The 144,179-nt window shown below is 39.9% G+C and overlaps 2 protein-coding genes across 4 annotated transcripts; one reads left to right on the top strand and one right to left on the bottom strand.

Annotated features, from left to right (window-relative positions):
• Positions 1 to 40,703: 40,703 nt before the first annotated feature.
• Positions 40,704 to 91,190, bottom strand: LOC134353086 (ubiquitin carboxyl-terminal hydrolase 12). 3 transcript variants are annotated; one of them, XM_063060974.1, is made up of 10 exons: positions 91,034 to 91,190; positions 67,871 to 67,951; positions 66,539 to 66,752; positions 65,660 to 65,886; positions 63,920 to 63,996; positions 51,849 to 51,932; positions 50,926 to 51,123; positions 49,636 to 49,714; positions 49,338 to 49,435; positions 44,586 to 44,685 (listed from the first exon to the last, which is right to left on the bottom strand). In XM_063060974.1, exons 1-9 carry the CDS (start codon positions 91,079 to 91,081, stop codon positions 49,364 to 49,366), a joined length of 1,080 nt encoding a protein of 359 aa, XP_062917044.1. In that variant the 5' UTR covers positions 91,082 to 91,190; the 3' UTR covers positions 44,586 to 44,685; positions 49,338 to 49,363. The 3 variants fall into 3 exon arrangements, with proteins under 3 accessions (XP_062917042.1, XP_062917045.1, XP_062917044.1); XM_063060972.1 differs by lacking the exon at positions 49,338 to 49,435 and having other exon boundaries at positions 40,704 to 44,685; XM_063060975.1 differs by lacking the exon at positions 49,338 to 49,435 and having other exon boundaries at positions 40,704 to 44,685; positions 66,539 to 66,715; positions 91,034 to 91,048.
• Positions 91,191 to 98,677: 7,487 nt separating this feature from the next.
• rasl11a (RAS-like, family 11, member A) lies at positions 98,678 to 137,360 on the top strand. Its single transcript, XM_063060971.1, has 4 exons — positions 98,678 to 98,990; positions 104,261 to 104,317; positions 104,411 to 104,490; positions 131,207 to 137,360. Exons 1-4 carry the CDS (start codon positions 98,849 to 98,851, stop codon positions 131,672 to 131,674), a joined length of 747 nt encoding a protein of 248 aa, XP_062917041.1. The 5' UTR covers positions 98,678 to 98,848; the 3' UTR covers positions 131,675 to 137,360.
• The last annotated feature ends 6,819 nt before the right edge of the window (positions 137,361 to 144,179 follow it).

Here is a 144,179-nt window from a genome sequence, read left to right as displayed (position 1 = left end):
CCAGATGCTGCTCCATTGTTCCTTATCTCTCCTTCTCCTGAGGGCAGGTGGCAGACCAACTGCTGATGTCACTGATGCTAACCCAGGCCAGCAAACATCTTAATTTTATGTGTATTCTCGTAACACATGTCAAAACTGGAATGGGGTTAAGAATTAAAATGGTTCACCACCAGTGAATTCAACTTTTTGAAGATGGAACGGGGTGCTGAGATGATACCTACTTCTCCAGCCTTTTGCCATTTCCTATTATTACTTCCCAGCTTCTTATTTCATTCCACCCCACCCACCAGGCTTCACCTATCACCTTTCCCTTCCCATAGTCCTCCTTTCCTTCCTCCGACCTTTCTGTTTGGTTATCCTTCCTCTTTCTTTCCAGTGCTGATGATGGGTCTTGGCCTGAAACATCGACTGTTGATTCAGTTCCATAGGTATTGTCTGACTTGCTGAGTTCCTCCAGCTGTGTTGCTCTGAATTTCCAGCAACTGCAGAAGCTCTTGTGTTTATAACAAAGACCCTTGCTTTTCTGCCTGTCAGAAAAGCTGCTGAACTATTTGAGGGGGTTGAATTGTCCTGCTGCTGGGAGAGGAAATATCCAAAGGAATAACTGATGTTTAGACTCAGTGAGATCATAAACACAATGACTTGTTCTGTCAGCCCATACCACAGCACACTGGGTACTTCTGGCTCTCATCAGCTCTAAATCAACAACATTTATATTATACTTACAGGTGCAAAGTGTTCCATTGCACCTTTTTATTGGATATTTATTACAAAGGTACCATTACTCAAGACCCTTGATGTTCATGCTGTGCACCTTCTATTCTTTGGCAAAGTTTTATTTTGTGTTGAAAAGGGCAAGACAATAGAGTCTTTTAAGAGACTCTTAGATAGGTACATGGAGCTTGGAAAAATAGAGGGCTATGCGGTTGGGAAACCCTAGGTTACACGGTCGGCACAACATTGTGAGCCAAAGAGCCTGTGATGTACTGTAGATTTTCTATGTTTCTATGTTTCTAGGAGAGCACATTAGTGATTAGTGCGCCGCCTGTTACAGCCGTTCTGATCGGATTCTTAATTTTTTCTTCTTACTTTTTAACTTGCGTTATTTTTTGGTTTTTTTTCCCACGGTAACAGGTCGAAGCTGCACCCTCTCTAACACGCTGGTAGAGAGAGTCTATTTTGGTTTTTTAGCGCTGGAGGTAGCTACATCCCGACACGCGGGACAGAAGCATGGTCGCATTGTTCATTCCAGGGACCAGCTGCTTACGCTGATGCCGGCCGGTTTAGCGAGCAGAGCGGCAGACACCCCTGCTGAAATATGGAGGAAAACACACAGAGGATGCAGAGGGGGATCACAAAGTCAAGGAAAGAGGACCGGGTCGAAACAACGGAGACTTATGGAGAAGAGGAGTTCGGTGGGTAATAAAATGGACGAGTTCACGGCGCTAGCCAGGCGTCAGAGAACATTTCGGGAGTACAGTGTTATGTGTTTCACTGGAACGGGGCTGCATGAGGACGTACCCGATCAAAACTTCTCCATGGACTGCTTCCAGATCATTCCGGCTGACCGGAAGTACACTGAGAGCGGTAAGCATAAAGGAGTTGGGTGCTTACTGTTCTGGACAGATGGTGCAATCCGGGTCATATTACGATCGAGGAACGTGTTTGTAGACCGGATATTAAACTTTTTACTATTGGACTTCGGCCACATTCCACCGAGATTCAACATTGGGCGGCACGGGAGGTCGTTCCTGCCTGTGGCCATCGAACTTGCAGCACTTCCCGTGGAGGGTCAGACACCCTGAGCCAATAGACTAGTCCTGGACTTTTTTCTATCTAGCATAGTTTGCATTTTGTTGTTTGATTGCTTGTGGTTTTTGTATTGCTATATTTATGCTCTATTCCTGGTTGGTGCGGCTGTAACGAAACCCAATTTCCCTCGGGATCAATGAAGTATATCTGTCCATCTATCTATCTATCTACAACCCAGCATATTTGATAGGAACAGCACACAAAATGCTAGAGGAACTTAGCAGGTCAGGCAGTATCTATGGAGGGGAATAAACAGTTCTGGGTTGAAACCCTTCACCAAGACAGGAAAGGAAGGGGACTGGGTAGAATTCGGTAGGTGATATGTGAAGCCAGGTGTGGGGGAAAGTGGGTGGATGGGGGGAAATGAAGTGAGAAGCTGGGAGGAGATAGGTGGAAGAGATAAAGGGCTGAAGAAGTGGGAATCTGATAGAAGAGGACAGTGGACCATGGGAGAAAGAGGCACCAGGTGGAGGTTGTGGGCAGGTGAGGAAAAGAGAAGAGGAAAGAGGGAGCTAGAATGGGGAATGACAAGGGAGAAGGGAGCGGTGGGAGAAATTACCAGAAGTTAAAGAAATTAATGTTCATGCCTTCAGACAGGAAGCTACCCAGACAGAATGTGAGGTGTTGCCTCTTCAACCTGAAAGATACATCATCATGGCATTTGATAGGACTTCTCAAATTTTTAAGCCATTGTTTTGGCTCATTACTGTAAAGCTGATAACAAAAATATCTGTACGGTAATCATATTTTACTAATTATTCCTTCCCTGCCAAAAGGAATCAACCATTGCCACATCACAAGTAAAAGTTATATATCGATATGATTTGATTCTATGAGCCACTATGGCCATAAGAATCTTTGCCACAAGCCAAGATTGCGGACAGCTGAGGAGGTCAAGACAGTAGATATATTTAAAGTAGATGTTGATAGGTTCTCGATTTGTAAAGGCTTCAAAGTTTATGGGGAGAAAGGAGGGGAATGGGGTTGAGTGAGATAAAGAATCAGTCATGATCCAATAGCAGAGCATACTCGATGGGCCGAATGGCGTGGTTCTGCTCTGATGTTGTGTGTGTCTTATGGTTAGATGATCCTCACCAAGAATATTTTATATGTGATGGCTCTTCCTTGATGCAACTGGCTTCATGCTACTTTTCATTAGGAAGATTACTAATTTAGTGAATTGACTTGGTTAATGAACAGAATAGTATCAGGCAGCAATATTCCAAGAAATTAACCTATTAAAATTCTGCTGCTTGTTTTGTATTTGCCTTGGTGTTTATGTGACCTTTTGTGGCTTTTGAACAAAGGTTTGCAAAAAGACTATTTGTTCCTTGGGCAGAAGGCTTCTCTTTTTATCTAACCCCAGATGACAACTGTGCTCAAAACAATGACTTGATTCTAGTATTTTTTCATAACAGCCTAGGGCCACAACATTTGGTTGCCATGGTAACCTGGGTCATAAACCGTTGGCAGAACACTAAGAGCAGAGAAAATGTCATCAACTCATACTTCTCTTCAGGGTTTACCACAAGTCAAATGTTCTGCACTTGAAATTCACATGGGAATTCTCTAGTAACTATTCATCAAAACGGTAGACCAAAAAGACACAGCCAAAGTCTGCATAGCTAATGGAGCCATATTACATGGATAATGGGGCCAGTATATATTCAAATATTGTTCTCTTGCCGGATAATAAGATCATAAATGGATAGGTGCTTAGGTTACCTGCTTTATTATTGAATGGGCTCAACTAGATGCACTACTGAAACATGTTCACATCTTTATTCCCAATTACAGGCAGAAATGGTAAGTGGGAAAACAGTATCTCAAGGTTTCTGGTCATTTCTGAAACACACACATCTTTTGTGAAGGTAATGTTCCTTTCAGGGAGCAAATTCTGGCATTAAAGATAAATATGTATATTATGTCATAAGAAATTAATTTTTAAATTATATTTCACACTGTATAGTTTAGAACTGATCACATGGGTGATATTTAATTGTAACTATAATCTGTTTGAACTAACTTTTAATATAGCTAATTAAGCTAAAGACATGTGGCTGGAAACCAGGGTGCCCAGGAAAATCCACATAGATGCAGGGAGAGCAGGTAATCTTTACAACATCTGAGAGGTACAGAGAAATGGAATTAAAAAACTCTAGCTCAGTAAAATTATTATTTTTGTGCCAATTATTAAAGAAATTGTGGCAGATTTGATTGTGAAACTTTTACTCATTGTGAAATAGATTATCCCAAAATATTTCTCACAAAATTTGATGGCGCCTTACCTGCTGAGTGTAACACAAACAAGAGAAAATCTGCAGATGCTGGAAATCTAAGAAGCACACACAAAATCCTGGACGAACTCAACAGGTCAGACCGCATCTATGGGAAAAGAGTGAACAGTCAACATTTCAGACCGAGATGCTTCATCACTGGAAAAGAAGATGAGAAGTCAGATTAACTTCTTCCTCCTCTCTCTCTACCTTCTTACTCTGACTTCTTACTCCAAATCCTGATGACGGGTCTGGGAACAAAACGACTGTTTACTCTTTTTCCTAGATGCTGCTTGCCCTGCTGAGCTCCTCCAGCGTTTTGTGTGTGTTGCTGAATGTAACCCCATTCTTCTGCCTTCTCCCCAGATTAACACCAATTAAGGAATGAAGAATTTTATTGGAACTTTGTAAGTGGTAGGGTGTATTCTGGAGTTATGTGAATATAGCAGATATTAATTCAAGCAAATACCAGTCTTCAGTTTTTATTATAAATTGCAAGCAGTAAATTGAAGTTAAAAACTCAGGCTGGCCCACAGACTACTTGACTACATATGCATTAACTGTGCATATGCATTAATGTTAAGACCATGGATTTGTGTTAAATGCCTTGCATCAGCTGTGGGTTTAAGGAATTTTCACCATTTTAACATTGTGAACATTGTGTAAATTCAGCAAAGTTCACAATTAGTTTGTCTCAGAATACTAGTAACATAGAACCCCCAAGCTATCAAAATAAACTTAACAAGTTTAAACCACATTACAAAGAGTGAGTTGTTCCAGAAAAATACAAGGAACTCTAAATGATAATGACTCTTATTAAACAACTATTAACCAATTCAGGTGCTCTAAAAACTTTGGAGCCAATGCTTTCTGGCTCCCCACACAAGCCTGAAGAGCTCATTACAATCTTGTATCTCATTTATGACAAAGAAGAAGTCTGACAATCATCACATCAAAAATCAGTGAAGTTACATCAAAGAAGTAGAAATATCTAAAGTTTCTTTTGGTTTCTGGTCATTTCTGAATGCGCACACATCTTTTATGAAGGTAATGTTCTTTTCAGGGAGCAGGTTCTGGCATCAAGGATAAATACATTACGTCATAAGAGATTATTTTTGAAATTACATTCATTATAGTTAGGTATTGGTCACATTGGTTATATTTAATTGTAACTATAATCTGCTTGAACTAACTTTCAATGTAGCTAACTAACCTTAATGTCATTTGGCAGGGAACCTGGGCACCCAGGAAAATCCATAGTCACAGGGAGAACCCAAACTCTACATGTGTGGCACTTGACTTGCAGCTGCTGGGTCACTACATGCTGAACTGGAAAAGAAACTCTACCTCAGCACCTATAAAATTATTACTTTTGTGTCGATTATTAAAGAAATTGGGGCTGATTTGATTGTGAAACTTCCATTCATTTTGAACGAGATTATCGCAAAATATTTCTCTCAAAATCATTCAAAGCTTTTCAGGTTAAAGGGGTAATCAATGGGGGATACCTTCTGGGGGCCTATTTAAAACATGTTTTCTTTCTGCTTATTTGGGTGTATGGGGTGTCCAGGGAGGAGTAGCACCTCTGGTGAAATAGCTTGTTGTTTCCATTCCAGGGCAGATCACTCTCCTTTGGTCCCCTCCAAACACTCAGCTCTCACCCGTGGATCCAGGTTGCTGCTTGCCTGCGACAGCAGCCACAACCCGGAACACCGCTACGGGCAGGCTAAACCAGGTGAGGGTAGCCAGAGGCCTCATACCGTGGTGAGATAGGGACATGCCTGTCCTAGCATATGAAGTCAGTTTGGCGGACGGGTGGATGAAATCTACAGTGAGATCCAGTGGCGAGGAAGGCAGTACTGCAATGCCCCTTGAGAGCGAAGGACATGACAAGGCATAGAAAACACCATGGTCGCCCACTGCAATCAAAGAAGGTGCCAGTTTGTGATGCTTGTTTGTACCACTGGGATCTGGACTTCTGAAGTCGTGAGAGTGAAACTGCCTCAGTGCAACGTCTTTTCCACTTTAAAAATTCTCCTGCAGAGGTTTCCTGCCATCGTCGAACTCGATAGACAGCCACCATTTTCTGCCTATCAGCACCTTCTTTGCAATGCACATTTTGTTGACCAGAACTAGATGAAGTTTAAACAGACCTGAATATTAAACTTGTATATGAGCTTCACTGATTTAACCATTAGCAGGAGAAATCAAGGTCCATGCTCACAGCTAGATTTGAACAGGAGAGTGACATTTAAATTACAAGAAAACCAAGGGTATAGGGAGAGTTCCGGAAATTGATGTCGGGGCCAGGATTGTATTAGCCAGGGTCTTATTAAAAGGCTGAGCAGACTCAAGGGGCCAAATTGGCCTGCTGTTGCTCATGCTTCTTGTGTTATTAGCAGTTACCTTGGTCTGTCCTTAATGCTGCGGTTCAAATATTCCCTGTAGAGTAATTGTGCAGAACTGTGCAAGAGTCCAAGGCACATATATATAGCTAGGTGCCTAAGACTTTTGCACAGTACAGTATATTGGTTAAAACAGGAAGATGGTTGGGAAACAGGAATAAGAGTACTTAGCTTTGTATTGGCTTCGTAGTATTAAGGGCTATTTGGTCCCTAGAAAGACTTAATGTACCCTACTATACAAAAGGCTTATGCACCCTAGATGTATTTACAGTGCCTAAGACTTGTGCACAATACTTGTATCTCTTGTAGCTGCAACTGGTGCAACAGAGGTTGATTGTGAGTTAGCAAATTTAAATTTTAAGTTCCATATTAACTAACATAAGCAAAATTTAAAAATTCATAAGATGACTTAAGTAGATCACATTAAATATTGGAATAAGAAGCATACGTTTCTGATTTTTGAAAACTCAACAAATTTAAGGGATTAGATCTATAGAGAAGTTGGAGTCATATCATACTACTTTCAAGGAAACAAGAGTGCCATCTACTGGGCTCTATCTGCTATAGACTAACATAACAAATGAAAATTTTGTTATGTTAGTCTATAGCTTCTGAGTAATATTCACACAAGCACCACTCCAAAGACTGGTACTTCCTTGCTGGATTGGCTATAAGGAGTCTGCTTTGAAGAAGTGAATTAGTGTGTGGAGTAAAAGATTCCGCAGGCAGTAGATTGCCTGATAAAGAGGGATTGCAAGATAGAAAACAAGAGGCTACAAAAACATCGTGCTTAAGAATATAGTTTGCTATCTATCAGAATGAAAGTCCATTGAGCAGACTAACAGTTAACCTATATGCTGAGCCTGAAAGAATCCAGTAACAAGATCTGAGATCTTGTCTAGTCCTGTGACACTGTGGTACAGTTAGATCATAAGACCATAAGATATAGGAGCAGAATTAGGCCTTTGGCCCATCGAGTCTGCTCCACCATTTCATCATGGCTGATCCAATTTTTCTCTCAGCCCTAATCTCCTGACTCCCCCCGCCCCACCCATATCTCTTCCTGCCCTGACGAGTGAGGAGTGAACGAGTTCCACAGATTCACCACCCTCTGACTAAAGAGATTCCTCCTCATCTCTGCTCTAAAAGGATGCTCTATTCTGAAGATGTGTCCTCTGGTCTTAGACTCTCCCACCATAGGAAACATACTCTTCACTCTGTTGAGGCCTTTCAACATTTGATAGGTTTCAAAGAGGTCACCCCTCATTCTTCTGAATTCCAATGAATATAAGCCTAGGGCCATCAAACGCTCCTCATATGATAAGCCTTTCAACCCCAGAATCAGTTTCTTGAACCTCCTTTGATCCTTCTCCAATGTCAGCATACCCTTTCCTAGAAAAGGGACTCAACACTGCTCACAATACCCCAAGTGAGGCCTCGCCAGTACTCTATAAATTTCATATCCTAGTCCTCTCGAACTGAATGCTAACATCACACCTGTCTCCCTCACCACTGACTCAACCTACAAATGAACCTTTATGGAATCCTACAAAAGGTCCCTTCGTAACTCAGATTTTTGAATTTTCTCTCCACTTAGAAGGTAGCTGATACTTTTACCAGTATACATGACCATACACTTCATGACACTGTATTCCATCTGCCACTTCTTTGCCCATTTTCCTAATCTGTCTAAATCCTTCTGTAGTCTCTCTGCTTCCTCAAAACTACCTTCCCCTCCACCTATCTTCATATTGTCTGCAAACTTGGCAGCAAAGCCATCAATTCCGTCATCCCAGTCATTAACATATAATGCAAAAAGAAGCGGCCCCAAGATAAACCCCTGTGGAACACCACTGGCAGCCAACCAGAAAAACTCCCTTTTTTCCTATTCTTTGCCTCCTGCCATCAGCCAGTGCTTTATCCATGCTAGTATCTTTCCTGTAATACCACGGGCACTTAACTCATTAAGCAGCCTCATGTGCGGCACCTTGTCAGAGGCCTACTGAAAATCCAAGTTCACAACAACCACTAATTCTCCTCTGTCGATCCTGCTTGTTATTTTTCAAAGAATTCCAACAGATTTGTCAGGCAAGATTTTCCCTAAAGGAAGCCTTGCCTATTTTATCATGTGCCTCCAAATACCCGAAAACCACATCCTTAACATGTGGATTAGTAGGCTAATTGGACACCAATTGCCTCTTGTGCATAGAGGAATGGTAGAATCTCCACGTGGTGTGAATGTTAATATAGAGAGAAGAAAATAAAAATGGGGCTAGTATAGTTTTGAGCAACATAAGTGTGTGCTTCATGGTAGGTGTGAATTCAAAGGACTGTCAAAGGATTTTTATGTTATATGATCATGAAAGCATGTTAAAACCGTGCGGACAAATGTAGGATATTTGATATAGAGCCATACAGCACAGCAATAAACCCTTTGGTCCAACTGATCATTATCGACCAAGATGCCCATTTACTCTTTTCCATAGATGCTGCCTGGCTTGCTGAGCTCCTCCAGCATTTCGTGTGTAATGCAAAAGAAGCTTTTCACTGTAGCTTGATACATGTGACAATAATAAACCAATTCCAATTCCAAATACCAATACATGTCTCTAAGGTCACCTCTTAGTTTCCCACATGACAAGGGAAAATGTCCTAGCCTGTCCAGCCTATTCCCATAACTTAACCTTTGGCGTCCCTGCAACAATCTGATAAATCCTTTCTGCGCCACACATAAAAGTTGCCGGTGAACGCAGCAGGCCAGGCAGCATCTCTAGGAAGAGCACCTCTTCCTAGAGCTGCTGCCTGGCCTGCTGCGTTCACCAGCAACTTTTATGTGTGTTGCTTGAATTTCCAGCATCTGCAGAATTCCTGTTGAATCCTTTCTGCACTCCAGTTTAAAAACAAATATTATATAGCAACACACAAGATACTGGAGGAACTCTGCAGGCCAGGCAGCAGCTATGGAAAAGAGTAAACAGTTGACATTTCAGGCCGAAATCCTTCATCAGGACTCATATAATGACCAAACCTGATATGATCTGGAAATCTTGGTTGTGTTGTGCTGTATTAAATTTTGTAACAATATTAGCTGAAAGTCTGAACAATTTCACATGACACATTAGCTCTTCATGAATTTGCATCATGTAAGGTACCTGTACAAGTTAAAAACTATAGATTTGTTAAATGTTTATTAATAGTGGTTGTATTCTTGCACTGTAGGTCTGTCAAATGTATGCTAATAGCCTCTGGATCCTTCCTTGGCCTCTGGCACTAGTGGCATGAGAACAAAAGACGAATGAATTTGTCTGTCTCTGCATGCCTGTGGATTGAACCCCTATTTATTGAGGCACCTTGCATTCAGTTCTGGAGGCTTCACCTAGACCAAGAATCGCAATCAATAGATGCTTAGGACAGACCCAGGGTGATTTCACGAGTTAGAATTTGGAGTTCCACCAACAATGGCTACAATCAACTGGCAGTTGAGAATCATGAGCCCTGAAATCTTTGTGGAAATCTTTGTAACTTTGTAGTATTTTGTGTGATTTATTTGTGCTTTCTGTTTTATAATAATAAATTAGGCTTAAGTTACTTGGTTGCACTTGTACGCTTGTTGCCACATTTCCTGGACACTCAAATTGTTTTGGTCCTTTGGTTCTGATCAACCCAGACCATTACATTGGTAGAGACATAGTAATGGAGCTTCCATAATAATTCCAAGGGTAGAACGGTGATAATATATCACTGCTCTACCAACATTTTATGTGGTTCCGATTCAGGTTCATTAATGTGTACCTCAAAACATATAGAGAAATTCACCATTTGCGTTCACAACCGTCCCAACCTAAGAATATTCCAGCACCAACATAGCATGTCCACAATATTCAGCAGAATATCTTGGGATCTCAAAATCCATATTATAAAAAATGCAGGCCTTTATATTTTGGAAACTTACCGAGTTGCTCTGCTTGGAAATCATGATTCCAAGTTTTTGCATCTTCTCAGCTTTTCACTGGAAAAATATGGAGAGAAGATTAGGACCCCCAGAACATCAGTACATTCCTGCATGCAGAACTGGTGTAGAGGTACAGTCCTATGACATGGAAAAGATCCCAATTAACCTGTTTCCAAGTGCTTTTGTTGACTTAATACAGCAAGGTAGCTTTGACTTCCATGGACAATAATGAGCCAACACAGTCTTCAGTTAAGTTCACAGGTTCGGAACTGTCTGTTGTCATCCATGAGGACCAAGTTAATCTGTCCTTGAGTGATGGTCCACCCTATTCCATCTTCCAGGCTTCAGTGAACAAAAAGTCAAAACTGCAGATATTGTAAATCTGAAATAAATCGGCGAAGACTGAATCTTGATGAAAAGTCTCAACCAGAAACATCAACTGTTTATTCCCCTCCATAGATGCAGCCTGATGTAATGAGTTCCTCCAACAATTTATGTGTTGCTCAAGATTTCCAGCAACTGCCAAATCTCTTGTATTTACTCTCCTCGCATTCCCATGAATTCCCTTCAGATTCTACCACACAACTTAACACTTTTGGCAATTTACACTGGCCGGTCAACTAACCAATCTGCATGTATTTGGCATGTGGGGGAAACTGGGGCATCCAAGGAAAACACATGCATTCCCAGGGAAAGCATTTAAGCTTCAAGTGGACAACCTGAAGATCAGCTTGAATCGAGGGAACCATTCAACCAGTTGTGCCACTTTGTGCCAACCAAAGATACTCAAAGAAACTGTGGATTACTAATAGAGCCGTACCCTTAGAGTGGGATACCATTGTAATCTGAATTGACAGATACAACAATTAGATATGGAAATTACCCAATCAGTTTCAAATAACTCAATGAAGAATGCAAATTGGACTTGACTGGATGAGCATGAACTTCATCAGTAGAGTATGGGAAACATGCCCAAGTGTTTACACTTTGTGAACATTTGAAGAAAGGAATGGGTATTTTAATCCTTGGTTTCTCATTTACAGTTACACTTGACAGAATTAATTAACTAAAATGTGCAATAATGGTAAATCTGTGGCACACCAAGTGTAAACTCCATCTGTGTGGACACTAATAAATAGGGTAACTTTCTGAATACACACTCTGTGGCCATTCTTTTAGGTGCATCCTGTACCATAATTAAGTGTTCAATGAGTGTATGTTCATTGTCTTCTGCTGCTGTAACCCATCCTTTTCAAGGTTCGATGTGTTGTGCTAGAGATCTCTTCTGCACACTGCTGTTATAACGCGTGGCTATTTGAGTTATCATTGGCTTCCTATCAGCTTGAACCACTCTGGCTATTTGTCTCAGACACCTCTCATTAACGAGGCATTTTTGCCCACAGAATTGCTGCTCACTGGAAGTGCTTTTGTTTTTCAAACCATTCTCTGTAAACTCTAGAGGCTGCTGGGCGTGAAAATCCCAGGATATCCGCAGTTTCTGAGATACACAAACTATCCCATCTGGCATCATTCCACGGTCAAAGTCACTTAGATCATATTTCTTCCTCATTCTGAAGTCTGGTCTGAACAGCAACTGAACTTCTTGTCTGCGTGCTTTTTATGCGTTGAGTTGCTGCCACATGATTGACTGATTAGATATTTGCATTAATGAGCAAATGTACTGGTATATCTAATGAAGTAGCCACTGAATGTAGAACTGGTTGACCTAACTAATTGGTACACAAGCCTTATTTTCTGTTTGAGTGTACAGTGTGTTTGTTGTAAGAAAATTTAGTCCAGGAACTATGAGTAGTCCATGCATAGTTAGGGGTTGATTAAAGACAAACAAAATGCACTCTTCTAGGCTCCTGACACAGACTTTGGTTTGATTGTTCTTTTCAACAGAATAGTTCTTCATATAAGGAAAACCAAAACTCTTTTAGAGATTCAATGTTATCCTGGTCAAACTGTGAATTATTTGATTGCTAATTTAATAAGCAATTTATTTGTGAAGTGACCTTTGCAATTTCTAAAGCATAAAGGTATCCTTAATTGTTACACTAACATTTTCTTTAATGTAAGGTGCAGTACATTAGTGATGCCTCTGCATAAAAAATGTGGACAATGCAATTTCAATTTTGAACATATGGCAGTAATCTGTAGTTACACATTAATGTAGCATTTTACATATGGTTTCATCAGACTAAGTTTTGCTGATGACAATGTACTTGAAGTGTTTAAAAATATCTGAATGCTGACACACAGTAGAGCATAGCCATTGAAGAATTCCTTCGCTGAGAATCCAGAATCAGAATTTCAAAGGAGAGTTTAAAAATCTGGAGTAAAAATAGGAACTGCTGGGTCGACAATACAGAAAAAACAGATGAGATGTGGATGTTTTTGTTTCAGGATGGTGTTTATCTTAGAATTAAGAAAATATTTAGAAAAACTTGCTGCGTCCCATGACAACCAGAAGGTCACAAGCTCAAATGATTTAGGATTTATTCACTACACATCTTTGAGCTGGGCAGGCCAGCTAATATCCCTTGTCAGCAGTCCCATGTACTGGCTGGACTTATTTGCTATTGGATTCTGATGGTCTTTGCCAACTGGCAAAAACTGTAGTGCCACGGTGGCATAGCAGTTGGCACATTGCTATTACAACTCAGGACATTGGAGTTCAGAGTTCAGTTTTGGGCTCCACTGTAAGGAGTGTCTGTGCGTCTTCCCCATGGAGTGCTTGGGATTTCCCTGGTGCTCCAGTATCCTCCCATAGTCCAAAGACCTACCAGGTAGGCTAAGTGGTCATTGTTAATTGTGCTATGATGAGGTTAGGGTTAAATTGGGGTGTATGGGAGTTGTTGGGTCAAAGGGCTGAATCTTTAAATAAAAGACAAAATTTAAAAACTGCTTCAAAGTGGAGTGTTACCAAAAGCATGAAACCAGCCTTCAGATAGCCAGTCATTTGCTCTTTCCAATTTTCTTTGCCATTGGGCATTCTTGATTATATTCTTTGTTGCATAGATTGTGAGATATACTGTAGGTGCTTAAGAATGGTTAAACTATCAAGGAAGTTATTGTCTTGCCCCAGACTGCACATAATTTATAAAAATCTATTTTTTGACGTGTTGGCTGAGCACTGTATATTCCAACTTGATTGTTTTGGTTGTGCAGTGAGGTTTAAGTTGAACTGAACTACCCTGATGTGAACCAGGGTGGAAAGCCTGCCTAATCAATAACAGGGCTTGGGTCTCACTTAATGGACGTCTGCTGCAGATTTCCAGGCACCTGGCAAAGCAAGTTGGAATTTAGTGTCTCTGTGCCAACTGCAGGTCTTAATGAAATGGTTCAATAACTGGAAGGGCTGGCCCAGAAGAGAGAAAAATGCAGAATGTGGCAACTGTTTTTGTGTCTGGTATATTGGAGCTGGACATAATACTTCTGATACATTCATTTAAGTATGCTTTTTTGTAGGGCCTGCTTTATGTGTCATATGTGGACTTAAACATGCTGAGTATGGGATTATACTTTATACTTTATTGTCGCCAAACAATTGATACTAGAACGTACAATCGTCACAGCGATATTTGATTCTGCGCTTCCCGCATTAGGGTTCTTATGTATGTAGACAGAGGGTCTAATGAACGTGTGAAGAGGACTCTGGTCATATCCCTGAAGTCTTCTTTTCTGGACTTGGTAATTTTGCTGGTGAGGTGTTTATTTATTTATTTAGCGATACACCGCGGGGTAGGCCCACCTGGCTCTTTGAACCATGCCACCCCAGAAACTCCCGACAACCCCAATTAACCCTAACGTAATCACAGGACAATTAAAAATGACCAACTAACCTACCTGGTACATCTTTTGTCTGTAGTGAGAAACAGGAGGACCGGGAGAAAACCCACTCATTCCATGGGGAGGACGTGCAGAGACTCTTTACAGAATGGTGCCAAAATTGAACCCTGAACTCTGCAATGCCTAGAGCTGTAATATTATTGTGCTAACTAATGCGCTACCATGGCACCCGAATTCTGGCTGGTTTCTGGAATACATTGCTGACCCAAGTGCAAGTCATATGGGTTCTAGCACATGAAGAGCGTGCTGATGCCAGCATTACTAATCAGTGTAGCTGAGGGGAAGGCTTTTGGTGATCTCTGACAATAGAGTCTCCCATTGAATGACACAAATGACCTCACGAGGCAGCTTTTTTTCTCCTGTTCGGATGAAGGGTCTCAGCCCAAAATGATGACTGTACTGTTTCCCATAGATGCTGCCTGGCCTGCTGAGTTCCTTCAGCATTTTGTGTGTGTTGCTTTCAAGGCAGCTTTGCTGAAATGGACGACCTTAAAGCTGTACTTCAAGATGACAACAAAAGAGACTGCAGATACTGGAATCTGGAGCAACACAGAAAACGCTGCAGGAACTCAGAGGGTCAGGCAGCATTTACGAAGGGAAATGGATAGCCGTTATTTCAGGTCAAAAGTTTCTCTATCATTTTGTGTGCTGCTAAGGCTGTTCTTCAACCTAGTTTTCTTTAGAAAGCTTCAAAGACCTACTCAGAGGGAATAAAGTGTCCTGAGCTTATGCGTTGAACCTTAGCAAGCATGGTTGCTAGTTTATTTCTGAAAATCCCCTGCTAGGCATTCTTGAAAAGTACGTTAAAAGATACTAGGCAAGCATATTCCCTTTGCACACGATTCCTCTCCACCTGTGACCGAGGTGGGATTCTGCAATTTCCTGTCCTGCAAAACGTTAGAGAGAGAACAACATTCTACGTTTGTCATACCACTGGAATATTTTTGAAGTGCAAATGTTATTTTTGAAGTGCAGTACATGGAAAGATTCCTTAAACAGCAGTCAAATAAGGACCAGATAACCTCTAACAGTGACACGAGATGAGGAATCCAATTCCAATCCTAAAAAGGAATGAACACTGTCTTAAACAGAAGAGATTCTACAGATGCTGAAAATCCAGTATGACACACATAAAATGCTGGAGGAATTCAGCAGGTCAGGCAGCATCTGTGGAGAGCAATAAACAGTCTATGTTTTGGGCCAAGACCCTTCATCAGGACAGGAAAGGAAGGGAGAAGATGCCAGAATGAGAAGGTGGAGGAGAGGATTGAGGTGACAAGCTGGGAGGTGATAAGTAGGAGGTAAAGGGCTGAAGAAGAAGAAATCTGATAGGAAATAAGAGTGGACTATGGGAGAAAAGGAAGAAGGAGGGGAACCAGAGGGAGGTGATGGGCAAATGAGAAGAGAAGTGGGTAGTCAGAAAGAGGAATGTAAAAAGAGAGAAGGGAGAAGGTGGAGAAATTACCGGAGGTTAGAGAAATTGATGTCCATGCTATCAAGTTGGAAGCTAATCAGACAGAATATGAGGTATTGCTCCTCCAACCTGGGAGTGGCCTCATCATGACAGTAGAGTGGGTCATGGACCAACATGTCAGAATAGGAATGGGAATTCAAATTGCAATGGGTGGGCACTGGGAAATTCCATCTTTTGTGGAAGTTGGAGTCCTCCAGTCTATGTTTGGATCTGACTGAAATGGAGGAGGCTGCACTGGCAGCACCAGATACAGTAGGTGATCCCGACACACTCAAAGGTGAAGTGCTGCCTCACCTGGAAGGACTATCTGGGGTCCCAAATGATGTTGTGTAGGGGTGGGCGCAGCGCTTGTTCTGGTTGGAGAGATGTATCAGGAGGAAGTTCACTGGGGAGGGATAAGAGGACAAGAGAGTCAAATAGAGGCTAAACGTCGACCATTTAAAACCACTTATCATGGAATTTCACTAATTACTGCTCAGTCAGCTGAGCAGATTCTCCTGCAAGCAGAGTCTTTGGATGACCTGTAAGTGTAAATCATTTTTAAGCAGCTGAATTACAGAACACCACCAAGAACTGAAATCTAAGAGATATTGAAAGCAGGAATATTGTACCTGCTCTTCTTTAATGATTTTACTTCTTAAAGATTTTCTCTTCCCTATTTCTGTTACCTCCGACAAGAGGTTACTGAGTAATAAATGGTGAAAGCCTCATGTCAGATGCTGAGTGATTATATAGCAGCATGCTTGAGAATTACTAACACAAGTCTATCATTCCAAGTCGATTACACATCAGCAGTAAAGGAATGGCAGATATATATAAAAGTGATTGCAGTAAGAGCCTGCTGTTATAATTGTCTTGAGACCTAGTTCAAAGTTAATTATATTCACCCTTGCTGATGGTAACAATTAAATTTCTTTTAGATTTAAGGCAGAAAATGTTATAGCAATTATGGGCTGTAAGATAACCCCTTCAGTTGAATATATGGTGAATTATTGCTACAGATGTCAGATGAGACGAGACGAGGCAGTGCAGATATATTCAGTAACTATAGCAACAGCAACAAGAGGAAAATACTCTAGGGAGCATTTAATCAATTGCCTTGATACCCTTGCATGGCTTCTCCTGGTGATGCTAATGTTCTACAAAATAATACTCTTCAATTTTATTGAACAAGTGATTTTGTTTTCAACATATTATTATGGGAATGGAAAAAAACCGCTTAGAACAACCATAAGAATCTATGGAGCTGAGGCAAACACAGTGAGGTCATGGAACATACACAGTGGGAGTGCTTGCTAAGGTTAAGTTAGGGTTGAGGAGGATATGTCCCCAGGATCTGAAAAGAGGTCCCCTTGGACCTTGTGAGAAGATAGTTCAGAAATTACAGGGGCCATGGCAGAGGTATTTAAAGGTCCTTAGTCACTGGTGACGTGCCAGAGGACTAGAGGATGTATATAGGTTTGATTGCAACATTTAAGAGAAGCTTTGATAAATACATGAATGAGAGGGATATGGAGGCTATGGTCCAGGTGCAGGTCAATTGGACTAGGCAGAATTATAGTTCAACGCAGAGGGCTTGTTTCTGTGCTGTACTGCTCTATAAGTCTATGTATATCTACTTATCATATATTAAATACATATTCACAATTATATATACTGTCAAGTGAACAGTTAAAATCCACTTCAAAACTACAAAATAGATAGCTGTAGGTTCAGCTGTAAGGTTTCAGTAGGGATGGCTAATACTTGATCCTTGAGAACTGTTGCATGATATGTTATTCAACTCAAAGTTGGGGATGGCTGCTTTTAGGTGTTACATAAGGGCATCCAATGTCCTTCTGGCTGTGACCACAAAAAGATCTTTACTTCATTAGGGAGAGGGGTGGCCAGCGGTGAACAACCCCCAAGTCTGTGTTTGATTTCTCCATTGAATGAAGTACTAAATTGAAAACAGGAGTGATTTATCATTTCACTAGGAACTGATTCCAGCTTGCAGAGGCTGGTTGACAATGTATACCTCTTTAGATCCAAAAAAATATTATTCTCTTGTCTCCTTGGTAATTGATTGCTGGGCTCATGTTTTCTGAAGATCTTCTTCTCATAGCCTTGTCTTTCCCTCCTCCTCAAGTCCATGTAGAGGGTTGGCTTAGACTAATTAGTTGTCATTATTGTTGCAGTTTAGCAACTTGGGAAAGACGTTAGTGTAGCAGTTAGTGTGACGCTAGTATGCTCAAGGTGTTACAAAGTTTGGAGTTCAATTCCGGCAAGGAGCCTGTATGTTCTCCCCATGCAATGCGTTGGTTTCGCCGGGTGCTCCAGTTCTGTGTGGGTTAATTGGTCATTGTAAATCGTCCTGTGATTAGGTTTAGGTTAATTAGGTTTGTCAGGAGTTGCTGGAGCAGCACGGCTCAAAGGGCCAGAAGGGCTTAATCCAGGCTGTATTACTAAATAAATACATTTATGCCTGCTAGTATTTTTATAACTACCTGTATACATGTAACTGTTATGTATGTTTCCTACTGGTCACAGAATGTATATGCAATTGTTCAGTGTGTCTGTTGGTGGTTACATTATTTGTATAGTACCTATCTGATCGGATAACTCTTACCTACAAATTTGATTGGAGTGTTTCTTATCAATGGTATACAAAGTGCTGACCACTTTGTTCCACCAACTTTGTTTCTTTTCTCCCTTCCCTTACTATGTTACCGTCTGATTCCAATTCTCCTTGTCCTATTAGCATTTAATAAAACAATTGTGAAGGAGCAAGTTTTATGGCTCTTTCTTAATTTCTGAAAGAACGTTGGGTCAAATCATTAGAATCCAACAATTTGGCGTAGTCAGTGAGGATGGTTGCAAAGATTTAAGAACTTCGAAGAATCCAAGACAAAGTGCGAATTTTCGGGGAGGAGAAAGCAAAGGAGATAAGAGCTTCCTATTTCCAAATTGTCTGAGAGAAAACCTAGTTCTGGCTTCAATACATTATCAGATGGAAGTAGGAGTGAGGAAACTACTACATTGCTATTTTGAAAAAACAGATCTGTAAATAAAATTAAACCTTTGCAAGCAGGTAGAGCGTGAAAATACTTAAATACATGCAACCCAGTGGAGCGCAGGAGAAAATGATTAAATATGAGCAAGCTGATGGGATACATTATGTGCAAGCTGAAAGAGTGCGAAAGAAAACTTTGGTTGCAGGACAACCTAATAAAATTACATTTGCAATCTACTAATATTTTGAGTCATAAAATGTATGAACAAATCAAATCTTAAATGAGATTGAATTAAGCCAATGCCCAAAATTATGAAAATGAGATCTTACCTGAATAAAGCACCTTGGTTTGCTAAAGTTAATGAAGAAATCCTGATGAAATATAGCAAAAATGTTAAGTTTATTAAGGAAACATGCGGTAGAATACCTGAGGGAAAGGAAAAACCTGGAATATGTGAGTTAAAGATAAGAAAACGCGATCAGTTTGATCAAATGTATGAGTGAATGAAAGAGTTAACGGGGCGTGTAAAGATGTTCACAAAATTCCAGCAATAACGATGTTGACATTATGCCTATGATTCATTATTCTCCAAGGAGACACAAATATACAAAGATCATGTCCCCACATACTGTCTTAAACTAGATTATTTATGTAAATATCACAGCATGATTTAAGGAATCATATCATATCTGACCTTATTCGTGTCATAATCTGGGATGTCTCCATACCTGCATCTCACATTCACTATAAAAGCTACCTTTTGCTTGAGTTCAGAAAGTTCCATTCCAGTAGGGCATAGTTCATGCAAATACTCTTTATGTTGTCCTAACTGGGGTAATGACTCTGGAATTTTCATTGGCAAAATCCATCAGTAAGTTATTACCATTCAACAAGGCTCCTGTCGAATAATAAGGAATGGTCTAAGATAATGGAACAATGCGTAATTCATGTGCAAGTGGACACCAGTTGGCCCAGCTTGACTGTTAGCATTTTGGCAGTGCACAATAGAACAAATCCCAGTCTTTCACTATTGGTACTTCCTACTTATCTTTGTATTCTTCAAGCAAAGCAATGTAAACATTTAGAGTTAGCTCAATCTTGACTTCTTCTCCTCATCTCATGAAATGTGTAAGTGACCACAATCCATTGCAAACCCACAGGCCCTAACGCGATCTTTTCTGTAACTTTTCCCTCCTGGTTCATGTAATAACAACAGGGAAGATAAAAGGGAACCAGTAAATGTAGTGTTTTTGGATTTCCAGAAAGATTTGATAAGGTAATACATGAGTGGTTGTTGAATAAGGTGAGAATAAGTCAGTTTGGGACATATACACAGTACTGGCATGGACAAGAGAGGACTAATTAACAAAAAGCAGAGAATCAGAACAAATGGGTTATTTCAGATGAACAATTCAATAACAAGTGAGATGCCACTGGCATTAAAGTATGGGCCTCAAATATTTTCAATCTTAATGAGTAACTGCGTATACTGCAACCAAATTTGCTGATGATATGAAGACAGAGAGGTTGACAAGTTGTGAAGAGGATACAGTGAGTGTTTAAAAGGTACATACAGCATTAGTAAATGAGTAAGGAGATGACAGATGGACTATAATGGAATATGATGTGGGAAAATGTGAAATTATCCACTTTAGAAGGAAGGATAAAATAAATTATTATTTAAATGGAGTGTTAGTACTATAGACCCATGAAAATAAATCAACCATGATGAAATGGCAGAGCAGAATTAAACTTTTTAGCCTTTTGAGTTTGCTCTGCATTTGATCATGGCTGATTTAACTTTCCTTCTCAACCGCATTCTCTTACTTTATTCCCGTCGCCTTTGGTATCTTTACTAATCAAGAACCTATCATCTTCTGCTTTAAAAATATTTAGTGACTTGACCTCTACAGCTGTCTATGGTAATGACATTCACAGATTCGCTACTCTCTAGCAAACCAATTTCCTCCCTCGTGTTGTAGTGCAAAGGGATCTGGGATCCTAGTCAAGGAAACACAGAAATGTTGACTGATGGCTGATGGGACATTGACCTTTGTTGCAAGGAGAATAGAGAAGTTTTGAAACAACTTTACAGAATGCTGCTGAGGCCTCATCTGGAGAACCATGAATGGTTTTGGTTTCAGTATTTAAAAATGAAATACCTATATTGAGGCAATGCTGAGAAGGTTCACTAGGCTGATTCCTGGGAAGAAGCGATTGACATTGGAAGAAGATTTGAGCACTGGGTATTAGAAAAAATTAAGTTTCTTTTATTTAACCGTATAAATCACAGTGGAGGATTGACAAGATGGACAGTGATAATACTTTCCCTAGTTGGAGTTTCTAGAACTAGGGGCATAGTTACAGAACAGGGGACAATACATTTTATATGCAAATGAGGAAAAAATTATTTTCTCAGGTAGTTGTGAATCTTTGGAATTCTCGACACCATCAGATTTATCTTCCCCTCCTTTCACTTTCCGCATTCTGAAGGAAGTGTTCCCTCCATAGCTTCCTAGCCTGTTCTGCCATCTCCACCAACACCCATGGACTTTCAAGACTTTTTACACACAAATACCCCTTTATTTATTTCTTTTCTACTATTCAGACACCCAATTTACATATAAGAACTCACCCATCCTTATTACAACTTAATGGGCAACTTTCAGTGCTTACAATATAGTCTACTCCACATTGGCAAAACCAAACAAAAATCAGATATTCCTTTTCGCAGAGCACAACCACTCATTTTGCAAGGTGCCTCTGAGCTTTTTGTTGCTTATTACTTTGATTTTCTGCCCAATCCAAAGCTCAGCCCATCCTCCCGCCACCCCACTAGGAATAGGGTTCCCCTTGGCCTCACCTACCACCCCACCAGCCTCCGGGTCCAATATATAATTCTCTGTAATTTCCGCCACCTCCAATGGGATCCCACCACTAAGCACATCTTTCCTTCCCCCCCCTTCTGCTTTCCGCAGGGATCGCTCCCTACGCGACTCCCTTGTCCATTTGTCCCCCACCCCCCCAACCCTTCCCACCGATCTCCCTCCCGGCACTTATCTTTGTAAGCGGAACAAGTGCTACAAGTGCCCTTAACACTTCCTCCCTCACCACCATTCAGGGCCCCAGACAGTCCTTCAAGGTGAGTCGACACTTCACCTGTGAGTCAGCTGGGGAGATATACTGCGTCCGGTGCTCCCGGTGCGGCCTTCTATATGTTGGCGAGACCCGACGCAGGCTGGGAGACCATTTCGCTGAACACCTACGCTCTGTCCGCCAGAGAAAGCAGGATCTCCCAGTGGCCACACATTTTAATTCCACGTCCCATTCCCACTCTGATATGTCAATCCACGGTCTCCTCTACTGTGAAGATGAGGCCACACTCAGGTTGGAGGAACAACACCTTATATTCCGTCTGGGTAGCCTCCAACCTGATGGCATGAACATCGACTTCTCTAACTTCAGTTAATGCCCCACCTCCCCTTCTTACCCCATCCCTTATTTATTTATTTATTTATTTATTTATTTATTTATTTATTTATTTATTTATTTTCTTTTCCTTTTTTTTTTCTCTCTCTCTTTTTTCTTCCTCTGTCCCTCTCACTATAACTCCTTGCCCATCCTCTGGGCTTCCCCCCCTCCCCCTTTCTTTCTCCCTGGGCCTCCCATCCCATGATCCTCTCCATTCTCCAGCCTCGTATCGCTTTTACCAATCAACTTCCCAGCTCTTAGTTCCATCCCTCCCCCTCCTGTCTTCTCCTATCATTTAGGATCTCCCCCTCTCCCTCCCACATTCAAATCTCTTACTATCTCTTCTTTCAGTTAGTCCTGATGAAGGGTCTCGGCCTGAAACGTCGACTGTACCTCTTCCTAGAGATGCTGCCTGGCCTGCTGCGTTCACCAGCATTTTTTGTGTGTGTTGCTCAGCCGTTTGTCTTTGGCTTCTTACTTGATTCGAATGAGATCTAACATAAGCCTGAGAAATCTTCTGTCAAGACACATTACAGCTCTTAGGAAGCAATGCTGATTACAATTTAAAATGCTCAGTCTTTGGATGTTGTATGAAAACTGACAATACTGACAAAAAATCATTTACTTGTAACTTTTTCTTCATTTTTCTCTCTCCATAGTTGCTTTGAAACAGACTGGGTATTTCCAACACTCTCTTCCGAGATTTCTAGCTGGTACAGTATCCTATATTATCCTAGAGCTCCCTGTCTAATTCACCTCTTCTAGTCGAATCAGTTGTGATTAACGAGGCTTTGCAACTCTTTCAGCTGCTGCCTGCATCTCAGCCTCTACCCACTCACAGATATTCCCTATGTTCTCCTTGTCCATCCCCATTCTCTGCAATTAAAATACATTTGATTTCTAACATTTGCGGCTTCTTTAGAAAGATCATAAACCAGAAATGCTCACTCTGTTTTTCTTCCACAGACGCCATTTAATCTGGTGGATATTTCCAAAAGGTTCTGTTTTCTTGTCGTCAATGTGCTCATCAAAACACAAAATCAAAGCTGATAATCTGTAGCTCTGATCTTATTGATCAACTTGAGTAGGTCTGAAGTTTCTTAATATATTTATACTACTGGACAATAAATTATGACTATTTATTTATCCATACCTTAACCTTTCATAAGATATAGGAACAGAATTAGACAATTTGGCCCATCGAGTCCCATGAGTCATGAGACTGATAGATTTATATTATAAAAAGGACATGTCTCAAGTAAAGATCTGAGGAGCTAATAAAATTTATTTTAAATAAAGTTTTCTGAAATCGCTGGACATATTATTCATAGCATTTTTAATCCGATATTTTTATGATTTTCAGCTTTGGAACAACCTCTGATTTTATTGTGTTATTATTCAAAAGCATACTTCTATCCTTATATAAATCTTGAGGTTATATCGATCTATTATAATTCCAGAACGTAGCTAGGGAAATAAAATCAAAGGGAGGTAGCAGACAACTCAAACCTGTTCTGCTCTTTATTTAGAGCAAAATTGATCTAACTCTAAATGTTTACATTGCTTTGTTTAAAGAATACGAAGATAAGTAGGATGCCCAATGGTGAAGACTGGGATTTGCTCTATTGTGCACCTGCCAAAATGCTAACATAGTCATGATGGGCCAAATAGTGTCCATTTATACAGAGGTCATATAGCATTATACTGTATGATGTTCATGGGGTTTACAAAATTTGTGTAAGCCTAATATATCACACACACATTGCATTATCACATTACTGTGAGAGTGCAATAATATAAAAGAATCATGATTCCATCGATATTTGACAATATTATAAAGACAGGATAATGCACAACTCAGTGCCTGCTATTCCATCTATTACATTTTATTAGTTGATCATTTATACTCTCTTACAAACATGGCTTTAAGAACGTAAATACAGAAGTGTAATACCCACAGTTCTTTGTGGGAATGGGACCCGCTCTCAGAGTTTCACAAATGGCCATTGTTCGGTATGCCAAGGGCTCGGCCTAAGAGCTTCACTCGCCTTCGGAGGTCTGAGATTTTGTGGCTCTGGAGACGGGGGGATCAGAGGTCGGTGCCTCTACAGGAGATTGGTGTGTCGTTGGAGACGGAAGATCTCTGGCTGTGGGCCCAGAAACCGGAGATCTTTGGGCACAGAGCTTGGAAAAGATGATGCAACGGACTTTTAACATCATAAACCAGCAAGTTGGTTGTTATGTCTCCCCTTTCGCTGTGAAATGGAGACACTCCTTTCTCCCTTATTAGGGAGAGGGAGAGCCTGTGGTATGTCGAATACCAGGTGATCAAGTAGTCTTTAGGCTACTGCAGGTCTGTGTCTTTGTTGTTGCTTTGCTCACGCTTGAGTGCTTAGTGGTGGCTACCAATGTTTTTTTTTGCTGGGGGGTGGGGATTGTTGCTTGCTGCTGCTTATGCGTGGGAGGGAGAGAAGCTGGGGGGGGGTACTTTGGAGTTTTAACATTTAACTGTCATTCATTCTTTTGGAGCACTCCTCTGTTTTTGTGGATGTTTGCGAAGAAAAAGCATTTCAGGATGTATATTGTATACATTTCTCTGACATTAAACGTACCTTTGAAACCATACAATGCTGAATTACTCAGATGTTTCCATAGGATACTCCCTCTAAGGATGAAATGTGGGAGACAGCAAGATGCTTTGGCTCAGTCAAGCGCTCAAGTTTGGCAGTCTGGGAGTTCAATTCAGAGGAAGTTCAGTTACTAATATGTACAATTTGCTGGTTGCTGACAGCTGGGACACTCTGACCTAGTTGCTTTTAGATATGAAGAAAATATTGGTTGAGTAGTCAAAAAGGTACAATCGCAATTTGCTTTTTTAAAAAAAGTTTTATAAATATTTGTACCAGATGCACATTATTCCAACTTACTTCGTTTTAAAGATAAACATTGGCTTGCTATTTTTCTCTGAACTTATACTCAGGACTATTAACCAAGTAGTCTGCCTCAGGTGATTTTAAAACAATATCCGAAGTCTGATTTCATACACTCTATAACATCACATAAATGCAACATGGCCTAGCTGGAATCAGGTAATTTCTTGCCATATCTTTTTTAATACATCAAATTAGAAAAAATGCATTGGAGTGAATTGTTCCCACCAAGTATTCTAAGGGATATACTGTAAGTAGAAAGTATGCCATCTTGGTCATGCTCTTTTCTTGCTGCTACCATTAGGTAGGAGATACCGAAGTCAGCAAGTCCTGCTTCTCCAGATTCAGGAACAGCTACTTTCCTACAATCATCAGGTCCTTGAACCAAGAGTCCCGATGCAGAGTTTCAACCTGAAATGTTGACCTGAAACTACTTTCCTCCTACCTTTGCTGTTTAACTGTGGAGATCCTCCAGCAGGTCGTGTGTTGTTCCACATTCCAGTATCTACAGTCTCTTGTGTCTCCAGGTTCTTGAACTGACCTGCATAATCCTAACCCTATGTCTATCGTGGAAGACTATGGACAACCTCTTGTCTTTGTGTTTTTGTTCTGTTTTTTGTTTGCACTGAGGTTTTGCTTTTGCAAGTTTTTTTTTCACTGTGTGGTTTTAGTTTTATGTATAATTTATATTCTGCACATTCTCCATACCAGTGTGCCTGAGATGCTGCTACAGGCGAGTTTCTCATTGTAACGCACCTCACCGAACAGTAAACTTGAGTTAGCAAATTGAGCTATTAAATCTCAAGGAGATACTTAAGTTTGGAATGATTTTGGATGTTAACAGCAGCTATATATTTCAAGACTATTATATCTTCCTCCAAGGTTGAGAAAGCAGAGGAAAAGAAATATGAATCTTCTTGAAACCTCTTTGGAAAACTGCAATGACCTCACTGAAAGAACCTCTAGCCAATGATTGGTATAAGCAAAGAAGGGGGACTCGGATCCCCCTGTGTACCTCGAGTCCATGCATTGGAAGCACACAGAAACCTTGTGTTTGTGGCGGAAGAAGCATATCACCTCCCAAACTACCCATCTGTCTACCTTGCCATGCAAGACGAATCCCACCTACTAGTCTGCTGGACCCAGACTGGCCAAAGCCACATCAAAATCCAGAGAAGTGCAATGGAAGCAAGTCTTCCTCAATCCCAACGAATTACCTATGAAGAAGCCTATGGGTAAACACATCAATAACATTCTAATTTCATTAACTTATTAGCTCAAGTTTTATATATTTTATCATATATAATTTCATTGATGAGATTTTTATAACTTATGTGGTCTTGAAAGGATAATATTACACAAAATATTTGGTTATATCTATTTAGTTTTATGTTTTAACTCCTTTTAATAACCCAATATACTTCCAGTTCTGTTTTATAGCAATGAGGTGATCTAGTTTTGGTAGTTAGTTTATTATTGTCACATGTGCAGAGCAGTAAAGTGATTTAAGTTGCTTATCATTCCAAACGTGAGTACATTGAAGAGGTACAAAAGAAGAAAGAGTACACGGAATGCAGAATGTAGTGTTAGAGTTAGAGAGAAAGTGCTGTGCAGATAGACAAAGTCAGGTGCAAGGACAATGATGAGGTAGACTGAAAAAATCAAGAGTTCTTTTTTATTTTACAAAAGATCCATTTAAGAGTCTTATAAAAGTGGGATGGAAGCTGTCCTTGAGCCTGCTGATCTGTGTCTCAAACTTTTGTGGCTTCTGCCTTATGGAAAGGGAGAAAAGAGAGAATGAGCAGGGTAGAGGGGACTTTGATCATGTTGGCTGCTTTCATGAGACCGTGGGGAGTGTAGACAGAGTCAGTGAATGGGTGGCTGGTTTTCATGACGGACTGGACTGTGTTAACCATTCTTGGCAATTTCTTGTGGCCTTGAGAAAAAAAAATTGTCAAACAGAAGATGTACTCAGCAGGTCAGGCAGCATACGTGGAGGGGACTAAACAGATAACATTTCTGGGCAAGACCTGATAAAGGGTCTTAGCCCTAAACATTGACTGCTTATTCCTCTCCACAGACGCTGCCCAACCTGCTGAGTTCCTCCAGCATTTTGTTTGTGTTGATGAAGGGTCTCAGCCCGAAACGCGGACTGATTACTCTTTTCCATAGATGCTGCCTGGCCTGCTGAGTTCCTCCAGCATTTTGTGTGTGTTGCTTGGATTTCCAGCATCTGCAGATTTTCTTGTCTTTTTGTTTGTATTGCTCTGGGTTTCCAACAACTGTTGAATCTCTTGTGTTTATGAACAGAGGAGGTTAGTCTGTTTAACTGGCAACTTGAACTTGTCATAGCATTTTTAAATATATATTTGTCTCTACGTATTTGATTTAGCTGTACTTACATCACATCATAATATTCAGGAATTTGAACAGTTTGGCTATTTATTAATATTATCTTGCTTTTTTTTGGCATGAGGGAGCAAGAGAAATTGCTAATTATCTTTTGCAACTACCATCTCCAGATTGGGTGGTCTGGAAACAAGTCAAAGAGCAGTAAAATGATGACTACAGGCAATGAAGAGATGGGTCCAAAACAAATGGTAATATTTTGAGATCTGACGTAGAAACAAAAAATGCTGAATGTACTTAACTGGTCGGCAATGTTTGTCAGAGTGTGCTGAGTAACTCCTGTTTGATGTATGGTTTCCATACCTGAACTTATTTGCTTTTTGACAATTTGAGATCTCACAAGGTCAAATTTAGAGTGTATCAATTCATGTCTGAATGAACTCTTAGACTGGGGGTTGGCCACATACTTACACAAGACTAGAATATATTGATCATCCTTAATTGACCTTGAGGTTGTTTCTCAAACCTGGTTAATCTATGTGATAGAGATATTCTGTCATGCTGTTTACTAAGGTGTTCCAATATTTTCGCCCAGTGACAAAAGGAATGCGATGTACTTCTGAGTCAGAGTGTTAATGCCATGTGCAATCCTGAACATTTGATCTTACATTCAAGAGAAAATCTGCAGGTGCTGGAAATACAAGCAGCACACACGAATTGCTAGCGGAAATCATCAGGCCGGGCAGCATCTACGGAAAAGAGTAAACAGTTGATATTTTGGGCTGAAAACCTTGATTAGGACTGAAGAAAAAAAGATGAGGAGCCAGGGTTAGAAGGTGGAGTACACAGAATGCTGGTGGAACTCAACAGGCCACCAGCATCTACGGAAAGGTGTACAGTCGGTGTTTATACAGAACAAAAGTGTTGTTGAATCCTTGCTCTGTTGCTGCAGGGTATCTTGCGGCGTACTCTGTAGCCACAGTTCCCCCGTCACAAAGTTACTGAAGTGAACAGTGGGTAAGAATTTAGATTAGATTATAAGAACACTCAGTCCTCTTTTATTGTCATTTAGAAATGCATACATGCATTAAGAAATGATACAATGTTCCTCCAGAGTGATATCACAGAAAACAGGACAAACCAAAGACTTAACACTGACAGAACCACATAATTGTAACACATAGTTACAGCACTGCAAAACAATACCGTAATTTCATAAAGAACAGACCATGGGCACGGTAAAAAAAGTCTCAAGTCCTGATCAACTCCCGAGTCCCCGATAGCAGGTGACAAAAGGGAGAAGCTCCCTGCCATAAACCTCCAGGCACCGACAACTGCCGATGCCTTGGAAGCAGTTGACCACAGCCGACACTAAGTCGGTCCATCCGAAAACTTTGAGCCTCTGACCAGCCCCTCCGATACAGCCTCCCGAGCGGTATCCTCAGCCGAGCGCCTTCCTCGGCTGCTGAAACAAGCAAAGCCGAGGATTCGGGGCCTTCTGCTCCGGAGATTCCGGTTACCACACAGTAGCAGCAGCAGTGAAGTGGGCATTTCAGAAGTTTCTCCAGATGTTCCTCCATACTCTCATGTCTGTCTCCATCAAATCAGAATTGTGCATGGTCCCCTACTTGACAGATAATAGATATCATTCACTGGAGAGGCAGCGCACGCTGCGTCGCACCGCCATCTTCTCCTCCTCCTCTAAAATTCAGAAAGGAATTTTATTTCTTTCTGAGATAAAATTCCTTCTGTGATTTGCTACCCTTTATCATAGCAGACTCATATTCAGCTAAGAGCTACTCAACATGTAGTACTACACTAAAAGTGACACATGGTGTATGAGTGCAACATATGTACAAAGTGGGAGTTGGCTTCAGGATCAGAATCAGTTTTGTTATCACTGACATATTCCATGAAATTTGTTGTTCTGTGCCTGCTGTACAGTGCAAGACATTTAAGTTCCCATAAATTACAAAAATTAAATTGCGCAAAAGAGGAATAGTGAGGCAGTGTTAATGGATTCATGGGCTGTTCAGAAATCTGATGGCAGAGGGGAAGAAGCTGTTCTTAAAACTTTGAGTGTGCATCTTTGGGATCGTGTCCCTCCTCCCTGTGGCACATCACAGGTAGTGATGGTCATGGCTGCCACGTTTTGAGGCACCAACGTTTGACGATGTCCTTGATGCTTGTGCTTATGATGGAGCTGACAACCCTCTGCACTCTCTTTTGACTGGATTGACACTCCATTCCCCCAACTCCAGAGGGTGCCATGGTAGTGTAACGGTTAGTGTGGTACTCTTACAGCTCAGGAGGTTCTGGAGTTTGGAGTTCAATTCCTGCTCTCTTCTGCAAGGACCCTATGCGACCTCCCCGTGGAATGCGTGGGCTTTCCCTGGGTACTCTGGTTCCCCCCACCACCAGAGTCCAAAGACACGCTGGGTAGGTTAATTAGCCATTGTAAATTGTCCCATGATTAGACCATAAGATATAGGAGCAGAATTAGGACATTTGGCCCCTTGAGTCTGCTCTGCCATTTCATTGTAGCTGATCCAATTGTCTTCTCAGCCCCAGTCTGCCTTCTCCCCGTATCCCTTCAAGTCCTGACCAATCAAGAATTTATCAAACTCTTTCTTACATATACTTAAAGACTTGGCCTCCACAGTTGCCAATGGCAAAGAATTCCACAGATTCACCACTCTTTGGCTAAAGAAATTTCTCCTCATTTCTGTTCTAAAAGGATGCTTCTCTATTCTGAGGCTGTGTCCTCTGGTCGTAGACTCTCCCTCCACAGGAAACATCCTCTCCACATCCACTCTTTCAAGGCCTTTCACTATTCGATAGGTTTCAATGAGGTTAGCCCTTATTCTTCTGAAAATTCCACTAAGTACAGGCCCAGAGCCATCCAATGCTCTTCATATGAGAACCCATTCAATCCTGGAATCATTTTCCAAACCCTCCTTTAAAATATGTTAATTGGATTTGGCAGGGTTGCTGGGGCAGCATGGCTTGAAGGGCCAGAAAGGCCTAGTCCAGGCTGTATCGCTAAATAAAATTTAAAAACTCACTGCCTACTAATTTGCATATCAGCATTTCATTCAACATTTTAAAACATGTTTTCAATCCCAAGAGAATAATCCCAAAACATAATTTTATATTGGTATCAAAATTGCTACAGGTTATTTGATTAATGTAGAATTTTTTTCATATTTACTTCCATTTTTGTTAATAACGTTTTAATCACATCACATAAATGGATACTGTTTCCAATGGCAGCGCCTCATTTTATCATTAAGAAAACAGAATAATAATTGATTTATAAAATGTAATCTATCCATGCAGGCTTTTTCATAGTCATAGTCATACTTTATTGATCCCGGGGGAAATTGGTTTTCATTACAGTTGCACCATAAATAATTAACTAGTAATATGTAAATTATGCCAGGAAATAAGTCCAGGACCAGCCTATTGGCTCAGGGTGTCTGACCCTCCAAGGGAAGAGTTGTAAAGTTTGATGGCCATAGGCAGGAATGACTTCCTATGATGCTCTGTGCTGCATCTCGGTGGAATGAGTCTCTGGCTGAATGTACTCCTGTGCCCACCCAGTACATTATGTAGTGGATGGGAGACATTGACCAAGATGGCATGCAACATGGACAGCATCCTCTTTTCAGACACCACCGTCAGAGAGTCCAGTTCCATCCCCACAACATCACTGGCCTTTGAGAATGATACTGACCAGGGTGTGTAAAAAATTGAAGCATTATTTATGGTATGTTATTTTGTTTCTCTTGGTTTGCTGATCCCAAAATGCTTCAACTGATCTCAATCAATTAAATCTGAGAATGTTGTATTTTTACATTTACTAAAAAAAGACATTTAGGTTTGATATTTGAAATACACATTTTTATGGACTGAGATACAAGAACCTAAATCATATTCTTCTGAAGTCAAGAATAGTGGTGCTATTACTTGCAGAAGTGTGTCACAGTAGTGCATATTCAGGTTAAGCTTTTCACTTCATACACTATTTGTTAGACTTTCACCTATTCCCTTAAACTCTCTCTATTCCTTTATTTCCTTCTCATGCTGTCTGCGTTGCTTATTTCCTACCTACCTTAGCAACTGATATTCTGAGGAATTGTCACCAAACGGAACTTTAAACTCAACCTCTCCTTCCATTGAAGCAGCAGAGAATTTACAGTACTTTCTCTTCTTCAATTTAATGTAACATCTGTAAACTGCTAGATGTTTCAGCTTTGTATTGTTATAGGTATAGACCTGACTGCTCTCGTCATCACTTTCCATTTCTCCTGGGGAGCTATCCGGTGGCCTGTTTGTGTCATCCTAAATAAGAGATCCATCGAATGCATCATTCACCCTGTAACGCTACTCTCTGAGAACTTAAAAGTTTCTAGTTCATCTTTAGATTTAAAACATTGTATTGAGCATTGCATTGCTGAAGTTTGCAAGTACTATCTGAAACTGATACGAGTCCTGGACTTTTGTGCTTGTGATTTGACAAACCTGGTCTAGGATCAGAGATATCATGTAAGAATATGTATAATTTTAGTAAATTATAAATTATTTGTGTTAATTCTAACTGTGTTTAATTGCCTTTGATATCAGAGGTATTTAATAATTATTAGCACAAGAAAACCAACCCATTCAATTCAAATGTAAACCCAGACATCTTGCAGTATTATAATGAACAATTAGGACTAAAGGCTGATTTATACTTCTGTGTCAAATGGACGCCGTAACCTACGCAAGTGGCTGATGCGTGTTGTGAGCATTTATACCTGTGCGTTGGTGTGTCTGCGTCGCTCTGCAATTCGGCACGTCGCGCATGTGCACACATCTGCCCGTGCAAGGCTTCATGGACACGGTAGTCTTTCTCGGGGTAAACAAGTTTAAAGCAGGCATCTTTTTTCGTAAAAGCGAAATGTGCCCTCCATAATTTCGGAGGTCTGTAAAGCTTTATGGAAAGCATTGCAGCCAGGGTTCCTTCCCTGCCCTTCAGTCACCCAATGGGAAGCCATTGCAGCGTAGGAGGAAATGCAATACTACCAAGCAGACCAATCACAGTAGTTGCGGTCTGCGTTGCCGTGACACGTAGTTATATTTTGGGAGAGGTGCGCGTCGGGCTACGGTGTAGAGATCCGCGTAGGCTCTGCGTAGGGTTTGCGGCAACGCCATACCTACAGTGTCGATTTGACACCGAAGTATAAATCAGCCTTTACTGCTAAATTTGAGATCAGAATTGAACTACTGTGTTCTCACAGAATGCATTTTAAAGCGTTTTTGTTTTTTCAGTTATAATTTATTATAATTAATCATAATGTTGACGTTTCTTTGAGCATTCTTTTTTCTGCTTTGCCCTCACTCTGTCTGCATGGGCGCTGCCTCTACAAAAGCCCAGCTGGTCACAGGAATGTGACCTGTCCTCTGCAGATTCTGCAATGTCACTGACAACCATCATCACCAAAACCTTGAACTAGGATGCTTGAGCCGCATCCCCAGCTTTGCTGAAAATTGTCAGCTATATCAGACAATTTGCAATGCACAGTTGCATTTAGCAGGTCACTGATACATTCACTCTTTATCACATTCCCCATCATAAGCTAGCAGCAGTCAGCACCCTGCATTTTTGCCATACCACAATTCCCTAAAGCCTGGGTCATTATTAGAAACAAACATTTTCATCTGGTTCTCAGCACAACACTGTGGGCTTCTAATCTCAAAAACAGCTCCAGTCGTGCAATGTCATGTAGAGACAGAGTGGGCAGTGACCTATTTAAGTCAATGCTTGCTAGTCAAAGAGCAGTAAAGACATGTTTTATTTTTAAATATTTGTACATGCCTTCATAAACATAAGAGAATCTGCAGATGCTGGAAATCTTGGACAACCCATGCACAAGATGCTGGAGGAACTCAGCAAGCTGGGCAGCATCTATGAAGGGGAAATAATTAACGATGAACATTAATTTCTCCAGCTTCTAGCAATTTCTCCCCCTTTTTACAATCTTCATTTTGGTTACCCTCTCACCTCTTCTCTTCTCTTCTCCTCACCTCCCTTAGGTTCTCATCTTCCCAGCCTTTCTTTCATGGTCCTCACCTATCATATTCCTTCATCTTCAGCCTGTCCCCTCCCAGCTTCCTACTTCATTCCCTCTCCCCCACTTTTTTATTCTGGCTTCTGCCCTGTTCCTTTTGATTCCTGATGAAAGGTCCCGATTATTCATTCCCTCCATAGATGCTGCCAGGCTGCTGAGTTCTTCCAGCATTTTGTGAGTTTCTCCGTTATTTTTTTCAGGAAGAAATCCCAGATGCCTGCTTTTGGCTACTCTCTTTACCTACAATTGCTGCATAAACATCATCTCCCTCCCAAAAGACTGATGTATGGTACAGCAAAACTTCCTTTCCAGCAAATATTTAACAGTAGATTGCTTATAAAAACTACAGCCTTTAACATAGTTGCAGTGCTATGAATCATTTTCTAGTGTTCCTGTTGCCAATCAGATATTACTGCAGCTCATACTCTCTGTTTATTCCCCAGCCATTCACCCACCACAGCCCTAGGAAACATAATAGGTTCCGAAGGATCAAGTACAAATTTGGGGAATTTCAGGTGACAATTTCAGAAAACAAAATTCACTGTATCTTGGCTGGGACAGGAGTTTTGGCGAGGAGGCTGGACAGTGCAGACAAATCTCTCTGAACCAGGATATTTCAGGACTGAGAATAATGATATCAAAATATATTTAACAGACACAAAAGAAAAATCACTCTGGACGATGTGGATGAGTGTGTCCTCACAAAGTCATTTTGTTTTCCCCAACCAGAAGTCCTGAATGAACAAGTGATCTGCAGTCTGTTGCGGTCTAAAAATGGTGCCATTCGGGTCTGGGGACCAAAGTGCAAGTGGTCCAGGCATGAACTCCAGAAAGCCATCTCACATGCAAAGTGGTCACTCCAGACCAAACTTGAACCACAGAAGGATGCTTGACGGCTGTGGCTTGAGTGCTCTCACCTCTACAAAGGAAAACCAGATTACATATGTGACAAGGTGAGATGAACTAAATGCCCATTATTCACGCTTTGACTAACAGAACATGAGGCACATGCAAAAACTCCTACAGCTCCCAACGACCCTGCAGTTTCAATCTCTGAGGCCAACATAAGAGCATCCTTCAGGAGGGTGAACCCATGAAAAGTATCTGGCCTAGACAGTGTACCTATCTGAGTACTGAAGGCATGGTGCTCATTGACTGCCTGGAGTGTTTACTGACATCCTTAATACCTCACACCAGCAGTCTGAGATACCCACCTGCTTCAATCATATCAGTGCCCAGGAAGAACGTGGTCACTTGCCTCAGTGACAATCAATCAGTACCACTTATATCTACTGTGATGAAGTGCTTTGAGAGGCTGGTCATGAAGCTTATCAACTCTTGCCTGAGGAGTGGCTTGGATTGGCTCCAGTTTACCCACTGTCACAACAGGTCAACAGCAGATACCATTTCATTAGCTCATCTTTCAACCTTGGAACATCTGGACAGTGAAGATGCTCTCAGTAACTGTAGCTCTTCATTCAATGCAATAATCACCTCAAAACTAATCAATAAGCTGCATGATCTAGGCTTCAATACCTCCTTGTGCAACTGGATTCTCAATTTCCTTACTGACAGATCCCAGAATGACAACAGCATCTCCTTTGCAAACACCATCAACATAGGTGTACAAGACCATGTGCCTAGTCCCCTGCTCTACTCACTTTATACTAATAAATATGAGGCTAAGTACTCCAGTGCCATATTCAAGTTTGCTGATGATACTACCATTGATGGCCAAATCAAAGAAGTGACAAATTGGCATCTAGGAGGGAGATTGAAAATCTGGCTGAATGGTGCCACAACGACAACCTCTCACTCAACATTAGCAAAATCAAGGAATTGATTACTGGCTACCGGAGGAATAAATTTGGGGTCCATGAGCCAGTCCTCATTAGGGGAATGGAGGCAATAACTTTAAATTCATTTGTACTTGTTTGAGGATCTGCGCATCAGAAGTCTGTGCAAGTTCAGCATGCCATCTAAATCACTCATGAACTTCTACAGATGCACAGTGGAGAGTATCCCGATTGGTTGAGTTATGATGTGAACAAGGTCACTGGAGAGACACTAAAGCTAGTGGATATAGAAGAGTTTTATTCAGCAAAAACCAGCAACAGGCATCATATTGAAACATTCTTGATCCAAGTATTATATGACATTTTTATATGCGAAAGATCAAAGGAAACAGCAGGACAATTCTACAGTTACAATGTATCTAACAATGCTTACTTAGCATTACATATAGTTTTCAAACACCTCCCTCTTCATACCCACACTCCAGACACCCAAAATGTATGTTAATCCCCACCGACTGCGGGTTGCATTCCTGCATATGCAGGCTTCTGTGGTCAAGTGGAAGACCATTGTTCAGAGCTGTGTTTTAAATTCAACCTACAATCCATGTTCAGGTATGAAGACTGGCTACTATTAAAATCATTGTTGCCTGTAGACCGTAACTCCAGAATATGCCCTAACAGTTGCATCACAGCCCGATATGGAAAAAGCCTGCAAAAAGTAATGGGTATAGACAAGTCAATCACAGGAAACGCCCTCTTCACCATTGAGCACACCTATCAGGAAAGCTGCCACAAGAAAGCAGTATCCATCACCAAAGATCCCCCCCCCCCAATCATCCTTGCCATGCTCTCTTCTTGCTACTGCCATCAGGAAGGAGGTACAACAGCATTAGGTTCTACATCAACAGCTTCAGGAAACTATTACCCTTCAACCATCAATGTGGATAACTTATTCACCTCAACACTGAACTTATTCCACAAACTAAGGATTTACTTTCAGGGATTCTGCAACTCATGGCCTCAATATTTTATTACTTACTTATTATTATTATTACTTATTATTATTATTTGCTTTTTTGTGATGTGGTCTTTCATTGATACTATTATGGTTATTGAGTTATGGATTTATTTGGAGTATACCCCCAAGAAAATGAATGAACTTTGAGATGAAGGGTCTCGACAAAACATCAGCTGTTCATTTACCTCTATGGATGCTGCTCGACCTGTTTATTTCCTCTAGCAAATCGTTTTTTTGTTGTTCCAGAATTCAGCATTGCATGTCTCCAAAAAGACGTATATTGTAATTTTATACTTTATACTTTATTGTTGCCAAACAATTGATACTAGAACGTACAATCATCATAGTGATATTTGATTCTGCGCTTCCCACTCCCTGGATTACAAATATTAAATATTAAAAATAGTAAAAATTAGTAAATATAAAAATTTAAATTATAAATCCTGAATAGAAAATAGAAAAATGGAAAGTAAGGTAGTGCAAACAAACTGAGAGGCAGGTCTGGATATTTGGAGGGTACAGCCCAGATCCGGGTCAGGATCCAGATTTTAAATTTAAATTTAGTTTTAAAAACACATTGATTTTTGCTTTTATATTGCGTGACTACTTGCCTTATGTGTGATATACATACAATTTATACAATCACCAGAGAGAAATTCAGTGAAGATGTTATTCAACTCTAATAGTAGCGAGACCTTTACTATTTTCTTAAAAGCTATATTGTGCAAAGGCAATATTAAATGTGTTTGATATTCAATTAATGTTCACCTTCCTTAAGGTGAAAATGAATTGAATATTGTATCAGCTAAATTGTTTGTAGAATATACATAAGTTACATACAAAATAATCAGTGTCCTGATTTTTCACTGTAGATTAGAATTAGAATGAGGTTTAGTATCACTGCAATATGTCATGAAATTTGTTGCTTTGCAGTAGTACAGTGAAATACATAATAAAAATGAATTAGAATAATTCACCACCTTTCCCACCCTCCCCCCACCTTCTTTATAGGGCCTCTGCCCCTTCCCCCTACAGTCCTGATGAAGGGTTCCAGCCCGAAACGTCGACCGATCTTTTTCCACGGATGCTGCCTGACCTGTTGAGTTCCTCCAGTGTGTTGTGAGTGTTGCTTTGACCCCAGCATCTGCAGATTATTTTGTGTTTAGAATAATATATACTCTGTATATTATATAATATGTAGTGTAAAAAAAAGTGAGGTAGTGTACATGGGTTCATTTTCCATTCAGAAATCTGATATTGGAGGGGAAGATGATGTTCCTAAAACTCGAGTGTGTGTCTTTAGGCTCTGAAACTTCCTTTTATGGTAGCAATGAGACGAGGGCACGCTCAAGGTGACTGGGGATCCTTAATGATGGATGTCACTTTTTGAGGCATTGTGTTTTGTAGATGTCCTCGATACTGTGGAGACTAGTGCCTATGATGGAGCTGGCTAATTTTGCAACTTTATTCAGCTTTTTACAATCCTGTGCAGGGGCCCCTCCATACCAGTGAGGCAGCCAGTTAGAATGCTCACCGCTGTACATCTGTAGAAAATTGCTAAGGTCTTTGGTACTCCTAATTAAATATATTTTCATGACTTCTTTGTAATTGCATTAATATGCTGATTTTAAAGAACTGATAGATATTGCAAAACATTCACAAAAAAGCAGAATCATGCCACCAATGATAATTGCTCTCAGCACTATATCCATCACAACTTTCAAACAGCATTATACTCAGTACCCTTTTCAGTGGGGAGAATGCTTGTATGGATAGCAACCAGTGCTGGATCTCAGGGATTGGGATTGCAATTGACTTGGGCTCTAAACTGCAGCAGCCCAAGTACATTTTTCTAACATTTCTTTTGCGATAGTGAGAAACATCCGGGGAAATGGAATGGAGGTGGTCTATAGCACAATGTTAACTGTGTCGCAGCCCAGCAGGCAAGTTGCACCAGATTTTCCTGAAAGAGGTCATCTTCTATGATAGTATATCAAGTATTTGGCGACTGCAACTAGAAGACAGAAACTACTTTTTTTTTGGTTCATTTCTTGTCCTGTTGAAGGATAGATGGAATGCATCTTTGGTTCTCCTGCAGATGTAGCAAAGAATGTGGCTACAATATTGTAAGACCAGTTATGAAAGCTGCCTGAAGGTGATTGCTAACTCAGTTAAAACATTCCTGAGTGCATTAACCCATATACAAACTTTGAAAATTAAGTTATTTTGTCTACTAGCTTCCAAGATACTTTGATCTTTATGTGCACCATCTCTGACTCTTCCTTTCCTGGATCACTCCACGCTTTTTCCAGAGAAAAGCAACAAATTTCTATTACCCAGCAGACCGTCTCCCATAGCTACAGTTGCAAGAAAACATCTGTGACCCTTTTGCAATTACCTGTGTGACGAAGGCCCGTCACTAACTACGGACAGCATATGGCGCACTCGGTAAAACACTCATCCCCAGCAGTAATAGTGACTGGGTCTGAAACAGAGCTGCTGCATGGAGCTGTCTCATAGGGGCAGCAGCAACCTGCACAGGTGTGCTGATGGTGGAGGATACCATCTTTAATTGGATAATTGAGTTAATTAGCTTTTGGTTGGTCTAGGGGGAGGGGCTTAGCAGTTATAAGCCTCAGGTTACCAAGGCTTTGGTGTTTAGTCTGACAGTTATATATAAAAATAACCATATGGCTTGAGTCGCAAAAATAAATTGAGGTGCTTTTATTTACCTCAAAACAAGACAAAAACTTGGGGGGGGGGGAAATATATATATATAGTTTTTTCCCCCAGTTTTTGTCTTGTTTTGAGGTAAATAAAAGCACCTCAATTTATTTTTGCGACTCAAGCCATCTGGTTATTTTTCTTAAACAATTGACCCACAGTTTTTTGTGACAACCTGGTTTTCTACATTAATTACTCATAAAATGTGGTCTGATCTTCATCTACGTCACAATAATAGGCAAACACAATCTGCCCAAATTAGCAACACACAATGTACTTTTTGTGTCTTTATTGAATACATTGTTAAATCATTTACAGTCCAGACGGGAAAAATATGTGAAGCTTTGTATTTAATAACTGGTAGAACCTCTTTTAGCAGCACTAACCTCCACGAAACATTTCCTGTAGCTGCTGATCAGACTTGCACAATGACTATGTTTAGAACAACAATGAATTTTATACTATTTTTTCTCTAACTTCCCAGATATTGTTATCAAGACAGAAATCCTAACATCATCTTACTAGGTTTATACTCTTTGCCCTATCCATGTCTCCACCACCCTTTTATGCAGCTTGAAACTAAACTGCTTTCCCTCCTTCCTCATTCTCACAGGTCTTTGGACTGAACGCTAATTGCATTTCCTTTTTTCACAGGTAGTACGTGGCTTGCTTAGATCTTTTGCCTTAATTTCAGAATTCCACATCTGCAATTTTGTTTCGATTTTTGAGTTAAAAATGTCACCCAGCTAACTGAACTGCACATTAGTAGTGAATTTGCAAACAGCAGTAGCACAAACTTACTTGAGACCATGTGCTAAATACATATTACAATTTTCCTTTTGCACACTCAGAAGAGGAACCATGGTTAAACCCATGTCTGTAAGTGCTAATGGGTATACTGTAAGTCTTACAAATGACATTGAACTCTTCTTCCGTTCTCCTATTAACTTGCTGCCATTGTCACCTATTTCATGCAGCACCATGATAATGCCCAAAGCAATCAATCATCAGCGATAGCGGTGTTATTTAAATGGCATCAAGAAGAAAGAAAATCATACAAAGCCCCACCAGAAGGAAGGAAACATCATCCAATAATGTCCCAGCCAGACTTTTGGTTCAATTCCAAGAATTTTTTCCTACATTTTTATTTAGATCTCATTTGCTGTTAGGGTCTGTTTTAAGTTGTAAATTAAAAGAAAAAGTTAATCAACAGTATTAAAAATCTAGGGAGACATTTTCAGACATTAAGTGGAAAGGCAACATACTTCCATGGAACAAAAACGTGATGTCAAGGGCCTGAGAGTGTGAAACTCAAAATAGTAAACAAAAATCCTAACACTTTATTCCAAAGTTTTGACTGGAAATTGCAAGATTCAATATGCCATTTCAAGAAGTAATTACTTCTAAATTTCTTACTGTGGGCTTTGTATTATACTCAACTTTCATAACCTTGAACTATAAACAATGCCTGACATTTAGCCAATACCTAACTAAAAATAAAAGGCAGTAGAGACTGATGCAATTGGTGCTGGGAATGTACTGTGCAAATATTCATGTGCTCCTACTTTAGTACCAATTAGGAAAACAACAATAGTTTAACATCAGGCTACATGAATTTTTATAGTACTGGGATTTCTAAAACTTCAGTAGTCAAGACTGAGCAATTTATTGCAGTTGCATATGTGGACATTTATTTATCTCACCATAATGTGATACAAACACATAGGTCAACTAGATTCAAAGAGATGTATACAAAAATGCATCTGGTTTGTGAACAACTGAAAATCAATTCAAATGACATTTTAAAAGCATATCAAGTAAATTGCTACCCTGATTAACAGCTTTTCACAGTAATAAAGTCTTTCAGGCACATTACTGATTTTTAGCCTTGGAAGGAGAATGATGAAAAATAGGTAAACAAAACACTCTCTCTAAGTTTTGTGTTGCCTCATAAATAAACAGGAAACCATTTAAAGAATTATAGCACTTGTACGTGGAAAAATAGACTCAGTTTATTGATATGACCTCTGAATGGAATCCAAGAATTTGGAATAGAAAGAGATATATATACACAACATATATTGTGGGAAAATTAAAGAGTTAAAAAAGACCTTTCACCAAAGACAGATGAGAGGAAACAAATCAAGTATCATGGAGTCAGTACTAATATTCACTTAAGTTGTCATAATATTGCAGAATGCCTGGTGTACATCCACAGAATGTGAGATTACCTAGAAGTCTCTCTTTAGAAGTAAGTTCATGGGAAAGAATTGGAAATGCAATACTCCCTTGTGGAATTTTTAAGAGTGGCTATGACTGCTTCATTTCCCTCTAAAGTAAAAACTTAATAGCATTAAAGCTATTTTGAGAAGGATAAAGAGAAATAATTAAGGATTGTTGGTTCATTTTTGGCCTTTTGCCACTGGGAACCACTTAAAATACAGAACAATGTGTTGAAATGATAGTCCATTGTGTTTGATTTAAATAAGCAGAACCAATCTTAGATCAGTGCTCAAAAACAAAGCTGCCCAGAATTAAGCATTAACTGATAAACCAACTCAAAAGAAAGCACAATGGCTGATATGAGAAATAAACAAAACTAAATTTTAAATTTTGGATTTTCCTTTACTTTCTACAAAGATTACCATGTGGATAATTTGCCAACGTAGTCATTGCTATATTCAAAGAGATCTGACAATTAATTTCAACCTAAGTTGTTTAATTTCCTTATAACAAATCGCTAAAAGCAAGAAACATGGAGTCATGGAAATAGATTTGATGTATTCAGGTCAGGAGGCATCTGTTAACAGATGATGGTCAATTGGTGTTTTAGGTAGATATGAAAAACAAACTATTACACTAAGAAGCCTTTTGCTGTAATGTATTCCAATTACAAATGCACTTCATTTCTTACCCCCCCCCCCAACTTAAAATGTTTAAATAGCCCTTACTATGCTACACCAAAATTTAGTACCCTTTGATCTTGGCCCTGGCACATCTGTTCTCTCCTGATGCAATATCTACCTATTCCCCAACCATCAACAATCTTCATCAACAGAATTAAATGGAGATTTGACAAATTTCTTAAGAAATCCAGCAGCCTTCCCAGAATCTCAACCAACAGCCAACAATAATGACCCTAAAATTTCTCTTCACAAGGTGTCAAAAGCAGTTACAGTAGTTATGAAAGTGCAGTCATCTGAAAATATTGTGATCTACACTGATCTTTTTACATTGGCATGCTAATTGCAAGGTCATGGAAGCTGTGATAACTGAAAAATAAATGTCAGCTCAGAAGAATGTACTCAAATATTATACAAAAAGAACACAATAACAAAGTTTTGCACAATTGCAAATAAGGATTCTGAGTGCACCATTTTCTAAGTAGAACCAGGATCTGATGAGAGGAAGTCACTTAAGAATATTGCTAAAATTAAAATTGTGATGACCAAAGTTATTATAGATCTTGCATAATATCCACTATCCATTGTTCATTTATATTTATTCATGTGGGTATAAAAATAATGGAAACTATTTTCCTCTGGAAAGATTATGGTAAATTAGGTGCTATTAAGTTACACTATTATAAAGCTATGGGGCAACTTAAAATCCTTTCATTTACCCCATAGCTTTTTAATTGAGCTGTGTGGATGTGGCTGTTATTTCTATGAAAACATTTTTTCAGATCATATTCAAACAATTCAGGAAAATATCTTACCTCCGGTGATTATCCTAAAACAATATTACCAGGTATATGCTGAAAAATATAATAGCAAGTTCTAATAGACCTGCTGTAACTAGTCCTGCAGTGGTTTTTCCAAGTGTATGATGCAAGTAAGCTAAAAACAGTGTATTTTGTCCTGTTGGGTATAATGAGAAGTAACCTTAGCCACTGAATATTCTATATTAATCTGTCTTTTCCTTTGTTAGGATCTTCACTATTATCACAGAGTAAGGCATGTTTAGAAATAACTCTCACCGTAACTCAACATGCAGTACACTTGACAGCTAGTAAAATAATTTGAAGCAGTGGAATATGTTGAAGCTTCAATGGTTTGCACCACATAGTGGCATAGGAAGCACACACCCTTCCAGTATGGACTTGAGTCAGTTGTTTCTGTTAATGGGCATGGTGCAAGGCACTGAAAGGCTAAAAAGGAAGGAACAGAAACAGGAAGATACAACAAGCAACTGCTAATTGAAGTCCATTCATTACACCAGAGCCTTAATTGGCCACTTTATAAATACTGCACAGAATCACTTTCGAAATTCTTTTGGACCATGTGTTACCTTTATTCAACACAGGCAGCATCCTTGGAATACAAGACTGTGTCAAAACACACCTCATAAGTTATGCCTGTTTAGATACTTATAAATCTGTATCAAAAGTGCACTTTGTAACAGGTTTTCAATCTATAATACATCTTGCACAATAGTGTATCCTGCAAGTTTTCAAATCACACACGTTTTTGTTTGTAAAAATGTTGAACCCAATATACAAAATACATGTCTCTAATGACCTGAATAACTTTCCATTACAGTAGCTGAAGTTCATGTTCACAGTGTTATTATTAACACTGTACTTGGCCCACTGGTCACAAGGGAGTGTTCATTTACCAGTTTGCGGGGAGAGAGGGTGGGGAGAACTTAAGCTGGTTGGAACTGAGGTGGAGTAAAATAAAAATTGATCAAGGCATTTCCAAATTATTTTAAAACTTTTATAGGTATCAAATTTCATTCACTTCTCACAACTTTAAATGCATAATTTTGTCTACTTTGTTGCAAGAATTAAAGATTCAGCAGCACCTGTTGTCAAATATAGCCCTGATCACCCAAGTTCTACTGCAAGCCAATACGCCTCAATGCGTCATAAGCATATAAATTCAATAGTGATAACTGAACCCCCATAATTTTGATGGGGGTAGAAATAATAGAATGCATTCCATTTAAAAAATTAAATCTTAAAGAAAACTTTCAGAATTAGAGTTTTAAAAAATATAATCAATGTTTTGCCATATCAGAATGTTTTCAATGCTGAAATCAATTGACTTAATACATTAGTAACTAAATAATTTACAGTAGTGTCAAATATACTTAAAAAAGTCAAATTATATTATTGAAAACTAGTTTAAAAAAAGTTATTGAAAAAAGCAGTTGGACCAGCTTGTTTTTTTTTTCACCTAGTGTACAATGATTTTGGAAGATGATACACAGCAACAGGAAGAGAGTGGTAAGAAACACAAATGTCTTGTGCCATCATGCTGTCAGCATACATTCATACTCTCAGCCTGCATACCAAGATATCCTTGCTGTTCATTATTCTCTTTAGCTGGTTCCAGTCCCACTACATTAGGGGAGAATGCCGTTGAGAAGCAGCTTCCTTCAGGATGACGAGTAATTCACACTTGAAATTCCTTAGTCCCTTGATTGGTAGAAAAGAATATAACCTGATTCTGAGTTTTTGGAGATGTCTGATGTTAACCCATAGAACTCTTCAATTGCTTGAGCATCTATTTTCTGCAATTTGAAAAGAACATTCAGGTTTAAATGTTGAATATTTCACTACAATGTTCTTGTTTGGTTCACTATTACTTTATTGTTTAGCCATTACAAAAATTAAAATATTTCATGAAGAAGCAAAAAATTAATAGAAACAAATATTATTTTAGCACTAATAGCTTTTCCAAATAACTTGATGAAAATAGTTTAAAACAGGACTTTAATAAATAAGTTTACATTTCATATTTAATATGATTTATAGTTTATGTCATTCAATGCATTCTTAAAACAAAATAACTACACTTCTGGATCTCCCACAGATTAGCTAGTTTAATACATTAAATAAAAATCACACATTATTACGATTAGCTTAAAAATACTTCTTTTAAAAACCCACTGAAATGGGGGATTTCCATACATTGAAAATCTTAAATAAAAACATTAAATACTGGAAGTGCACAGTTCTTTCATTTATCCAATACTACAAGTGGAGAAAATGCAGATGTTATATAGAGAAACTAATTATCAGCAAAATTTTCCACCGGTTTTCAGGTTGCTGTTGTACAAATTACATTTAATATAAAATTTGATTTAAGTGTCATTTCTTTTTTCTCTTTTCTTTTTCAATCTTTTAATTAATTTCAACATCATAAACATTACAAAAATAAGTACAGAGCAATTGGGATTATATTGATAATAATTAGTTTGTACAAGTATAAACTCAAATGGCACGTAATTAATAAGCCTCCCAAAATCTCACAAAATTACCAATAATATAGAAAAAATATACATGAAAATACAAAAATATCGTAAAAAAACAAAAGAAAAAAAATCCCCGTAGAAAAAAAACTAATCTAACTAAACTAGAAGAAAACTAAAGAGAAAAAAAAGAAAAAGGGCTATTATGATATCTCAGATAAAACCAATAGTGCCGCTACTTCCGCTCCTCTCCCCATATATTGAAGTAACAAAATGGAATTGGAAAAGGTCAAATTACATCATGTGAAAATGTTGAATAAACGGTCTCCAAATCTCATCAAATTTAATAGATGGGTCAAAAATGACACTTCTAATTTTTTCTAAATTTAAAAAAGACATAGTTTGAGAGAACCAGTGAAATGTAGTAGGAGGATTAATCTCTTTCCAATTCAATAGTATAGATCTTCTAGCCATTAGAGTAACAAAAGCAATCATCCGACAAGCTGAGGAGGTCAGATGACATTGTTCTATCATTGGTAAACCAAAGATGGCAGTAATAGGATGAGGTTGTAGATCAATATTCAAAACAGTTGAAATAATATCAAAGATATCATCCCAATATTTCTTCAACAAAGGGCATGACCAAAACATATGAGTTAATGAAGCTATCTCAGAATGACATCTATCGCATACAGGGTTTATATGAGAGCAATAACGAGCTAGTTTATCCTTGGACATATGAGCCCTATGTACAACTTTAAACTGTATCAATGCATGTTTAGCACAGATAGAGTAACAATTAACTAGTTGGAAATTTTTTTTCCATTCCTCAGTAGGTAAAGTAAGCTTAAGTTCCCTTTCCCAATCGTTCTTAATTGTATTCGAAACATCTGGATTTATTTTTGTTATCATATTATAAATAATTGCTATTGAACCTTTCTGAAAGGGATTTAAATCTAAAATTATTTTCCATTATATCAGAAGGATATGAAATCAGAAAGGTAGTAAGAACAGTATTTAGAAAGTTTCTGATCTGTAAATATAGAAAAAGAAATGTAGAAACATGCAGAGAAAGAAATAGTCATTTCTTTTTCTAAATGGCTATCAAAACATAATGAGTTAATAAAATAATATCACAGAAAATAGACAGATAGATAGATAGATATACTTTATTAATCCCGAGGGAAATTTGGTCAAAATCAGTAGTAAGCCTATATATTTTGAGTTTTCTCTTACATCACATTTTGGTTTCTGGGAATTTTAACACACAGAGGTTCAGCCTTAGAACTGGAGTGTTAAATACTCCACTGTTAAGTATCCCTGCCACTGCCCGCAAGGAGCTTGTACATTTTCCCCACAACCACGCGGGTTTTCTCTGGGTGCTCCGGTTTCCTCCCACAGTCCAAAGACGTACCAGTTGGTAGGTTAATTGGTCATTATAAACTGTCCTGTGATTAGGCAGAGGTTAAACTGGGGGATTACTGGATGGCTTGGCTCAAAGGACTGGAGGGTATACTCCATGCTGGATGTCAATAATAAATACTGATAAAGTAGCATTGGTAAATAGCACCGTTTTTATGAATTCAAGTGTATTAAAATTAATTTCAGTAATGACATAAAATACACACTTTTTTGGTACACTTGGCACTAGTAGTCGTGTGACTTCTATATGCCCAAAAATTTCATTTAGTCAAAAATCAGATATGATTGATGGGGATTTTTTTTTATGGAATCACAAATTTACAGCTCTGTACCACTTACCAGATTACATCTGTGCTGCTTTTGAATTATATCCTTTGCATCATGCATATAATGTTCCAGTCAATTCTCTTATAAAATTATTTATAAGAATCAAATTTGAGTACTTCTTTAAGTCAGAATGTATTTTTCTATTAAAGCTTCTTATCACCTTGATTACCTCTTACCTGAGGAAAGTAATCCTAAATTTTCCAGTCTTTCCTTGTAAAGGAAATATCCTAGTGCTAATATTTAGAGTACAGGTTGCGTACCCCTTATCTGAAAATCCAAAATCTGAAATTTTTTTGAGCGCTGACATGACGTCACGAATGGAAAATTCCACAAGGAGCTTCAAAGGTTCCCAACAATGCGTGGGTCTCTGTGCACCAAACAATTTACATTGAACTTTGGACTAATGGACAGAAGTTAATGAGAAATAGAAAAACACTGCATAAAGTGAAAAATGAGATTTTGATCGTGTATTGAAAGAGTGGATTCAACAGCAGAGTGAACATATGCTACTTAACAGTATGCTGATCATGAAAAAGCAAAGATCTATCACGACAAACTGAAAATTGAAGGTAATTGTGAATATTCAGCAGGTTGGTTGCAGAAATTTAAGAAAAGGTAAGGCATTAAATTTTCATTCAGGGCCCCAAACAGTAATCCAAGTGAGGTGATACTTCACCTGTGAGTCTGTTGGGGTTATGAACTGTATCTGGCACTCCCAGTGTGGCCTCCTGTATGTCAGTGAGACACGACATAGATTGGAAGACCACTTTGTCGAGCACCTGCGCTCTGTCTGCCAGAAAAAGCAGGATCTCCCAGTGGCCATCCATTTCAATTCCACATCCCATCTCCATTCCGACAGGTCAGTCCATGGCCTCCTGTACTGTTGTGAGGCCCCACTCAAGTTAGAGGAGCAACTCCTTATATTCTGTCTGGGTAGCCTTCAACCTGATGGCATGAACATCGATTTCTTGAACATCCAGTATGCCCCCCCCCATCATTCCCTCTCTCACCTTATCTCCTTACCTGTCCATTACCACCCTCCCCCTTTTCTTTCTTCCATGGCCTTCTGTCCTCTCCTATCAGATTCCCCCTTCTCCAGCTCTGTACCTCTTTCATCAATCAACTTCCCAGCTCTTTACTTCACCCCTCCCTCCTCCCAGTTTCATCTATCACTTTGTGCTTCTTCCTCCCTTCCCCCCACCTTCTAACTCTGACTCATCTCTTTTTCTCCAGTGATGAAGAGTCTTGGCCTGAAAAATCGACTGTACTCTTTTCCTGGCCTGCTGAGTTCCTCTAGCATTGTGTGTGTGTTGCTTGGATTTCCAGCATCTGCAGATTTTCTCTTGTTTGAAATTTTTGAAGCGTCTGCTGATCATGAAGCAGCAGAGGAATTCATTGATGAGTTTTGCAAATATTGTTGCTGAACACCAGAACAAGTTTACAATGCTGATTGTTTTTTATATATTGCATAAAGCCTCAAAAAGAGTAAAATACGAATACAGTGTACTGTAACTTTGTAATCAAACACGGCATCATAGGTAGAGACAGGAAGCCTGCTGTTGTCTGTTGTTGTTCAACAGCTGATTCAGATATTCTCTTGATGCTGTTCTGCTGCTTTTGTTACCCCGCACACATTATATTTTCATTGTATTAATGCTATGTAATAGTTTTTACTGTTAAGTACATAAACAAGTTTAAGACAAAGGCCATTTACCAGTTGCACATAAATTCAGTCAGAAATGATAATGATCCCAAGCTAGCTCATTATATATTCCAAAATCAAAAAAAATCCGAAATCCACAACACTTCCAAAAAGCATTTAGTGTAATTGGTACTCGAGCTGTATTTAACTTCTGAAAATATTTGCCTAACTTCTGTTAAGTAGGCACATACATGCTTTCCCTCTGTAGAGGTTGATGGTAATGGCATGTACTTATTTCCTTTAAAGTACAATTGGGACCATTTTTAAAACCACAAAATTGGTGGCAACTATTTTACAACTGGATACCTTTTGCATCTGTGGATCATTCACCATTTCTTCACTATTTTCAGAGTTTTCCATACAATATTCCAAGAACAAAATGAATTACATTGAAGACCATATGATACAGAGCAGAATTAGGCCATTTAACCCATTGATTCTGCTCCGCTATTCAATCATGGATGATTTTTTTTCCATTCTCATTATCCTACCCTCTCCATTTAACCCATAACTAACTTACCAATCAAGAACCTGTCAACCTTTGTCTTAAATATAGCCAATGACATGTCCTCCACAGTCTTCTGTGGCAACGAATTCAAAAGAATTGCCACCCTCTGCCTGAAAAACATTCTTCATCTTAGTTTTAAAACAATGTCACTTTTTTCTGAGGCTGTGCCCTCAGATCCTAGGCTACTTAAGTAAGCATCCTCTCTACATCCAATCCATTCAGGACATTCAGTATCTGGTCGGTTTCAATGAGATTGTTTCTTGAAAAGTAATTTAACACAGAGTTAAAGATCATAATCAGAAAAAATTACCTCCACAATATCATCATCAAAGAGCAACCAAAACCCATGGCTCTTTACAATGGTGATATAATGTCCACGATTTGGCCCACTATGAGAAAAAGGATAAAAGTACTGTTAGCTTTTATATATTTCTCTTTAAAATAAATCACAGAATGATTTGTTTTAAATCACAAAGGATATACATTTGTAACTTTTATGTTATCCAATGACCTAACAAGGCATACTGTATTACAAAGTGCTACAATACTGTATTACAAAGTGCTACAATTGGTGATAAGTCATGATTCAAGTGCAATACAAGTACCTACATTCAAGAACGAGTAAATCTGAGCCTTCTCCAGTTTAACTATGCTGATTAACTGCAATTAGTTAAATTCTCAAAGTTGATCAGCTGCACTTTGAAGTCTACAATATTGAGAAATATATTAATTTGTAGGAATGCAGGAGGCAAGTTTCACGATCTCCCTACATCAAAATGTGATGTAGCCTATAATGTGCAAATCACCAGTATTACAAAGGCTTTTCTACAGTTAGAACTAAAGGTTTTAGCATAAGAATATGGAGAGGTCTGAAACAGAGGGATCAGGTAAGTGATAAAGGAATGTGATTAAACACTGTTTGGTCAACTTTTCACACTTTGGAGAAAGAGATGAACTACCTCGGAGTTCATGTTTACATTTCAACTATCTAAAGAATGTGTGGATTTTTCTTATTTGAGTAACTGGTAAATTACCACGTTTGTTTGGGTCCATCAATATAATGTCTAATTTCTTTACTGCAGCATCCAGGAGGGATGACTACAATATATAATAATAAGTTATTATATCTGCATTATTTTTTATTCAATCAATGATGTCAGCATTGCTAGCAAGGATGGTATTTATTGTCCTTGAACAGAATACTTAGGCAATTTCTGAAGGCAGTTTAGAAGTCAACCACTTCCAGCTTGATCTTGAAGCATGTACACATAAGGACAGATACAGTGGAAAGATTTTCTTTTCAAGGCTTCTATAAACCAATTGGGTCAATAAGCAACATAAAAACTCACTGTTCATCATATGTTTGGAATTTTGTTACAAGAATTCAATACATCAAAATTTAAATATATAAATGTACTGATTGATTAAAGTAAATCTGAATGATCAAAATTACTCCATTATGTTTCTTATATTATTCTACACTCAAATATGGACTACTTAATTGCATTAAATACATTTAACTTCAAAAATATTTTCATGTATCAGTTAAATAGCAGGAGTTGTCTAAGAAATTTTTCAGAATATAGAGCTTTCAAGTTACCTCCCACAGTGAACAACTACAGCTACAAGATCATACATTCGATCTGGATTGGTGGCATCCCCCGATGTGTTAAAGAGTCTCAACTCCAGGGGAAAGACTACCCTGTAAGAGAGTTTAGTGTATCGATGGAGTTGATCCATATATTTGAAACGCTTCAAATGCAAAGCAAGTATCATTGGTAGTTTCTTCACCCTCATTCTGCAAAAGGAAGAGTGGAGAATAATGTTTTACTTTAACAGTTTGCACCCATTTCAACTTGCAGACAAATATGAAGCACTATTATTTTGGAAATTCACAATTTATAACGGTCATAAATCTGAAAAAATAGTAACATACATTTTAAAGTTCTCTATTACAATTCACCATCGACGAACAGTTGCAGCAATGTGTACTACCTACAAAATGTACTGTAACAACACACCAAAGCTCCTAAGGCAGCACCTTCCAGTCCCACGACTACTACCATCCGGAAGGATGAGAACAGCAGATACCTGGGAACACCACCACTTGGAAATCCCTCTCCATCCTGAGTTGGAAACAAATCGTCGTTTCTTCATTGTCGCTGGGTCAAAATCATGGAATTCCCTCCCTAACAGCACTGTCGGTGTACTGACACCTCAGGGACTTGTTCAAGAAGGCAACTCATCACCACCTTCTCAAGGATAACTAGGGATGGGCAATAAATGCTGGCTTAGCTGGTGATGCCCACATTGTGTAAATTAATAAATTTAAGAAAAATTACAATTAACCAAGGTCACTTTCATATTATGTTGTAATCAAGTTAGGACACAGTGCAGGGAGACAGTACAAGTAAATTAAGAAACAATCCAAGGCATAAGCAATATAATGAGATTTTGCAAGCAGGCTTAAATTTGATAAATCAAACCATACATATTTTGGTTTTATAAGATACAAGCGCTCACCTCTTCTGTGCTTCTTGTTTACTACGGCACTGCTCACAATAGTACTTATATTCACTGCACAATGTCTCGGTATTACTGAATCCTCTAAAGAAAAGATGATCAAAGATTAACAAATGAACATCAGGATTTATCAAAATATTTTGAAAATTGTATAATATGCTTTGTATATGATAGTATCACCTTGAAGTCGAGTCCCTAAGTATAACTGCTGCTGTAGGTGCTCCACAAGTCAGTCATAAAATTTACTAAAATTAATTTCTCAAGGATCTAACTGAAGCCCACATACTGCAAGAGTTGTTAGGATTATCTGAATAAGTGAGACACCACAATCCAGGATATTGTCCGATGTACACATGTACTTCCAAATAAAATGTCTTGCTCTTAAAAAAACATCATCTTTTAATTGCTCCATTCCCTGGTCTTCAAAAAAAAAACTATTTCAGATAAAGCTCTTTATACCTCACACTCCAGTTAAAAACAGATAAGCTGTTGCAGTAAATAACACTGCAGTACCTGGATGATATAATACAGGCTGGAAAAACTGAGATGTTAGTTTCAGAGTTCATAGTTCCTACAGGAGTTGAGTAGAATTGAATGCCAAGAATGTTTACTTCAGCACAAGAAAGGGACATTGAAATAGTAAGACCATATAGGATAACATGTTTTAATTTTAAAGGAAAGATTAACGTTGTTACATTAGGATTGACAAAACAGAGATGATACCCAAAACCAGAGTAAAATTCCCCATCAGACTCCAGACATTTCTTGATTGCAGTGACAGGGAATGCTCAAAGAGCCTTTACACATTTAGGATCAATATTAAAGTTGTGGGTGCATTTTGTCTTTTCAGAAAAGTAAGTTGTTGAAGAGAAAAGAAGAGGATACTGATCGTCTTACGGTAAAAATTATCAATAAGTTGAAAACTCTCATTCAGTTCCAAAGAGAAAGTGAATCAAGATAGACAAAAAATGAAGGATAAGAGTTAAGGTATAGTAAAACTATCTTGTGACCTCAGTTGGAACTACTTTTAGAAAAGAGACATTACAATGAGTTAGCATTCTGGGAGGTTGAGACTTAATTAATACCTATCTTCAGCCAAACTTAACTTGCAAGAGAGGTATTCAACCTAAAACATTTCTTCCCTGCTGAGTTCCTCCACTGTTTTGTGTGTGTTGCTCTTTCTTTCTACAGATGCTGCTGGATTTGCCAAATATTTCCAGCATTTTGTTTTTTTTTCCAGAATACCAGCATCTTCCTTTTTAAAATTTTTTTGTGTACAGTATTTGGTACATGGCGAGGAAACTTCCACAATCAGGTGGAGAATGTACAAACTCTATGTGTATATCACTAGAGAAGAGATTCCAATCCTAGTTACTGGACCTATACCACCGTGCCATCCCTATATTAATGGAGGAAAACCAATAATAATATGCTCCCACACTCAACTGTTCACTTATTCAAATGAATACTCACTGTGATAAAATAATACATTATGATAGCGCTGAAATACAAAGTTTATTCCTTCAATTCCCACCCTTTACAAAAAACCCCATATGATTTTCATTTGCAAGTTATTTTCATGAGATGAGAAGGAAAAGAATAAAAATACAGAAATAACCTTGCAGACATTCTTCTTCAGAACATGACACATCCAAGACTTCTAAAGTTTTCACTGCTGTATTATTTAGAGACTACTCAATGAATGGCAAACCACTGGGGAACTTCAGTTTAACTGAAACTGAATTGCCATCATCTCAGTAATAAAAAGCTTACCTGATGTTGCTATCACAGGTATGCACCCAGCAGTGGAAAAACACAGAAAATGTCCTGTTTCCTAAAGCAAAATTAAATAAAGTAGCATTTACTTCGAAAAATTAAAACGTTGGAAATATTTTTGATACAATTATGTTTCTTCAGGTTCACTTCTTATCAAGAAACAAAGTTAATGAACATGGGTCTTATGGTAACTAGAGTCATTTTTCCACAGATGAGCACATACCAAAAATTGCTTTAGTAGGTAAGCCTCCCATGACTGTAATGGCAGTTTTCGAGTTTCAGCTGGACCTTCCCATAGGTTGAGTAAAAGTTAACTGCTGGTTGAGCTTAGCTCCATGATAAAGTCAATTGTATATTATGTGGAAAAGGCAGGATTTAATTAGCCAACAAGTACCACTCACCCACCCTTCCAACATTCATGTGATTACACTCACTTACCAAAATAGAAATGGTACTTCAAAATTTACTGAACTGATCTCAACATGCAATGCAATATTTTCTAAAAATACTTCACTTTTCTTCAAAGAAAGTTTGAAATTGATTAATTACTTCTCTCCATGTGAAAACTTGACCTTAAATAGCTTTAGAACTAACCACACCTTTTCCTTCTTGAAAAACAGACACTGATTTGGGATAAAAGCTACAAAGTCTTAAAAACTTTCTACTGTAATTTATTTCAAAACCAATATATAGCCACATAACAGAAACATATTTAAAATGCCAAGTCTTCCTTGAATTTTGTGCTATTATTTGCTGTGAAAATTGTAATTTTATTTTGTTTAGGTCCTGTCCACATATTACAGTGTTAATAGTTAATGATCTGTTGTTAAACAGCACAACCTCAATCCAGCAGCTCTTTCTCTTTCCAAACTAAGTTTCATTTTAAGTTCAAAATTCATTTGTTTATTCTGGCAACAACTGCAGCAGTCAAATCAAAGCACCCCATTTATTAAATGAGGTTATTAACAAACATGGCACATGTATCTACTGATCTCGGCAAATTTTACTACATATTCAAAGGAAGTTGAGAGTATTAACACTTATCCAGTATATCGGACAAACTATTATTCCTCACAAAAGATTTAACGTAAACATTACATGAATCTAATCTCATCTTCATACAATTTTCTTAAACAAAAGCTTGATTCATTAGTCAGCAACTGATAAAGCCCAATGTTTACAAAAACTGCTTTGAGATAGAATCCAAACGATGGAATATTAAGCATAAACAAAATACTGGAAGAATTTAGCAGGTCTAGCAGCATCTATGGAGGGAAGTGGACTGTCTAGATGAAGGGTCACATATTGAAATGTTGTCTATCTAATTCGCTTTACTGCTGTTGCCTGATCCACTGAAATCCTCATACACCTTGTTTGTTTAGGCCAATTGTAGCACTAAAAATTACCAACTCAGGTAAACCAGTCAAGTTTGAACATTTTGGTTTGACTAGTATCTAATCAATCCTGCCTAACACACTAGATAGACCTTAAATAAAAATCTAACATAAATGATCTAAAATCATTAGGAAACATAAAAATATCAAGGTGATATCATAGACAAAATTCTTTGCCCAGATTTTAGAAAACAAAACTTAGAAAATATACTTTCAGTCCAAGTATTAAAGACAGAGCTTAGGTTGTCAAAAAAAAGCCAAATGGAAGTCGATAGGAGGATGAGAAAAGCAGGTTTGACACAAGAATGGCAAATCAATCTGACAATGAAACATGTGCCATGAGGCTGGTCAGCAACACAATCCAGGAGGTAGCAGCAGAGACTATCTCTGTAGAACCAAACTGTACAGCAAGCAACAGAAAGGAAATATAAGAAGTTGCCCAAGATTGTTGATGGAATTTATAAACTGACCTACAACTCAAAAAGACCTGGAAAGAACCGATAAAATGGAGCTTCTTAACTTCTTCCAACCACCTAATAAAACTGCACAATATCAACCCATAAATATTACTTTCAACTTGAACTCCAAATTATACTCCTCCTTATGAACATAGTGATCAGGATGGCTAACTGGAAGTCAGCAAAACAGTTCTTTATTTTTGAAAAATCTTCACAAAATATGGATATTATCCATTGTCTAAACATTACTCCCAATAGTTAATGTTTTTCAGTTTAAAATAACTGAAAATGAAATTAATTAGAGAAAATGAGGATAACCTGAACAGTAACCAGAACTTTATCTTGGCTCAAGGAAGGCCATTATTTAATTGATATACATCTGATATCCATGGCCTCAATTCATATTGTGGGGTGTTTGTTGTGTATTAATTTAAAAAATAATATCCTACGTACATCCAATCTGCCAACCATTCTAATTAACCCCTCCAGTCAACTCAAAGCAACAAATAGATATATGCCAAAATCAGGCTGCTGGTTTCTGTGGTAGTCACACTCATAATATTGAGGCTACAAAAAACTGCAGATGACGCAATCTAGAGCAACAATTTGCTAGAGCAACTCAGTGGGCCAAGCACTACCTTTGAGAGGTGTTTGGGGGGGGGCGGAGCAGAGAATTTGTCAATGTTTTGAGTTGAAACCTTGTATCAGGTCTGCTGCAGAGATACTGATCGATTCATTGAGATCCCTCAGCATATTGCTTACTGAAATCATAATATTGTGACTTTCAGCCAACGTCTCAGAATCCTCCATTGTCAGCTGTCCGTATGTCCCCAGGCAGGAGAAAAAAGGGCAGCAACCACCAGAGGCAATGGACTGGACCTGAAATCTTCAACACTGATTCCTGAAACCTATAAGGCTCATGACAGCAGGTCAAACATTGGCAAATAACCATTCTGCTAATTACCAATATCATCCTCCTTTAGTTGGTGGATCAAGGCCAACTCTAGCTCAATTGTAAATGTAAAAAAAGAGCAAATTAAAAGTAAGGCACCATCCTATTGAAGCTACAAAGCAGGTTGACACAAAACAGTCCAGAAAAAACAATTAAATCATCTGACAAGTGATGTATCAGATTAAAGCTTTGCAATTCCACTACATCCAATCATAAATGGTGGTGTCCACCATTCCCGGGGTAAGGATGCTCCAGAAATATCCCACCCACAATAATGATACAGAACAAGCAAACAGAGAAGATAAAGCTTCAGCTAGAAGTGGTCTGTCCACCTCATCTCCTCTCATGTTCTCATCATTATAGCGGACAATCCCAATTACTCTACGAAATCTCAAAAACTTGGTACAGTCTATAACAAAACACTCCAGACTCTATGACATCCCAGCACGGTGCTGAAGATTGGTGCCTCAGAACCAGTCATATTGCTAGCAAAGCTGTAAACTATTGCTAATAACACTGTTTTCACTTTATTGCTAAATGCCAATGTTCACAAAAAGCAGCAGAAATGCAACCTGATTACTTACTCCCTCGCGAGCTACTCTTAATCATCAAAGTGAATGAAGATGTCATAGGATAGGAAAAGCTATCAATCAACAGTTACTTGCCAACAATCTAAGCATGACAATCTGCATTTGTTGGAGATAATCTTATGACAATACAGTTTGAGTTTTTCAGGACAGTGTTCTTGGCCTACCTCTAGCTGTTTTGTTAAGGACCCCCTCTCAATCAAAAAGTGTTTGCTGATGATTACAGACGATTCAACTTTATTCATACCTCCTCAGGTAATGAAGCAGACTTGAATGCAGCAACATTTAGACTGCATTAGGACTTGAACTGGTAAGAAATGGCAAGAAAAAGTTTGTCAACTCTTTGCAATAACCTGGTTTTCTGCATTAATTACTCACAAAGCGTGGCCTAATCTTCATGTGTAAATCACAATAATAGACAAATATAATCTGCCAAAACTAATAACACACAAGCAATTGCTCTTTTCATGTCATTATTGAACACATTGTTTAATTATTCACGATCCAGGATGGAAAAAGTATATGAACTCTTGCATTTAATAACTGGTAAAATCTCCTTTAGCAACAATAACTTCCACCAAACAAGTCCTGTAACTGTTGATCAGATTTACATAACAGTGAGGAGGAATTTTAGACCATTCCTCCATATAAAACTATTTCAGGTCATGCTAAAGCATCTCAATTGGGTTAAGGTCTGGACTCTGACATGGTCATTCCAAAACACGAATATTCTTCTTTTTAAAACCATTCTGTTGTTGATTTACTCTTGTCTTTTGGATCATGGTTTTGTTGCATCATCTTCTATTAAGCCTCAGCTGACGAACTGCTACCTGACATTCATCCTGCAAAATGCCTTGCTACAATTTTGAATTCATTGTTCCATCAACAATTGCAAGCTGTTCAGGCCCTGAAGCAACAAAGCAACCCCAAAGCATGATGCTCCTTCCACCATGCTTCACAGTTGGGATGAGGTTTTGGTGTTGGTGTGCAGTGCCCATTTTCCTCCAAGCATAGTGAGAAGTGCTCTTCTGCCATAAAGGTTAACTTTTGACTCATCTGTCCACAGAACATTGTTCCAGACACGTTGTGGAACATCCAGGTGATCTTTTGCAAACTTGAGATGTGCAGTAATGTTTTTTTTTTAAGAGAGCAGTGGTCTCCTCATGGTGTCCTTCCATGCACACCATTCTTGCTCAGTGTTTTTCTTATAGTGGACACATGAAGAGATTTTAGCAAGTTCTAGAGATCACTGCAGTTTTCTTGCTGTTATCCATGGGTTCTTTTCACCTCCTTCAGCACTGCATGTTGTGCTCTTGGTGTGATCTTTGCAGGACACCCAATCCTAGGGAGAGTACTGAATTTCCTCTATTTGTAGACAAATTATCTTACTGGATTGATGAACATTCAGGTCTTTAGAAATGCTTTTACAGCCTTTTCCAGCTTCATGCATCTCTACAATTCTCTTCTAAGGTCCTCTGAAAGTTTGTTTTGATCAAGGCATGGTGCACATAAACAGATCTTTCTTGAGAAGAGTAGGCTCTGTCAGTAACCTGACTTTGTGTGCCTTTTTTATAGAGCAGGGCACCTCTACAACCCACACCTCCAATCTCATCTAATTGATTGCAACACCTAACTCCAAATAGCTTTTGTAGAAGGCATTACCCCAGAAGTTCACGTACTTTTTTGAATCTAGACTGATCGTTTACATGGTGTACTCAGTATTGACGAGAAGTAATACATTTGCTTGTATATTATCGCTTTAGGCAGATTGTGCTTGTCTATTATTGTGACTTAGATGAAGATCAGAACACATTTTATGAGTAATTAATGCAGCAAAGCAGGTAATTGCAAAGGGTTCACTACCTTTTTCTTGCAGCTGTACCTGCCATACAACGATCAATGTCCAACCATCATTCTTTGCTAATCAATGGCATTAACATCCTAGGGTAAATAAAATTGGATGGGTTTGGCAGCAATGACCAAAAACATAAACAAACATCACCTGCACTGCCCTATATTTTGTAACTATCTACATCCTATATCCAACAGAATATTTTCCATTTGCCTGGACATGGATCTCAATGAAACTCAAAGAAGAATTTGCTTGAAGCGGCTACTTTTTGGGCACACAGCCCGTCTTAGGTACTTGCTTCATCAAATGCAAAATGTAATACAGAAACTCCTACAAGGGCGCCACAGTGTAGCAGATGCAGTTAGTGCAACATTATTACAGTTTGGAGTATTGGAGTTTGGAGTTCAATTCTGACATCATCTATAAGGAGTCTGTAAGTCCTCCCCCATAGAATGTGTGGGATATCACTGGATGCTCTGGCTTCCTCACATAGTTCAAAGACATACCAGTTAGTAGGTTAATTGGTCATTGTAAATTGTCCTGTCTGGCTATGGTTAAATCAGGCATTGCTGGGCAGTACGGCTCGAAGTACTGATTTCACAATGTATCTCAGTAAAAGAAACAAATAATCAACTAACTCATTAGGATCCCTTCAGTAGTGCTTGACAAATGTGCAATCCCTATCACTTTAAGAGGACAAGGATGACAGGTAGATGGGAGATTCACTATCCACAAATTATTTTCCACGTCTAGTTGGATATACTGTATATTGCAAGTTCTTCAATGGACTGCATTATGTTAACTCATCTGCTTAGGACTTAGCATACTTCGGCATCCTGTGGCAAACAAAGGAGCCCATGTTGGTCAGCATGTCTGACTTCTCGCTACTCACATTTAGGGTAAGTGCCATTACGAAGAAAGCATGTCAGCACCTCTACTTTGAAGTTTGTGAAGATTCAGCACATCATTTAATATTATGACAAACTTCTCTATGGGTGTGGTGGAGAGTATATTCAGTGGTTGCATCTCGGCCTGGTATGCCCTCATCTAAAAAAGCCTGCAAAAAATAGTGGGCAGGACCCGGTCCATCATGGATAAAGCCCTCCTCACCACTGAGCACAGCTAAACAGAGCGCTGTTGCAGGAAAGCAGTATCCACATCAAAGACCTCCATCATCAACGTTATGCTCTATTCTCGCTACCCCATCAGGAAGAAGGTACAGAAGCCTCAGGACCCGCACTACCAGATTCAGAAACAGTTATTATCCCTCAACCATCACACTCTTGAACCAAAAGGAATAACTTCACTCAACTTCAGTTTCCCCATCACTGAACCGTTCTCACAATCAAGGGACTCACCTTCAACGACTCTTCATATTTAATATTTTTTGATTTTTTTTTATATTTAATGCTTATTTATTTTTTATTATTACTTTTTTTCCTTCTCTTTCTTTTTGTATTTGCACAGATTGTGTTTTTTTTGCACGGTGAGTGTTGTCTGTACTTTTGGATATGGTCTTTCATTGATTATATTGTGTTTCTTGCATTTGCCCACAAGAAAATGTATATGGTGACACATACTGTTAGGTACTTTGATAATAAATTTGCTTTGAACTTTGAACATGTTAGGCCATTTAATGACACCATATATCTGAACCATGTAGAAAAAGATAAATAACATGAGTCCTTTTTTGCTTTTAATTACTTGTTTGTGTTGTAAGGAGATCTGAATTAAATTAATCATACTATTGTAATTATTTTTATTATTAAATAATCTAAAGCATCTCTAAATATTGGAGCCATTTATAAACAGTCCAAAAGTCTAGGCAACATTGAACCACCTGGCATGAAGGTGGAGGTCATTATAGGGCATCACAGCCTGAGTTCCTCTGGGTAGTATACTCTCAGATGTGGAACATCAGCTCCTCTGGTCTTTCCCATCTGGAAAAAGGAAGTCCGATGTGCAATGTAGCAAGTCTGAGCAACAACTCCTATCCAGGATAGCCTATGGAGCATATCCTGAAATATCCTACCTAACATGGTTGTGCGAGAACCTTCACAACATTACCTGCAGCAGTTCAAGGTGGCAGCTCATCAGCACCTTCTCAGGCTTTTTGGGAAGGACAATAAATGCCACCCTTTCCAGTTATCCTCACATCTCTTGAATGAATAGAACAAAAAGTGAATATAACCAAATTAAAGTTATTTTCAAGCAAGGTTATTAACAAACTGCTAGCAAAAGCATTACCAAGGATTAAAAATAAATAGGTACATACACAAGTTCCTTCTTGAAAGGTCTAAAGATCATAAACTTCAAGTTGGAATTCAAGAGGATTTTTTTTCTCTTCAACAGCATACAGGATATGTGGATTCCCAGAAAAGACAATGAAATTGGGGTCAAGGAATATTTATTTTATAAGAGGGCTGGATCAAGAATTGTTGGAAAAGGTTTGAGGAGCATGGAGGCTAAAATTGTATCACATTAGTTTTTTCACAAGCAGACACACAGAAAGGCATGTTACATTCCTCAAAATAGGTGAACAAGTGATATAAATAACATGTTAAAAGTTTAACTGGTGTAAAATTCATGAGTTGGATTTTCTGCATATACTAATATTTTCTATTTTCCTATCATTTTTCCCATTGTTCAGCTTTAGATCATCAGTGATTAAAAACCTTTATAACTTTAATCACAAAACTTATATATCTCAAATATAAGCATATCTGAATATCACAACACAAATATTTCTTTAGCAATTTTTTGTAAGTCCTGAGAGCAATGAAATAGAGAGAACACCATCACCAAATAATATACCAATACTTTTTTATTCAACAGGGAATATGAAGTTTGCTAGAACTCAGAATGTGTTCTAAGCAGAATTGTTACTAAATTAACAAAAATTTGTTAACTTTATATGGGGTGAAAAAACAGAGAACTACAGCAAAGGAGGGAAAAGATAAACTCAGATCATTCTTGCAAAAAATTATACAATACACACTCAAAAGAAGCATTTGACAAAAATTGTCTGTTGTGTTTATACTCTGTGCCAGACTCCACCCATTCCAACTACTTCAACCTCTTTCTTTTGAAAGTATCTAAACCATTGCTTTCAGCACTTCCTGTAATAATGAGATTCACATTAAAATCAGTGAGTTAAGAAATTTCTCACAGAACTGGTTATATTATTTGTTTGACTCTTAGTTTATAATGTTTGCACAAGTGGAACTTGCAAATAATTTTGTATACTGCTACACAAAAGATCTGAACAGTTCAATCATTTCTGATAGCAAACTTTCAGTTCTTTCAATCATTCTTAGAAATTTTATTTTCATTTTCTACAATGCATTGATATCTTTCTTAGATTATTAAAATCAGAACTGCCTCACACTTAGGACCAGCTTGAGCATAGTTCGGTGGGTGCCACGGTAGCGTAGCGGTTAGCATGATGCTACTGCAGCTCATGAGCTCGGAGTTCGATTCCAGCGCCGTTCTGCAACGAGTCTTTGTATATCCTCCCCAAGGAATGTGTGGGTTTTCTCTGGCTCCTCCATTTTGCTCCCACAGTCCAAAAATGTACTGGGTAAGTTAACTGGTCATTGTAAATTGTCCTGGGGTTAGGTTAGGGTTAAATCGGGTTTGTTGGGGGGTTGCTGGGGAGGCGTGGCTCAAAGGGCTGGAAGGGCCAACTCCGCACTGTATTGCTAAATAAATAGAATCCTCCACTGATTAAACATGAAGTGAATACTTTTAACTACAGAGATATATCTTAGCACTTTATCCACATTTTATATTGCTCTTTAAACGTGTGATGTGGCTTCTAAAACTACCCTGTCCCTAGCTGTGAGACTTTAAAATAGAGATTACATATCTATTTTTATAGCAAAATGTGTCACCTCAAATTTAGCTATTAGTTGTTACCAAATGCTGGTTTGTATTTTCTTTATGTTCAGTTGTATTCTTCTCCAGTTACAAATCATATGCCATTTCCAAGTCAGAGACAGTGGTCTCTGCAAAGATGCTTGTGGAATAACTTCTGAAAAACAACCTTTGTCTTTACTTTGCACTTTATATTAGTCAATTTGTACCTACTTCATTTTTTATTTTGATCGCACAACCTCTTTGTCATGAGATTACCATAAAAGCCTTTTATAAATTTGAGGATGGGACATGATCTTGAATATTTTTCCTGTTGTATCTTCAAAGAATTCTGTCTACTTAAAACAAATGGCAATATTTTGTGATTCATGCTAACTCAAGATACCTGACAATCCTTTTAATGTAGATTTCAGGATCTTTCCCTTCATTGACAAAGATGATTGATGCATAGTTCACAAGTTTGGTCCCACCTCTTTTGATGCCTTTGTTATTGCCTATTCAGTTTCCTTCAGTATGCATTACTTGTGGGATTCCACACCATTCATATTTGGAGCTTTATCCTTTGAGATTGCTAACGTGTCAAACATTATCTCCCTCTACATCCCAACTCTATCAGCGGGAGTTTTAACTTGACCACATGGTGAAGTGTCTGTTTCTTTATCTTCTTTCATAAAAACTATAAGGATATGACAATGCAATACTTTGATTGCTAGTATGACAAGAACGATCATCTTTCTCTACTTTTTGTAGCTCCTTTCCTTTGAATTTTTTAATGTTTGAATATATTATTTCCCTTTGCATTCATGGTAACTTAAATTTGAAATTGCTTTTGTTGCTGAATATTTAAACTTTTCTCCTACTTTCTTCAAATTTATTCCATCCTTTAAGATACTATGATGTTTCTGATGTGAACTGTCAATGCTCTACTAATGGTCATTATTTTACCTTCCTTTGGAGCAGCTGCATTGACAAACCATTCATACTCAAATTATTCAAACTGTAAACAGTTCAACTCAAAAGAAGTACAACTCTGAAAAACTGGCGTTAAAAAATACTAAATATCACTCTAGGATTACAGAAAATAAAACAGTAAATATATCTTCCATATATCACTTTTTAGTTTGTACAGAAGTCAAATTAATAATATCCTTATCAAACTTTGTCACACCAACATACCTTAAACAATGAGTTATTGATGTGTTTTGTTCTACATCAACCGAAAGGTCCAAAAAATCTTCATCTTTGCTACTAACCTGTGTAGAAAACAAACAACCTACTTAAAAGAGTATGCTAATTGTAATTCTCTCCCATAATTTATTTTCCTTTGGAGGGTGATGTGGGAATGAGAGAAATTAACAAGACAGGCATTATATACAAAGCAAACTTCCCCAACCAGCTAAAAAGTTAAAGGTAATACTTGGGAGTAGCACAGTGTCCAAGATTAGGAAGGAACGTTTGTCACCTTAGACAGCAGTGTGCACAAAGATTAATTGAAACTCATACTTGAAGGGGTGAGCTGCAAATGATAGTGGTATTAAGACAGTTAATTATTCAAATCAGGGAAGAAACACGTCGTTTTCTCATAGGGAAGTAGAGCAGTTTGTCATGAACCTAGAGAGTTGAAAGAGAATGGGAAATAGAACTTAATGAGTTTCAGCTTGTCAGTACAAGCTGAGAGGCAGCAGAGTGGTGCAGCCCAGTATCTTGGTTCAACTCTGACATTCGGTACTGTTTGTCCGGAGACCTCCCTTTGCAGCATGGATTTCCTCTAGTGTTCTGGTCCCTCCCATTTCCCAAGGACACATATGTTGGTAGGTAACTGGCCACTGTAAATTAGCCAGTATGTGAATCAGTCGTAGAATTTGATTTGAAGCTCATGGGAAGGTGAGGAGAATAAAATAGAATCACTCTCCTCTGGCTTTTTACTGATTGCTCCAGATTTCAGCAACTGTAGTCTTGTGTCTCCATGGATCATGGAATCTGCACAGCCACTTTTCCAATTTCTTTTATAAACTCTATTTCCCAAAATTCAAGATATTCATAACACATCATAGAAAGATACATGTTTAATTATTCTATTGTCCCATATATGTTTTACTTATCATCACAACCATCCCCCGCACTCGATTAAGCATGTAGCAAATTAATTTATATACATGCATGGTAAATATATCTCTTTCCCCTGGCTCTGCAGCTGTAAAACAAAAACGTTATTCATCTCTGATATCTTATGGTTCTGAAGATGGCCAGTAACCTTTTTGTTCTCTTCACAGATACTCCCTGACTCCAGCATTAACTGTCAACCTTCATTCATCATTCTGATCATTTCCATAAATAAATGCAATGATTTGCACATTTCCCAAACAATGTGATCATTTATTGCATCACATATATTGTTTTCAATCACTTCTTATTATACGCATCAAACGCATGAGCTTGCATCCTCCAATGTCTGATTGCTACCTTTTATGATCAGAATGTGATTCATTGAATTATACTCTAAATGAGAAACTGATTAGTAAGATCATGCTGTCTTTCAGTATAGCTCTCCATTGTGAACATAGCCTCAGTGAATTATATTGTGTTTTTAAAAAGAGTGTCTCTAGTGGTTGAAGTACTGCCAGAAATAACCCTCTAATGTAAATAACTGCTTTGATGGTGTTGCAGTATAGAATTCCACTTTAAAATGACCTTCCAGGATGTATCGAGTGGCAACTTCCTACACGGAGCAATATTTTGCAGACCTCCATGTCATTAGTACACTGGCAAAGATATAAATTCCCAGTGTAACTGAGACACATCTGGCACCGAGGAAAGCACGTATTTGCAGAATTAAAGTCCCTCCTTCTTCAGTACAATTAATAAATCCAGGATGCAGTAACATGCAGATTATATCACTATCACTTTAAAACTTACCGTTTCGCAGTTAAGACACCTTGTTTCATTTGTTAGTGTTCCTTGAAATATTTCGTGTACCCAGGTTGGTTCCATTTTATCACTCTCCTCGCTTTCCAAGTTACCATTCTGTATCTTACCATTCTGTTTCTCCTGTTTCTTTTCCTCTTGTAATAGATCAGCGATTGTGTTTAAAAGGTAGTTCAGGAACTCATGCGCATCTTGTTGCATATAATTATCAAACAACTCTAGAAATGCAAAAAAAAACTTAATATCTCTGAACAAACATGCCTTTGTAATTACTCTGTTATTTAACAAAGCATTAATTTTCTTAATAACGTTCTCAGAATTTTCTTTTTAGCCTCAGGTAGGAAAAGTGAATCCAACAGTACTTTTCTCATGTCCAATCAAAGTGCACTGTCAGAGTCATTATTGTGTTACTTATTCAAATGATGCACCACTTGTTAATAGAGTATACACACACTACAGCAAAGGAAGAATTAGTTGTATTTTCATGAGCAATTTAAAGCTTCTTTAAAATAACGTCCGTCCTTTATCCCACCTTCTACGCCCACCTTTTTATTTACTAATCAATACTATGGCATCAAGACAAAATAAAAACAAGTTACATTGTATTTTCCAGCAGTCTCATTATTCAAAAAAAAGTAACTTTGAAGTAAAGAAACAAATTATGTCCAAGATACAAAAAGACACTACACTGATCTAAATGCAATAGAATTCACATGAATTACTGATCATTATCCATTCTAAATTTGAAAATGTACACTGTACCCTCACATTTACTCCAACTTAATCTGGGTATAATTTTAAACCAGACAATAATAATGTTAAAAGTTTAGGTGCTTTACAAACTTAAATAGTCAGAAATGTTTACATTACCATTTTCCTTTCTTAATCTTGATATAAATTTCTTTGGTGGTATTACACCAACTTTCTTTTTCTGTGTTGCTATGCTATTGAAGAGGTCAGAGAGGCATGTAAGCAGACTTTCTTTCTTCCTGGGCTGCACCTTATAAGCCAGAACCTTTTCCCGAAATGGCCGACAGAAGTAAAGTGCTTGTAAAACAGAATTGCAATAGCAAGTATTGCCGAACTAAGAAGATATATAAAAAAACAAATACACAATAAGAAGTGTCATATAATATCCAACTCTTTCATTGTTAATGAGTTAAAGTCTCTTTCAGGCTGTATTACCTCAATTGGTTCACATTACTGAATGCCAGAACAATAGGATATGAAATAGATTAGCAACATTGACTTTATACAAAAATGTATGATTTGATATCAGTAGATATAATGAGAACATTTTTAACTACAGTTTAGTAGTAAAACAAAGTTAGGCACATAGTACTGGATTGTCATCCTTGAAGAGCTTTAGTTTTTTTAAAATGAAAATAATTAACTGTGTACTATCTTTGAAATCTAGTATTACATTGACCAGTTATTGTTTGAAGTTCTCTTGTGACCAAAGTGACTATAAGCCATCTTTTCCATCCAGAGCATGTGGGCCTAATTTGCCCTTCCCCCATGATATACATAAATTCATACTAGATAAAGGATTAATACAAGAGTAAATAATGAACTGCATCTGTCATAATTAGGATAACTTCTCTAGGGAACAGTTCCTATTTTACAGAAGATCACCTCAGGAAATTTGGCAAATGGCTGTATTCTTATCAGAGGTTTCTTAGATTTCTAGAACTATCTGTGGATGACACCATTGGAGGGTTAGATGACTTTGCTTTTCTTCTCTTTCTGTCTGCTGCTTTTTCAAACCCTTCACTTTTAAAGACCACAGATAGAGAATTGCAATTTCAGACTACTGTAATTGAACATTTCTGTTCGTTTCCATTTCTTTTTTCGAAATCTGCACATAATGACTCACAGACAGCTGAAAGGATAGTGTTAAGGTTTCCAGGAGAATAAACAGCAATATAAACTGATTTGGCTGAACATCCCATTCTTCTGTGGTAGTTTCCATGTAGGATGCATAAATATTTGGAGAGTTCCAGGTATCAATGAAATTGAGTGTTTAATTTGCCACATTTCTAATTTTATTAGCTTGTTTCTATTCCATGTACATTCCATAGTCTGTTTCAGTTTCCATATATTTCTAATACATTCAAAGAAATCAAAACTGAAAAAATAACCATTTAAATGTGTATAGAAATTAGTTTCAAGAAGGCCCCAGAGAAATTAGGAGCAACTCACATTGACCAAGCCAAAGTAATGTTCATTTACGGGAAACTGTTCTGGCCCAATCTCTTTTTCCAAAGCAGAGGCATTGGCGCCCTACAAGTAAAAAGACAAAGGAAAGATCATCCAATGAAATTACAAAGTATAGAACCCATATTTTTGAGTAACATCCACATGATACTTTTGAAACAAGTAGAGAAAAGTCACAAAAAACAGCGCTTGCTGTTAAGATAATGGGATGCTAGAATCTTAATGCAAACTATAAAATTTTACTTTTAATAAGACCATTAGACAGGAGCAGAATTGAGCCATTCGGACCATCAGGTCTACTCTGCCTTTGTTCCATAACCTTCAATGCCCTTACTAATCAAGAATCTATCAACCTCTGCTTTAAATACTGTAAATATTGGCACTAAAGTGGAACATCCATGTGGGGCTTGGCAATAATTTGAAGTGCAAGCAAAAGCAAATAGTTTCGGAACAAATCAAGGAAAACTATGCAACTTCCATCACATTTAAGGTTTTCTTATGTCCATTGGTACTACATTTATTAAAAAGAGAATAGATTCAAGAGCACAGAAGTCACAAAACCTTATGATTTTATTGCCTAGAAATCCACCGCTAGTTGGTCATGTTAAACTTATATAGTTGCTTTGTAGTGTGTTACTTGGAATAAATTTCAGAGGCAGAATGCAAGGCGCTGACAGTAATATGTAGCATGTTTAACATTCTTGACTATAAGGACTTGCAAGGAAAATCCTCATTTTGAACTAGACAACGGGGTGACCCGTTGGGGCACCCTTTGAGAGAAGGGTAGTGCAGTCTGATGTGACCAGAATGAACATTAAATTTTCCTGAATGCTACCGGTATCGCTTTGCTTTGGAAACTGAAGTAGAAAACCTCAGTTTATTAAAGAAGAACGATGCGTAGCAAAGCAAATATAGCTCCTCCTTGTTAAACGAAGGACACTTTGATGGCATCATTTCTAGTTTATCTGCCACCCTCGTGCCTCTCGTTGTCATTCTGGAGATGTGCAGTCCTTTCATCCCCGTCTCTTCATCTTTTCTGCTGTTTGTTCTTTGTCTCTGATCCTGGAGACATGCATTTCTCAGCTCCTTTGTCTCTTCCTCTCTCCTCCTTCTGTGCCTGTTTTGTCTTTCTGGAGACGTGCAGCCCTTTCATCCCCCATCTCTTCGGCTCTTCTGCTGTTTGTTGTTTTTCTCTGATCCTAGAGATGTGCATGCCTTTCCTCCTCTGCCTCTTCTTCTCTCATCTTTTTTGTCCTGACTCTTTGATCCTGGAGTCGTGTGGCCCTGGCCTCATCCGATTCTAGTTCTCTCCCTCTCCTTGCCGCTTCCCAACGACGTTTGGTGTCATCTCTTGACCATAATGTCCCCCTTCCCTTTCCACGCAGCATAATTAGGCTGACCATTTTTTTCCCCAATGTTGGATAGAAAATACGAAGCACTAACACCAAAGAATGCTGATTATTCTTGATGTGGTTGGTGCTCTCCTAAATGGATGTGATATAGTCACCGCTGTCCTTTGACTGCAGCAAAGGGTTTTATGGGTGTCTCGAAGTACGTCATTAAAATAAGATTTAATTATCTCTTACTGATGGGTGGCAGTTAGATCTGTCCCAATCCTGCACATCTTGATGGTGATTAGCAGAATGTGACCCCTCAAAATAGAGCTGCCCTGCCCTTTTGCTCCGGTAGGTGTTGCTGCCGTGGCTGGCCATGCGCATGCATCGGGCTGTCACGTCCCGATTTCCATGATGGCCGATCGGCTCTCGGGTTAAAAGGGAGCCTGTTGATTTTTGCGAATGAGCAATTTTATATGAATATATAACCCTGAACTTTGCCTGCATTCTGTAAGTTAGCGCATTTTAATTCCATTCAGCCAAAAGTGCCGCTGTAATGCACCATTTGCGCTAATTGGAGGTCACAAACAGGCAGACAGAGCATGAGAGTTTTAGTAGTATATAGATTTCAAACCTGTCAATGGCGAGGAGATTCACTTCTCCTCAGTTTCAATACTGAGTAAGAGTGCAAAAATAATTTGAAAGGAGATATCAATATTAATAGTTGGAAAATTAATATTCACTATATATAAATATACACCAGATTCCGTAGAGGGAGAGTGAGATTAGAAGAAGTGAGCGAGGACAGTAGGCATATTTCTGTGCGCCACAGTCCCAAGGAAACACCGAACTGTGTAGAGGGAGAGAGACTCTAAAAGAAGTGAGCGGGGCAGTCGGCACTTTTACACACTACAGTTCCTGAGGAGACATTGGATTGCATATAATCAGGCACTTGGCAAGGACCAATAAAAAGAAATTAGGTTTGAGCACAGCAATCATTATGTCAATGGCCCAGCATTGGAGTGGGGAGTTCAGGCCTTTGCTCATCAAGGCTTCAGTGAAGACCATAGGTAGATTTATTATTCTTCATTATTTATTCTTTATTTCATTCTTATTGCACATTTAGAACAGTGAGGAAGCCACACAGGATACTGGAATGCTCCCCTTGTGGGATCTGGAAAGGCAGGGATACCTCCAAGAAGGGCATTCAGCTACAGTTTCTAACAGACCATATTAGGGAGTTGGAGCTGGAACTGGATGAAATCCAGATCATTTGGGAGGCTGAGGGTTTGATAGATAAGGCATACAGAGAGGTAGTTACACCCAAGGTGCAGGACATTGGTAACTGGGTGACCGACGTGAGGCGGAAAGGAAATGGATAGTCAGTGCAGAATGCCCCCTGTAGCAATTGCCCTTCACAACAGGTACACTCCTCTGAATACTGTTGGCGGGGGTGGGGGTAGGATGAACTAGCAGAGGAAGGATACAACGGTAAGCTCCCTGGCACTGAATTTGGCTCTGTGGCTTAGAAGGGAAAGGGGGAGTCAAGGCAAGCTCTACTGATAGGAGATTCGTTGGTTAGGAGAACAGAAAGGAGGTTCTGTGGATGAGAATGAGATTCTCGGATGTTTGTTGCCTCCTGTCTACCAGGGTCAGAAATATTTTAGATCAAGTCCTCAGCATTCTTAAGTGGGAGGGTGAGCAGTCAGAGGCTGTGGTCCATGTCAGTACCAATGACAAGGGTAGGATAGGTGACGAGGAGCTGCAAAGTGAGTTCAGGGAGCTAGGTGCTAAGTTAAAAGACCGGACCTTCAGAGTTATGATCTCAGGATTGCTAGCCGTACCATGTCCTCGTGAGGTCGGAATTAGGAAGACCGTACAGTTTAACATGTCGCTGAAGAGTTGGTACAGGAGGAAGGCTTTAAATTTTTGGATCACTGGGCTCTCTTCCAGGGAAGGTGAGACCTGTACAGAAGGAATAGTTTGCACCTAACTGAAGGGGGACTAATATGCTAGTGGGAAGGTTTGCTGGTGCTGCATGAAGCCTGATTTATACTTCTGCGTCAACGTGACGCCGTAAGTACTGCGTCGCCGCAAACCCTACGCAAAGCCGACGCGGATCCCTATGCCAGAGCCTGCGTTGCCGCGACACACACCTAAATGTAACCATGCGTTGCGGCAACGCAGACCGCAACAGCTATGATTGGTCCGCTTGGTAGCATTGCATTTCATCCTATATAGCTTCCCATTGGACGACTGAAGGTTAGGGAAGGAACTCTGGCTGCAATGCTTTCCATAAAGCTTTACAGACCTCCGAAATTATGGAGGACACATTTTGCTTTTATGAAAAAAGACGCTCGCTTCTTGTTTACCCCGAGGAAGACTACCATAACCATAAAGCTTTGCACGAGGTGTGTGCGCATGCGTGACGTGTGTGAATTGCAGAGCGACACAGACACACCAACACACAAGTATAAATGCTCACAACGTGCGTAGGCCACTTGCATAGGTTATGGCGTCCAGTTAACGCAGAAGTATAAATCAGGCTTGAGGGTAAGGGGGTTAAACTAGAGTTGCAGGGGGATGAGAACCAGAGCACCAGAACAGATAGTGGAGTGGTTATGGAGAAAGATGCTATTTGATGGAGAATGGACATGAAAGCAGAGGAACATCTGGAGAAATTTCTGAAACGCCCGTTCGCTGCTGTCATTACTGTGTGGTCGGGAACTTTTGGAGGGTAGGCCTCAAAATCCCCAGCCTTGCCTGCTTTTGGCGACCGAGAAGGAGGTTGAATCGTTCGGACAGAGATGGCGCTCAGAACTCGGTGTCGGAGAGCTAATCAGAGCTCGAAGTTTTCGGATGACTCACAGTCGGATTGTGGTCGGCATGGCAGGGAGACTTTTTTCTTCCTGCTCCCGTCTGCGTGAGATGTGGGACATTTGAGAAACTTTGAACTTTACTGTGCTCACGGACTTCTTCATCAAGTTATGGTATTGTTACACTGTTTGTAACGATATGTTATAATTATGTAGTTTTGTCAGTTTTCTCAGTCTTGGTTTGTCCTGTGTTTTGTGATATCACACCGGAGGAAATAATGTATCATTTCTTAATGCATGCATTACTAAATGACAATAAAAGAGGACTACGTGTCTTCATAATCATCATCATTATTAAGCCTAAGTAGGCGGAGGAGAAGATGGCAGCGCGACGCAGCGTGCGCCGACGCTCCAAATTGATATCGTATTTGTGAACTAGGATGTCGTGCACAATCCTGATTTGATGGAGACAGCCGTGAGAAACACATTGGAACATCTGGAGAAACTTCTGAAATGCCTGCTTCGCTGCCGCTGCTACTGTGCGATCAAGAATCTCAGGAGGGGTAGACCCCAAATCCTCAGCAATGCTTATTGCTGGGGCCGGGGTCGAAGCGCTCGGCAGAGATGGTGCTCGGTGCTCGGTGTTGGAGAGCTGGTCGGAAGCTCGAAGTTTTCGGACGGACTCGGAGTCGGACTGTGGTCGGGTGCTTCCAGGGTGCTGCATCGGCAAGTTTGCGGCGCTGGAAGCTCATGACAGGAAGAGTTTTCTTCCTTCAACCGTCTGCGTGAGATGATGGGACTTTCGAGAGACTTTGAGACTTTTTACCATGCCCATGGTCTGTTCTTCTATCAAATTACAGTATTGCCTGCACTGTTGTAACTATATGTTATAATTATGTGTTATTGTCAGTTTTTTTAGTCTTGGTTTGTCTTGTGTTTCTGTGATATCATCCTGGAGGAACAAATTGTATCATTTCTTAATGCATGCATTACTAAATGACAATAAAAGTCCTCATTATCTAATCTAATACAAAGTCAGGAACCAAAAGGTTGAGCATGATGGGTTTAATGTTCAGAACTGCATATATTTCAATGCAGAGTAGGAGATGCAGATAGGGCATGGATCAGCACATGGAATTATGACGTTATACCCATTAGTGAGACTTCGTTGCAGAAAGGGCAAGACTAGCAGCTGAGTGTTCCAGGGTGCTGTTGTTTTAGACGTGATAGAGCAGGAGGGATTAAAGGGGGAGGGTGTCATTACTAGTCAAGGAAAATGTCATGACAGTGCTCAGTCAAGACAGACTGAAGGGCTTGTCTCGTGAGGATTTCTGGGTAGAACCGAGGAACGTGTAAGGTATGACCGTGCTCATGGAATTATAACATAGACCACCTAACAGGATATAGACCATCCACAGGATTTAGAGGAGCAAATTTGTAGAGAGTTCACAGACTGTTGCAAGAACCATAAGGTTGTGATCGTAGGTGATTTTCCGACATATTGACTCGGGCTCCCGCACTGTAAAAGGGTTGGATGGGAAAGAATTTGTCAAACATGTTCAGGAAAGTTTCCTTTATTAGTGCATAGATGTCCAACTAGAGAGACTCTGATACCAGATCTGCTATTAGAGAATGAAGACAGGGCAGATGACAGAAGGATATGTAGGGGAACACTTTGCATCTAGTGACCATAACAACATTAGTTTCAAGGTAATTATGGAAAATGATAGTCTGCTCCACTTATTGAGATTGAGATTGGAGAAAGTCCAATCTTGATGGTATCAGTAAGGATCTGACAAGTGTGGATTGGGACTAGCTGTTTTCTGGCAAGGGTAGTTGGAAAGTGGGAGGCGTTTAAAAGTGAAATTTTGAGAGTACAGAATTGGTATGTTCCTGTCAGAATAAAAGGCAAGGATAACAGGTTTAGGGAACCTTAGTTTTCAAGAAATATTGAGGCCCTTGTTAAGAAAGAGGAGGTGAATAGCACGTATAGGCAAGCAGGTCAAAGGAGGTACATATCCTCAAGATTCTGGAGAGTAGATTTAGGATGGAGATGAGGAGGAACTGATTTTCCCAGAGAGTGGTGAATCTGTGTAATTCTCTGCCCAATGAAGCAGTGGAGGCTAGCTCAACAAATATATTTAAGATAAGGTTAGATAGCATTTTTGCACAGTACGGGAATTAAGGGTTATGGGGAAAAGGCGGGTAGGTGGAGATGAGTCCATGGCCAGATCAGCCATAATCGTATTGAATGGTGAAGTGTTACATACCCCGTGGGTATCTTGTGACTGTCTTATGACCATGATGTAATGGTTTTGCGATGGTGGGGTGAAGTAATTTTCCCGCTAGTGTGCGGTCACATGATGACCTGTTCTCAACAGGTATATAAAGGGATACCCTGTTGTGACGCAGTTAGTTTCAGTTTAGTTTTGTATTAGTTCGTCAGTTACTCCGTTATGCTGCGTACTTGTCTCATGACGCAGTTTCGTCTTAAAACAGGGTTTTCCTTTCTATTTTAAGGTGCAAAGATTGGTGCTGGCAGTTTCGCCAATTGCTGCCAGGTTTGTGTGTGTCTATAATTTTTCCTTTACAGTAATATTGGAGAGTGAAGACCTTACTAAAGGACGGGAACCCGAAGGATCGAATAAAGTTGGAGTCGTTCGGTGGTTTTATAAAGGATCGACCTTATTGGGTCCTCGTTCAGAAATAGTGACGTGCATCTGAGATAACTCCTGCAAGAGCAGGGAAGTTTGAGCAATGTTCACTCACCAGGAAAAGGTCAGTTCCTTTAAGCTGCTTTATTTCCTTCGTCGTGAATCCTTTTGAGAATCAGCAGTAACGTCACGTCTTCGAAGAAATCCGTTTCCAGAGAAGTCGCTCCTTATTGACTGTGTAAATCACTTGGACTTTCGAATTTACCACTTTAAGAATTGTTTTCGAATTTACCCTTTTAAGAACTGTTCCAGAGTTGGCGTATAGCAGTTAACTTCCGGTTAAGTTAGTCGTTGGAATACTTTCCTCTACTGTTGAGCAGAGTTTAATAAATGTTTGTTTTTTTATAAAACCTGACTCCATTGATAATTCATTGTTGCCGGTCACATGACAAAGTAGGCTCAATGGGCCAGATGACCTACTCCTGCTCACATTTCTTATGTTCTGTTGTTATGTAGGTACTTGAGAAACGCAAGAAATGCAACAGAACACTTAAAAAAAACAATTAGAAGTACTAAGAGAAGATATGATGTTCCTCTGGCAGACAAGGTGAAGGAAAATCCCAGGGACAAAATTGGTCCTCGGGAAGATCAGAGCGTTATTCTATGTGGGGAGCCACAAGATGGAAAAATCACATATGGATTTTTTTGCGTCTATATTTACTTGGGAAATAGCCAGAGGATATACATGCAAGGCACTGCAGCAACTAGTTCTTGGACCCAATTCTGATTACAGAGGAGGTGGTGTTTGCTCTCTTGAGACAAATTAGGGTGGATAAACCCCCCACGTCCTGACAAAGCGTTCCCTCAGACCCTGTGGGAGGCTAGTGAAGAAATTACACAGGTCGAAATATTTAAAACATCTTTAGCCACGGATGAGATGCCAGAGGATTTGGGGATAGCATATGAAGTTCCTTTGATTAAGAAAGGAAGCCAGGAAATTATAGGCCAGTGAGCCTGACATCAGTAGTGGGAAGGTATCTTAAGCGACTGGATATATAAGTATTTGGATGAATAGGGACTGATTATGGATTATCCACATGGCTTTGTGCATGTTAAGTCATGTCCAACCAATCTTAATAGTTTTTCCAGGAGATCACCAGGAAAGTTGATGAAGGCAAGGCAGTGAATGTTGTCTACATGGACTTTAGCAAAGCCTTTGACAAAGTCCCACATGGGAGGTTGATCAAGAAGGTTCAATTGCTTTGCGCTGAAGATGAGGCAGTAGATTGGATTGGACACTGGTTTCACGGAAGAAGGCAGAGAGTGGTAGTAGATAGTTGCCTGTCTGACTGGAGGCCTGTAACTAGTGGTGTGCCGCAGGGATTGGTGCTGGGACTGTTGTTATTTGTTATCTGTATCAACAATCTGGATGATAATGTGGTAAACTGGATTAGCAAATCTGTGGATGACACCAAGACTGGGGATGTAGTGGACAGCAAGGAAGACTATCAAAGGTGGCAGCAGGATCTGGACCAGCTGGAAAAATAGGCTGAAAGTAGCAGATGGAATTTAATGCAGAAAATTGAGAGGTGTTGCACTTTGGGAGTTGGGATGTTATGTTGAAATTGTTAAGACATTGGTGAGGCCTAATTTGGAGTATTGTGTCCAGTATTGGTCACCTACCACCTACAGGAAAGATACAAATAAGATTGAAAGAATGCAGAGAAAATTTACAAAGATGTTGCCAGGATTTGACCATCTGAGCGATAGGGAAAGGTTAAACAGGTTAGCACCTTATTCCCTAGAACACAGAAGATTGAGGGGACATTTGATAGAGGTGTACAAAAATTATAGTGCACGTGCAAGCAAGCTTTTTCCACTGAGGTTGGGTGGGGCTACAACTAGAGGCTATGGGTTAAGGGTGAAAGATGAAAATATTTAAAGAGAACGTGAGGGAGAACTTCTTCACTTCGAGGTTGGTGAGATTGTCAAATGAGCTGCCAGCATAAGTGGTAGATGTGGGTTCGACTTCAACATTTAAGAGAAATTTGGATGGGTACATGAATGGTTGAAGTATAAATGGATATAGTCCAAGTGTAGGCAGATTAACAGTTTGGCATAGTCCAGATGGACTGAAGGACCTGTTCCTACGTTGTAGTGGTCTATGACTCTAATTATCCATACTGACACAACACTATTAATATTCACCCTAAAAATTATTGCAACGTTAACACAGAAATTCTTGCAATGGTAACCTGTGAAAAGGACAAGGGGAAATATTGTTCTTCAGCTTTATACAGTATAGATATTCTTAAGATCTACAAATATACATTTTTCATCTACACAGAGATCCCAAAGTACTTGGTTCCAAAAGTTCTCCACGAAGAGGCAAAAGTTGAGCTGAGCAGAGTGAAATCAATGTCACTAAAAAATTATAAGGATTCTATAATAATGGAATTGGAGCTGTTGAGGGTGGTTGGAAGGGTTGGGAAAGGAATGTACTTTTAACAAAGACTTTAAAAAATGTGTTTATGTATTTATTCCTTAGAAAAGATGATAAGAAAAGAATATTTAAAAAATCAGTTAGTTCAGATAATGTATTTTCCAAAGAATTAAATAAGCAATTGTCCATCTGTCTCTGAAATCACTAATCAACTGAGACCCATGATCATTCAACATCTCCTTCCTTTTTGAATTAACAGAGTTAGATTTACTATTTTCCAACCTAACAGAAACTTTCTAGAATCTAGAGACCTTCATAAAACTGAAAGCAATCCAGTAATTATCTCATCAGCTGTTTCTTGTAAGACATAAAGATGTACTCTGGATAATATCAGCCCATAATTCCAAGTGATTTACTCAGTACTACTTCTGAGATGATTGAAAAGTTGCCAAGTTCCTTCTTTCTTCCCAATTCCTGAGTTAGAACTATTTACTGGTTGTTACACATATCCTCCACATTGAAGATAATGAAAACTACTACTTTAGTTCAACTGCCATCATTACTTTTTCTTTTATTCATTCACGAGACTTATTTTCTATTTGACCAACGCATTCTTCCTTTTGAAATATCTACAGAAACTTGAATTGCCCACTTTTAGATTTCTGGCTAGCTAGAAGAAAGTTTCGCAATATGTGAATTATACATACACATCTCCATTGATATTGACCTGCAAGGTTATTCCAACTTTTTTTTTAATATGTTAAACTCCTTTTCCCACCAGGAGTGTGCCTTCAATGTACATACATTTCTACACCCAATAAGACCACAGTACAAGTTGCAAAAATAGCTAGAAAGACAAAACCCAAAAAGCAGAAAACTCTTAAGCATACAAACGCCTACATTTTTTTTCTTTTTCCGTTCCATGGACACCCATAAGTGGGAAATGCATATAACTGACAGTATGTAATTGACAGCACGTAGGTTAATAGTAAGAGATGTTACGCATGCAGTTCATTGGGGATACCTGACTGGGAAAAACAAGCAACATGCTCAACTAGTTCTCCACACACTAATTCATAAACACTGAAGGTACTGCAGAATTTCTCTAATGACCCCAGTTGAGGAATACATAGATTAGAAATTGAGCTTAAACCATTCTTCTATCAAAACTCTGAAACATTAATTGTTTTTCTTCCCATAGATGGATCCCTGACCAGCAGAGATTTCCCAATAGTTTCTGTTAGTATTACAATAGATTCTTGGCTGTCCTCCCTCATTCTATTCTTGGGGTAACCAAATATCAATTTCCTGCATCCTAACTTGTAACAGGTTCAACTCAACTACCATCTTTGTTCTTAGCAGCCAATCAGCCTCAGACACATCTGCTAGTCCAATTCCAACAGCTTCTACATTCTGAATTTAATTACTTCAACAATGACAAATAGCAAAGAAATTCTGGAATTCCTTCCATTCGCCCCTTCTCTGTGCTCTCCTTTTCGACCGTCCAGTTGACAGAGCATCTGTCCTAATATCTCATGACCTGGCTTTTAAAAAAAATTATAAGGGTTGTAAATGAATGTTGCTTCCCACCAGATGTAGTTTTCTCCTTATCAAGTCAAGTCCATTAAGTATACAGCTAAATTTCAAACTCATTGTTTATAAACCCAAAGCTGTCTGCTATCTTCCATGTAATGAGGGAAAAGAGAAAAAAACCTGAAGCAAATTTCAGAAAAATGTTCTTAGAAGCCCCTCCAGTTCAGAACATCAAATAATAAGAATTTAGAGGATTTTGTGGACATTAACAATTCTCTTTCACCTTCTGTATGCAGTAATATCAACCTGCTATTGGTGGCCTATGCTCTAGAAGGGATGATAGGTGACTTACTGTGATGCACGCTGTTTATACAGGTCAAATCGTTACACAATGATCCAACTTCTTTGTGAATATACTTCACAAACACAGCAGCTTGCCAAAAACATAATGGTGGTGAAAAGGCTCAAGACATCAATATTTCTCTGTATTTATATTCTTATGGCCTTTGTTTCTTGTACCATGCAATTAAAATAGCCTACATGTCAAGATACAAACTCATTCCTTCATTCATGCAAATATATATTAGAATATGAAACAGCGCAACCCTTTGGTCCAGAATGACTGTGCCAAACATGATGCCAAAATAAATCAAATCTCGCCTGTCTGTACATGATCCATATTCCTTCATTCCCTGCCTATTCGTGTGACCATATAAAAATGCTTTAAATGCCACTGTTGCATCTGCTTCCATCACTACCCTTGGCAACCTACTCCAGGCACCCATCATGCTCTGTGTGGAAAAAAAATTTTCACTGTACCTCAGTATACATGACAGTAATAAACCAATTAACATTTCTATGCTCAGTGAAAGATTCTGTCTGCTCTATTTGGAATTGAAATTGATTTATTATCATCACATGTACCAACATAACTCCACCACAGACAGTCCCAGGCCCGGCTGCTAAAGGAGGAGGTTTGTGCATGGGGCTGGCAACCCCATCCCTAAAGAACCAGAGCTATGAAGCTCCAAAGACCTCATCCCTGGGAAAGGAAGAATCTTCACCTAGGAAGTGGAAAATGGCCCAGGAAAGAGGACTCTGGTGAGTTGATGTCGGCTGCGTATGCCCCAGTAGGGACGATGGGTAAGTAAGTACTGGAATACAGCGAAAAGTATGTCTTGCATACTACTTATACAGCTCAAATCGTTAAACAATACACCGACATGGAACAAGGTAAAACAATAACAATGCAGAATTGTGTGTAACAGTTACCAAGTAACATGCAGTGCACGTAAACTTTAAGGAGCAAGGTAGTTTGTGAGGTGAAGATCCATTTTATTGCACTAGGGAATCATTTAATAGGCTTATAACAGGAGGGTAGAAGCTGTCCTTGAGGCTGGTGCTATGTACTTTCTACTTTTTGTATCCTCTTGTCTGATGGAAGAAGGGAGAAGAAAGAATGTTCTGGTCAGCGGGGTATTTGAATATGCTGACTGCTTTAATGAGGCATCGATCAGTACAACACCTATGCCAAGTATAGATTTATACCTTTTAGAATTATATCAACTTCTGCCAGATCTCCCCTCAGCCTCTGACCCCTGAGTAAACAACCCAAGTTTGCCTAGCTTCTCCTTATAGCTCGTAGCCCTTAAAATCAGTCAATGACCTGGCAAACCTCTTATACACCTTTTTCCAAAGCCTCCGTGCCCATTCTCATTGGTGCAACCAAAACAGCATATCAATCAAAATCTCAAATTAAATACTTTAAGAAAAAAATAATGATTGGACCATTTTGAGCTAAGAATCATTCTCACGAAGACACGAGACTTCAAATGTTGGAATCTAGAGTGAAAAAACAAAATACTGAAGAAACTGTGGTCTGTCCTTTTCCCTCCTCAGATGCTGCCCAACCTGCTGAGTTCCTACAATATTTTCATCTTTGCTTCATCATTTCAATGACATCTTCTCCATTTTTGTAGATATTCTATATTTTCACATTAGAAAATATTCTAGATACTGGCAAAACAAGACAATTTACAAGAAATTGATCTATTTCCCACTGCATCTGAAGCTGGCAGTAAGCTTGCTTCTTATACAAAGTTTGCAATATGCAATAAAACTCGGATACTCTGGCACCCATGGGATTTTGGTACTGCTAGCGTAGCATATTTTCTGAATATTGGATATTATTTCTATTAATACCCGAAACATTTACTTTTTTAACATGTTATTCAGTTGTACAATAAAATTTCAAATGAAACCAGTAAGTTTAAAAGAATTTGGAAATACACTTAGTGGCTACTTTATTAGGTACACCTATAGAGTAATGTATAGATCTAATCACTCAATCATATGGCAGCAACTCAACATATAAAAGCATTGAAACATGGTCAGGAGGTTAAGTTATTGTTCAGAACAAACAGCAGGATGAGGATTTGTGATTTTGATTGTGGAATGGTTGTTGGCGCTAGTTGGGGTGGTTTGAGTATCTCAGAATCTGCTGATCTTGCGGGATTTTCATGCACAACCATCTCCAGAGGTTACAGAGAATGGTGCTAGAAACAAAAGATGCAGTGAACAACAGTTCTGTGGGTGAAAACATCTCGTTAATGCGAAAGTTCAGAGGAGAATGGCCAGACTAGTTCTAGATAACAAAAAGATGGCAGAACTTAAATAACCACACGTTACAACAGTAGTTTGCAGAAGAGCATATCTGAATGCACAACATGTCAAACCTTGAAGTGGATGAGCTACAGCAGCAGAAGACGACGAACATATACTCAGTGAGGTACCTTATAAAGTGGCCGGGGAGTTTATATCAGACCCCTGATCCAGCTGCAACACTACCCAAACCCAGATTCAGCCACACACCTGGTTCACAAACCGATTTTATGCATTCAAGGATAAGTCCTCTAATGCGTGCAGGTCCACCTTTCCACTTAATTGTTGGAAGCACCTAAAATCTAGATTAATACATCATTTCCACCAGGCTGTCTTTGTTTACCACCCCGGTAATCATAAAAATACTGAAATCGAACTTAAGTATAAAGTGATCTCCCTTCTCTATAGTCATACATCAGTTTCCCTAAAAATTTCGGAACAACTTGCAAATAACTGAAGTCATACAATTCTGAAAGAGGTTTCCAGAACCTAACTATGTCATTGCAATTGAAAGCATGGCTGCCAATGGTACTGCAATTATGCTTAACGATGGAGTAATTAGAGAAGTACAGATAGCTCAAGGGTTATATGGTTGAATGAGACTACAGAGATAGGAAGCACTGGGACCACACAGGGAAACAAGAATGAGAATTTTAAAGTCTGAGCATTGCTTAAGCCTTTATATTTCTGCAAATTTAGGAGTTGATGGTCATGGGCGTCAGAGCTTTGACCTTGTTCATGGAAAGCAGAACAGCAAGTTAGGTCTGGGGATAGCAATGGCATGGATGATTGTATCAGGATCAGATAAAATGAAGCAAAGCTAGAACAGGACAATGTTACAGAGATAAAAATGGGAGATCTTGAAGATGATGGAGATGAGAGATCCACAAACTCTGTTCAGGATTAAATATCAGAACCAAAATCGGGTTTACTATTACCAACAAATGTCATGAAATTTGTTGTTTTGCAGCAGCAGTGCAGTGTGATATGTAAAAATGTAACTGTAAGTTAGAAGAAATACATAAATGTTCATGTTCTGTTCAGTCAGAGGGGAAGAAGCTGTTTCTAAATCATTGAGTGTGGGTCTTAAGGCTCCTGTACCTGCTCCTTGATGGCAGTAATGAAACAAGGGCATGTCCTAGATGGTGAGGATCTTGAATGATGAATATCTCCTTGAGGCAGCACCTTCTGAAGTATCCTCAACAGTGGGCAGGCCAGTGCTCATGATGGAGCTGGCTCAGTCTACAAGTCTCCACAGCTCTTTTCTTGATCCTGTGCACTGGAGCCTCCATACTACGCAGTGCAACCAGTGAGAATGGTCTTCACGGTACATCAGTAGAAAGTTGCTAGTCTTTGGTAACATACCAAATCTCCTCAAACTCTTAATGAAATATAGCTGGTGGCATGCTTTCTTCGTGACTGTGTCAATATGTTGGGCCCAGAAACTTGAAGCTGTTGACCCCTCAATGAGAACCGGTGTGTATTTTCCCATTCTCCCCTTCCTGAAGTCCACAATCAGCTCCTTGTTCTTACTGATGTTGAGAACAAGGTTGGTGTTGTGACACATTCAACTAGCTGATTTATCTCACCCTTGTACACTGCCTCATCATCACCTGAGATTCTACCAACAACAGCTGTGTCATCGGTGTATTTATAGATGGTGTTTGAGCTGTGCCTAGCCACACAGTCATTGGTGTAGAGACAGTAATGCAATGGGCTAAGCAAGCATCCTTGAGGTGTGAACATCAAGGTTGTGGATAACCTGGTTCAGTTTTCTACAGTTACCAGAGTGAAGGATAGAATTGATGGCTAGGAAATAGAATAAATATAACATAACATAATGTAATCTAATGTGAAAGACCACGATGAAAAGAAATCAATCTGAAATGAAGCCCATTTAATTCAGCATTCCTTTTCATTTGCTTCTTTCCTCTTGAACAGTATAATTCTGTGGCACCTCACTGAGATACATTAAAACAGGCTGGGTTGCTGATTTATCTGCATCTTTATGATGTGCTATCTCTGCTTCAGTCAGCAGGAGAAAACAGAGATGGGGAAGAGATCACACAAATGGTGAAAGGTTTTCTTGATAATTTCCTTGCATGACGACAAAACTCAAAAGAAGAACTTGAATAATCTATAAAACTATTGCAATACCTGCTGATCGCACCATGTGGCAAAGCAAGGGAGATATTAAGGGAAACATTTATGGTAATGTAGGTTGGCAGGAAGGTAGGTGAGGGAAAGAGGAACCGAAGGATCAAGGATTTGAAGTCTTGGATCTTAGAATGAATAACTGATGACCCCCCCCCATCTTTTTTAACAACCATTTTCTACCAATTTACATTAATGCAATCTTGTAGACCGAAGGCAGAATTGAGTAAATTTTTCAATAGTCCTGAATATTAATCAAAACATCAAGCAGAAATCCAGAGAAATGAAAAGATCTTGCTTCAACAAAACAATCCATTTAATAACTATGTGTGTTTAAAGCATAATCATGTTTTAAAGAATGTGATTGACGATGAATAAACTGAGGTGATTATTACAAACTCTTCTGAAATTCACTGATTTTTTTCATTAGGTCTGCATGATCCTGAAAACTTCTGAACTATCTAATTCCACGTCAGCTTACCCTTTTTATTTTCTTTGGTTTGCCCTCGCATCCTTTTTCTGCAGCAAAAGAACATTGTACAAGTTGCCTCAGGTGATTGCCCTTTCCACCAGATTAACTTTCACAGCCTACGCAAGTAACAAGACTGAAGCTGGGTTATCTGATAACATAGAAAATAGTAGTTTCTTCAAGAGATTCACAGAAAGTAGAACTAATATTAGATTGTACTACTCCATCTTGTAAAATGTTGTGAGTGAATGCAATTTATGTATCAAAATAATCTTCCACAGGTTTTAAATCCCAGGAGTAACTTGAAACAGTGTTATTCTTATACTTCTACAATTACCAGAGGAAAAAAAATGGATTTTGAAAAATTGTATGACACTTTATGGTGACAAACAAATGGTAATTAGACACTCCATGTTTTTTTTTTAAGTGGGTCAGCTGAGAATAGGGAAGCAAAATACTTCAGGATCAGGAATTGGCCAAATATCCTTCTTCTGAAGGATGGCCAACACCTGAATCTTCCTTTCAAAAACTAAGTTTCTATTTATATCAATTAATTATCAACAACCTTTCCCAGCAGCTCATTCTGCAAATCAGTTGCTGTTTCAATCACTAATCGCCAAGAAAATTGCTGTAGTGCAGGGTAAGGCACATATATATTACAGCAAGAGACTATGCACAAATTTTATAAGGTTGAAATTAATTTTCTTACAGTCGATGTTACAATATGTTTCGTAACACACACAAACTGCTGGAGAAGTGCAGGGGGTCAGGCAGCAACTATGGAAATGAATAAAGTCGACGTTTTGGGCAAAGACCCTTCTTCAGGACTTCTTTGAAATGTCTACTGTTTATTCATTTCCATAGTTGCTGTCTAACATGCAGAGTTCCTCTAACATTTTGTGTATGTTGATCTGGATTTCCAGGATCTGCAGAATCTCTTGTGTGTATGTTTTGCATATAAATTCATCCAAAATAACAATGTGAAAAGTTTTTGACAATTTTTATATCCACAAAATATATGGTACAAGCCAAAGTGAAGATTATAAACCAAAATAATCAAGTTACCCACTGATCTAAAAATCAGATCATTATGATGCACAGCAGAAATAACATTATAATGCAAATATTACAATTATGGGAAGAGTGACTGAAGAATCCCCACTTGCTTTTCAGTAAAAACTCTTTGTAACATTAGCTTTAGGCTTACCAACAACTAAATTACGAAGTTAAAGGAGGGGCTGTTAAGTGTAAAAATATCAATGTCCTTATTGAACACAATAGAAATTCCAATTGCACATTTAGATCTAAATTGTAGCCTCAAACATGATCACCGGGGAAATTCTGCCCACTGCTTTACATTTTTCCTCTTTGTCAATTGACAATTTTAACCATTCTTCCAAATTTACCATGAATGAAGTTATTTATCCAGGTTTAAAATTATGAGGAATCTCATAGGAGATCCATAAGAAATAGGAGCAGGAGTAGGGTTTAAGGCTTCTTGTTCATGCTCCAATATTCAACAGAATGCTGGTTGATCCATTCCTAGTCTCATCACGAAAATTCAGCCTGAATCACGTAACTCTTGACGATACACTTGGGACTTGAGTGACACTGGACTCCTCCTGGATATTACCCCCATCACTACCAAACTGATTTTTAAAATTCACTTCTTTTAGATGTTTCCAGTGAATTCTGTAAATTTAAAAGGAGTGTTCTGATCAATTTAAAACAAGTGCGAATAACGGAGGCTCTGGTGAGTTGGAAGGGAACGTGGCAGGATCTTGGCCCTTGGTGAGCAAAAGGCAGTTAAGGAAATGGATCCCTGGCGAGTCAGAGGGGAGCATGTGAACCAAAGCCCCAGTAATTATTATATATTATTATGGCAGATTTCTCCTGCATCCTCCCCAAACCGTTTATATCTTTCCTAAAGTGTGGAGCCCAGAATTGGACAATAGTCTGGTTGTGCCCAGATCAGTTGTTTTATGAAGGTTTGTAAAGGTTCCTTATATTCATCTTCTATTTATAATACTCAGCATTACATTTACATTTTAAGCATTTTCTCAAGTTATCCTGTCACTTTCAATGAACTATGCACACATATCCACAGATTTCTCTGTTCTTGTACCCCTTTTAGAATTGTTCCCCTAGAGCAGGGGTTCTCAACCTTTTTTTTTTACCATGGACCAACACCATTAAGCAAGAGGTCTGTAGACATCAGGTTGGAACCCCTGCTGGAGATATAATGAACTGTCTGTAGATATAATAATAATGAGAAAATAAAAATATAAGGATGTTGGCGTTGTGAGATGCAAACTGGAGAAGGAAAATATTGCAGATGCGAGAAAACCTGAAATAAAAACAAAGAATGCAGGTTACACCTACTGGGACATGCTGCCCAAACTCAGAAAAAGAAACAGGTGGTGCTTCAGGGAGATAACTTTTCATCAGAGCTGGATAGTTCTAATACAAACTGATGCAGTTGAAACTGTCAAATTCAATGCCAAGGCCTGAGGGCTAAAACATGCCGTAAAAAGATGAGATGCTGTTCTTTAGCTTGTATGGAACAATGCAAGAGGCTAAGAAGTCACAGAAAGTGGTGGGAGGTGTATGTCAGAAAATTAATGTGACAGACAAAAATAGGGTAACCCATGCAGACTGAAAGAAGGTGTTTGCCCAGTCTGTAAATGGTTTTTCCAATGCCAAGGAGACTGCATCATCACTATCAAATGCAGGGTGCTAGACTGGAAATAACCATTTTTGGTTATTTTTAGGTTTTTTTTGTTATTTGTTATATAAAGTTTGGGGAGCTGCTTCATCTGGAAGGAATTTTGAGTACCTAGATGCAGAAAGGGAATAGATGTTAGTGAACATGGCAGAGCAAAATAGAGGGCAAGGTCTTTTCAGAATGCCGAAATGAGAAAAGGGAATAAATCTCTGCTACTGACATAATTCTAAAGGTGGCAAAACTCACAGAAGATGATCTGGTGAATACAGCAGAAATGAAGGAAGATGTTCTGTTGAATTTCAATGAAAGATGAGGTCATGGAGACCTTTTCTTTGTTCTAGGTGGGAGGAGATTAAGTGACAGTGGAAGTACAAGAAATGAAGCTTTGCAGAACACTTCCTTTCATCCTGCAAGAGAGACCATAAACTTCCAGTTGCCTGTCGCTTAATTCCCGTCTGATTAAGATAAGGCCTGTCTAATGAAGCAAGTTCAAGGTGCAGCATCTCATCTTCTAATCTGGCCCAATGCAGCCCAATGACCTTAACGTTGCTTTTGACAATTTTAGATAACCAGCCTTTCCAGTTGCATCAGAACAGGTCAGTTCTGAAAAAATGCCCTGAACTAAAAATACTACCGTTCAAAGTACATTTATTATTAAAATACTGTGTGTCTCTATATACAACCTTGAGATTCATCTCCTTATAGGCAGCCAGAAGGTTGTATGTAGTATACATACTTCGAACATTCTATCTAATTACTGACTTGCACCTTGTAGATGGTAGAAAGCCTCTAGGGCTATCCCAGGAACTCTCAATTGCCCTCCTGCTTCTTACAGCCACAGAAACAGAGATATACAACATGGAAACAGGCCCTTCAGCACACTGAGTCCTCACTGACCATTAATCATTTACATTACACCTACACACATTCCAGCTTCATTCTTGCCACCTTCCCCTGAAATTCCTCCCAGGCTCTATCACTCAGCTGCACACTGCAGCAATTTGCAGTTGCTCATTCACCTGAAGACCAGCACATCGTTGGGATGAGGTAGGAAACACACACAGTAATAGGAAGAACATGCAAACTCCACACAGAGAGCACCCAACATCGGGACTGAATAGGTCTCTGGCACTCTGAGGCAGCAGTTCCACCATGCTACCTTTTTTATATAAAAGAAAAATGGAGCAACTGAGAACAGAAATCCCCTTGGTTGGGCTAAACAGCCCTGAGGGCTGACATGAATGGCATAGAATTGCATAGAAAAATATTACAGAAATAGGTCCTTTGGTCCACTGAGTTCTTGCCAACCATTAAGCACCCATTTCCACTAATCCCATTTTATTCTTCATGTACTCCCATCAATTCCCCTTGAATTCTATCACAATTCACAGTGGACAATTAACTACTGATCCTCACTTTTTAAGATATGGGAGGAAACCAGAATACCCAAAGAAAACCCATGGGTTCACAAGGAGAATGTGAAAACTCCTTACAGGTTGTAAGTAGTTGGTGGTGAGAAGTTGGGTCGTGTCAGATGAAATGCAAACAGCAGGCAGATAAAACAGAGTCAGGCAACCGAATTCTATTTTTAATGCGAAAGTCAGAGGAGATAGTGACATAATCCTCCACTACCAGGCCAGGCATCCATGGAAATGAACAAACAGTCGACATTTTGGGCTAAGACCTTTCTTCAGAACTGGAAAGAAAGAGAAAAGGTGCCAGAATAAAAAGGTAGGGCCGAGGGGGTTAGGGGAAGGAGGATAGCTGGAAGGTGTCAGGAGAAGCCAGATTCACCTTCCCTTCCAGTGTCCATCCTCCTTCCCCTCCTACACTTTTTATTCAGGCACCTTCCCCCTTCCTCTCCAGTTCTGAAGAAGGGTCTTGGCCCAAAACATTGACTGTTTGTCCATTTCCATAGATGCCACCTGACCTGCTGAGTTCCTCCTGTATTTTGGGTGTGTTACTTTGGATTTCCAGCATCTGCAGACTTTATCGTATTTATGAATTGCTCCCCCGCTATCACAAATTTTGCAGTCAAGTATCCACATGTGGATACATCACATGGGTCAGTGCACTCTAAATACAACAGTCTCATCCTCAGAGAATGGTCATAGCAATCATTGATACTCAATGGCTACATAAGCTTTGTATTTTTGAGGCTGTTTAGTCGAGTTTCCGGCAAAGGTGACCCCACTATGTTGGCAATGGTGAACTCAAATGATGAAAATGACAAGGGATAGCTTGTTAGCCTCTCTCTTGTCAAAGATGGTCATTGCTTGACATTTCTAAGGTACGGATGCAACTTGCCACTTATTAGCCCAGGACTCAATGTTTTCTAGTTCTTGCTGCATGCAAGCAGGAACTGTTTCATTTACAGAGTTGTAAATGAAACAATACTCCCCCCCCCTGCCCCCCACTAATGACCGCACATCTCTACTTCTGACCTGAAGATGGAAGGAAGGTCATTGACAAAACAGCTAAGTGATATTCTATCCCTTTTGGTCTCTAACCCTATCACAGGCATTCCTTTCGTTCTCCATCTCTCCTTTGCAATCAAAAAATTATGTGATTTAAAAATTTTCTCAGTTCTGACATTAGATTTTCTGTATAGTTTACAGATGTTTGCATTTTTTCCATTTTTATTTCACTATTATGTCTAGAATCAACTCAAAGCACTCAAATCAGAAAGTTAAGAACTTATATTGGGTTCTTTCAGTTGAAAGATTCTAGTGACCCAATTATTCCAATTTATTATATTGAATGAATTCTAATTACTTGAGTGGAAAATATTTTTTAAACTTTATTTTAAAATGTAATATACTTTGGCTTTACAGTCTGAGAGTTCTTGAAGATACAAAATTACATAAACAAGCATGAATATGAAATGCATTTGTTCTCGTTTTGTTTAGAAATAAACCAGAACTAAGCTACTGCCAAAGTGATATCTGCAGCCCAAGCATTAATCCCAGGTACAAAACAAATTACAGTAACAAATGTGATTCTAGAACAGGTAGGCCTCTTCTATAATGTAAATGTGAAACAGATGCTGTGGCAATAATAGACTTTTGTCTAACTAATCGTTGGACAGGAAAGAAACAGCTCACCTTCTAGTTAATAGACAATAGACAATAGATGCAGGAGTAGGCCATTCGGCCCTTCGAGCCGGCACCGCCATTCACTGCGATCATGGCTGATTATCCACAATCAGTACCTTTTTTCTGCCTTCTCCCCATATCCCTTCACTCCACTATCTTTAAGAGCTCTATCTAACTCTTTCTTGAAAGAATCCAGCAAACTGGCCTCCACTGCCTTCTGAGGCAGAGCTTTAAACAGAACCACAACCCTCTGTATGAAAAGGTTTTTCCTCAACTCCGTTCTAAATGGTCTACCCCTTATTCTTAAACTGTGGCCTCTGGTTCTGGACTCCCTCAACATCAGGAACATGTTTCCTGCCTCTAGTGTGTCCAATCCCTATGTAGATGTATGTTGCTTGAATTTCCAGCATCTGCAGAATTCCTGTTGTCTGCTGCATTCACCAGCAACTTTGATGTATGTTCCTTAATAATCTTGTATGTTTCAATCAGATCCCCTCTTATCCTTCTAAAATGGGAAGATATGTGAAGGTGATGTATTTATAAGTTGAAAGATGTACGTTCAAGTTGTCAAATATCTATTCTCAGAACTTGCACTCTTATCATCTCTGCATTGTCTTAGAAATGTACAGTATGTCAATTAAACAAATGGACATTCATTTTAAATCCTATAGTATTGTGCTCCAATGTACCAGTGTAAATATTCCAGAAGAGTCAAATAATCTAATTAACATTAATTCATTACGACTATTTTCCCACTAGATTAAGAATATATGTCTTTAAGCAATTAAACAAAAAAGGGAGGAGGGGCATTTTTTCTTCAATAAACAAATGCAAGATGACTGGGAGATTCAACCCACAAACCAATATTCTCAATTCTGTACAAGCACCTGATATAAAGAGCAGAAGCTATTAACAATAAAAACACAACCCCATTTGAAATCGGAACAAAATACACAGAAATACACGTAATAGTGCTATCTTTTACAAGAGAATTGCAACAACCCAGAATTGGGCGATGTTTCAAACATAGACCCGTTATTACAGCTGCTTATCCTTATCGATCGTTTTGTTGCGGATTATTTTGTTTAAAGTTATCTGCGGGCTTGTTTCTGCTCCCGGGATTGGGGGGACTGCAAGCTTCGACTGGGTGGGGAATCGCCACTATTTCTCCGAAGCTCAGTCCGTCGGCCTTGAGCCGAGATATGGGAGAAGGTTGCAGAGAGGGAAGAAGGGAGGGGGGGGAGAGAGAGCCACCCACACTCACCATCGTACAAATCGAGGCGATTTTTCTGACAGTCATCAGTATTTCCATCCGTCCGCCGCCATATTGCCCAAACTGTGCCCCGCAATCGAACCGGCTTCTCCGCCGCACCGCCTCCCACTGACCCACCTCCACCGCGCAAACACCACCGGCTGTACACCACGTGCCCCCCACAGCCGTTCCGCTGCAGATGCGTTCCTGTGCTACTGTGCTGAACACCACCAACTGTACATCATTGGAACAACTGAGGGAGAGGGGAGGGGACGTTTGTACGCGTGCTAAAAATACATCGGCACAAGTGCGAACGACGACTGTTTGCTGATTATTCTGGTCGGTTAAGTACACAAGCTTTCTCAACGTGAGAAAATGCATTTAATACAATATATATTCCGTGTACAACTAATTGCAAACTAAACTTCCCCAATTTGAGCAAAGAGCGTTTTAATCAAACCCGGTCACGTTTTAAATGAAACCCAAATATTTAGATTTGTTAGGTTGTGAATGAACATCTCTACCGTATGGGGTACGCGGAGTTTTTATCTGATTATTGGAACACCAGCTATTGTGTTATTTCAATCTTTCTGACCATCTTATTTATTAGGAATGAGGAGTAAGAACTGCCCGCGGCACAATTTTGATTCAATTTCAGTGTCACGTTTTACATTTATATGGATTTACAGCAGATTAATAGACTGTAAGAATAAGTAGTTTTGTTACAACTAGTACAAAACAAAACTGCATGAAATCATGCCCCAAGATATTTTGCTGAGAGTAACCACATTCCAATATTTTCTACTAATACAAATGCATGGTGCAAATCTTTAGATATTTTAGATTGTCAATCAAATCGCTGATGTAATGTTTTCGTTACAGTACTAATCAAATAAGAATGTCAACAGTAATGGCAATACTACAGCTGCTGATGCTCTCGGCAGTTGAGACAAATGCTCCAATCATCTGCAAATTTTTGAAGGGTATTCCCTCAAAGAGAAGTTTAAAAAATATTATGCTTGTGGTTACTTTAACTGCTCGTCACAATGAAGATGGTTCTATCCGCGGTGGAATTATTCTGTACATATTCACACATGTACAGTTAATGTGTGTACTGTATATATTAATAAAACGCAATAAATTAAAAATCATTAGATAATTTTTGGATTAAAATAATTTATCATTTGCACTGACATCATAAAATCAAACCTTTTGCAATAAGGAATGCAATAACTTTTGCATTCCATTTTCCAAAGGTAAATACCCAATTTTTAAAAGCTTAAGACTTTGCTTGTTAAATTTATCCAGTTTGCTGCCTTTGTTGCATCCCGAATGAACGCACTGGGACGCAAGATAATACAATTTCATGAATAACGAACACCTAACTGATGAATGTCTTTCTGTATTGTCCAATTATCCAAAAGCTACTAATCGCAGAAACCATGATCGGGTCATCTTAAGTATCAATGTGCAGAAATGTGGATGGATCTACACCCGCCCAGTAACATTAAAGCTGACAATATAGTTTCTGGGATTGGTATTACATGAATATTTCAGGCATTGTAGCCCTGCACGTCTAAAAAGTCCAATTTTTTTTTACAGTATGCCTTTGAGCTATGCAATGAAACTGGAACATCTCCAGATGTTCCAGTGTCATCGCATAGCTCAAGAGTCATAGAAGGAATGTGCAAACTCCGTACATAATGCACCCAAGGTCAGGATGTTAGCTGGGTCACTTGAGCTGTGAGAGAATGGCACTAACTTCTATTCCAATTGCATTCAAAGCAGTTGCTTAATTTAATATTCTCGGAAAACCCAATGGGAGAAAATAATGCTCCCAGATATACAGATAGGAAAGGCCAAAATAGATTGCCTTGGATATAGTCATGGGAAGTGGACAGGGCATCCCATGTCTGACACATATTTGCATAATTTCCCTAACAAGTTAACCACACAATGGTATCATGTATTACTTATGATGAGTAGCCTTTATATCATTTTTAAATCTTCTTTGGAGCTTATTAAGAATGCACAGCAGGGAACAGCAGAAGGTGCTATCACCTTCTCTCATCTACCCGCCCTTTCAAGAACCTCTTGTTGCACTTTTGCCAGTATTGTGGATGTGGAATGGAAGCAAATTATCCTCAGGTCTGAGAAAATATGTAAGAAGAATTGTGAAGTTCAAAGCAAAATGTGTTACCAGAGTACATACTGTACATGTCACCACATACAAACCTGAGGTTCTTTTTTCTGCAGGCATACTTAGCAAACCTATAGAACAGTAACTGTAAAGATCAGGAACTATTAACTGTAAACAAACTGTGCAAATGCAGATATAAATATATAACAGGCATGAAATAACAATATAACAGAGCCCTTAAATGAACATAGCTAACCTCTTTTGTTCAAGTTCAAATTCCTGAGCATCAACATCTTGGAGAAGCCCAGCACATAGATGCAGTCATAAGAAGGCACACAAGAGGCTTTAATTCATTATGAGTTTGAGGGGATTTAGTATGTCACTAAGGACTCCTGCAAATTTCTGTTGATGTACGGTGGAGAGCATTCTGACTGGCTGCATCCTGGCCTGGTATGGAGGCTCCCATGCATAGGATCACAAGAAGCCGCAGAGTTTTGTTTCGGGCACAACTCTTCCCACCGACAACACCTTCAAAAGGCTGTGCTCAAGAAGGTGGCATCCCTCACTGAGAACCCTTGCCAAACAGGACATGCTTTCTTCTTGTTACTACTATTGGGGAGGAGGTACCGAACCCTGAAGACCCACATGCAGTGATTCAGAAACAGCTTCTTCCCCTCCACCATCATAATTCTCAAATTCGGGAGTCAGATTACCAGAATAAGAACTGGCTGAATGATGGTCCACAAACAACCTCTCTTTCTCACAATCAACAAAACTGAACAGCTCATGCAGACTTCAGGCATGGGAAGGAGTGTAAGCATGCATTAGCCTTCATTGGGGTATCAATTGTGGAGAGAGTCAGAAGCTTAAAATTTCTGGGTGTTAACATATCAGATGATGTCCTGGACCTTCTACATAAGGAAAGTATGCTAACCTTTTTACATCCTTAGGAGTTTAAAGCAACAAACATCTACAGGTGAAGAGTTGAAGCTATCTTGACTGGTTGCATTGTGGTCTGCTATGCAATTTGGAATGAGCAGGAGCAGAAGAAGCATTGTGGACTCTGCCCAATATATAACAGGCACATCCCTCCCCACGTTGGTGATATCTGCGGGTGTCATGGTCCGGTCCGTGAAGTCCGGATTCCGGTTCACGGTCTGTTCCATCGTTGTTTATTCCAGGTTTTCTGGTTTTCCTTTTTTCTGTTGGGTGCTCTAATTGAGGCAGCTGATTCACATTTTGGGCTGGCTACATAAATAGCTCCTTGGTTCAGGTTCAGTTGCTGGATTGTTCCTGTCCAAATCTCTTCTCTGCCCCTTCCTCCTGGAGCCTTGCCTCGCCTGTAAACTTTGCCTGCACAGCTGTCAAGTTCAGCTGCCGGAGCAAGATAAGGAACTATCTATTGTTGTTTTGAACTGTCTCTGTGTCCATACCTTTGCTAGGTAGGTCTGGCCATTTGCCGCTACCTAGTGTTGGGAACTGTCTCTGTGTCCATGTGTTTACTAGGTAGATCTGGCTGTTTGCCGCTACCTTGAGTGGAGAACTGTCTCAGTGTTCTGTGTATGAGTCGTGGCCCTATGTCCTGCTCCCTAGGGGGGGTCCTGACTCTGTGTAGAGCCCTGGCCCCAAGTCCTGTTCCAAAGGAGGGGTCTTGGCTCTGTGTTCCATGTGTCTGCATTCCTGTCCTCCCTCAACCAAGGCTCTGCGTTCCTGTCCTCCCTCGACCAAGGTCTTGCCCAGGAGTCTCTCATTCTGTCCTGTAGCCTCTCCTAGTCCTGTCTCCCAAGACCATATCATGTCTTCGCCTAGTTCCGGAGTCCAAGCTGGAGTCAAGACCAAGGTTCTGGATCCTCGTCCAGTTTCTGACTTGGAGTCCGAACCCAAGCCTCGTCATGTCCTCGCCTCGAGGAACCCAAACCTCGTCATGTCCTCGCCTCGAGGAGCCCAAGCCTCGTCATGTCCTCGCCTCGAGGAGCCCAAGCCTCGTCATGTCCTCGCCTCGAGGAACCCAAGCCTCGTCATGTCCTCGCCTCGAGAAACCCAAGCCATGTCCAGTCCTGTAGCCACGTCATCTCCTTGCCTAGTTCTGGGGTCCGAGCCTGAGTCAAGACCCAGGTGCTGGGTCCTTGTCCAGTCTCTGGCTCGGAGTCCAAGCCCAGGCTCCTAGTTCCCAGTTCCTAGTCCTGGTCCCGCTTGCCTAGCCAATGTCCTAGCCCAAGCCTGTGTTCTTGTCCCAGGTCCTAGTCTGCATCCAGTCACGTCGCTAACTCTAGTCTCTAGTCCTGTCCTGTTCCTAGTACTTCAGTGTCTGTGTCTTGCATTTGGGTCTGCTCCCAGCACCCCCCCCCCTTATGACAGCAGGAGGTGCTGCATCAAGAAGGCAACATCCATCATCAAAGATCCCCACCATCTGGCCCATTCCATCTTTATGTAGCTACCATAGGGCAAGAAGTACAGAAGCTTGAAGTCTCACACCAAAAGGTTTAGGATCACGACTTCCCTTCGATTCAGCGTTTGAGCCAACTGGGAAAACCCTAACCAGTGGAGATGAACAATGCTATGACCACATTGCTCACTGGGCATTAAAATGTACTTTGTTTCTGCTCAAATTGTGTTTTCTTATACATAATATGTATTTAATTTATGCTTTTCTTGTGAATGTTGCTTATTTGATGCTATATGCCTGCCTGCTGTAGGAAAGGTTTTCATTGCACCTGTTTATATATGTACTTGTGCATGTGACAATAAACTCAACATTGTCTTTGATATTTTCATTCAATAGAAGAAAGTGACCTGAGATTTTTTTTTTCATGAGGTGAAAAAGCCAGCATTTAGATGACCTTTCCCAAATGGATTTGTTTCCTGATACATTGCAGTCCTATCTTGGAGCTTCAGTCATTTTGAATTTAAATGAGAAGCTTTAGGATTTTCACAGTGATGATAAAGGAATAGTGATTAGGAGAATGGGCAGGAAATTGGCAGATGGTATATAGTCTATGGAAGTATATGGTCATGCATTTTGAAAGAAGGAATAAAGGCATGCATTATTTTCTAAATGGGGAATAATTCAGAAGTCAGAGGTGCAAAGGGACTTAGGAGTCCTTGTGTAAGGGCCACTACGAACTCAAGTGCAAGGATCACAGAGACGATGGCAATTCGGACAAAACTGAACATCTATTACTGAAATTTAGCACATAGGAATTGTGTCCCAATCAGAAAATATAAGTGTCCAAACAAAGCAATAATCCCCAAAGCCAACAACTACAATACAAAACATTGAGAACACCACACTAATTAAATTATCCCTAATTGGGTACAGGTGAAAAACACAAAGAGCTAAAAAAAAAATTCCCACAATACGACGAGACATCTGCAACACGGTAAAAAACAGAGCTAGTCCAAAGACAAACAATTAGACACAAAAGATGAACAATCCAAGGACAATGCATATCCATGAATTGACACTGAACAAATACAGGCCAAATAGTCTTTGAAAATGGCCTCTGGTTGTGACACTTTGTGCAGGACTCCCAAAAGGTTAACTTGCAGATTGAGTTGGTGGTAAAGAAGGCAAATGCAATGATAGCCTTCATTTCAAGAGTACTAGAATGTAATGCTGAGGCTTTAAAAGGCACTGGTCAGACCTGCAATATAGAACGTAGAACAGTACAGTGCAGGAACAGAACCTTCCACCCGCAATGTCAAATAAAATGCCAAATTAGACTAAATCTCTTCTGCCTACAGATCACGACCTCATCGTGGTTTGGAGGCTTGTGTGCCTCAGTGACCCAGAGAGCTAAGTTGGCTGGAGTCAGGGTGTTATGCTTTGGCTTTTGGCCGGATTGCCCCTGCTGAACAGGTCAAATGGTAGAGGACAAAATAAAATGAAGTCCTCCAGGTTCAGAACTTCAGCTCAGGGCTAACAGCCCTGACTGGTAAAACAAAGCTGCTATAGAAACAGCAATGAAGAACCCTTCTACATCTGAGAGTGATGGTATGCCTTAGTCTCCACCCAGGACTTGCATGACTGACTGGTGAAAACCGAGAGGAAGCTACTGACACAATGAAGGAAGCCCTGAATACTGCCAAAGATGGAGGACCTTCATTGCTGCCCTAAGCACCAATGATGTAACGGGCAGTAAAAATAAAAAATAGAAATCCTCTGCCTACATTTGATCCATACCCCTCCATTCACTGCATATTCATGCCTCTATCTAAAAGCTTCTTAACTGCCACTATCGTAGTCTGCTTCCACCACTCCCTCACAACCTTTCCCAGACACGTACCACTCCAGCTAAAAACTTGCCTTACAAATCTCCCTTAATTTTTTCTCCCTACTAATTGACATTTATATTCTGGGAGAAAGACTGATGGTGTACGCCATCCATGCCTCTCATAATTTTATAGACATCTATCAATATCAGGTAGACAGTGGTCCTCTCAGCATATGTCAAGGCCAACGTTTACAGCATGCACTCTCATCTGCTCTATCCCTTCAAACTTTGAACTAAATTGCATAGAACATTAGATTTTAACAATTTAAACACAGTGGCTAATGTATAAATCAGAAATAGGACTCAGCAAGAGGTTTTGATTGAATGTTGACTTTCTGTTCAATGTAAGATTTGCATATATTATAATTTTAATTTACAATTATAGCTATTAGCACTAACGATAGAGTAACCTGAAATGCATTCATTCAGTTGAAATATTGAAAAAGATAACTGCCTATGCCAGTGAATAGGAAATTGGTGGATTGGATAAAATGAATGAAATAATGATGATTCTATCAACGAAAGTATCTGCCCTCTGGACTATAACAAGCATGGTGGTAAGTGTACTCGTATTTGTCCCTTTGCATATTGTGGATTTACAGCAGATCTCGTGTACCTTCAGGGCAAGGGTTCCCAACCTGGGGTCTATGGGGCCCTCGCTTAATGGTATTGATCCATGGCATAAAAAAAACGTTGGGAACCCCTGCTTTAGGGCTTCTTTACTGGTTAGTGGTCAATTGAATTGAACTCATCCTACTGGCATGATCTCACTTGCTGAAATAAATACAAAGGAATACTGTACTTCAATGAGTGTTATTGACATTAATTGTTTCTCTCTCCATAGATACTGTCCAAACTGTTGAGGATTTCCAGCTTTCTGTTTTTGTTTGAGGTTTTCAGCATCTACATTCTCATATAATGTGTTCTTAGAAAGATACATGCTGCAATTTGGAACAAGAATATTGAGGCTTTTTTTGCCTATTCTAGCTCGTTGAAAGAACTTTCCAATTAGTCCCATTCCTACTGTCTTACTCCGGCAGCTTTAAAATGTTTCTTTCTCAACTGAAAGTCACTCTTTCAATCTGCATCCACCACCCCTTCAGGCAGCGCATTCCAGATCATAACATCTCTGTCGGAGGAGTCCGAACACTTACGTGACTGGCAGATGTTGAGTTTTTAAATCTCCCATTGGCCGCTGCAGTCGGTATATGTGCGGCAACTTAGGAGAACTTTCATTCTCAACAGAAATTGGGAAAGTCTCACATCGGCCGTGGTTCCTGGCATGGGGAGGGTAACCGGGCACTGTCAGCAGGGTCAGATTCTCACAATAGACGCTATCAGGGCAGTTCCAAAAAAGTTTCAGTTTAGTACGTTTTCTTTTTTCGCTTGCTTTAGCTGTGGGGAGTTCCACAAATGTTTCTCCCGCACAGCACTATGTCAAACAATTCAAGCAACTTCCTGCTGGTTCCCATTCCCGAGGTCCCGGTGGTCGACTGTCTGCATAACAAAAATGTGAAGATCGCGGTGCTGGGAGCAAAGAACGTTGGAAAGACCGGTGAGCAAAAGAAAAGGGAGGTTTGGCTGAAAATGACAGTTCATTTCAAGTGTCTTGGAACTGCGGTCAAGTGACCGCATTAGCCCAATCCACTTTGTATTAACACCTTTTCCTTCTCTATTCCAACTCCGTAAAACTGCTCCTTTTCTTTCTAAAACTGAGTTAATTTGCCGTTATCTTTATTCCCTAACCACACTGGTAAAATTGTCAACACCCCCAACTTCCTTACTGCCTTGTGGTGAACATTAACATATTTAAGATGATATTTCCTTGAAGTCTAACAGATGCAAAAAGCTGTTTCTCTGTAACCGCTATCTTCAACAGCGGAGTCCATTTATATTTTCCTCCCAAAACATGGAATGATCTGAAATACATTTCAACTCGAATATTATTAAGCAAACATCGTTTGCACTGACTTTATGACAAAGCAGTGACAGCTGTTCTGGTACACTGTCCAAGAGTTGATATGTAAAATAAATATTTCAATATATTAAAGTGTTTTTTTGTAGTTTTAGCACAATACGTTATCGACCATGACAACAGAAGGAAGGAAATCAACAATTAGAGAGCATTAGTTAAAGGTGACAGGGAAAGTTTTAAAAAGGGAGGTAGGAGACAACTTCTTTGTGTACGCTGCCAAAGGAAGTAGTTGATGTATGCAAGGTCGAAATATTTAAAAGACATTTGGACAGGTATATGATTCGTAAAGAGTTTGGGGGATTAAGGCCAAATGTGGGCAAATTGGATTAAGTTAGATCAACATCTTGGTGAGCATGGTTAAAATGTGCTGCAGGGTCTGTTTCTATGCTATATTACTCCATAGCCCTATGGTTTTACAATTCTGTTGAAATTAAATCTTTTCACCAGAAAGAGTAAAACCACAACTGAATGTAGTTACCACCTAAATGCTAAGGAAAATTTTTCTTGACATGTTATATGAGCTTCAGTGAGGGTTATAATGTTTTACTGGTAATGATCTTTTTAAGGTGTTACTGGAGCAATGCAGGCAACTGATGCTGCTTGTAAGGTTCAGAGATAAACTACAGCTCAGTAAATCAATTGTATATTGCGAGATTGAGATTCCAAAAACTGAATGAAATTCTTGACTCTTATTTTAATGCCTTACGTTTTTTTTTTGTCTGTGGCCAAGTGTAATGCAGGTTATGCTGGCTGGAAAAAGATGTGGACATTTGCAAACGTGAGTTGGTGAAGACAATGCTTTAGCCATCAATCAGTTTGAAACATGGAGAATATCTGTGAATCCTCATTATCCCAACTTTCACATTAATATATATGTGGGGAGTTGCGTATTGATCTCAGCTGTGACATAGTGTCTTGAACTGCTCTTTCTTCACATTCTCTTTCACCTGCTTTTATCTATTTTTTCTCTACTCTAATTTCTATTATAAAATGCTCTCCGGTTCTTGCATGTTCAAATTATTGTCCTCAAATGAGATTATCTACCTGAATTATATAGCTTTTAAGGTACTATAACTTTCCAGCACTATGTGAATTGCAGTCTTTTTTTAAATTCAAGAACGTGTGTTTAGGCACTAACTATCAGAATCAGAATCGTGTTTAACATTGCTGGCATATGTTACGAAATATGTTGTTTTGCAGCAGTTCATTGCAATACGTAATAAAGTAACTATAAATTACAATAAGAAGTATATACTGTATACATAAAGATTTAAATTAAATAAGTAGTGCAAAAGAACAAAAAGTATGGCAAGATAGTGAACATGGGATCGTGTCCACTCAGAATGCACATTTTATCAAAACACAACATCCTTCTAGTACCCCACATAACTTTTGAGTAACAGTTTTCTCTCTTGTGATGACTTATTTCCTATGAAATTCTGTACATTTTTCTCCCTGATATATCCTTGTCATCCCAGATGTGAAGAATGTTATCATGGATTTGTGACTGACACTCTTCACTAACAAGTTTTGGAAATGAAGTGTCAACTCCCTCTGCTCCAGAGAACTTGTTATTTTTTAGCTGGAGGATATGGCTGTTTCAACATCTTGTCAGTAGGAAGTCCAAGTAAGGCTGCACTGATTTGACTGCTGAGGAATCAGATCAAGTACACTCATGTCAGACAGGAGAGAGAGTTGTGGTTGAGGAGGTTTCTGAAGTGTTCCTTCCAGTGACTGTTTAACTGCCTCTCTGCTGCCTTTGGTTGTTAGAGCTATAAGCAGTTTCAAAGGTGCTGATGAACGCATTTGTGACATGGCTGGCTGTGAGTTGTCGATCCTCCTGTGTGCCTTCCATTCACCACTTATTCTTTTGGTCATATTTTTTTCTGCTGGATGGCTGTTTTCAGGTGTCAGTAGGGGTGTTTCTCTACTCTTTTCAAATGATGGTTTCAGTCCAGGTATATAGAACATAGAACATTACTGCACTGTACAGGACCTTCCCCCACGATATTGTGCTGACCTTTTAATTTACGCTAAGATCAATTCTCTCCCATATAGCCCTCCATTTTTCTATCATTTTCTATCATTTTTTTGTTCCCATCAAAAAGTTTCTAAATGTCCCTAAAGGGTCTTCATCCACCACCACAACTGGTACCATGTTCCACACAGCTAGCACTCTGTGTAAAAATCAGCCTCCCTACACTTTCTTCCAATCACCTTATCACTTTAAAGTGATGCCCCCCCCCCTTCATATTAGCCATTTCCATCCTGGGAAAAGGTCTCTGGCTGTCCACGCGATCTATGACCCTTATCATCTTGTACACCTCTATCAAGTCACCTCTCATCCTCCTTCACTCTAAACAGAAAAACCCTAACTCTCTTAAACTCTCCAATCCAGGAAGCATCCTGGTAAATCTCCTTTGTACCCTCTCTAAAGTCTCCACATCATTTCTATCACAAGGCGACCAGAAATGAACCCAATATTCCAAGTGCGGTCTAACCAGAGTTTTATAGAGCTGCAATAATATCTTACAGCTCTTGAACTCAATCTCCTGACTAATGAAGACCCACATACCATATGCCATATTAACAACACTATATCTAATGTATGTAATTGACTATGTCCTTAAAGTTTCCCTAGTTCTTTCTAGTAGGGTAGCTGGAATTACCTCTCAGGTATCAATTATGAACATTGCTGCAGCCCTTACATTTTGGATACCCTGTGGTTTCAGTTTTTCCGAGAGATGATTGGTTGTATATGAAGAGTTATCCTTGTTGGGTCCTTGAGAGTTTCAGCATTAATATTATTGTGGCAATGTTTCTGTTAATGCAGGTAGTTGGGGCCAGGATGATGGGGACAATAAAGTGAACTAGATGCTGATGAGTTCAGTAGACACCGGTACCTATCATGGCAGAGTAATCACCAGATATCACGGAGCCAATCACCTTGGAAACAGGCTCTTCAGCCCCTTGAGTCCATGTTGACCATCAAACATACATTTGTTCTTCATATTCCCATTATATCTCCCAGATTTTGTCATTCACCTACACACTTCAGAGGGATATGGGTCAGTTACTGGCAAATGGGCATCTTGGCCAACATAGGGAAACCAGGCCGAAAGGCTTGATTCACTGCTGAATGAATCTATGACTCTATGACTAGGGCTGATTTACAGTAGCAAATTAACCCACCAGCCTGCATGCCCTCATGATATGAGTGGACGTGGGAGCACCGGGGAGGTAGTTCATTTGTCCACGGGGATTATATGCAAATTCCTCACAGTCGGCACTGGAGATCAGGATTGAACCCAGGTATCTCACAATGAGAAACAGCAGGTCTACCTGTTGCTCCACTCTGCTGCCTGACAATGGAAATATCCTTGCAGTCCATTGCTAGGTCAATGTTATCAAACAGATGAATATGCCTGGATTGACCCCAGTGATCATGACAATCATTAAATTTGACTGTGGTAACTACAGAGAGGTCTCCCTGATGCTCGCCTTAGGAAAAGCCAGGATTCTCCTTAAGTGGCTGAAGTGATGTTTCCCGAGCACAACGTAGATTCCACCCCTCTACAGTGATTGACATTGCACATAAACTCCAGGAGAAATTCGGGGGAGCAACACAAGTCACAAAATATTGTCTTTCTCAGCCTTACTGAAGCCTTTATCACCATCAGAAAGGAGGGACTTTGGAACACTCTCCTTAGACTCAACTTTCCAAGAGATTTTTTCTTGGTTCTATGTCTGTTTTATGATGGCATGCCATCCTTTATCTTAGCCAGTAAGTTTACTGCAGAGGCAGAAGTATGTCAACTGGTGTCAAACACAGCTGTGTCACTGCCCCAAAGACCTACACTGAGTGTTTTAAGAACAACGTCTCCCCGTCCACCATCAGATTTCTGAATGGTCTATGTACCCATGAACGCTACCTCAATATATCTCTTGCTCTATCTAGTTATTTATAGCTTATAGTAATTTTATGTCCTGCACTGTTTTGCTGATGCAAATTTCATGACATATGTCTGTGATATTAAACCTGGTTCTGATTCTGATTCTGAAATTCACTGTGCCCGTCAATGCATCAGCGCAGACGTCAGTCGATTAATGAACTGGCAGTTGAAGATAAAGACCTCAGACCTGGTATCAAACTCAAGATCTACAGACTAGATCTCCTGTATGCTTCAGGCATGTAGACTACTTAGAGTAGGCATGTCAAGGGAATGGAAAGATCTCTTCAAAGTCCTCAAAAACTTCTGGACGGATAAGTGAGCTAATATTGGCTTAATCCTAGAGAACCCACAAAACCAGAGTGAAAGCAAGTTATCCTTGACACTGACAGGCTGCTTAAGAACAAAATGAATTATGTACATTGTTCCATTATGATCAAATTTGCAACTTCTGTGGTAGGTGATGCCCAATTCAGCCCACAACATAAAGTCATGTTGTAATTACACAGTAAAATTTCCTTTAAGTTTTGTTAGCTATTAGTTGTGGTTTTTTTGCACAATGATAAAAAGGCTGAATTTTTAGATCAGAGATCTGAGAGTGAATCAAACCATGGTTGTGTAGTGAGAGTGGCACTGTTATAGTCTGAGAAGTATTGAAGTGTAGCAATATCAGGATTACTGAAAAAATAGTAAACAATGCTATCCAAGCATGACATGCAAAATTGTGATAAACAAAATGTATCATAATATTAATTTTCAAAGTTTACTTAGAGATGAGCCATATTTTGTATCTATAAATTGATATGAAGATATAACTGAAATATAAATGAGAATATGGAATAGAAAGCCTACCTTTTAGGTGAATACTTCCTTTCAAATGTTTTCTAACTTTTTTTGCAGCCTTGATTGTACGTTTTCTCACAAGACGATTCATTGGAGATTATGAACCAAACACAGGTAGGTGTAACCCCAGGTGCTGTCTAACTGGTAAATCAAACAAACAGTAACTGCTTGTTGGCATTTACTTCGGCTTGTTTCTTTTAATTTCAGGAGCTTTATACACCAGACAAATGAATATCGATGGGGATCAAATTACACTGCAAATTCAGGACACTCCCTTCATTACTCAGGTAGAACCCATAATTGCTTTTAACTTCTTTGTTGTGAAGTTTACTATTGTTTCCATCTGGGCATATATCTAAATCAGAGGTTTCAACCTTCTTTATACTCTCAATCAATACCATTAAGCAAGGGGTCCAAGGACTCTAGGTTGGGAACCCTCAATCTAAATCAAATAGATCAAGCATTAAGCCCCCTTTATCTTGCTTCAAAATGGTGTTGGCCTCAACTTCTAAGAGGAATAACCGGAAGAAAATTTCACATTTCACCCAATGTTAATGAGAATCAAAATTTCTAATTAATTACGTCATGTCCACTGGATTGAGGTCATACTGAGCATTAACTGAAAGACTGAATCATTATCAGATCAAAAGAATCATATCAGGATAAATGGAGATCAAGGCACAAATGCCTTAGAATGATTGAAATTATCATGAAGTAAAGGATGGTGTAATATTTTTAATTTAAACTTTGGTCCAAACATTAAGTTGAATTTGATTTGTAATAAATTTTATTACTGGCGGCTGTTTTAAAGATAGTGCTTGACATTAAAAAATTACTAAAGAAGATCAAATAGTTGCAATTAATGCTATTCCCACCCCACCCTTTTGAAACAGGCAGCTTCATGTTAATTTACTGAAGGATACTTTTCTTTGGGAAAGAACATCGTTCTTATTTCAGTGATCCATTATCAATGTCGAACATTACAAAGCCTGAAATAAATACCCATTAAAACTTTGTTTAGTCTAACCTGATAACGCCTTTTGCTTAAATTATCAGTGTATGCCTCTCATAGCAGAGTTGTTACAGAAGACCAGCTGTTTAATTCTCCTTTTCATGTGGAAAAGTGCCATTTTTCACATTAATTTTTCATGTGAGAGATTATTAAAGAAACTTATCAATTGTCAAGCAATGGTCATAGTAGCTTGTGTCACATCCATAGTGTGTGTGTGTGTGTGTCTATAGATAATAACTCCTATGTATAACAGATTATATGGAAAAGTCCTCTTCCAATGATTTGATTCGCATACACACTTTAAGCATACATCATATAAATATTCAGTTGGTTTCTGCCAATAGAATATGGAGATTAAATTACTGTTTGAATCACTGCTGTTCTTTCCTTGCAACATTAACCATTTTGAGCTGTTCCAAAGCTCTTTCAATTATTAGGGAATTTGTGAAGTGATGGTGACATTATACATGTTGCTTGTGAGCAGCTCTGTTCCTTTCATGTGTGATGATGACTCAGAGTCATTTCACTGCAATTTTTTTCAGACTTTGACATCTAATAACTGGTTCAATGAATGTAAATTGGCTGTGGAAACCAGAAAAGATGATTCAAAATATGAGCGCATAATCCCACTGAATAAACACTGTAGTGATAGAAATTCTTTTAACATTTCAGTCAAGTGGTTTGGAAAGAAAATGATAAATGTGGAATAATAGTGTTGAATTTGTTTCCACAAAAATTAAAAATTAAAAAGAGATAACTCGGGAACTTTTTCTAAGGGGTTGTCCAAACAGGGAGGCAGTGATTGGGCTATGCTGTTTGCTCGTTGTTGACATATAGGATGGTTAAACATCTGTGTAGCATCAGCATTGATGCTGAAGGACACAATAAGGAGAACTATTCCTGAACTTGCATTCAAATTGGCAGCTTTGAATATATTTCTAAATATGCCCTTACTCTATCAAAATCATTACTCTTCTTTCTTTTGGCCATGGCCTATACGTCTGAGATCATCTGTGGGCTGTGTGCTGAGCCTGTTGCTGTTCGCTCTGTTCAAACATGGTTGCATGGCCAAACACCCGAACAATCACATCTTCAAGTTCACTGATGACACAACATTGGTGGGGCTCATCACCTCCAATGTAGAGAGGAGGTAGAAGAACTTGAGGCTTGGTGCCAGGAAAATAAGCTCTTCCTTAATGTTAGCAAGACAAAAGAAATGGTTATCATCCTTAGGAGAACTCGCACCAGCCACACCACAACCACCCCCCATACATTGGCAGCACAGCAGTGGAAACTGTGAGCAGTTTTAAATTCCTGCGAATGCACTTCACGCTCAGCATTTCATGGCCCTAAAACTCATCTAGACAGTCAAGAAAGCTTGCCAACGCCTCTACTTTCTGAGGAGGCTGAAGAGAGCTGGACTTTACACATCCTTAAAGTTCAAAATTCGAAATAAGCTTATTATCAAAGTACATATATGTCACCATATACAACCCTGAGATTCATTTTCTCGCAGACATACTTAATAAATCCAAAACCATAACAGAATCAATGTAAGACCACACCAACAGGACAGACAACCAGTATGCAAAAGACAACAAACGGTGCAAAAACAGAAAGAGAGAAAATAATAATAATAAACAAATAAATAAGCAATAAATATTGAGAATTTGAGATGGAGAGTCATTGAAAGTGAGTCCGTAGGCTGTGGGAACTTTACAGCAATGAGGCAAGTGAAGTTGAGTGAAGTTATCCCCACTGGTTCAAGAGTCTGATGGTTGAGGGGTAATAATTGTTCCTGAATCTGGTGGTGTGAGTCCTGAGGCTCCTGTACCTTCTACCTGGTGGCAACAGCAAGAAGAATTATCACCTGGGTATGGGGGTCACTGATGATGGATTCTGCTTTCCTGTGACAATTCCCCATGTAGATGTGCTCAGTGGTGATGAGGGCTTTACCGGTGATGGACTGGGTCGTATCCACTACTTCCTGTAGAATTTTCCATTCAAGGGTAAAGGGCCAGTAGCATCATGAAGGATCCCACACATCCCGCTCATGGCATGTTAGTCCCACTCCCATCTGAGGGAGAGGTATATAGTATCCATGCCAGGACCACTAGACTCCAACAGGGCAGCACAATAGTGTAGTAGTTAGCACAATGCTTTACATTTCTAGTGACCCAGGTTCAATTCCTGCAGCTGCCTGTAAGGAGTTCGTACTTTCTCCCCGTGACCGTGAGGGTTTTCTCCAGTGCTGTGGTTTTCTCCCCCAGTCCAAAGACGTACTATTTGGTAGGTTAATTGGTCATTGTACTCGGCACAATGACAATAAAGTTGAATCTAATCCAATCTAATCATTGTAAATTGTCTGGTGATTAGGCTACGATTAAATCGGCGTGGGTGGCATCACTCGAAGGGCTGGAAGGGTCTATTCTGTACTGTATGTCAATAAATAAACAAAACAATTATTTTCCTTAAGCAATAAGACTGATCAACTCCACCACTACTTTATTATTTCCCGTTAGTCATCTTGTGTCCAGCCTTGTGTCACTTTATAGACGTACAATCAGTCTATGTATAGAAGCTGCCTTACGTACTTGTTTGTGTGCTTTTTTTATTATTGTTGTGCTTTTTATTATTTGTGGGTTTTTTTTGTGAGCATCAGATCTGGAGTAACAATTATTTCATTCTTGCCCTTGTGTACAGGAAATGACATTAAACAATCTTGAATCCGTGCTTCTGTAGGCTCAAAGGATATAAACACCATTGTTCATGGAGAGAACTCATTCAATCATTCATCGCCAGATCTGGCTGAATCACACTATTATGTCCTACTTTTCCCTGCCAAAAATGATCAAATAGAGTCATGAGAGCATAGAGTAATACCACATTGAAAGATGTCGTTGGGTCCAACGTGTCCATGTTGATCATAGTACCTACCAAGCCAGTCCCATTTGTCCATATATGTCCCATATCCCTCTAAGTTCCTCCTGTCTATGAGCTTATTCAAGAGTCTTTCAAATATTATTATTGTACCTACCCAACTCTGGTGTGAAGAAGTTAGTCCCGAGGTCCCTATGAAATCTTTCACCTCTCACTTTATAAATGCGTTCCCTCTCATCTTTAGTTCCCCTTTCCTGGGAAAAAAAAGATTATGTGCTTTCATCCTGTCTATGCCCGTCATGAATTTATGTACCTCGGTAAAGTCATCCCTTTGTAAGGCGTTGGTGTAGAAGGGAAGGCATAAGATTTTTGGATCACTGGGCTCTCTGCAGGGAAGAGGGGACCTGTACAGGAGGGACGGTTTGCACCTGAACTGGAGGCGGACTAACATCTTAGCAGGAAGGTTTGTTATTGTTGAACAGTGAGGTTTTAACTAGAGTTGCAGGGAGATGGGAACCAGATTGCCAGAACAGTTAGTAGAGGGTTTGTGGAGACAGATATTGGTAAGACCTCAGACAAAGTCTGGAATCAAAAGGTTGAGCATGATGCGACTAATGTCCAGAGCTGTGAATATTTCAATGCAAGAAGTATCATAGGAAAGGCGGATCTCAGGGCATGGATCAACACCTTGAACTATGACGTTGTAGGCTTTAGTGAGACTTGGTTTGCAGGAGTGGGATTTCATTGTTTTGAACATGACAGAGTAGAAGGGATTAAAAGAGGAGGGGTGGCATTACTAGACAGCGCAAATGTCATCGGTAGTGCTCTGTCAGGACAGACTGGAAAACTCGACTAGGGAGGTGTTATGGATGGAACTGAGAAATAAGAAAAGTATGACCACATTAATGGGCTATATTACAGACCACCTAACACTCCTAGGGGTTTAGGGGAACAAATTTATAAAGATATCGCAGACTGTTGCAAGAAATACAAGGTTGTTAAAGTAGATGATTTTAACTTTCCACAGGACTAGATGGGGTAGAGTTTGTCAAATGTACTCAGGAAAGTTTCCTTTATCAGTGTGTAGAAGTCCCAATGAGAGAGCGGGTGATACTGGATCTGCTATTAGGGAATGAGACAGGACAGGTGACAGAAATTTGTATAGGGGAACACTTTTGCATCCAGTGACCACAATGCCATTAGTTTCAAAGTAAATATGCAAAAAGTTAGGTTTGGTCTGCAGGTTGAGATTCTAAACTGGAGAAAGGCCAATTCTGATGGGATCAGAAATTATCTGGCAGGCTGTTTTCTGGCAAAGGTGTACTTGGTAAGTGGGAGGCCTTCAAAAACAAAATCTTGAGAGTACATAGCTTATATGTGCCTGTCATAATAAAAAGGAAAGATAATAAGTGCAGGGAACCTTAGTTTTCAAAAGATATTGAGGCTGTAGTTAAGAGAAAAAAGGTGGTGCATAAACACGGGGAATTCTGCAGATGCTGGAAATTCAAGCAACACACATCAAAGTTGCTGGTGAACGCAGCAGGCCAGGCAGCATCTCGAGGAAGAGGTACAATCGACGTTTCGGGCCGAGACCCTTCGTCAGGACAGGAAAGGTAGTACATAGCAAGTATAGGCAAGCAGGAACAAATGAAGTGCTAATGGCATACAGGAAATGCAAGAGAACACTTCAAAGCGATCAGAAAGGCTAAAAGAAGGCACGAAGTTGGTCTAGCAGACAAGGTGAAGGAAACTTTTAAGGGAGTCTACAGGTATGTTAAGAGCAAAAGGATTGCAGTGGACAAAACTGGTCCTCTGGAAGATCAGAATGGTAATCCATGTGAGGAGCTAAAACAGATGGGAAAGTTCTTAAATTAATTCTTTGCATCTGTAGTGAACTCGGCCTTTTCTCCTTGGAGCAATAGAGGATGAGAGGTGACCTGATAGAGGTGTATAAGATGATGAGAGGCATTGACTGTGTGGATAGTCAGAGGCTTTTTCCCAGGGCTGAAATGGTTGCCACAAAAGGACACAGGTTTAAGGTGCTGGGGAGTAAGTACAGAGGAGATGTCAGGGGTAAGTTTTTTACTCAGAGAGTGGTGAGTGCATGGAATGGGTTGGTGGCAATGTTGGTGGAGGCGGATACGATAAGGTCTTTTAAGAGTCTTTTGGATGGGTACATGGACCTTAGAAAAATAGAGAGCTATAGGTAAGCCTAGTAATTTCGAAGGTAGGGACATGTTCGGCACAACTTTGTGGGCCGAAGGGCCTGTATTGTTCTGTAGGTTTTCTATGTTTCTGTGTTTCTATGTATTTACTCAGGAAATGGATACAGAGTCTATAGAAGTAAGGCAAAGTGGCAACAACTTCATTGACCCTGTACAGAAGAGAAGGAGTTTACTACCCTGGGGCATATCAGGGTGGATAAATCCCCAGGGCCTGACAAGGTGGTCCCTCAGACCCTACAGGAGCAAGTACAGAAATTGTCGTGGCTTTAGAAGTGATATTCAAAACATCCTTAGTGACAGGAGAGGTACCAGAGGAATGGAGGATAGCCAATGTTGCTCCGCTGTTTTAAAAAGGCTCTAAGTAGAAACCAGGAAATTATAGGCCGGTGAGTCTGACGTCAGTTAGTGGGAAAGTTATTGGAAGGAATTCTAAGGAACCAGATATATAAGTACTTGGAAAGACATGGACTGATGAAGGACAGTCAACATGGCTTCGTGCTTGATATGTCATATCTAATCAATCTTATAGAGTTTTCAAGGAAGTTACCAGGAAAATGGATGAAGGTAAGGCAGTGGATGTTTTCTACATGGACTTTAATAAGGCGATTGACAAGGTCCCACATGGGAGGCTGGGCAAGAAGCTTCAGTCTCTCGGCGTTCAGGATCAGGTAATAAATTGGGTTAGACATTGGCTTTGTGGGAGAAGCCAGAGAGTGGTAGTAGATAGTTGCCTCTCTGACTGGTGGCCTGTGACTAGTGGTGTGCTGCAAGGATCAGTTCTTGGTCCTTTGTTGTTTGTCATCTACAGTATATCAATGTTTGGGATGATAACGTGGTTATGTGATAATGTGGAAAAATGGCAGATGGAACTTAATGCAGACAAGTGCAAGGTTTTGCTCTTCAGTAGGACCAACCAGGGTAGGTCTTACACAGTGAGCGGTAGAGCACTGAGGAGTGTGTTAGAACAAAGGGATCTGGGAATGCAGGTTCATAATTCGTTGAAAGTGGCATCACAGGTAGATAAGGTCATAAAGAAAGCTTTTGGCACATTGGCCTTCATAAATCAATGTATTTTTGAGTACAGGAGAATGGATGTTATGTTGAAGTTGTATATGACATTGGTGAGGCCTAATTTGGACTATTGTGTGCAGTTTTGTCACCTACCTACCGGAAAGATGTAAACAAGGTTGAAAAAGGACAGAAAGGGCCGGCTGGTGGCGCAACAACATCGGTGCCGGACCCGGGAGCGGAGGTTCCCGGGTTCAAACCTCGTCGGGTCCGCTCCCGAGTACGCTTTCCATCCGTGCCGGATTGAGTGTCGAGATCGCAACTCGATCTCATAAAAGAAAGGGAAAATACTGTGAAAATGTCTGTGTGAGGAGTGGTGTGTCATACAGTCTCTCTCTCTCTCTCTTGCTCCGCGCCTTGTAAAAGGCCATGAAAAAGACATCATCACGGAAAAAAGACATCATCATGGACGCACGCACGGACGCACACACGGACACGCAGACACACATGCACAGACTCGCACGCACGCAGGCACACGCAAAAAAAAAGGAAAAAAAAGGACAGAGAAAATTCACAAAGATGTTGCTGGGTCTGGAGGAACTGAGTTATAAAGAATGACTGAATATGTTAGGACAATGTTCTTTAGAATGTAGAAAATTGAGAGGAGATATGAAAAAGGTATACAAAATTATGAGAGGGTGTAGATATATAGATAGGGTAAATGCAAGCAGGCTTTTTCCACTGAGGTTGGATGGGAGTACAACCAGAGGTCATGGGTTAAGGATGAAAGGTGAAAAGTTTAAGCGGACATGAGGGGAAACTACTTCACTCAGAGGGTCGTGAGAGTGTGGAATGAGTTGCCGGCACAAGTGGTCCATGCGGACTTGATTTCAATGTTTAACAGAAGTTGTATAGGGTCATGGATAGTAGCAGACATCCCACCTCTCCCAGAAGTTCTGGGAGTCTCCCGCAAATTAATAGTGGCTCCCTGATGCCCTCAAATTACATACAATGTCCCGGAAATTGAGTTTTTTGAGAGCAAGCATGAGAGAGCGCGCGAGAGAGAGCGGCGAGCAAGAGAGCGAGTGCAAGAGCAAGAAAGCAAGCGTGAGAGAGCGAGCACGGGTGAGAGCGACCATGAGAGACAGAGCGCGAGAGAGCGAGCGAGAGAGAGCGAGAGCGAGAAAGCAAGCGTGAGAGAGTGAGAGTGAGATAGCAAGCGCGAGAGAGTGAGCGAGAGAGAGAGCGAGAGCAAGAGCGAAAAAGCGAGTGCAAGTGAGAGCGACCACGAGCGAGATAGCATGCGCATGGTAGAGAGAGAGCGAGAGAGAGCGAGCGAGAGTGAGATAGCAAGCGCGAGAGAGCGAGCGTGAGATAGCGAGAGCGAGAAAGCAAGCGTGAGAGAGAGTGAGAGTGAGATAGCAAGCGCGAGAGAGTGAGCGAGAGAGAGAGCGAGAGCAAGAGCGAGAAAGTGAGTGCAAGTGAGAGCGACCACGAGCGAGATAGCATGCGCATGGTAGAGAGAGAGCGAGAGAGTTCCAAAAAAAGTCAGAGTGGCAGAGTGTTCCAAAAAAAAGAAAATATAAAACGTACGTCACCCCAGACAACACTAAAGTGTACCTCTGCCTAATAGGGGTCAAAAATAATGACAGCGTTGCTCACTGCACCGTTTGCAACAGTGACTTTTCTATTGCCCATGGTGGGTTAAGACTGTAAAAGACATGTTGAGGTGAGTTTAACAGGTGTCATTCGTTCATTAGCATAGCTAACATTATTTACACTAGCTGGCTAGCTGCTAAGGAGCTACTCTATTGCAGACATCCCACCCCTCCTGGAAGTTCCGGGAGTCTCCCGCAAATTGATGGTACTACCTCCCTGAAATGACTTTTTGCAGGGTGGGACGTCTGTAGCAGGGATATGGAAAGCTATGGTCCTGATACAGGTTGTTGGGAGTAGGCAGTTTAAATTGTTTCCCCATGGACTAGTTGGGTTGAAGGGCCTGTTTGTGAGCTGTACTTTTCTATGACTCTCAATATCCTGTATTCTGAGAAATTAGGTCCATGCCTGCTCAACTATCTCAGGCTGTCAACCCCTAACAGCATCCTCATAGACCCTCTCTGCATTATTTCCTGTCTAATTATGGCTTTCCTGTAACAGAGTGACAAAAACTGTACACAATACTCCAACTGCGGTCTCACCAAGGTTCTGTAACATAATCTCCCTTCCTCAATGCCCTGACCAACGAATGTCTGTGTGCAAGTTGCCTTTCTCACCACTGTCTCCCTGTGAGCTGCTTTCAGTGAACTAGGTAGTTGTAGTCCTACGTCCCTCTGTTGCATCGCCGTCCCAGGACCTGACTATTCACTGTAGACCCCAGCCTGATTTGACTTCCCAAAATGAAATACTTCCCAAGTGGGAATTGAAAGCCATTTGCTAATCCTTGGCACACTTAGCTAACTGATCAAGATACTCCTGTAATTTTTGATAACCTTCTTCACTGTTTTTGATATACCTATTTTATTATCAAATTTACCAACAATGCCTTATGCATTCATATACAAAATACATATAAATAACAAACGACAAAGTTCCCAGCACTGATCTCTGTGGCACACTACTAATCACAGGCTTCCAATCTGGAAAACAACCTTCAATCATGCTCTCTGCTTCTGACCATCAGGTTAATTAGGAACCCAGTTAGCTATCCTCCCTGGATCCCAAGCAATCTAAGCTTCCAAATTGGCTTGCCATGTGGGACCTTGTCAAATGCCTAGCCAAAATCCATAAGGAAAATGCTCATTCTTCTTGATTACCTCTTTGAAAGACTCTTAGAGATTTGTCAGGCATGATTTCCCATGCACAAAGGCATACTGACTATTCCTAATTAGATCTTGTCTTTCTAAATGTTGATACATCCCGTCCCTCAGAATCTGTTCCGGTAACTTACCTATCACTAACATTAACCTCACCAGCATATAGCTCCCTGGCTTGTCTCTGTTTGCCCCAATAGATAATCATGTAACGTTGGCCACCATCCAGTCTTCTGGAACTTCATTTGTGGCTAAAGTTGAAGCGAATATTTCTGCAAAGGCTTCCACGGTTTCTTCCCAAGCTTCTCACAAGGGGAATAATTCAGTCAGGCCCCGGTGATTTATCCACCTTTATGGCACTTTGAGACCATCAATACCTCCTCCCTGTTAATTTATGAGGGCCAAGACATCATTACCTAATTCCCTAATTTCTTTAGCATCCATTATTTTTTCCACAGTAAAAGCTGATGAGAAGTATTCAAAAAACTCTCAGTCCACCTCCTCTGGCTCTGCAAAAAAAAAAACACCATTCTGAATTTTAAGGGGAGCAATTCTCTCCCAAGCTACCCTTTTACTCTTAATTCACTGTAGATTTTTTTTGGGGATTTTCCATAAATCTGCTTGCCAGATCCATCTCATACCTTTGTTTTGTCCTCCTGATTTTCCCTTTAAATGTACTCCAATGCTTCATATAGTTATTGAGGAATTTTCTCGTTCCGAACTTTTTTTCCTGACCAGAGCCTCAATATCTCTCGTCTACCAGGATTCCCTAAACCTCCCAGGCTTGTCACTTCCCCTGATGGGAACATGCTGTCCTTGAACTCTTGATATTACATTTTTAAAAGCCTCCCGCTTGCCAGTCATCCCTTTACAAGCAAACAATCTCATCCAATGAATCTTTTCATGATCCTGCCTAAAGTTTCCAAAATTGGTCCTGCCTTAGTATAGACCTGTGGACCTATCCTATCTTTCTCCAAAACTTTTCAAAAGTAATGGTATTGTCACTTGAACCAGTGAGCTCACTGGCTGACACTTCAATCACCTGCATTACTTCATTCCTTAGGAGGAGCTCTAGTGTTGCAGCCTCTCTTATAGAGTCCTCTGTATACACTATATTGATTGCAGAAACACTCTGGGACAGATTTAACAAGTTCCACTCCATCCAACTCCTTTGTACTATGGGTGGCCCAGTCAATGCAGGTCAATGTGCGGGCAAATTGACATTCTCTCTTCTCCCCCTTCCTATCGGGCAGAAGATACAAAAGCCTGAAAGTACATACAATCAGGCTCATGGAGAACTTCTACCCTACTGTTATCAGACCCTTGAATGTATGTTTGTATGATCAGATAGACTCTGAGCTTCAAAATCTACCTCACCATGATCAAGCACTTTATCGCTTGCCCAAAATGCATATTTTTGGTAGCCTTTACACTTTATTCTGCATTGTTATTGGCTCACCTTATTTTAGTTCAATGCACCATGTAATTATTTGATCTATATAAACAGTATGCAAGATAAGCTTTTCACTGTATCTTGGTATATGTGAGAATAATAAACCAATACCAAAAGCAGCAGCAGAATAACAGTGGGAATAATAACTGAAACTGTAGAAGAGTCAAGAAGGGAAAAGGTAGAGCATTCACGAAATACATTAGCAGACCCAGTAGGTGATTGGGTAGTACTGGAGGTAGAATTCTGCTAGATTTAGCATAATTAATGAAAATAATAAAGATTATATTGGGAAGAAATTTGCTAAGTTGGTGTAAAACCAATCTTACCAGATTTTTGATGTGATTTGGCATAAGAAGATTTGAAATGGTAGCAAAGACAAATCAGGATTTGAGCTGTGTACTGTAATACATCCAAGGACGAGATAGAAAGGATTCTGACCCAGGATGAATTTTCAATAAGAGGAGAACTCAAAATCCAGGATCCCATAAATAGGCTACAAAGGGAAATTTGTGACTAATGGTGAGAGACTTCTGGTCAAGATGGTGCCTGCATGCAACACTTCCATGGTCAACATCTTCTGGTTAGACCATAAAACCATATATTTTCCTTCTTCTGTGTCTTTTCTGTTTGTTTTTCATCTTGAATGCAATTCTGGAACTGCTGGAGCCTGTGAATTGCAGTCGGGAGACTGTTTGGCTGTTTCAATGCTCTGCAGTCTCTGAGGGGATTCCGGGAGATAGAAGCAGCATGTGCAAACCCTATGGCAATATGGCTACAAGATGGGGTGCGAGCCGGTGTTCGACTCCGTTTCACCAATTAAAGCTACCATTGTTCGCTGGTTAAAGTGACAAGGGAGATTGAAACGTCAAGGTGAATGTGGAAGGTGAGCACTGACTGCCTGCCTTTTGATCGCTGGTGGGATCGCTCTGCTGACAGAGAGGGGAGAGATTGCCGCTGTGTCCAGAGAATGTTACCCAGGTTTTCTGCATTTTGGATATGGTTTTGGACCATGGCCTTCTCTTTCAGTCTTATAGTTTTTTATATTCTGTGTTTTTCGCCAATCCTTCTCGTTCTTTTTGTATGTGAAGGAGGGGGATTTGGGGCCAATGTGCCTGTACCGTTGCGGTTCATTTTTTTGCCTGGGGAAGAGGGATTTGCGGATTGATGATCGTGCTGTCATTCTTTCCTTCCTTTGGTTTTGTGGCTATCTGGAGAAGAGCGATTTCAGAGTTGTATACTTTGATAATAAATGAACCTTTGAACCTTTTGAAACTTTTGAGTCCCTCAACCTCCAGCCTATTTGTGACAAATTGTGAGTATCCCAGCTGAAAATAGTGGGTATTTTGTAATAAATAGCTTAACAACGAGGTGGTCTTATTAAAGTTAAAACGATTACCTACAGTAAGCATGAAAGTGGAGGATGTGCATGTAATTCTAAATGAATACTTTGTGTCTATCTTTATGGAAGATGGTAATTATTCGTTAGGATAGAGGAATGTGAAATAGTGGAAATGATAGAGAGAGAGAGAGAGAGAAAGAGAAGATAGAGACAGACAAAGAGATTGAGGACATGTCAGGAAGTCCACTGTCTTGAAATGTGGATTACTTGCCAGATGCAATTAAATTGCATCACATGTTCTTAAAAGAAACATAAGATATGGTACAGGAGCTATCTATTTTTTCCAACCCTGTCTGGTAATAGTTATGGGCAGGAGAACTGGAATGAATTTAATGTGGTATGGTTATTCAAAATAGAAAGAGGGATAGATTTTGTCACTACAGGCCGATCAAACTAATCTCAGTGATAGGCAAAATACGGGAAATAATCTCCAGGGCAGTTTTACTCAGCATTTTGAGAAGCAGAAATTGAATTTGACTGGATAGATGATAGAAAAAAAAGGCAAGTGGAATTTATCCAGTATATTGTGAGGCAATAATTTTGAAAGGACAAACATGGCACGGGAATACATAATAAATGGAAAGTGACTGAAGTGAGTAAAGGAACAGAGGGAAACTGAGGTGTGTTTTCACAAATTTATGAGGGCAACAGGACTGAGAGATAAGGTGATTATGACTGCATATGGCATACTTATCTTTGTTGGCTAGAGCATGAAATGAAAAAGTAGTACAAAATCTGTTAGGGCACAGCTGCAGTTGTCCTGGTTATCTTGCTGCAGAGAGGATTATCTCCAGCGTTGAAAATTTCAGTCCTTTCCTGGCTAAACTCTCACCTGCGACTCTCTGTAAGCCTGAGCTGGCTTAAAATTCTGTAGGCCCATCTTAACTTATGCCTAGCAAGTCTGCAAACTTACGTTTCTTATTGGTCAGCAGTGCATTCATTTTAAAATTCCCTCTTTGCTCTTAAATCTGTAAGTAAGGTAATCTGCAATCTCATCCTGCCCTCAATTTTGGTGGTGAATCTATGGAATTTGTTGCCATGGGCAGCAGTGGAGGCCAAGTCACTGGGTGTATTTAAGGCAGAGATTGATAGGTATCTGAGTAGCCAGGGCATCAAAGGTTATGGTGAGAAGGCGGGGGAGTAGGACTAAATGGGAGAATGGATCAGCTCATGATAAAATGGCAGAGGAGACCGATGGGCCGAATGGCCAACTTCTGCTCCTTTGTCTTGTCTTGTCTTGTCTAATTTTAATGAAATTCATGCTCTTTGCCAGTTCTGACTTTCATGCATCTCGCCATTGGTATTTACATTTTCAGTTGTGTTTCAAAAGCAGTTGTTGTGGAATACTTGGACTTTTATAAGGTGCCATACCAGATTACTGAACAAAATTAGCGTTCATGGTATTCACGGAGACTAGATAGAAGCAGAGCATAAAATACTTTCAGTTTGACAGATTATGATCACTGGCTTCTACAAGGAACAGTACTATGCCTCCAACTATTCATAAGTTAGATCAATGAGGGGATGAGGAGATCAAGTGTAAGATATCCAAGATTGTAGAGAGATACAATCAAGAGAGGGCTGTGACCTCAGGATTGCTACCCATGCCACGTGCAATTGAGGCCAGAAATAGGAAGATCATACAGTTTAACACATGGCTAAGTGGTTGGTATAGGAGGAAGGACTTCATATTTTTGGATCATTGGGCTCTCTTTCAGGGAAGATGGGACCTGTACAGAAGAGATGGCTTGCAACTAAACTGGAGGGGAACTAATATCCTCATGGGAAGGTTTGCTATTACCGCCCTGTGGGGGGGGGGGGGTTAAAGTAGAGTCGTGGGGGATGGGAACCGGAGTACCAGAACAGTTAGTGGAGTGGTCGAGGACACAAATGTTGTTAAGACCTCAAAGTCAGGAATCAAAAGCTTGAGTATGGTGAGACTAATATTCTGAATTGCATATATTTCAATGCAAGAAATATCGTTGGAAAGGCAGATGAGCTCAGGACATGGATCAACACATGAAATTATGATATTGTAGCCATTAATGAGACTTGGTTGTAGGAAGGGGGGGATTGGCAACTCAATATTCTTGGGTTCTGTTGTATTAGACATAATAGTGTGGGAGGGAATACAGGAGGAATGGTGGTGTTACTAGTCAGGGAAAATATCACAGTAGTGCTCAGTCAGGACAGACTGGAGAACTCATCTAGTAACACTTTATGGGTGGAACTGAGGAATACGAAAGGTATGACCACATCAATGGAGCTATATCATAGACCACCCAAAAATCCATGCGACTAAGAGGAAAAAAATTGAAGAGAGGTCGCAGAATGTTGCAAGAAACTTAAGGTTGTGATAGTAGGTGATTTTAACTTTGCACATATTGACTGGGAATCTGTCAGTCCCTCCAGTTGAACTCCGTCATTTTGTGTGTTTCCCCCTAGCCATCAGTCTGTGGTTTTGTATTGCCATGTGCTCCTGTTTGTTTTCATGCCCCGTGCGCTCGCGCTCCTGCTCTACTCCGGCCCCTGTATTACTGAGTACTCCGCCTCTCACCTGCTTTTCATTATTACCTGTTTTGCTGCCACTTGTGTCTCATTGTGCTCCACCTATCATCTGCCTCTCTGTTTATTGCTCCGTGTATTTCAGTCCTGTGTTTTCACCTGTTTGTTGTCAGATTGTGCCAATGAGTTTTCCTGAGACTTTCCAGCATTTGTATCTGAACTTTGTCCGTCTGAATATTGACTCTGCCTGTTTCCTGATTCTGGTTTTTAGATTTCTCTGGAATTTTTGATCTCTGCCTGAACGTTGATGCTGACGTTGTTGCCCCTCTGAATTTGCTACTCAGTAAATATCATAGTGCACACAGTGCTTGGTCTGTGATTGGGTCCTTGCTTCAGCAACCTGACAGAATCCCATACTGTAAAGAGACTAGATGGGATAGAGTTGGTTAAATGTGTTCAGGAAAGTTTTCTTAATCAGTACGTACAAGTCCCAATGAGGGTGTGTAATACTTGATTTCCTATTACAGAATGAGCCAAGGTAGGTGACAGAAGTTTGTGTAGGCGAACACTTTGCATCTAGTGATAACAATGCCATTAGTTTCAAGGTAATTATGGAAAAGGAAAGGCCTTGTCCTCAGGTTGAGATTCTAGATTGGAGGCAGATGAATTTTGGTGGTATCGCAAAGGATCTGGCAAGTGTTGATTGGGATAGGCTGTTTTCTGGCAAAAGTGTACTTGGTAAGTGGGAGTACTTTAAAGGTGAAATTTTGAGTACAAAGCTTGTATGTGCCTCTTAGAATGCAAGCCAAGAATAACACGTTTAAGGAGGCTTGGTTTATGAGAGATCTTGAGGCTCTGGTTTAGGAGGGAAAAAAAAGGAGGTGCCAAGCAGGTATAGGCTGATAGGAAGAAATGAGGTACTTGAGGAGTATAAGAAATGCAAGGGAACACTTAAGGAAGAAAGCAGGAGGGCTAAAAGAAGGCATGAGGTTGTCCTAGCAGACAAGGTGAAGGAGGATCCTAAGGGATTCTACAGATATGGTAAGAGCAAAAGGATTGCAAGGGACAAAATTGGTCCTCTGGAAGGTCAGAATGGTAATTGACTTGCGGAGCCAAACAGATGGGGGAGATCTTAAATGAATTTTTTGCATCTGTATTTACCCAGAGACAGACAGAGAATCTATAGGAGTGAGGCAAAGTGGCATCAACTTCATGGACCCTATACAAGGTAGAGGAGATGTTTGCTATCCTGAGGCAAATTGGGGTGGATAAATCCCCTGAGGTTGACCAGGTGTTCCCTCGTACCCTACAGGAGGCAAATGCAGAAATTGCCAGGGCTCTAGCAGAGATATTTGAGTCATCCTTCGCGACAGGTGAGGTACCAGTGGATTGGAGGATAGTCAATATTGTTCGGCTTCTTAAGAAAAGCTCTAAACAGAAACTAGGAAACTATAGGCCGGTGAGTCTGACATCAGTAGAGGGAAGTTATTGAAAGGTATTCTAAAGGACTGGATATATGAGTATTTGGCACTGATTAGGGATAGTCAGCATGGCTTTGTGTGTGGTAGATGGTGTCTAACCAAACTTGGTAGAGCTTTTTGAGGAAGTTATCTGGAAAGTTGATGAAGGCAAGACAGTGGATGTTGTCTACATGGACTTCAGCAAGGCATTTGACATGGTCCCACATGGGAGGTTTTGTCAAGAAGGTTCAGTCACTTGGGATTCAAGATGAGGTATTAAATTGGATTAGAGATTGGCTTTGTGGGAGAAGCCAGATTGTTGTAGTAGATGGTTGTTTCTTTGTCTAGAGTCTTGTGACAAGTGGAGAGCTGCAGAGATTGGTGCTGTTTCTGTTGTTGTTTGTCATCTATATCAACGGTATAGATGATAATATGGTTAACTGGATATTCAAATTTGTGGATGACATCGAGAATAGGGAGTAGTGGACAGTGAGGATGGCTATCAAATCTTGCAGCAGGATTTGTACCAGCTGGGAAAATGGGCTGAAAAATGGCAGATGGAATTTAATGCAGACAAATGTGAGGTGTTACACTTTGGTCAGACCAAGCAGGGTAAGCTTTGCACCGTAAACGGGTAGGGCACTGGGGAGTGTGGTAGAACAGTAATCTGGGAATATAGATCCATAATTCATTGAAAGTGGTGTCACGGGTAGACAGGGTCATAAAGAAAGCTTTTGGCACATTGGCCTTTATAAATCAAAGTGCTGAGTACTGGAGTTGGGATGTTATGGTGAAGTTATATAAGGTGTTGGTGAGGCTTAATTTGAGTATTATGAGCAGTTTTGGTCATCTACCTACTGGAAAGATTAAATAAGATTGAAAGAGTACAGAGAAGCTTCACAAGGATGTTGCTAGGACTGGAGGATGGTATGAGCTATAAGGAAAGATTGAATAGGTTAGAACTTTATTCTCTTGAATATGGAAGATAGAGGGGAGATTTGATAGAGGTATACAAAATTATGATGGGGTATAGATAAATAGATAGGGTAAATGCAAGCAGGTTTTTTCCACTGAAGTTGGGTGAGACTACAACTAGAGGGGAAGGGTTAAGGGTGAAAGGTGAAAAGTTTAAGAGGATCATGAGGGGGATCTTGTTCACACAGAGAGCAGTGAGAGTGTGCAACAAGCTGCCAGTGCAAGTGGTGCATGCAATTTCAATTTCAACATTTGAGAGAAGTTTGGATAGGTACATGGATGGGAGGAATATGGAGAGCTCTGGTCTGGGCAAGTTGATGGGAGTAGGCAGTTTAAATGGTTTGGCATGGACTAGATGGGCCAAAAGTCTTGTCTTTGTGCTGTAGTTTTTATGACTCTATGACATAGACAAAGCTAAATAACAGGATGGAGAGACGGTGAAAAGAAGCTTCAGTGAAATATAAATACAATGGGGAAAAATGTGAAGCCTTTCACCACTTTGAAAAGTAGAGTATTCTCAAATGGTGAGAGATGGAAAGGTGTTGGGGCTCAGAGAATGTCCTGAACACAAATCCCTGTAAGCTAATATGTAGGTTTATCAGATCATTAGTAAGGCAAACACAACGTTGGCTTTTATTGTAAAAGGATTGAATTTAAAAATTGAGGCATCTTTCTCCAAGTTTACAGGGCCCTGATAAGACCATTCCTGGAATATTTTATACTGGTCTATTTGAGAAAGGATTGAAGTTGTCCATCGATCGGAGTCGACCATGGATGTGACACGCAAGCCAGGGCAGTACAATATGGAGAGCATGCTGTTGCTCATGTTGTAAGCTTCCCCTCCATGCAGCTAATGAATCCAAAGGAACGGCAGAGACCGATACAGTTTGGCACCAGGAACATAGCAGGAGTTGCTAGTCAGAATTGAACTCAACATAAGACTGCCTTAGGGCCTCCAGCTCCAGATTTTCCCTCTGGGTTTACTCCTGAAGCCTTCCCCATGAGTGGGTACAGCCACAAGGCAGCGGAAGCTTGAGATCAAAGTTTTCCTTTTCCTAGTTGAGCTGCCAACCACAGCTGATGAACCCCATCTGCCCAAAGCGACTGGTTTTAAGACTCCAGTAACCCATCTTTGCCCCTTCTCCTGTCAATCGAAGCCGTTCTGCTGGGCTCAGTAGCTGAGCCACATGTGAAGGCTAGGAGCTGGACTTGGTTGTCAGAGGCTATTTGAGATGTACACCACTGGGAGCATTTAATGAGTGGTGGGAGCTTATCCCCACTACCACTGCAGACCATAACTACCTTAACAGCCTTCAGGAAGACTAAGAATAAGGAAAGGTGCGTCGCATTGGAGTTTCTCAGGTATTAAGGGAACCAAGATATAGCGGGTGAATACAGAAAAATATTGCTGAGGTAGTTATTGAACTGCGGAATTGGTAAAAAGGAAGAATGACTTGCCCTTATTTCTGTTTCTTAAGTTCTTATGTAAATTCTGTCTCTTAGTGGGGCCGCTTTGTGCTTATTATACCATACAATGTATAAATGACAAGTTAGATGTAAAATTGTGAGTTCATGCTATGCTTAATTATAGTGGAAAAGCTCAGACAATGCTTCAACAGTGATTTTTGTAATTGCCTGTCAAAGCCCAAGCATGAAGCATGGCCACCTGGGCGGCTGGCACCTGCAGACCATATGCCAGAAGACACAACACTTCCATACAGGGATAAAACTGGTTAGAGTGATTGGCATTTTCTTGCACTTTGTTGTAGCAGTTTTTTTTCTTTAATTTTGAGTGCACATTCCATCCGCAGTTTTGCTTTCAATCGTTACTAAATATAGTTTCTTATTTATTAGCAGGAGGGAGAAACACAAAATTGTACTCTCGAGCAATTATCTATTCATTCTTCTATATGACAGAGATGAAAGCTATTTGATTCATTGAGTCTATCTTAGTACTCCCATCTATCTTAGTCCCATATATTTGGTGTAAATTGTTCTCTCTCAGGTGTCCACTAACTCTGGTCTGAATCTCCTGCCATCCAGCTATACCAGAGGTAATTTACAGTAACAGTTCATCAAAGAACAGTGGTTGCTTTATCAAGAATGATGATGAAGTGGGGTATAGAGAGGAAGGGGAGCAGCTGGTAGGTTGGTGTGGGGAGAACAACTGAAGCCTGAACATGGAGAAGACAAAGGAAACCATTGTGGACTTCAGGAAGTTGCAGGTGAACCATCACCCTCAGCAAATACATGGGTCCTCCATAGAGAGTGTTAACTGCACCAAGTTCCTGGGAGTTCTCATCACGGATGACTTCACCTGATCCCTTAATATCACCCCCCCCCCACCCACCCACCCCAAACAAGAAGGCACAGCAGCTCTTCCACTTCCTGAGAAGGTTGAGGCAAGCAAGGCTCCCACCACTGCATTTTACAGGAGCACCACTGAGAGCATACTGACAAGTTGCATTTCCATCTGGTCTGGAAGCAGTTGAGCATCAAACCAGGTATCCCTACGAAGAACTGTGAGAATAGCTGAGAGGATCATAGGGGTTTCCTTACCATCCATTAGGGACATTTATCAGGAGCGCTGCGTACGCAGGGCCCTTAGCATCATTAAGGATTGCACCCACCCACCCATCCAGCCTCTTTGACTTTTTGACCATCTGGCAGGAGACTATGATGCATAAAACAAGAACGGTCAGGATGAGAAACAATTTCTTCCCTAAGCCATTGGGCTTCTGAATTCCCTCCGGCATCCTATTCTAAGTGGTTAATCTGTTCCAGTACAATATTTAATATGAATGCACTGTACCGTCATAAGTTGTGTGCTGTGTGTGTTATGTATATTACTTTGCTTTGCACCCTGGTGTATAATCATATAACATATATGGTTATGTACATGTACATAGTTAAATGATAAACTTGACTTGACTTCAGCCAGTTCACAAAAATACTTATCTTATTCTTTCAAAGATTATTCTGCTACTAAGCCACGTGTGATTGGAACCTGTGATTTACATTTTGATGGTGTGTTTTCGGGCTGATTGGGCGATCTGGTGCTTTGCTGTCTCCAAGGGTGTTTGGTGGGGTTTCCAGTGGAGTGTGTGGCCTGTAGGCCAAGAAGCCTGGAGACAGAGTGTAAGCCCATAATTGTCGCCATTTCTCACTGATCTCGCTGATTAAAGCATCAAGCAAAATTGAAATCAATGAGCATGAGAGTAGTAGGCGAGTGTGTGTACAGCGCTGTCTGCCTGCGTTTAACAGGTCTGTCTCTCCCACTCGCTCGCTCCTGCCAGGGGAAGGTGCCTGTGTTTTACTGGTCTCTCCCTTGCTGCTCCTGGAGGAAGGTGCCTGTGTTTTACTGGTCTCTCTCTTGCTACTCCCGGAGGAAGGTGCCTGTGTTTTACTGGTCTCTCCCTTGCTGCTCCCGGAGGAAGGTGCCTGTGTTTTATCGGTCTCTCTCTTGCTGCTCCTGAAGGAAGGTGTCTGTGTTTGGCCGGTCTGTCTCCCTCTCACTCAATGCTGTCGGAACACAGTGCTGGAGTCTTGGGTTTTGGGTAACATTTAATCTACTTGGTTTGTGGATTGGACTCGATGGTTGATGCTATATGTGTTCCTGGTGTCTAGTTACTCAGTTTTTTTTATTATTCCTATTCTGTGCGATTTTCATCGGTGCCGTCTGGCTCTGTGGCCTGCAGTCAACGAATAACACAGCACTAAATTGAACTGAACTGAACATTGCTCAATGACCCTGTGGTTTGATGTTTTGTATTCTGTGTTTCTCACTCGTTTTTTTGCCGTTTACGCGGTTTGTTCTTTATTTTGCAAGTTGGGTGTTTGATGTTTTTCTTTGAACCGGTTCCATGGCGTTTCTTTGTTTCGTGGCTGTCGGTGGGAAGATGAATCTCAGGGTTGTATACTGTATACATACTTTGATCATAAATGTACTCTGAATCTTTGAAATCAGAATACCTGGAAGAAATGTGCCCAGTCTCCACTGAGAACACAAGATGAGGACTGAACCCAGATGATGGAGCTGTGATGCAGCAGCATAAACTGCTGTGGCACTGCACCACTGCAGAGTGCAATTGGAGCTACAGTATAATTCAAGTATGCTGCATTATGTAAAATACATACAGTACACTGTATATTTGATGCTCATCCGGAATTACTAGCTAATAGTTTTTGTGCACATCTGATAGTGATACAATCAATTTCCTCACTGATTAAAGTTCAATTGCTTTCCTCATAACAATTACTTGAAAATGTATGAATTTTGGCATTGGAATAGTTACAAAATGGGATGCACAGAATATGTCATTACTGTAAGTCATACCAACAGCCATCAGAGAGATGAAAGGAGAAGACCGAGAGCAGGTTTGATGGAGGTATTCAAAATTGAGGGGTATAGATAGGGTAAATGCAAGCAGGCTTTTTCCACTGAGATTGGGTGGGACTGCTATCAGAGGTCATGGGTGAAAGTATTAAGCAAGTATTCAGAGGGTTGTGAAAGTGTGGAAGGAGCTGCCAGCACAAGTGGTGCAGGTGAGCTCAATTTCAATGTTTAAGAGAAGTTGGGTCAGGTATATGGATAGTAGGGGTATGGACAGCTATGGTCCTGGTGTAGGTGGATGGGAATTAGCAGTCTAAATGGTTTCAGCATGGACTAGATGGGCTGAAAGGCCTGTTCCTGAGCTGTACTTCTCCAATTATTGAAATGCAAATGCAGGCTAATACTGTTGCAGATTAGAGACTTGGAGCTTGACAGCTTGTCAATTTGGGAGCTTAGATTGCAAAATATTTTCCACCTTTGTGTACACTTACATGGAGTACTGCCACAAGAAAGAAGTATTCGTCATCAAAGACCCCCATCATCCAGGCTTGTCCTCTTCTCGCTATTACTATTGGGCAGGAAGCACAGAAGCCTTAAGTGCCACACCACGAGGTTCAGGAAAAGTTATTACCCTATAACCAGCAGCCTCCTGAACTGAGGTGGAAGTTTCAGTCACTACCACTCCGAACTGATTTTATGATCTGCCCACGCACACACTTTCAGGGACTTTTTACGACTCATGTTCTCAGTATTCATTTTATTTCCAGTTTGTATTTTGCACATCGGCTGTTTGTCAGTATTTGTTTATGTATAGTTTTAGAGAAAATTCTAATGTAGTTCTTTATTGCAAAGTCTATTGTATTTCTTCATTTCCCTGTATATGTCTGGAAGAAAATGAATCTCACAGTAGCAAATAGTAACTATAGTAATGTACAAAAGTTTTAGGCACATAAATACTGTATAGGCAAGGTGCCTAAAACATTTGCACTGTAGTGCTTTCATATATTGCACTCTACTGTTGCCGCAAAAGTAATAAATTTCATGACGTATGTGAGTGATGATAAACCCGATTCTGATCTGGGTCTCTATTGTGGACTCAAAGTAGAAAGGGGGTAGGGAGAGGGTAATCATGGTTGGGGAAAGGAGAACGGAGGGAGCAGGAAGCACCAGAGAGATTTTCTGTAATGAAAAATAAGCCAATTGTTTGGAATCAGATGACCTTTCCTGGTGTCTCAGAGCTGGGTGTGTCTGCAACCTCCCCGCGCGCCCCCCCCCATACCCCTGGCACTCCTACTCCGCCACCTGTCCCACAGCCTCCCAAAACACTACAAACTTCACTCTCTACTCCACGTTAAAAAATGTGATAATAATTTTACTTTGAACTTCATAGAACAATGCAAGCTATATTTTAATAATTGTTTATTATAATGTTCAAACTTTGAACACTGTAATAACTCAGAGTTAGAATACATTTTGATGGGTTCTAATGTGATGTATTGTTGCTGTTGGTCAGTTACTAAAAAATAAATTTCTACAAAAGGCAATAAGGCCATGAGTAAAGTATTAAGCAAGAAGTGCATCATACCACTGACCACCAAGATCAAGTAAACCCTGAGACTGACATCAAATGAATGGACAAGCCATATATTCAGTAACAAGTTATGGTAGTGCAGTTTGAACATTCAACTTAAGATGAATATGTATAAATTTTATATTGATATTTCAGATGTATAAGACAGAAAAGTTCTGATCAGCAAGTCTTAATGTTTCAAGTTTGCTTTCCTCATTCTGTAATGATTGAACTTTGAACTTTGGTTGGCTAAATTGTTCCTTGTGTAGCATCTCCTGATGCTAAAAAATTCTGGGTTTAGAAATTTCTCCTTGATTCCATGCTGGATTTTGGGACTCCCTCAAAACCTCTCTAATGAATTCCAGTGAAGTCTTTTAATCATCTTGAAGACCACTAATTGAGTCTAACAGTCATAGTAAAGTACAACACAGAAACAGGCCATTCAGCCCATCCAGTCCATGCTAAACCATTTAATCTGCCTACTCCCATTGACCTGCACTGAGACCATAACCCTCCATACCCCTACCATCTATGTATCTATGCAAACTTCTCTTAAATTGAAATTGAGCTCACATACACCACTTACACTGGCAGCTTGTTCCATACTCTCTCAACCCTCCGAGGGAAGAAGTTACCCCACATATTCCCCTTAAACTTTTTACCTTTTGCCCTTTACCCATGACCTCTCATTCTAGTCCACCCACCCTCATTGGAAAAAGCCTGCTTGCACTTAACCTATCTATTACTCTCATAATTTTATATACCTCTATCAACTCTCTTCTCAGTCTTCTATGTTCCAATGAATATTGTCCCAACCTATTCAATTTTTCCTTATCGCTCAGGTCCTCCAGTCCGGGTAACATCCTTGTAAATTTTCTCTGCACTCTTTCAACTTTATCTATCTTCTTAAATTTCTTAACTTGTACAACCTTTCATTTCCCATATTGATTTGGTCAATATTCTTACAAAATCTCCAGTGTCCCTACACATAATGTGAAAATCTGAACAGTTCACATTACTTTGATGAAGTGTAGTAAAGATTTTACCACATTTAATTTAAGTTCCTTATATTCCTAATCTATCACTCTGTAAAAGAAATTATAAACTGTGCTGGCTGTTTTAATTCCATTATCAACTACTTTACATGGTGTCTCCTGGGCACCTAGGCAATGATGTCTTCTGGGACAATGTATGAAAATTGGATCAGAAGTACCACTATGCTAGAAAGCGCAAAATCAAATTTTCAGGTTAATGTAAAGCCACACAGTAATGGTCATGTTTCACTCTGGAACAAAAATTTCTTTCAATAGCATGTCAAGGCATAAACAGCGTTACATGATTACATTTCAAATGAGAGTATCTTAAAATGTTGTAAAATATGTAGATTAAAATGACTGTTTAATTTTTGAAAATGGAATCCATAAATAGTAACTGCTGGAACTGAGGTACAGTTATGATTTAGGATATAAATGTAACTCTCGCTTCGGCAGGTGGCTTAATAAAGGGGATGGTAGCCCCCCAGTGGATGCTGTGTGATGTGTCCCCTGTTACAAATCAGTACCACGAAATAACAAACAGTACACAATATGCGATTAAACAATTGAGCTTTATAATTCTTAATTTGACGGTATGGTTAATAAAGAAAACCAAAAAAGAAAAAGGGCCCATTCTCATAAAACAGTCCAATGCGCAATGTTGGAGCTCACTGATAAGGCCGTTCGTCCACCATTGACCTCCTCCGATCATCTCTGATCTTCAGACCCTCGCTCCAAGTCCACTCCTTTCCGTGGTCTACCAACTCTCTCCATTCGTGTCTTCTTTCCTCATCTCTCCCCGGGAAAAGACCCCGAATTCCCAACTCCCAGACAGACAAGAACAACATCCTGCTCATTGGCTAGCATGCCCCGTTATCTCTAGTCATAACCCAAACATTGCTGCTACAGGGAAACCATTACCTTTGCAGTGGAACATTACAGAGAAGTCATTACATTAGCAGTGAAACTTCACAGTGTGTTACATAAATACACATAGAAACACTGCTGACCCTTTGCCCCACAATGTTGTGCCGACCATGTAACCTACTCTAGAAGCTGCCTAGAATTTCCGTACCGCATAGCCCTCTATTTTTCTGAGCTCCATGTACCTATCTAAGAATCTCTTAAAAGACCCTATTGAATCTGTTTCTACCACTTTCACTGGCAGTGCATTCCACACACCCATCACTCTCTGTGTGAACAATTTGCGCCTGACATCCCCTCTGTACATACTTCCAAGAACCTTAAAACTATGCCCTATCATATTAGCCATTTCATCCCTGGGGGAAAAGCCTCTGGCTATCCAGATGATCAATGCCTCTCATTATCTTATACACCTCTATCAGGTCGCCTCTCATCCTCCATCACTCCCAGCAGAAAAGGCCGAATTCACTCAACCTGTTCTCATAAGGCATGCTCTCCAATCCAGGCAACATCCTTGTAGATCTCCTCTGCACTCTCTCTATAGTATCCACATCCATCCTGTAGTCAGGTGACCAAAAACGGAACACAGTACTCCAAGTAGGGTCTAACTAAGCTCTTAGAAAGCTGTAACATTACCTCATCACTCTTGAACTCAGTCCCATGGTTGATGAAGGCCAACACACCATAACCACGCTGTCAACCTGTGCAGCACTTTTGAGTGTCCTATGGATACAGACCCCAAGATTTCGCTGATCCTCCACACTGCCAAGAGTCTTACCATTAATATTATATTCTGTCTTCAAGTTTGACCTACCGAAATGAATATTTATCTGGGTTGAACTCCATCTGCCACTTCTCAGTCCAGTTCTGCATCCTATCAATGTCATGCTGTAACCTCTGACAATCGTCCAGACTATCCACAACACTCCCAACTTTTGTGTCATCGGTAAGCTTACTAACTCACCCTTCTACTTCCTTATCCAGGTCATTTATAAAAATCACAGAGCGGAGGGGTCCCAGAACAGATCCCTGGTATATAATACTGGAAATATTCAGCAAGTCCAGAGGCATCTATGGAGAGAGAAACAGAGCTAATCTATTCCTTTCTGCACAGATGCTGGCTGACCACATTTCTAGTATTTTCCGATTTTATTTCAGATAACCAGCTTCTGAAGTTCCCTCTGACCATTCAACATGGAATACAAAATCTACCTATAGGAGAGAATCAAAAATCCAGCATCCACGGCTTACCTTTGGAGAAACAAGTAATTTTGAAATTTCATTTTAAAGCAGAATTGAATTCAAATGTATACTGTGCAGATATGACTTGACATCAAAATAGCAGTATTATTTAATTAACAAAGAATTATAGGATTGAATTGACATTAAATTATATTCTTGTGTTCCTACGACAGGGAGATGGAGATGATCCGCGGAGTCAAGAAGTTATAACTCGATCCCTTCACTGGGCAGATGGTTTTGTTTTTGTCTTTTCGCTTACAGACACAGACAGCTGGAAAACTCTCCGTCCACTCCATCAGCAAATCAGGAAAATCTATCCCAACATCCGACTTCCATTTGTGTTGATAGGAAACAAAGCTGATTTACCTCACGCACGGCAAGTTGAAACAACTGAAGGGATCCAGTTGGCAAATGAGATAGGAGGAGCTTACTATGAAGTTTCTGCCAGAGAAAATTGTAATGAGGTCTATGATGCTTTCCATCAAGTCTGCCAAGAAATTAGTAAAATGATGGGAAGCAGCAACGGAGAGAAAAGAAGAGGTCTGCTTTTAGCTAGGCCCAAATCACCAAACATGCAAGATTTTGGAAGGCGCTTAAAGCAAGCTCTATCATCTAAAGTAAAATCTACTAGTGCTATTTAACAGCACTCTTTTGCACAGGTTGCAAGCTTCATATCCATTGTATTTCCAGTTTACATGAGGGATGAATGGAAAGTATTTTCTGAGGACACCAATTAAGTGAATACTCAAAGATATTTTAAAGATTAGCATATGCAAATTGTGACTTCTTGCAATTTTCAGTTTCCTTCTCCATGTATGCCATGTGACAGAATTTTAACTGCTGAGTGTGTGTTTTTATGTGTATACATAATGAAGAAATTCAGTTCCCAGTGTGCAATGCGGGTGGTTCACCTGGAACCGGAAGTGATATTGGTGAGCTGGTTATGCGTGCTCAGTGTGAAGCTAAAAGCCATGTACTGCTTTATGGAATCTTGGTGTTGCTGCTTCATCCGGTTCAATTCTGGCCTTTGTGCCTTTGAGTTTACCAATACCCTTCTCAAACACCTTGTTATTAGTATTAAGCAGCTGTGACAATCTTTGGGCTGGGCTGCAGTTGCTTGTTGATGACACACTGAGAACTTTAATTGTGTGCCAATCTAGTTGGATTTTTCTCAACCATTCACATCTGAAAAGTGCTGGCCTTCCACTTTTCAACACATAAAGTCCTAACTGCTGTGTTTAGCCTCCATATATCATATTCACTTTCAGTTTGCCTTTGGGAGACACTTCTTCACCTAGTAGGTCTTTAGCATCACCAAGCTTAGAAAACAGTCTGTTGTAGTCAAAGCTGACCCTGTATCCAGCTTCATTTTATGATTTTGCAATCTGCTTCAGTATCGCCATATAGTTCTAGGCACAGCAGCTCAGCTTTGTCACGCTCTGTGTTGTCTGATTCAGTTTCACATTTAGTCACTTTATGCATTTGTTTAGTTTTGTGTTTGAAACTTTTTACTCCATGCGATTTTTCTCTTTGCTTGTGTTTTTTGTCTGACTTACACACTCTCTCTATGTGGCCTTGCCTGTGACACTTTCTGCAAACCCTTTCTTTGAACCAACAATCACTTGCATCATGGATGGATTTGCCACATCGATAACATTTTTGGTTTTATGCACCATTCAGGGACATTTTGCAAATTTCACATTCTGAACTCTTTTTCTGTAATTCTGACTTGTCCTTTGCTGCAGTCTCTAATGATATGGCAATGGTGAATGTCCATTCTAAGGTTAAGTCTCTTTCTGACAGTAGGTTCTTTTGAGTGCTTTGTTTATGCATGCCACGTACAAGCCTGTCCCTTAATGCATCAGAAAGTCTATCTCCAAAGTCACAGTATTGGGAAAATTTGCACACTTCTGCAATGCATTCAGAAATGTTTTCATCCTTTGACTGGTTCCTTTTGTGAAATCTAAAACTCTCTGCAATTACTAGCAGTTTTGAGCTCAAGTGATTTAGCAAAATGGCAACGATTTCATTGAATGTCTTGCTGACTTTTCAGGAGTTACTAATTTGCTTAAGAAACTGTATGTTCTGGCAGTCATTAAACGATGAATTGTGGAGACTTTCTTTACCTCAACCACATCGTTAGCATTACTAGTTCAACCCTCTCGAGATACAATTCCCAATCCTCATTAGCACTATCAAGTTCATCAACTTTCCCAACTAAGGCCATCGTCACATTATTTTTACTTTAGCTTTGCTTGTTGTGCATCTCTCACTGTGTACTGTGCACCATTATTCACGTGCCCTTTTCTAGCATTCGTGACCACCTTCTCCCTCACCGTACTGGTTCAGTTCGCTCTTTTCTCTCGCTGTCTCTGTCCCTTCCTCCGAATTCTGTCATTTCGTAACTGACAGTGTAGTTGGTGATATCCGTTGACATTCAGGTTTGTACTCATCAACAATTTGTTTTGTGTGTACAATTTCATATTAAATAAATAAAGGCATGCACTCAGAGACCAAGTTAATGTGTATATTCACTTAGCAGAGAGAGCAGGAAATCAATGTGCATGTGTGAGTTATCATTCAATAATTAGTGCTAAGAAGAGTCATTGCATTAAAAGAAATAGATCCATACAGTGGTGATAGGCAAATTACGGTGGGTCCAGGTCCTTACTGAAACAGGACGTGATTCTAGCCATGACCAACCTCTCAAAGCATTCATCACCACAGACCTGAGTGCTGCTGGACCATAGTCACTGAGTGGCTCAAAGATGCAAAAATTTGATTTGGTGGATCAGCCAGTTTAAAAGATCCATCAAATTCATTTAAACTGAACAGCTCTCAAGTCATGTTATGACAATTCTGAGGCAGATTGCTGGCGAACTTGTAGCAATCTCCATAACCCAACTTATTCTTCCTGCATATGCATTGCTTGTTGGCAAACCAAACTCTGCAGGAACACCCTGAAAGTGCTTTTGTTTTTTGAGGTGTCCTTCTTTTTCTGGCTTATCAGCAGAGCTGACACTGAACTAGAATCAGGTTGACTATCACCGGCATATGTTGTGATATTTAACTTTGCAGCTGCAGTACAATGCAATACATGATAAACATAGAAAAGCAACTGAGTTACAGTAAGTATACATATATATTCTTACTGTATAAATTAAAGTAGTGCAAAAACAGAGGTAAATTTTAAAAAATGAGGTGCTGTTCTTGGGTTCAACGTTCATTTAGAAATCAGATGGCAGTGGGGAAGAAACTGTTCCTGAATAGCTGTGTGTGTGCCTTCAGGCTTCTGTACCTCCTTCCTGATGGTAGTAATGAGAAGAGGGCATGTCCTGGTTGGCGGAACCCTTAACGATGGATACTGCCTTCCCGAGGTACCACTCCTTGAAGGTCTCTTGGATACCACGGAGGACGGTACCCATGATGGAGCTGACTAATTTTACAATTTTCTGCAACTTACTTTGATCTTATGCAGTAGCCCCCTCATACCAGACAGTAAAAGAGCCAGTCAGAATGCTCTGAAGAAGATTTCAAGTGTTTTAGGTGACAAACCAAATCTCCTCAAACTCCAAATGAAATATAACCACTGTCTCGCCTTCTTTATAGCTGCATCAATATGTGGTGTCCAGATTAGGTCCTCAGACTTACTGACACCCAGGAACTTGAAATTTCTCACCCTCCCCAATTTTTTTTTTTACTAATTTTTTATTGCAACACCAACAAACTCTCTCCAATTCTGATCCCCCTATGAGGATTGGTTTGTGTTCCCTCATTCTACCCTCTGTGAAGACCACAATCAGCTCTTTGATCTTACTAACAATGAGTACAAAGTTGTTGCCACTGTTGTAGCGTGGATGAAATCACTGGAGAGACAGAGTCACTGGTAGATACAAAGCAGCTTCTTTATTTGACACAACACGACACAGCAGGTATCTACGGACGGAGACACTTTCGGTGGAAAGGTCTGCTAGCCCAATGTGGGCTTGATGTTTATATGCTAAACACAAAGGCAATCGCTACTTAAAAAGTTATAGACAATGCATAGACAATGCTTCCTATTGAAGTTACATACAAAATATCACACCACCTAACTCCATCCTTTCCTTCTGATGCCAAAAGTCTGGGTTGGTATCCACAGCCTTTAGGAATGTAGTTAAATCCACAATACATTTATTTGGCATTTTACGTGCTAACATAGAAGACAATTAATATTTATAATGTATAGATAATACTGTCTTTGAAACAACAGCATCTGGTCAAACTACGGCGCCAGAAGCATCTGGTCACACCTTTTTAGGAAGCGCATTGTTGTGGACTGAATCCTCAGTACTTTGTCAAATAGTCAAACAGAAGTCTGGTGGCCAAAGTTATTTAAGTGTAAACAAATCATCTACTCAAAAAATCTCACTCTAACAGCCACGACCAGAGAATGTTCCAGTAAAAGGGAGCTGTATGGTGATCACTGAGCACAAGGGGCAGCACTAAAGGAGCAGCTACTGATTGTGGAAAGGCAAGTGCAGCCAACATTAGGTCTGACTGCATGTGAAAGGCTCAACCCCGTGGGAACAGTTTTTATAGTAGCTTCACAGACCAAAGGTGACCAGGCGTCACTCATGGAAGAGTACGCAGATGTCTTTAAGGGGCTCAGGTGCTCTCCTGATGTAACTCGAGAAACTCCTAACAACATCCATGAGAGCTCCAGAGAGGTTAAGCAAGAGAACATGAGAGCCCCAGAATGGTTTTGCAAGAGAAGCACAAGAAATCCACCTTCCATAGACATCTGTATCAGCTACACCAGTGATTGTCAGGATGCCAGTGCTGAACAGGGTGATCAGGATGAAGAAGTCGCCAGGCTTGCTTCCACATTATGCAACCTGTCTGTCACTGACTTCCAATTAAGGACAAGAAATCAAAAATATCTCCACAATCCTCAGCTCCATTATGAGGTATGTGGAGCAAATTATGTTCACGCAGCAAGAACAAGTACAGAGACAAACAGATAGGATCTTGGCAGCAGATGTGAAAAGTAAACTTGTTGTTCAGAAAGACTCTAATATTAACACAGCAAAGGAAAGCAATACATCTGTGGAGACAAATAGCAGAACAAAAGATCATTGAATCACCACCAAGGCTGATTCAGAGTTTATGAGTGAAATGGGACTGTATTTGCTCATTTCAATTGAAGTTAATGTAAATATCTTTGTGGAAAGCATTGTTGTTTCTTGCAGGTTTATGAGGGCAGAGTATTGTGTATGTTTTCTCTAAAGGGGGAAGATCTGTGTATTATGTGTGTACATAATAGAGAACTTCACTTCCCAATATGCAACGCGGGCATTTTGCCCAGAACTGAAAGTGACATTGACGAACTGGTTGCTTGCACTCAGTGTGAAACTAGAAGCTGTGTACTGTAAATAAATGTGTGTTCATTTTTCCATTGCAAAGTTTGTCTTTATTAAAGAACTAACATAACTTGGTGCAAAAGGTGCTCAGTGTTATGTGTAGGCATGTTTACTTGTGATGTATACAGTCATTATGATAGTAGCTTGTTTTGTGCCACTAATCTGCTGAATTATATTGAGTTAAAATTATTCTCAGACTGAAGCAATTTTAAATTGTGGACTAAGTTACATTATTAGAAGCATCCACAGGGAACTCTTGTTTTCTCAAATTATAAATGCATTGAGGTTAAATCCCACAGATGCTGCAGGTTGAATAACTTTCTATAAAGTTCCATTATTCATTGAAATTCTGGTTTCAAATGCTTGTATATTAAGAAGGCATGACCATTAATCAGGGACTCCTGTTAAAAATGATGCTTGTCTGTTCATGACAGAGTTATGTTTGACAATAATGTTCTGGTGAGAGGGTAGCTGGCTGCCACCAGTTGCCCAAATTCATTTATTTCTAAAATAACCCGGCAGGAAGTATTTATTCATATTTTATTGTAAATAACTGATGATTATGATGTTGTTTAGGTAAGAGTGCATGAGAAAAAAAGATCAAAAATTGCATTGTCGCTCTTTCAGCATTGTTTGTTCAAATTGTGGTAAATTATTTACATGCCGATGTTTGGCTCCATTTCACTAATTAAAGCTTCCATTGTGTGCTGATTAGCGTGATGAGGGAGATTGAAGCATCGAGGCCAGCTGCCTGTCTTTTGATCATTCTGTACCAGAGAGGGAACAGCCTGCCACTGGGCCTGGAGAATATTGCCCAGGTTTTCTGCGGTTTGAATGTGGACATGGACTATAAACTTTCTTTCAGTCTTACTAATTTTTATATTCTGTTTCTTGCCCAAACTTTCTTATTTTTTTGTGTAGGGCGGGGGATTTGGGGGGGGCGCGGGGTTGATGTGCCTTTTTGTTTTGTTCAGTTTTTGTGCTGGAGGAGGGATTTGGGGGTTGATGTGCCGGTTCCGATTTTGTTTTTTTGCATGCCGGGAGGTGGGATTTGTGGGTTGACGATCGTGCTGTCTTTCTTTTCTTTCTTGGCTTCATCTGGAGAAGAAGGATATCAGAGTAGTATACTTTGAAAATAAATGAACCTTTGAAACCTTTGAATAATTTCCTTGATTAGATTGGTTATTTCCAGACATGGTCCCATTAACATGCCTGATCTTTCCTGGTGCCAGACACAGAACTCAAGAAATTAGGATCAAGGATCACCTTTACTCTCCTATATGGATTTACATGTATTAGGATTTATATGGATTTACCCTGTGTTGTTTCAGGTGTGAACAAAAGACAACATTCAACAATTATGAAGTATAAAGGGTTATATAAAAAAGTAAAGTTAGAGGTTAAAGTACTTAAATACCAGCATCTATTTACAATGTAACAGTATTATAAAAGTGGTTTATAGTGTTTACAGTGGAGGGGATAACGAGACTGGTTGATCAGATTAACTGCCTGGGGGAGGGGGGGAAGAAACTTTTAAGATTGCATTATAAGTATTGTTTTAATAGCCCTATAGCACTTTGCAGAAGAGAGTCTTTGGAAAATGCAGTTTTTCAGTGTGGGTCATGTCCCTAACAACTTTTCAAAGCCTGCTTCTTTATCCTTGACATACAGACGTCCGGCAGTGATGGTAGACTTCAGCCAATGACTTTTTCAGCTGACCTAACAGTTTACTGTCATTTTTGTACATTGTGACGGGATGCATGTACGCATATTTTGTTGTAAATAACTAACTGTCTGGGTAAGAGTTCATGGGAAAGATTTCATGAGGAAAAAAGTCAAAAATTGGATTGCCCCCTTTTTAGGTGCTGTTGATTCAAATCGTGGCAGATTGTTCTGGGAATGTTTTCTGCCTTGTTCCCTTGACTGGACGTGTCATTTCCAGACATGGTACCTAATAACAAGCCTGATTTTTCCTGATGTCAGGCACAGGTCTCATGATGTCAATTGCTGTGCCATATAATTTCTTCTGGCACCAGCATAAATTAAATCACAAACCTCCACATTATAACCATCATGGAACAGTATCAATAGAACTAGATGCTTCTATTCCTACCCCATAAAGGGATGCTCTGCTGACAAATGGAAATCTGACTGGGCAATTTGAGAATTTACTGGAGGCTGTTCAAATTAATTGCAAAATCCATAGAGTGTGCCAAAACTAACAGGGGGTGTTTGATTTCACAGAAACAGCTATCTTACATTTTCATTTCATGGGTGTCTCAGAGGCTTGAGAGCAGGAACCAAATATGCACATCAGTGAAAATCAACAATTGTCACTGAAAAATCGGACATCCTGCAGTAAGAGCTTTGACCATGCCTGACTGCTTTCTGCATGGAGGTCAAGGTTATCTTCACTCTCCGCTTCCTTACCACAGAAACTTTATATGTAACTGCAGCCCCACCTTTAAGTTGCTGCCCTCTTTTCTATCAATGAAGCTACCAAGACATTGTGTTTACAAAGAAATAGTTCCATTAATTTTGAATTCAGTGAGAAATAAAGGTCATCTCAAGGATTTGGATTTACTGGCTCCCTTTGAGCTCAGGCAATCATTCATGTGCCCATAAAAGCTCTGCTTAATAACCATTGCAACACACTCAAAATGCAGGAGGATCTCAGCAGGCCAGGCAACACCTATGGAAAAGAGCGTAGTCGATGTTTCGGGCCGAGGCCCTTCAGCAGGACTCTTTTCCAAAGATGCTGCCTGGCCTGCTGAGTTCCTCCAGCACTTTATGTGTGTGTGTTGCTTGGATTTCCAGCAACTGCAAGTTTTCTCTTGATTGTGATTGGCTCAGTAACCCGTAAAAGAAAAGATTTCTACTCCCCTCTGCCCCCCGGGCAGAACACTTTGCAATTTGAGAAGAATTTCCTCATGGTCAATGTCATGTTTCTGGGAAGTTGTGGAGGACAAAGAGCAACAAAAAATTCTGGACCCTGAGGCATATAAGAATGGGCCTGAAGAGCAGGTGAGCAAGATGAAGGAAGCAGTGAGGTGGACACCTACTATAGTGTCATCTCTCAGATTATTGGAGGTAGAAATCATTGTCAGCATGGACCACAGGATTTCCCTGAGACAGGGAGATACTTCTCCAAAATAAAATGCTCAAAATCACAACCCCACTGTGTATGCTAAGGAAACTTCTGTACATGTTAATTATTGTCATCTGGTAATTCACCAATAACCAACTAGTTAGCTCGGATGACACTTTGAAATTCTACTGAGTTATTTTTGCAGTTTCTCCTTCACAGATTATGACACAGGTTTACAAGTAGATCGTGGGTGTAATATGAATGTAAGGAAGGACAAGTCGATGATTGGCTACAAATGCAGACAGTGCAAAGAGTTACATTGTACCACAGAGGCAAAATTCAAAAGGGCACAGAATGCAGGACTGAATATGCTGTATTTTAATGCATGTAGTATTTGGATCAAGGTGGATGAACTCGTGAAGCGATTAGAGATTGGCTGGTATGTTATGGGCATCACTGTCATAGTTGGGAGCTTAATATCAAAGGATATACTTTGAATTGAAAGGACAGGCAGGAAGGCATAGGAGGTGGTGTGGCTCTGTTGGTAACATACGGAATTACATCTTTAGAAAGAGGTGACAAAGGGCCAGGAATATCAAATCTTTGCGGATGGAGTTAAGAAACTACAACAGTAAAAAAAACATTATGGGGATCATATATAGGCTTCCAAATAGTAGTCAAGAAGTGGGGTTGAGAGTGCAAAGGGAGCTGGAAAGGGTAATGTCACAATTGTAATGTGGGACTTCAATATGCAAGGGGATTGGGAAAATCAGGTTCATGTCGGATCACAAGAGAGTGAATTTGTTGAATGCCTGTGAGATGTCTTTTTAGAGCAGCTTGTGCTTGAGTCTACCTGGGGAAAGGCTATCTTAGATTGTGTGCTGTGTAATAATCCAGATTTTATTAGTGAGCTTAAGGTAAAGGAGTCCTTAGGAGACAGTGATCATAATATGATTGAATACACACTGCAATTTGAGAGGGAGAAGCATGACTCACTTGTATCAGTATCACAATGGAATAAAGGAAATTACAGAGCCATGAGAGAGGAGCTTGCCCAGGTGGATTGGAGGGGAATACTGGCGGGGATGACAGCAGAGCTGAGGTGACTGAAGTTTCTGGGACTAGTTCACATGGCATAGGATAGACATGTCCCAAAGAAGAAGTTGTCAAATGGCAGGACTAGGCAACTGTGACTGACAAGGGAAGTTAAGGACTGCATAAAAGCCAAGAAAACGGCATATAATGCAGCAAAAGTGAGTGGGAAGTTGGATGATTGGAAAACTTATAAAATCCAACAAAAGGCAACTAAAAAAGCAATAAGAAGGGAAAAGATGAATATGAGGGCAAACTAGCAAATTATATAAAGTGTCACATACCCCATGACGGGTTAAAGAACCAGCAGAAATAGAAAACACTTTGGAGTCTGGTATTGTTATTCATTAATACTATTTATTAGTAACTACGCAATACAATAATATAATTTCAGATATATTAAACAGGTTAGCAAAGAATATATGTATATAAGTGTGGAAATATATGAAAACCAAACTTCTTCAAGCCTAGGGGTAAATAGATACAGTCTTACAGTGATGAGTAAAGTTCAGTTCAGTTCGTGGTTTGAGTGGGGTAGTGATGGAGGGAGAGAGAGAGAGGTTTTAGTCTTCAGGTGAGCTGACGCTGTCGAACTTCCCGTTGTCCTCCGAAATCCTTTAGAAGTCACTGAATGTGACCACAACAAAAGGGACCGTTCTTCTGTGGTGGAATTATCAACCCAGGCGAGGGTTGGGCACACGAATAACTCCCCACCACTCACGCCTTTTTCACACTGTGAGAGCCACTGATCGATCTGCCTGATCGATCCTCCAAAATCATGTGTCTGTGAGTCTATAAGCTGACCTTCTATTTATCTCACCACGCAGAACACAAGCTGTCCATCAAGTAGCTCCTCCCTTTTCTCTCTGTCGGAACACAGAAGCTGGCAGTATCCTTGCAAAAGTGTAAACACGCTGCAGAGAAACCATAACACCATCTCAAAGCAGTTTTCGTCTCTCTCTTAATAGCAAGGTGCTTGTGTTGAATAACTCTCTCTCTCTCTCCTTTTAAAAGCACAGTTCATAGAGATAATTCAGGATCTCGTCACAAAAGTAGGATACCAGAAGTTTTTTCAGTTATATAAAGAGTTGATTTTGGACCACTGGAAAATGATGCTGGTGAGGTAGTAATGGAGGACATAGAAATGGCAGATGAACTTAATGGGTATTTTGCATCTATTACAAAGGAAAAAGTGCTAGGCAAACTCAAAGGTCTTAAGGTGGATAGGTCACCTGGACAGATGGACTATATCCCAGAGTCCTGAAAGAGGTTGCTGAAGAGATAGCAGATGCATTGGTTATGATCTTTCAAGAATCACTTGATTCTGGCCTGGTTCTGGAGGACTGGAGAATTGCAAAATTCACTCCACTCTTTAAGAAGGGAGGAAGGCAAAAGAAAGGAAATTATAGGCCGGTTAGCCTAACCTCAGTGGTTGGGAAAGTGTTGGAGTCCATTATTAAGGTTGAGTTTTCAGGGTACTTGGAGACTAATGATAAAATAAATCAAAGACAGCATGGTTTCTGTAAAGGGAAATCTTGCCTGACAAATCCATTATAGTTCTTCAAGGAAGTGACAAGCAGGGTGGACAAAGGAGAGGCAGTGGATGTCATTTACTTGGATTTCAGAAGGGGTTTGATGAGGTGCCACATATGAGGCTGCTTAACAAGGTAAAATCCCATGGCATTACAAGAAAGATAAAGGATGAAGGAATGGCTGACAGGCAGGAGGTTGTTGCCAGCGACTAGTGGTGTTCCTCAGGGGTCAGTTTTGGGATCGCTACTTTTCTTATTGTTTGTCAATGATTTGGATAATGGAATTGGTGGCTTTTTGGCAAAGTTTGCGGATGATATGGAGATAGGTGGAGGGGTAGGTAGTGCTGAGGAAACAATGCGATTGCAGAAGGACAGACAAATTGGAAGAATGGGGAAAAAGTGACAAATGGAATACAGTGTTGGGAAATGTATGATAATGATTTTGGTAAAAGGAGCAAAATGCAGACTATTATCTAAATGGAGAGAAAATTCAAATATTAGAGGTGCAAAGGGACTTCGGAGTCCTCGTGCAAGACTCCAGAAGGTTAATTTACAAGTTGAGTCTGTGGTAAAGAAGGCAAATGTAATGTTGGCATTCATTTCAAAGGTAACAGAATATACAAACAAGGAGATATTGCTGAGGCTTTATAAGACACTAGTCAAGCCTCACTTGGAGTATTGGCAACAAGTCTGGGTCCCATATCTCAGAAAGAATGTATTGTCATTGGAGAGCATCCAGAGGAGTTTCACGAGGTTGATTCCAGGAATGAAGGGGTTAACATATGAGGAATGTTTGGCAGCATTAGGTCTGTACTCACTGGAATTCAGAAGAATGGTGGGTGGGGGGGGGGATGGGATCTCATTGAAACCTACCAAATGTTGAGAGGACTAGATTAGGTGGATGTGGAGAGGATGTTTTCTCTGGAGGGGGTATCCAGAACTGGAAGGCACAGCCACAGAATTGAGGGGAGACCCTTTAGAACAGAAGTAAGGAAGATTTTTTTTAGACAGAGAGTAGTGAATCTGAGGAATGCTCCGCCACAGACAGCTGTGGAGGCCAAGACCATGAATATGTTTAAAGCGAAAATTGATAGTTTCTTGATTGATCAGGGCATCAAAGGTTATGGTGAGAAGGCAGGAGTATGGGGTTGAGTGGGATCCAGAATCAGCCATGATGGAATGGTGGAACAGACTCGATGGGCTAAATAGCCTAATTCTGCTTCTGTGTCTTATGGTCTTATAGACACGACACACACACACAAGTGAATAAATCTCTGTTTTATTTATTTAACCAGCTTGTTAAACATCTTATATTTCCTGATAGGTGCTTAAGGAAGTTAGAAACCTATATAAATTGCTCTTTCCAATGAAGACATCTAATATGGATGTGTTAAAAGTGGTTCATGGATCACTTACCTTGCGAGGACATGAAATTTCTTTTTGATTGCTCTATTGTGTGAGGATTCTCAAAGTATGTGGTTACTGCAGCCATATCCTGCCAGCCTCTTCTGGTTTGCTGGACTCTCTTCCCAGCATGTATCTGAATGGCGGGAACTTCCATGAACAATTGATGAATATGGGAGCAGCCTCCTCCCTTGCAGCATCATTCACAACAGCTATTCGGTGCCCTGGCTCTCAAAGGCCTGTGTGCCTTTTAGGGTTGACGCTTTTCTTTTATGGTCAAGAAGCAGTATCAGCAGCTGTGCTGAGCTGACTTGTGGGAATTATGTGAGTTCCTATTTTGGTCTTAATGCCAAGTGCTTGCAAATCTGAGCCCAAGTAATTAAATAGAATGATACCATGCTTTTAAACTAGAAGCAAATAAATTTGGTTGGACAATACAATGTGTGTGACTATTATTATAATTTAATCAATTGTCCTTACTGGGAAATAGGAATTATTTCTCAGATCTTCGTAGTATTCAACATTCAAAATGATTATAAAGAACAAGGAACACACATAAAAGTTGCTAGTGAACGCAGCAGGCCAGACAGCATCTATAGGAGGAGGTACAGACAACGTTTCGGGCCGA

Source organism: Mobula hypostoma, chromosome 10, assembly GCF_963921235.1.
Source record: "Mobula hypostoma chromosome 10, sMobHyp1.1, whole genome shotgun sequence".
Taxonomy (NCBI): domain Eukaryota; kingdom Metazoa; phylum Chordata; class Chondrichthyes; order Myliobatiformes; family Myliobatidae; genus Mobula; species Mobula hypostoma.
The sequence above is the reverse complement of the archived record's forward strand: the minus strand, read 5'-3'. Positions and strand labels throughout refer to the sequence as shown.

Bases quoted from the DNA above. Each gene is read 5' to 3' on its own strand.
- LOC134353086 (XM_063060972.1), bottom strand. From the start codon at position 91,081: ATGGAAATACTGATGACTGTCAGAAAAATCGCCTCGATTTGTACGATG. The intron at 66,753-67,870 runs GTGAGTTGCTCC...ATATCTTCTTAG, and splicing joins ATTACTTTGGCTTGGTCAAT to TTCGGCAATACTTGCTATTG. The intron at 49,715-50,925 runs GTAACTTGAAAG...TTTTTCTCATAG, and splicing joins GTAGTTGTTCACTGTGGGAG to TGGGCCAAATCGTGGACATT.
- rasl11a (XM_063060971.1), top strand. From the start codon at position 98,849: ATGTTTCTCCCGCACAGCACTATGTCAAACAATTCAAGCAACTTCCTG. The intron at 98,991-104,260 runs GTGAGCAAAAGA...CTTTTTTTGCAG, and splicing joins AAAGAACGTTGGAAAGACCG to CCTTGATTGTACGTTTTCTC. The intron at 104,318-104,410 runs GTAGGTGTAACC...TTTTAATTTCAG, and splicing joins AGATTATGAACCAAACACAG to GAGCTTTATACACCAGACAA.